At 37.4% G+C, this 144179-nt stretch overlaps 2 protein-coding genes across 17 annotated transcripts; one reads left to right on the top strand and one right to left on the bottom strand.

Annotated features, from left to right (window-relative positions):
- The first annotated feature begins 44605 nt into the window (after positions 1–44605).
- HSF2 (heat shock transcription factor 2) lies at positions 44606–81993 on the top strand. Of its 14 annotated transcripts, none has more exons than XR_014065210.1 (14): positions 44606–44803; positions 61477–61585; positions 61751–61878; positions 62719–62843; positions 65054–65129; positions 68293–68354; positions 69295–69382; positions 71586–71734; positions 72151–72390; positions 73032–73137; positions 77265–77318; positions 80469–80550; positions 81049–81145; positions 81784–81993. XR_014065210.1 is itself a non-coding variant. In XM_081529411.1 (14 exons), the coding sequence occupies exons 1-14, from the start codon at positions 44711–44713 to the stop codon at positions 81864–81866; spliced, it is 1569 nt and encodes a 522-aa protein (XP_081385537.1). In that variant the 5' UTR covers positions 44606–44710; the 3' UTR covers positions 81867–81993. The 14 variants fall into 14 exon arrangements, 13 of the variants coding, with proteins under 13 accessions (XP_081385537.1, XP_081385539.1, XP_081385536.1 ...); XM_081529411.1 differs by having other exon boundaries at positions 80972–81145; XM_081529418.1 differs by lacking the exon at positions 44606–44803 and adding an exon at positions 45028–45350 and having other exon boundaries at positions 80972–81145.
- Positions 81994–87212: 5219 nt separating this feature from the next.
- Positions 87213–124257, bottom strand: SERINC1 (serine incorporator 1). Of its 3 annotated transcripts, none has more exons than XM_081529424.1 (10): positions 124141–124257; positions 105228–105389; positions 102288–102457; positions 94621–94700; positions 94269–94406; positions 92314–92483; positions 92112–92202; positions 90412–90556; positions 90066–90296; positions 87213–88760 (listed from the first exon to the last, which is right to left on the bottom strand). In XM_081529424.1, exons 1-10 carry the CDS (start codon positions 124177–124179, stop codon positions 88625–88627), a joined length of 1362 nt encoding a protein of 453 aa, XP_081385550.1. In that variant the 5' UTR covers positions 124180–124257; the 3' UTR covers positions 87213–88624. The 3 variants fall into 3 exon arrangements, with proteins under 3 accessions (XP_081385550.1, XP_081385552.1, XP_081385551.1); XM_081529426.1 differs by having other exon boundaries at positions 87213–88753; XM_081529425.1 differs by having other exon boundaries at positions 90072–90296.
- Between the last annotated feature and the right edge of the window lie 19922 nt (positions 124258–144179).

Genomic DNA, 144179 nt, shown 5'->3' with positions numbered 1-144179 from the left:
AACAATATATTCTTGCTTTCTTCTCTCTTCTTCCTATTCCTAAGCCAGATATATTTGGGGTTTGTTATTACCTGAACAGGAAGCGTATGAGGGATTGGGGGAGGTAAAGTGTTGGAATGAGTGCTTTAAATCTGTCTTTCTATTCATTTGTCTACCCTTATGGCTCTTGTCAGTTCCCTAAGTCCAGACTGATCAGACTTCAAATCCTCTAGCCTGGGCCATATGTTTCCTCTTGAGTCCAACTAGAGACCTGACGTCCGTGTTTAAGTCCACCCTCACCCTTGTTTTCCATCCTAGGTTCTAATGGCATTTCAAACTAAATCTTTTCTACTCTTGGATGCTTCTGGGCTTCTTACCACCTGAATCATAATGTTAAAGTAGGAAAAATAGCTTAGGGAGCACACACTCAGTTTATAGATGAGGAAACTAAACCCAGATTGTTTAATTAGTCAAAATCATATAGCAGTTTGTGGCAGAATTGAGTCTGAAGTCAAATGTTATGTCTTCTAGTTCAAGAATTTGTTTACCACAAAAGCTTTTTTCCTTAGCTGTGGCCTCAGCACTGAGACCAAATTTAACAAGAATTGTATTTTGATCTTTACCATTTGTATATATATATATATTTCATCCTATCAGTGTCTTCTTAGTAAGCTTCGTTTACAAGATACTGGTAATTCGTTTTCACCTGAGATACTCCTGTGGTAAAATATAATAGCTACTGAAGCAAATCACTAAAAACAAATTAAATTTAAACGACAGAGAAATAATATGTGACCAATTTGAAAGGACATGAGGAGCCTAAATGATGCTCAGTAACTATTAGAATGAAAAATCAGATATGGCTCAAATACACTGTCACCTTAGTAATGTTCTTGGAGAACTGCTACCATCAAGGAAAAGTTTCATGTGGTTTTTACAAGAAGTCAGAACTTTAAGATTTCCCAGGAGCACAGAACTAATTCAATTGTAAAGTACTGATTCAGAACTGTTTTCAAAGAATAATTCCCTATTCTAAGTTGCTTACGCTGATGCTCTAACAAGCTGAAACCCATTCTGTGCACCGACTTCAATTCCATGTAAAGATAAATTAAACAAGCAACAGCACAAATGCTATAACCCAACCATGATCATTGCTACCAAAAAAGAAAACAAAAATCATAGAATTCCAGAGTCTCAAATGTACATCTTGTTCCAGCAGTAACCCACATGAATTTTCTCCTTTCCCACTGAAAACCAAAACACTAATTTAAGTGCTTCAAAGCTAGTATGGTTTTTGTGCAAAAGACATATTGGATGCCTGACAGGGAAATAAATCAAGAGATGGTGAAAAAAAAATGTTTTGCACAAAAGAGTAAGGATTTAGAATCCAGATCAAAGTATTCTTTTCCTTGCCTTTTTCTACTTTCCATAGCAAGTCCCAGAGAAGACTAGGCATAAATAATGAGACAGGAAGAATGAAAATTTGAACATCTAACCTCTCAAAGCCTCAGTAGAAATATATCAATAGAAAAGAAAGATAAAAGCTGAGGTTTGCTTGATCTCCCAGTTACTCTCAGAGGTGGGTGCTGTGTTTTGCTAAAAACTCTTTTATGTCTGCATCTTTAAGTAGAGAAAATAGAAATAAAAATAACAAGGCTGCTTATAAAATGCCTTCATAAAATTAACAAAATCATCTTCAATCAGAAGAATTATTAGTTGTTTTTTTTTTCATTGAGGAGTATACTATATAGACTTCTGAGCTAATGAAAGGTAAGAAGATATTTCACATTTATGTCCAATGTCAGGAATTACTATATCTCTGTTGGATGTTTTCTCCATCAGTAAATTAGAGTGGCATGGATGATCTTTTTTCTGACCGTTTTAATCCTGCAAATATTCATGGTAATGGCAAAAAGCCCAGGTATAGATGAATCCCCCTTGCTACACTTCTGAAAAAATCTCAGGATGAAAAGTAACCCAATTCATTGAACAACTATTGTGTTCCTGGTTTTGATGCTGAGGGCATTAAATGCAATATTTATAGCCCTCAGGACGTAGATATTATTGACCTTCTGTTAGAGACTATCATGACTCAACTGAGCCAATGAGGAGTATGAGAATTCAAACCTAAGTGTTCCTGACTCCAAAATCCATTCTCTCACCACGGCACTGGGCTGCTGCTAGTAACTGCAGGTAATCGAACAAATATGTGAATTAGACAATGATTTATTCCATTTACTGAAAAGACCATATAAACTCATTTAATTGCATTGGCTGATAACTACAGAAAAACTACTTGCGTAATAACTTTAATAGGTAGGTATTCTGAGACAACACCATAATTATTTCTTCCTTAAAACATCACTGATGACATACAAGTAATAAATTCTTCTAAGTAACTTAGCAAAATCCCCGTGCTGTTCAGTGCATCATATTTGTGAAATGCATTTAATTGCTCTCTTATCTCCCCCTACATTTCTTTATTAGAATGAATAGTTGGTGATAAGATGATTTCACAGATGAGATTCCAAAGAACTGTTACAAGATGAAACTTGATGTTGATTTCTATTAATAGATGTGTTTGCTCCAACCTTCAGTTTTGCACAAGCACATAAGGAACAGCCAACCAGAAATTTAAATACACCCTGTGACCAAGGAATAGTGTGCGTCTCTTCATGACACTCTCAGCACATAGAGAGAGCTAAGTCACGTTGACCTGATTGAAATCAAGCTGTCATCAAGTGAACTGTCTAGATAGAATGATCTATGAACTCTTGATGGCCTCTCCAAAAACCCAAGAGTTCTCTGTATGCATTAGTTCCAAATATAGTCATATATTCAGTTACCAAAAACCTCAGAGATGCATGAAAATGTTAGAAAAGGGCTTCAAATCTACTTTCAATCCAGAATCACTTTCTGACTTATAGAAAGAGGATGACAGTGTTGGTTACTCATTTATCTTACTGAGAAGGCAATAATCCACATAACATTCAATAATCAGAATCTCTTAAAATAAGATATTCCTCTCCTTTAAGACTCTGAACTTTACTTTCTTCAGAAAGAAGTGCTTGGTGTTAGAGTCCTCTTGCTCAAAGGCACATTACTGCCGAGTAAAATAACAAAACTATATTATTCAAGCATGGCAGCCTGCTAGGCAGCACATTTCTGAGGGGTTATCACAGAATGTACTTCAGGTGGCTCTTGTAAGGCCCAAGGTCAAAAGCAAAATGACTCACAACAACTGCATAAGTCAACTAGAGATTATTTTGTTTGGCTTTCATATTGCTGTTGTAAAATGGAATTAATATAGTCTAATAAAGAAAAAATCTAGTAGGTACTATCTCCTCATGTTCACAATGTTTGGTTAAATGTACCACAAAGTAGAAACCATGAATATAGTTCTCCAGCTTAAACAGAAGTTCTGTAGCTTGTACTTGGTTTCTGGCCACATACTAAGTAAATTAGCCATTGATACCAACAACATTGTCAAAGTCACTAATGTGACAGGTGAATTCGCCACCAATGAGGCAAAAAGACAGTGTGTGTGATGAGGCAGTGGAGAAGGAAATGGCAGCCCACTCCAGTATTCTTGCCTGGAGAATCCCATGGACAGAGGAGCCTGGCGGGCTACAGTCCATGGGGACGCAAAGAGTCAGACACGACTGAGTGACTAAGCACAGCAGTGAGGCAAAGAAAGGAAAAGTGTTTTTCATACATTCAGAAGAAAAATGTTAGCTTCTGAGAACTTTTAGAGAAGATTTATCATCAATTTCCAACAGGTAATTTTGAGTTACCTGCTTGGGTATCTCCAGAAAGCTACTCATGAAAACTACACCTATTGCCTAGGAACCTTCTACTTGTTCTACCTGGAACTTAGTAAATTTCAACACAGAAAGTGAAAAAGCTTAGTTATAGATTTAAAATATATATACTACTACTACTAATAAGTGCCATTTCATGAGTACATGTTATGTTTCAAGAACTTATCATTCATTACCTCATTAAGTCACTTACCTTTGTTTTAGGAAAACTCCACTTTAGAGATGAGAAAACTAGAGTTCTGACATCAAATAATGCCTTCAATCACCTGAATATTATCTCCATCAGGGCCTATATTGTATAATTTACTAATATATCCTCAGGGTTTCTCAGGTGGCTCTAAGTTGTAAAGGATCCATCTGCCAATGCAGGAGACATAAGAGATGTGGGTTCAATCCCTGGGTCAGGTCGGGAAGATCCCATGGAGGAGGCAGTGGCAATCCACTCCAGCATTCCTGCCTGGAAAAGCCCATGGACAGAGGAGCCTGGTAGGCTACAGTCCATAGGATCACAAAGAGTCGAGCATGACTGAAGCAACTTAGCACGCATGCACTTTCAGCTCCAGAAACAGTGCCAGGCACACATATGTGTACAACCAACAATAACCGATGGATGGTCTGAACAATTCTGAAGTTGAAGGTGCTTTCTGTGCCATGGTACTTCTCCAGACACGTAGGAAGATAAGGAAGGAAGGAAGGCAGGAAAAAAAGAAAGAAAGAAGAAAAAGTATTATTTTCTTAGTGGGGAAAAGCTTCTATATTTTTAACTTTAAACCAACGGGAAATTTTTTAATTAAAATGATTTACAGTGTTATGTTAGTTTCAGGTATACTACATAGTACTTGATATTTGCACGCATTATGAAATGATCACCAGAATAAGTCTAGGAACTATCTCTTTCATCCATACAAAGTATTACAATGTTGCTGACCATATTCCTTATGCTGTGTGTTATTGAGATACATCCCATAGTTCTTTATAACTGACAGTTTGCACCTTTTAACCCCCTTCACCCATCTCTCCCCACCACATCACTTCCCCTCTGGCAGCCACTTGTTTGTTCTCTGTATCTGTGAGTCTGATTTTGCTTTGTTTGTTTGTCTTGTTTTTTAGATTCCACTTGTAAGAGAAATCATAGGGTATTAATCTCTCTGTTCTGACTTATTTCATTAGCTTAATACTCTCTAGATCCTTTTCATGAGGTCCCCCCAGATGGCAAGATTCCGAATTTTCATGGCCGAGTAACATTCTCAGGTGGCTCTAGTAGTAAAGAACCTGCCCGGCAATGCAGGAGACATAAAAGCGCAGGTTCAGTCCCTGGGTTGGGAAGATCCCCTGGAGGAGGGCATGGCAACTCACTCCAGTATTGTTGCCTGGATAATCCACTGACAGAGGAGCCTGGTGGACTACAGTCCACAGGGTCACAGAGAGTCAGACACTACTGAAGCGACTTAGAACCAACACAATATTCCAAAATTAACTTTCCCACAAAGAAAACTCTATTTCATTGTGGCTCTCTTTCTTGGCTACATCTAATCAATAACCCATGCATATCGATTTTTCTTTAAAATTTCTTCTTGTGTCAATCTCTGTCTTCTACAACAACCTAGTCAAAGCCTTTTTCAAGTTTTGCCTGAATTAGTGGAGAGGGGTGCTTCCCTGGTGACTCAGACAGTAAAGAATCCACCTGCAATGTGGGATACCTGGGCTCAATCCCTGGATTGAGAAGACCCCCTGAAGGAGGGCATGACAACCCACTCCACTATTCTTGCCTGGAGAATCGCCGTGGGTAGAGGAGTTTGGCAGGCTAGAGTCCATGGGGCCACAAAGAGTTGAACATGACTGAGCAACTAAGCATAGCACAGCACAGCACCTAGGAAAATCCTGAATTAATATGATAGCTTTTAAGTTGTGAGTCTGCTTGCTTTCTTTCACAGTTAAATATGTTGTTTAAGGCATTTCTTTTATTCATTTGCTTAAAACAATTTCAGGATTCATCTTTTTAAATAGATGTGGTCTCAACTCTGTTGAGAGTCCATTTTGCTCAGGTCTACCACAGGTTCATCCCATGAAACAAAGCACTGACTACCTTTCCATATTATCCTTTCAAGGATGCTTCTGTAGAAGATAGAAACAACATTTCTTCCCCTGGAGCAAAGGGTAGGCATGCTACTTTCTAGTGTAAAATATTCAGGTCCCCTAAACTTATGAATCCTCTTCTGTAGTGAAATATACTATGTGTAAAGGTGTCATTTGGCCCTCTTTGCATCACCCTATGGGAATAACAGCTCAAGGAACCAGCACCCAAAATACTGATATTTCTATGAGTAATAGCTGATATTCTACAAGTAATAGCTGACATTTCTTTGAGTAATATACTGATATTTCTATGAATAATAAGTTGTCCTTCATCTCTAACTAAAGAATTTCATGTCTTATGCCAGCCTCTTTGAAACTGTAGCAGACTAAAATTTTAGTTAGCAAATAGAGTAAAATTTCAGGTTCTTCACTGTTCTTGAGAATTAAAGTCATCTAGGCAGACATTTAAAAACACCATGTCTAGTTGCCATCAAATCAATTAACTCAAAATCTCTGGAAATGAGCCCTAGATTTTGTCTTGTTTAAAACTCCTGAAGTAATTCCAATGTGCAGCCACAGTACAGTGATCTATAGGATAGAAATTGCATTCACTGTCTTCTAAAATCTAACTCAAGTTTGCCTTTTCAAACTCATTTTCCAAGTAGAAAATAGGACACAAATAAAAGAGGAGACTAAGCTAGAAAAAGAAAGACATCTTCACAAGAGAAAACTGAAATAAGGAAGAAAGGCAAAACAAATACAATGGATAGATTCTGAGGGCAGGAAGAGAAACACATAAAAAAGAAAGAGATGCACCCAGTATTGTTTGCTGTTAAAGAAGTCATTAGAAAAGGAAGAGATATCTGATGATTACTAGAGCCCAACAACAACTGAAAGAGGAAGACAGAAATAAAATCTCAGAAAAGAACAAAAGGAATGATTCCCCCAAGGAGGCCAGGATCCTGGAAACTATTAAGAAGTGGTTTCTTAAGCTACAAATACTGACTCCATCGTAAATGTAATTGGGGAACAAACTCTTGAGGACAACAATACTAAATTGTTAAAGGACATAAAAATCTGCACAGATTTGAGAGGAGAACGTAGGGATTATCACAGTAAAATACTCCAAGAATTATTAGGTGAATTTCAGAGTGGTACAATGTCCTGAAAGCACATTCCAGAAACATGGGTGAAATTACAATCCCAGGGCATGGCAAAGCCAAGAAGGAGCACATTAAAATGGAGCCAGGCAGGACCAAAGCAGACAAAGTCTGAGTTAGAGGTTGGTCTGATGGAACAGTAGCTCCTGGGAAGGATTAATCAACCCAAAACATATTGGGGAAGAAATATTTGGCAAGCAAGGTTTTGGCACTCCTGGAATCTCACTATACCACTATTAGCATCTACAAATAATCGGGATGAATAGGGTAGAAATAGAGAGAATAAATTAAAAAGAAAAAAGTGAACAGATCAAGCAAACAGTATTAGAAAAAGAAAGAAAACCGTTTAAGAAATTGATTAAAAATTCAGTTGAGATTCTCTGAAGATGCAACCGAACAGTAGAGATAAGTGAAAGTAGAGACAAATATTCTACAACTACAGAAAAAGATTCGTGGGAAAATAATGTCACAAAAGATCTGGAACATTTAAATACTAAGTACAATGTCCTAAAGAATAGGCCCCGAGAGGTACAGGTTTCAGAATTATCAGAAGGGTCTTCAGTTGAGAAATCTATTAAAAGTGATTCTCAGGCAGGTACCATGCAAATCTTCCCTAGCAACAAATCTCTGGAATCAGAGAGTTCATATTAAAAGGGAAAAACAGGTACAGGTCTGAAAATGCCTGCTGACATCAGATGACTGTAGCTCTGGACAGAGTCCACACTCATTAAGCTCTGGAGTACAAGAAGCACGTGCTTCAAAAAGAAAATGAAAATTGAGAGTTTAAATACTCAGAAGGTAAAGAAAAACACCTCAAATGAGAACCATGGGTCAAGGTTGCCACCATAATAGCTTCTAAGCTTGGAGAAAAAATACAGAGTACATGGATACATGTGTATGCGTGTGTGCCATGTCGCTCTGCTATGTCCAACTCTTTGCAACCTTTGGACTATATAGCCTGCCAGGCTCCTCTGTCCATGGGATTCTCCAGGCAAGAATACTCGTGTGGGTCACCATGTCCTCCTCCAGGGGATCTTCCCAACCCAGGGATCAAACTCACTTTTCTTAAGTCTCCTGCATTGGCAGGCGGGTTCTCTACCACCAGCACCACCTGGGAAGCCCACGTGGATACATTCCACTCCCCAATTCTGGCAATGGGATTGTGACAAAATTACAATTTTGTCTCTTGCTAGAAGAGATCTTAGGCTTTCATGTTTCCCATTTGACAATTTGAAAGAACTAATGGTGGACAGGAATTGCAGCAAGTCCACACAGAGTAAAATCTAACTTTCTCCTCTCAAACACCAGTTGGACTTTGGCAACACTAAGTGAAAGGCCCTAGAGACACGCTTTTGCTTGGGATCACGCTCTAGGAGATGAGAGTTGGCCCGTTTTCTAAATTGGGTGAGTGAGGGCTTGGTGCTCAGATGATTTTTTATTCTGTTAACTATTTGAACACTTTTTTAAAGACGAGGATATGCAGACTTAACTCTTACAACTCTTACATGTTTTTTGGTGAAGGAAACCTAGCCACAGATGCTGAAGAAAATTTGACTCAACCCAGGAACAAGAGAGAGAATGAAAAATTGGGGGAGACTTAAAGTCCTTTGATTTTACTTTAACCTCAGCAATATAATTTGACCCAAGACTTTAAATCTTTGGAATCTTCCTGGAAATGTTATACAGAGAAGGCAATTATATTCAAATTTGGGACATCTGTGTTGATAGCACTCATTATAGTTGCCAGAGTATCTTTTATTTTATTTACTTTTTAGCTATGTTGCACAGCATGCAGAATCTTAGCTCTCCAACTAAGGATCCAACCTGCACCCCCAGCAGTGGAAGCGTAGAATCTTAACCACTGGACTGCTAGTGAACTCTTGACCATAGTCTTAATGGTTAAGACATTAAAACTTAATGATTTTAACCCAATGGGTTAAAAACAACAAAAACAGTAACTCATAGAATGTAGAAAACAGAGAATGGGGAGAATTCAGTATACCCGACTGACACATTTGGGAACAAAAACCAGACAAGGAGAGCTGAGATCCTTCCCCTCCTCGCCTCCTTTTTGGGAACAATTTATTTACAGAGAGTACACATTATCCTCTCTCCTTAACACAACTGAACCGTTACATCTCTGCCCCAGGGGAGGAGGCCTGCCAGAGTCCAGACAAGCCTGTGGGTTGGAAAGTCTGGATATTTACGGGATTCAATATTTATGGGGTTCAGTATCTTTGCTACATACCCGAGATGAGTGTCCCAGCAGCTCTGGCAATAATACATTTAGATTCTCACTGGCTAGACTTCTTTGTCTGTCCCAACTGAATCAGAGTTAAGAGGAAAGACTCAGATGGAGGTTACGCACTGCTTCTCTCCAAACCCTAGATCTCTCTGATTCTAAATGTTGAACCAGCACTGTAATGTCTCACACCAGACAGCTCTGGTACTCATCTGACCCAAGTAGATATTTGAATGTGACCCCTGAAACACCATAATCACAGCAGCAATAAGGAAAAGTTATTGTATAAGCATGGATAAGATTTAGTGATAGGTTGGTACCAGTTTATTATAATATGATTGGATAAAATTGTATAAGCTCCCCTGGTGGCGCTAGTAGCAAAGAATCTGGCAGCACATACAGGAGATGCAGGGGCATGGCAACCCACTCCAGTATTCTTGCCTGGGAAATCTCGTGGATAGAGGAGCCTGGAGAGCTCTAGTCCATGGGATAGCAAGAGTCAGACATGACTGAGTGACTACACAACATCTAATGCTCCTGAAATTTTTCAACAGACTTTGACATCCAGAAGGATGTCATCTTAAGTGTCCATGACTTTTCTCCTTAAGAATCAGCCCACCGATTTTATCCTTTCCATATCTGCTCCTGTTCTCATTACTTGGCATCACAAACAACCTAAAATCCTTTCTGGAAATGCCAGGATCCTTTTGGCAAGTGGTTGAGGGAAAGAGGCTAAGTGAGCAAGCCAGAATCCTCTTCAGGAGAAATTAAAGAGGTATAACTAAAAACACACAATTTTGCTGCTGCTACTTAGTCACTTAGTCGAACTCTTTGCAACCCTATGGACTGTAGCCCACCAGACTCCTCTGTCCACGGAAGACAGAGATAAGAATACTGGAGTGGGTTGCTATGTCCTCCTCCAGGGGGTCTTCTCAACTCAGGGATCAAACCCACGTCTCTTGCATCCCCTGCACTGGCAAGCAGATTCTTTACTACGAGCACCACCTGGGAAGTTTATACAATTTTATCCAATCATAATTGCAATAACAAACATAATTAAGATTTATTACATGCAAGGACCACTATTGCATGGACTATTGCTCTTGATGTACCAGTTCTTTGAGACAATTGCTAATACTATTTATGTTGCAGAGAGAAGGGTACTAAGTCTTAAGGGTACTAAGGATACTAAGGTTTGGGCATTAAGCACTGCCCAGGGTCATGAAGCTAGAAAAAAGAGAAGCCAAACTGGAAGCTGGGTCTGCTGACCTGGGGACCTTAACCTTCTCATATCTTGCATAATCCCTGACAGCTTTTCTCTTCTCTTCCCATTACCTTCCCCATGAATTCCAATTTTTCAACATTTTTCAGTGCAAAATAATAGGATTCTGGAAGTGTTTGGAGCAACACACGGCATATGAAAGCACGGACATGGTGCCAGCATGTTGTTTGCCCTGGAGGAATATTTGTTCATTAGACTTATAATGTGTGTGTCAGTTGCTCAGTCATGTCCAACTCTTTGCGACCCGATGGACTATAGCCTGCCAGGCTCCTCTGTCCATGGATTTCCCCAGGCAAGAATCCTGGAGTGGAGTGCCATTCATTCCCTTCTTCAGAGGATCTTCCCAACGCAGGGATGGAACTCTGATCTCCTGCATTGCAGGCAGACTCTAACGTCTGAGCCACCAGGGAAGTCTTTGACTTATAATATCTAAAGCAAAATCATATACCTCCATCCAGTTCTTAGACTCCAAATCAGTTGCCTCCAATTTTCTTTCTATTATAAAGTATATCATTTCCCACATCTTTCTATCCCAACGTCACGACATCAATCTGGAGTCCACTCTCACAGAATCTGTTGTTGATGTCTCCTACTGATTTTTTTTTAAAGAATGCCCCCCTTATCAATCTTTTCAGGACCACCATCATGCCTAGTCTAGACTCCCATCATTTTAGATCAGGAAGCACCATGGGAGCACCTTAAGTGGATTCCTGTTTCTAGTTTCCCAGTTACAATAGATTTGACACATTACATATCAGCTTTACACCCAACACTTCAATGGCTCACCATTGCCTTTAGACTAAATTTCTTATCATTTTGTCACAATCTGGCACCTACATCTCAAATTTAATACCCTGCTGACCCCCAGATCAAAGACTCAGCTACAAGCTGCCTCGCTCATATTTCCCTTAAAGTATGCTTACATTTCTTTCTCCTGAGTGAAATGCAAATTACCATTAATAAACAAAAATGGGTTTATCCTTACTCACAATTAGAGATACATTAGTTAAAACAATGAAATACAGTTTTAACCCAGCAAACAAAGACAAAATTAAAAGGTTGATAACATTCAGTGTGAATAAGGAGGTGGGGGAAAAGGCACTCTAATTCACTGACAACACAAATTACTTCAGTGTTTGGAGGCCATTACTAGCCTCAAAACTTGAGGGAATTCACAAATTGCCCTTAAAGAGCACTCTCTCAAAAACTTAAAAGGCATCTGTTATAACTCTAAGAACTTGTGCTATAAATCTAACACAATTAGATTATATGCCTATATATAAATACACAAACACACGAAAATGAACGTGAAGTCACTCAGTCCTGTCCGTCTCTTTGTGACCCCATGGACTGGAGCCTACCAGGCTCCTCTGTCCATGGAATTTTCCAGGCAAGAGTACTGGAGTGGGCTGCCATTTCCTTCTCCAAGAGGATTTTCCCGACCCAGGGATTGAACCCAGGTCTCCTGCATTGTAGGCAGACACTTTACCATCTGAGCCACCTGGGAAGCCTGCACAGACACAAACATATATACAAATTTACTTACTATTAAAAATATTACCTAGGGAACAATCCAAAGGTCAAATAACAAATACGTGACCAGTTGAATGGGGTTTCTCTGGTAGCTCAGCTGGTAAAGAATCTGTCTGCAATGCAGGAGACCCTGGTTCAATTCATGGATTGGAAAAATCCCCTGGAGAAGGGATAGGCTACCCAATCCAGTATTCTTGCCTAGAAAATTCCATAGACAGAGGAGCCTGGCAGACTACAGCCCATGGGGTCACAAAGAGTCAGACACAACTAAGCAACTTTCACTTTACTCACCAACTAAATAAATTGTGATGCATCTACACAATGGCACACTGCACTTTTGGAAACTAACAAATACATATAATTGACCTATATGTGCTAATATGGGAAAATATTTATGATGCGATATTAAGTAAAAAGAAAAAGTTGCTGCAATAACATCAATGAATCCCAAGGGAATTATGCTGCATTAAAAAAAAAATCTCAAAAGTTTACAAACTATACAATTATATTTATAGAACACTCATGAAATAATTAAATTATAGAGATGAGCAGGTTAGTGATTGCCAGGGATGAGAGACTGAGGTTACAAGTGTAACAGGACAAGGGAGCCTTGTGGTGACAGAAGAGTTTTGTACTATATTTCTGGTGGTAACTGCAGGAAGCTGCATTTGTGATTGAATTGCATTGAAGTACACAGGCAAACACACTCACACGTAAATGGTTGCATATATAGCTAGTAAAGTCTGAATAAACTCTACAGACTGTACCAATATCAATTTCCTGGTTTTGACACCATACTATAGATGGTAACATAGGGGAAGAGTAGGTGAAGGGTGCATGGGATCTTCACGTACATATCTTTGCCATTTCTTGTGACTATATAATTATGCAAAATATAAAAATTTTTTATAAATATACAGGCACTCTTTCTGTGTTCACATAAAATATTATATAATCGTGAGTGTAACAGCTGCGCCAGTCTTACTAGAATGGAAGGCTGAATATTGTTAGTACATTAAGAGAGAGATCATTTTTTGTGTAAAGACCATTAGAATTGTAGAGCATACTAATATAATCTTCTAATCTCTTAATATTTTTATAAACAAAAATAAAAAGAACAAGTTGCAAATAGATGAGTGGTTATATCTCATTGGTGTAAAATATATGAATATTTATGTATAAAAATATCAGGGAATACCGTCAGCTAGGTCTTAATACTGGATACCTCTAGGCAATGTGTGAGGAAGAGCTGGGAATAAGAAGGGGGAATGTTTTTTATGTTATCCACTACTTTATTGTTTAACTTTCTTTTGTATTATCATGTATTTCTTCTATGATTTGAATATCATGTATTTCTTCTACTGATCAGGAGGATAATGGTTAGGAAGAAACTTAAAGGGAAAAGTAAGGGAAAGAAGGAATTTCTTCCTTCCTTCATCCCATTTCTTCACGGCTCAACAGAGGGCCTGAGGTCTCAACAGAACTTGGAACTGCAGAAGTATTTTAGTTATTTTCTACACTGTGGATTTAGGATTTAGAAAAGTCTTGCTGAAAATACTAGACCCTGGAATAGGTGGGTTCTCAAGAAATGTTTATTATGGTAATAGTAATACTTCATATTTCCTAAAAATGGATTGCTAACAAATTATCTGCAGCACATTATCTATCATAGAGAGAAAAAGAAGATGCTAATCTGAAAAACATGGATCTTACTTAAGTAACAAGTTTTAAATTAAGTTTTAGTCTTAAACTTCTGAGTCCATTAGTCATTCAAAAGAAAACAAAATACAATCTTAAAGAATTATTCAGGTGTAATAAAGAAACATTTTAGGGTTATTTGAACACTGCTACTTCTTTCAGAAAAACAACGCTGTTTTAAAAATCAAAACCAAGATTAAAACCTAAAAAGGGACCCTTGTACAGCCATACCAGTCTGGTGCTCACCAGTCCACTACCTTACCATTTCTTGCAAAAGCCTGCCCTGCACTCTTGTGGTAGCTTCTGTCCTATGCAACAAACAGAGGAAAATTAATCCAAACTGTATAAGCCATGCATTTAGACGTCCTGTATCTTTCACTGATGTTAGAGAAGAGCTGGGACTGGCTTAATGTCAGTAGTAGAACACACCTCTGAGATCTAGTCTGAAGTGCTTGAATGGAGGCCTAGTCCGCATTCTATGTCGACAGATGTATGCGTGATGATGTCACGTGATAATATTCGGAAACTTACCATTCACTTGAAAAAGCTGAAAGAAATGGATAAGACATAGTAAATTTTTCTTCACTGAGGACTAGAAATTAATTTTATAATAATACCAAGAAAAAAATGTATATATACCTGCATTTTAGTATACTCCAAACAGTTATTATATACATGCCACTATCTCAAAGATATGACAAAATGTCATCTCAGTTATTAAATTAGAGTATATAGATAGAGAAGATTTGGTTTTATTCAGATGCAAGATAAAATCAAGAAAAGCTTTAGGGATTTTCTGTTGATTTTCCAACAACAAAAGAAGCTGTGTTCTGTGCACCATCTAGAGGAAATATGTAAAATTTATCATGAACATAGTGTTGGTAATAGAAACTGAGTGAACAATATCATCATTGAAATTATACATAGATAATATTTTCATCTACCTGAGATGGTTTTCAGGTATTCCTACTGAAATATGACTTCCAATCTTATCGAGATGAAGTAGATGCCAGTTGAAGTCTAGCACACTTATTTTTGCAGTTACTAAAAATGTTTTCTTGAACATAATTTAAATTAACTTCCCTTACATGTGTGTGTGCTCTGTCGCTCAGTCACGTTCACTTCTCCGTGACCCCCTGGACTGTAGCTCGCCGGGCTCCTCCGTCCATGGGATTATTCAGGCAAGAATACTGGAGTAGGTTGCCATTTCCTCCTCCAAGGGATCTTCCCACCCCAGGAATCAAACCCGTGTCTCCTGCATCTTGTGCATTGGCAGATTCTTTACCCCTGAACCACCTAGGCAAATTCCTAGTTTCCCTTAGTAAATTGGAAAGCTGACAGCTAGATTTTCTTCTAACATTAAACCAAAGTCTATTTATTTAAAATTAAATGTAACATTTATGTTACCAACAAAACGCTTAAAATACAAGGAAAAACCTTCCTCTCTTTTATTCTCCATACCAAAAGAAAAAAAAAATCTGTATTATTGATGGGGAAACAGAAATGTAGATTATAAAAACTTCCAAACCTAAATATTTTATTACCAAAAAAGAGAAGGAAAAAGAATTTAATTTTCTCACCAAACATTTTTATCAAATATATTTCTGGGCTTAATAGCCTCTATATAGCAGAGTATGTTAAATTAATAAATTAAAAATTAAATAATGAACAAATTGTTTAATTATAATATTTATATAAATTAATTATATTAATATATTTAACATATATTTAGATATAATTAATTAAGTAAATATATATTAAATATATAAAATAAATTATAAATTATTTAATTCCAAATTATAGATTTATCATAAATTAAATAATAAATTAAAATTAAAATAATTAAAAGTTAATGTTACATTACCTTCTATGAGTAAACATTTTAAATATTCAACTGTGTCTTTCTGGCATATATTCAACTTATTTTCTAGGAAAAATTAATATTTCTTATAAACACAATTTTTAATGAGAAGAGGCTCCTTACTCTTACTATGCTATACTGAAAATACTTTATCAAGACTAAAACTCTATGTCTTCGTCTCTTCTCACTATATACTCTCTCCCTAATTAGTCTCATTCAAAACTAAAGTCTCAGTTAATAGTTATATGCCACTCACTTCAGATTAATATCTGTAATATAGATCTTGGGCTTCCCTCGTGGTTTAGACAATAAATAATCTACCTGTAATGTGGGAGACCCAAGTTCAATCTCTGGGTCAGGAAAATCCCCTGGGGAAGGAAATGGCAACCCACTCCAGTATTCTTGCCTGGAGATTTCCACGGACAGAGGAGTCTGGCAGGCTACAGTTCACAGAGTGGCAAAGAGTCGGACACGACTGAGCGAGTAACACTTTCACCTTTTCTTTCAATACAGGTCTTATATAATACATCTACATACTCAAAAACCAACTCAGCAATATTCCATTGTATAGATGTACCGCATCTTTATCCATTCCACTGTTGATGGTTGCTTCCACGTCCTAGCTATTGAAAATAGTGCTGCAGTGAACACAGGTGCATTTGTCTATTTGTACTATCATGTTCTCTGGATATATGCCTAGGAGTGGATTGTTGGATCACATTAGCTCTATTTTCAGTTTTGTAGGGAACTTCCATCCTGTTCTCCATAGTGACTGTGCAAGAGAGTTCCCTTTTCTCCACACCCTCCCCAGCATTTATTGTTTGCACATAGCTAGTAGGGACCTGTCACATACTGCAGGGAACTCAGCTCAGTGCTCTGTAGTGGGGGAGGGGAGGGCCACGAGGGAGGAGATATATGTATACATATAGATGATTCACCTTCTTGTACAGCGGAAAGTAACACAACATTGTAAAGCAACTATACCACAATTAAAAAAAAAAAAAAGCCAACTCAGCATCTCTTTGTATGTCTCAAGGACACCTCAACTCAACATGTTCAGAACCATCGTGTTCTTTCCCGCAAGTCTGCTTCTCACGCAGCTCCTGTTTATTTAGGCTATGACAACATGAAGCTTGAAAGTCATCCTTAAAAACTGCCTTTTCCCTGCTCTTCAAGTCTACTCCATTGTCCAGACCACTAAATAATTCTCAACTCCTGTCCATTTCCACTTCTGCAGTCCTAGTTCAAACAACCAACACTTCTGAACTGAGCAACTCTCCTAACATCCAAATTTATCTCCCTTTGTAAATACTTTTGCTTTTTCTAGAACATACTTCCTCCTACCCCATTTTAATCTAATCACCTCATTCTCAGCTATTCCTCAGAATTTAACTCAAATTCACTTTCTCAGGGAACCCACCCTTTAAGATTAGGCCACATCCTGGCTCTTATCTGCCCATTTTGGCATCCTCACAAGCATAGAAAAACTCTCTGGTTCTGCTTATCATTATATTTTCAGTGCATGGAATAGTTAGTAAGCACTCAATAATATTTCTTCAATGAACAAATAGACACATGACAAAGGCCATTTTTGTCTTCATTCCAAAAAAAAAAATCAAGATGAAAGATAAGAGTACCTACATTTATCTCCTCTCTTTCCCAAGACTCAGTAAAAATAACACAGAGGTATACTTAAAAATTATATACATGAACAGTGAAAAAGAGAGTAGAAAGCAGTGCACTCACCAAATGATTGCAAAAAATTCTGCGGGGGAAGCAAATGGTGATGAACTAGTGAGTAATAAAGTAAAGCAAATGAAGATGCTATAAGTATGCACACACAGTGGGCTGCAGCAGAAAGCTAATCTGCCCAGCGGAATCTAGATGACTGAGTACACTGAAGTATTAACTACAGTGGAAAGTAGAAGTGAGGCCTGGCCGATAAACGAAGAGATTCACTGAAAGTCTTTAGAGAAAACATGTTATGTCCCTGCATACCCTCCGCTCTCACCGAGCGTCTTTCTCAAAAGGTCCAATGACCTAGCATTCACACTCATCCCAAAAGTGGGTAAAAGAGAGAGAGAGAAAGAAAGGAAGAAGAGAATGAAAGAAAGAAGGAGGGAAGAAAGGAAAGGAGAGGGAGGGAGGAAGGGAGGAAAAGAGAAACAATGAAAAGGAAGAAGGGAAGTAAAGAGGGGGAGGGAGTGTGAGTGGGTGCAAGAAAGAAAGGAATAAAGTAACCACTCCTCTCCATAAAAATGGAATACAATGCTGGAGAAGAAGTAGGGCAGCTTGCGTCGGAGTTGCAACTCTGACATTTGAGTCCCAAATTATAACCTGCGGCTCCCCACCCACACACCTTAAAACAAAACTTGTCAGGGCAGTAACCGCCTTTGACAAAAACTCACTCAGCTGGTATAAATGAACAAGCAAGAACCACCAAATATCTGAAGGAAAAAACCCTGTACTATGAATAAGAAAGATCAAAATAAGCAAAAATGACTCTAGGAAAAACAGAGGCAATTCATCAACAAGGGGATTAAAAAAAACAAAACAACTTCTTATTGAATCCTAAGAAACATTCGATAAGATACCATATCTATTGCATTTTTAACAAATAAAAAACAAGAACAGGATGCTACTAAAACTGAAATATCAGAAAGCAAATGTGTTACAATATATGTCAAATTAAAATACAAATACTAAAATTCTCCCAGCATAGTAAAACTAAAAGACAAAAAATCAAAAAATGTAAAACAAAACAGATAATTATTCCAAAATGCCCAACATTAGAAAGAAAGAACAGAGATCATAGAAGAGATGTGATAATAAGAATAAATACTAATAATCATCCTAGAAGAAATCTTCTACAGCTAAAGTATTTCAGTGAAAGTCTGCAGAATGAAATACCCCATAATAGGGCTTCCCTGGTGCCTCAAACGGTAAAGAATCTTCCTCCAGTGCAGGAGACCTGGATTCAATCACTGGGTTGGGAGGATCCCCTGGAGGAGGGCATGGCAATTCACTTCAGTATTCTTGCCTGAATCCCCATGGACAGAGGAGCCTGGTGGGCTACAGTCCGTGGGGTCGCAAAGAGTCGCACACAACTGAGCGACAAAGCACATAATATGTCTGGCTAAATGACTAAAAGAAAGACATTCAGAGTCATTTCATTTTAAAACCTCAAAACAATAAATGAAGAGAATATATTTAAAACTCCCAGCGTGGAAATAAAAATAAGTTCTTTAAAAAAGGAACAAAATACAGACTGTCATCAATATTATCAGCCATACTAGATGATAGAAAACAGTGGATGAATGTTTAAAATTCTGAGGGAAAATGATTTTCCACCTAGAAGCCTATATACAGCAAAATCACCCATGATATGTGAGAGCGAGAACAAGAAACACTTCAGATGTGTATGCAATCAGAAAGGTTAGCCACCATGGTGCTTTCTGATGAAATTCCTTTTAAGATAAACATCAAGAAAAAGAAGAGATAAGCCAAGAAAAAGTAAAATGCCAGCAAAGAGCAGCTCCTACTCAGAAGGGCAAGGACAGTAAACTGCAAGCTAACAGTGGGGTACCAGAACAGCAAGTCATACTGGCTAGGCCAGGAGGCTGATAGGAATCTCCAAGCAGGAGAATTTGGTGGGGGAAAAAAGCCCACAGTATCATAGAAAACGTGATGGGCAGTTTGAACAGAATGTAAAATGTAATAAAGGCAAATGATCCAAGGAAAAAAAACATAATCAACAAGAAACTCTACAAGAAAGAAGCAACTGTAAAAGGCAATCTAAATATAGGGCACTTCTTGACTCTTCAGTCAACAATATTTATATATTACACAATCATTAATAACATTTGTCTACTGACTTTTCTACTTTAGAATCAACTTATGGACAAAGTAGGAAAATACTGTGGTTATTCTATAGTAGAATAACCAGCCTGCCAATGCAGAAGATGTAAGAGATGCAGGTTCGGTCCCTGGGTTGGGAAGATCCCCTGGAGGGAGGGCATGGAAACCCACTCCAATATTCTTGCCTGGAGAATCCCAAGGACAGAGGAGCCTGGTGGGCTACAGTCCATAGGGTTGCAACGAGTCAGACACAACTCAAGTGATTTAGCATGCATGCACGCAAACTAAACTAAATACAACACAGTAAATTAGACCTTTTTGAGAAAAATATATTGAGAAGCAGGGGAATACTGGAAAGCCTGCTAAAAACAAGCTAGAGTAGAATGAAAGGGTGTGAACCTTGAAAAAATATAAGTTCAGTATCAAAAAGTGAAGGTGGAAGAGAAAGTAGAAAAACTGAAAGACATAGGGGCTACTGTCCATGTTTACTGAGAGGAGTCAAAAGATACTTGGTATATACCTTGTAGATATTCTATATAGTTAGACAAACAAGAAATCAAGGTAGTAAAAAATCATACTACCTAAGAAAACTAAGACCTTCGCAGGCGGCACTAGGGCAAAACCCACCTGCCAATGCAAAAGATGTAAGAGATGCAGGTTCAATCCCTGGGTTGGAAAGATCCCCTTGAGGGAGGACATGGAAACCCACTCCAGTATTCTTGCCTGGAGAATCCCAAGGACAGAGGAGCCTGGTGGGCTACAGTCAATAGGGTCGCAAAGAGTCAGACACAACTCAAGTGACTTAGCACGCATGCACGCAAACTAAACTAAATACAACACAGTAAATTAGACTTTTTTGAGAAAAATGTATTGAGAAGCAGGGTAATACTGGAAAGCCTTCTAAAAATGAGCTAAATCCTAATGTATCAAAGCAAGAAGTCAATAAAGAATAAGATGGATAAATCTAGCAATAGATATATAAGCAAATTTTAAACATATCTTAGAGAAGATGTATTAACTATATGAGCGCTAAAACAACCACTTTTTAGAACTAACACCCCCCAAAAAAATGTCCTTTTCATTTTAGCAGACTGAAATGCAAAAGAAGGAAATCAAGAAACACCTGGAGTAACAGGCAACTTTGGCCTTGGAGTACAGAATGAAACAGGGCAAAGGCTAATAGAATTTTGCCAAGAGAATGCAATGGTCATAGCAAACACCCTTTTCCAACAACACAAGAGAAGACTCTACACAAGGACATCACCCGATGGTCAATACCGAAATCAGAGTGATTATATTCTTTGCAGCCAAAGATGGAGAAGCTCTGTACAGTCAGCAAAAACAAGACTGGGAGCTGACTGTGACTCAGATCATGAACGCCTTATTGCCAAATTCAGACTTAAACTGAAGAAAGTGGGGGAAACCACTAGACCATTCAGGTATAACCTAAATCAAATCCCTTATGATTATACAGTGGAAGTGACAAATAGATTCAAGGGATTAGATCTGATAGACAGAGTGCCTGAAGAACTATGGACGGAGGTTTGTGACATTGTACAGGAGACAGGAATCAAGACCATCCCCAAGAAAAAGAAATGCAAAAGGGCAAAATGGCTGTCTGAGGAGGCCTTACAAATAACTGAAAAGAAGAGAAGTAAAAAGCAAAGGAGAAAAGGAAAGACATACCCATTTGAATGCAGAGTCCCAAAGAATAGCAAGGAGACATAAGAAAGCCTTCCTCAGTGATCATGCAACGAAACAGAGGAAAACAACAGATTGGGAAAGACTAGAGATCTCTTCAAGAAAATTAGAGATACCAAGGGAATATTTCGTGCAAAGATGGGCTCAATAAAGGACAGAAATGGTATGGACCTAACAGAAGCGGAAGATATTAAGAAGAGGTGGCAAGAATACACAGAAGAACTGTACAAAAAAGATCTTCATGACCCAGATAATCACGATGGTGTGATCACTCACCTACAGCCAGACATCCTGGAATGCGAAGTCAAATGGGCCTTAGGAAGCATCACTACGAACAAAGCTAGTGGAGGTGATGGGATTCCAGTTGAGCTATTTCAAATCCTCAAAGATGATGCTGTGAAAGTGCTGCACTCAATATGTCAGCAAATTTGGAAAACTCAGCTACAGGACTGGAAAAGGTCAGTTTTCATTCCAATCCCAAAGAAAGGCAATGCCAAAGAATGCTCAAACTACCGCACAATTGCACTCATCTCACACGTTAGTAAAGTAATGCTCAAAATTCTCCAAGTCAGGCTTCAGCAAAACATGAACTGTGAGCTTCCAGATGTTCAAGCCAGTTTTAGAAAAGCCATAAATTTAGATTTATATGATCTTTGTTGGCAAAGATCAAATTGCCAACATCCGCTGGATCATTGAAAAAGCAAGAGAGTTCCAGAAAAACATCTATTTCTGCTTTCTTGACTATGCCAAAGCCTTTGACTGTGTGGATCACAACAAACTGTGGAAAATTCTGAAAGAGATGGGAATACCAGACCACCTGACCTTCCTCTTGAGAAACCTGTATGCAGGTCAGGAAGCAACAGTTAGAACTGGACATGGAACAACAGACTGGTTCCAAATAGGAGAAGGAGTACATCAAGGCTGTATATTGTCACCCTCCTTATTTAACTTATATGCAGAGTACATCATGAGAAATGCTGGGCTGGAGAAAGCACAAGCTGGAATCAAGATTGCCAGGAGAAATATCAATAACCTCAGATATGCAGATGACACCACCCTTATGGCAGAAAGTGAAGAAGAACTAAAGAGCCTCTTGATGAAAGTGAAAGAGGAGAGTGAAATCGTTGGCTTAAAGCTCAACATTCAGAAAACTAAGATCATGGCATCCGGTACCATCACTTCATGGGAATAGATGGGGAAACAGTGGAAACAGTGTCAGACTTTATTTTTCTGGGCTCCAAGATCACTGCAGATGGTGATTGCAGCCATGAAATTAAAAGACAGTTACTCCTTGGAAGGAAAGTTATGACCAAAATAGACAGCATATTGAAAAGCAGAGACATTACTTTGCCAACAAAGGTCCATCTAGTCAAAGCTATGGTTTTTCCAGTGGTCATGTATGGATGTGAGAGTTGGACTATAAAGAAAGCTGAGTGCCAAAGAATTAATGCTTTTGAACTGTGGTGTTGGAGAAGACTCTTGAGAGTCCCTTGGACTGTAAGGAGATCCAACCAGTCTATCCTAAAGGAGATCAGTCCTGGGTGTTCATTGGAAGGACTGATGTTGAAGCTGAAACTCCAATACTTTGGCCACCTGATGCAAAGAGCTGACTCATTGGAAAAGACCCTGATGTTGGGAAAGATTGAGCGCAGGAGGAGAAGGGGAAGACAGAGAATGAGATGGTTGGATGGCATCACCGACTCAATGGACATGGGTTTGGGTAAACTCTGGGAGTTGGTGATGGACAGGGAGGCCTGGTGTGCTGCAGTTCATGGGGTGGCAAAGAGTTGGACATGAGTGAGCAACTGAACTTTAACAACCATTATACCTATTTCCTCATCTGTAAAATAAGAATAATAGTACATACTATTGTGAGATTTTTATTGTGAAGATTAAATAAGTTAATACACATAAATCTCTTATCATCCTTTGTTGTCTTCAAGGTATTAGTTCTATAGCCTCCTCAGATACCAAAATCTGTGGATACCCAAGTCCCTTATGTAAAATAATGTGATTTTTACATATAACCTACCTCATCCTCATGTACACTTTAACTCAACTCTAGATTACTTAAAATATCTCATACAATGTGAAGGCCATGTGAATAGTTAAATGTGCATAACAAATTCAAATTTTGTGTTTTTGAGTTTTTTGAAATTTTTTCTGAATATTTTGTATCTAGGATTGACTAAATCCATGGATCTTAACAAGTGAGTATAGAAAGACAACTGTATTGCCTCGTATATTGTAAGCACCACATACAAATATGTGTATGTATATTTGAGGCCTCTTGATGAGTAATACGGGCAAATATGTGGAAGAGAGTCACAGGGCTCTTAATTTGCATTACTTACCCTTCATATTATTTTAATTCTTTAAAAAAGAATAAGTATTGCTCTGATAACAGAAAAAGTACTTGTTTACAATAACTTTCAAAATCATGATTTACCATTGATTAAGGTTAATTCCAAAGCTTAGAGGTGCCAAATTTAGATTTATATGATGAATTTTTAAGCTGTGCTGTAACAGTAGTAAGTTCAGTCGCTCAGTCATGTCCGACTCTTTGCGACCCCATGAACCGCAGCACACCAGGCCTCCCTATCCATCACCAACTCCCGGAGTCCACCCAAACCCATGTCCACTGAATCAATGATGCCATCCAAACATCTCATCCTCTGTCGTCCACCTCTCCTTCTGCCCTCAATCTTTCCCAGCATCGGGGTCTTTTCCAATGAGTCAGCTCTTCGCATCAGGTGGCCAAAGTATTGGAATTTCAGCTTCAACATCAGTCCTTCCAATGAATACCCAGCTAGTAAAGATCTCTATAAAGTCAAATTGAATTGAAGGATCAACATGAGTGCAACTAATCCAAATTCTCATCCTTCTGTGTATGATCTCCATGTAAAAATGTTTGGGTGCTCTATTCCTCCTTACTATGTACATCGATTGTTCCTTTCTTTTTTCCCTTCATTTAATTTAATTCCTCCCCACCCCAATCCCCCTGCAACCTACCCACCCCTTTTTCTCCTACATTGTCTTTGTTCCCTCTCTACTGGTGGCCCTGCCTCAGTTTTAGGATGTTAACGGCATGTCTTATGGTGCTTACTTATTCTTCTTGGAATTATTTAATACTCAGTGAATTGGTGACCGTGGAAATAGTTATTTCAGAAATTAAAATGTATCAATCTCTATAACATAGTTATTGTAATACCTATCATAAATGAGATTTATTCTATGTTATAACTCTGGAATGGTTTCTTGGGATCTCAGAAATGACCACATTTTTAAAATCTAAGAAAACAGCCTTTTAAAAGTGCTTAAATAAATATAAACCACACCTTAAGAGTATTACAAAACTCTATGAGTCATTGAAATATTGAGAAAGCACGCGCCTTTAACATCATATAGACACTTTAAAAAAATACCTACAAATAGAATCACTTGCTATGAATTCATGTTTTACCACTAGTTAATATAAAATTGATACTAACCAAGGGGAGAAAAATCTGATCCTAGGGAACACAACTCTCTGAAGCACTATAGTCAGAGAAGTAGTTTTTTTAAGAATGGGCAATTCTAGTGCTGGGATTGTGGAATTTAGGAAATCAATCATATTAAACACCATCTGGGGCTTTTGAAACTGAGATTCAGCATCTTTAATAGATAATTTTTGCTTACAAGTAGTTTTTTTATGCTACATATATTTTTAACTGAGAAAATCTAACGGGTGCAATTCCTGGTCTCAGCAGTAACGCGTTGTGAACAGCAGAGGGAGCCGAGGGCACAGGCGAGCCGGTGAGTGTCGGTAAGGGCAATATCTCACCACCACAGCTGAATGAAGCACGCGGGTACTCTTAGCAGGCATGCGTAGGCGAAACTCCGCACTGTGAGGGCGGATAAAGCACACTGATGGAAATAATCGAGAGATTTCTTTACTCTCAAAAATAGTATGAGAAATTCTAACTACTTTTAATGAAGCGCATTTTTGCCAAATACTATTTCTTGGTAAACTATAATTAGGAAAATATTTTGCCAATTTATTGTTTTAAATATTTTGGAAACATGGCTTGCAAAATTCTCACCACCTCAATGACGGTCATCGCGTCATCAATCAATGCAGAGTCTGGAATCTTCATATGAAGTCTTGCCACCCTTGCTGGTTAGATCAGTTCAGTTCAGTCGCTCAGTCGTGTTCAACTCTTTGAGACCACATAGACTGCGGGACGCCAGGCCTCCCTGTCCATCACGAGCTCCCGGAGTTTACCCAACTCATGTCCACTGAGTCGGTGATGCCATCCAACCATCTCAGTCTCTGCCTTCCCCTTTTCCTCCCACCTACAATTTTTCCCAGCATCAGAGTCTTTTCAAATGAGTCAGTTATTTTCATCAGGAGGCCAAAGTATTGGAGTTTCAGGTTCAGCATCAGTCCTTCGAACGAATGTTGAGGACTGATTTCCTTTAGGATGGATTGCTTTGATCTCCTTGCTGTCCAAGGGACTCTCAAGAGTCTTCTCCAACACCACAGTTCAAAAGAATCAATTCTTAGGTGCTCAGCTTTCTTTATAGCCTAACTCTCACATCCATACATGACTACTTGAAAAACCATAGCTTTGACTAGATGGACCTTTGTTGGCAAAGTAATGTCTCTGCTTTTCAATATGCTGTTTAGGTTGGTCATAATTTTTCTTTCAAGGAGCAAGCATCTTTTAATTTCATGGCTGCAGTCACCGTCTACAGTGATTTTGGAGCTCAGAAAAATAAAGTCTGCCACTATTTACACTGGTTCCCATCTATTTCCCATGAAGTGATGGGACCAGATGACATGATCTTAGTTTTCTGAATGTTGAGTTTTAAGCCAACAATTTCACTCTCCTCTTTCACTTTCATCAAGAGGCTCTTTAGTTCTTCTTCACTTTCTGCCATAAGGGTGGTGTCATCTGCATATCTGAGGTTATTGATATTTCTCCTGGCAATCTTTATTCCAGCTTGTGATTTCTCTAGCCCAGCGTTTCTCGTGATGTACTCTGCATATAAGTTAAATTAGCGGGGTGACAAGATACAGCCTTGATGTACTCCTTTCCAAATTTGGAACCAGTCTGTTGTTCCATGTCCAGTTCTAACTGTTGCTTACTGACCTGCATACAAATTTCTCAAGAAGAAGGTCAAGTGGTTTGGTATTCCCATCTCTTTCAGAATTTTCCACAGTTTGTTGTGATCCACACAGGCTTTGGCATAGTCAATAAAGCAGAAGTAGATGTTTTTCTGGAACTCTCTTGCTTTTTCGATGATCCAACAGATGTTGGCAATGTGATCTCCAGTTCCTCTGGCTTTTCTAAATCCAGCTTGAACATCTGGAAGTTCATGGTTCATGTATTGCTGAAGCCTGGCTTGAGAATTTTGAGCATTACTTTACTAGCGTGTGAGATGAGTGTGATTGTGCACTAGTTTGAGCATTCTTTGGCATTGCCTTTCTTTGGGATTGGAATGAAAATTGACCTTTACCAGTCCTGTAGCCGCTGCTGAGTTTTCCATATAAGCTGACCTATTGAGTGCAGCACTTTCATAGCATCATCTTTTAGGATTTGAAATAGCTCAACTGGAATTCTATCACCTCCACTAACTTTGTTCGTAGTGATGCTTCCTAAGACCCACTTGACTTCTCATTCCAGGATGTCTGGCTCTAGGTGAGTGATCACACCATTGTGGTTGTCTGGGTTGTGAAGGTCTTTTTTGTACAGTTCTTCTGTGTATTCTTGCCACCTCTTCTTAATATATTCTGCTTCTGTTAGGTCCATACCATTTCTGACCTTTATTGAGCCCATCTTTGCATGAAATGGTCCCCTGGTATCTCTAATTTTCTTGAAGAGATCTCTGTTTTCCTCTATTTTTTTGCATTGATCTCTGAGGAAGGCTTTCTTATCTCTCCTTGCTATTCTTTGGAACTCTGCATTCAAATGGGTATATCTTTCCTTTTCTCCTTTGCCTTTCGCTTCTCTTGTTTTCACAGCTATTTGTAAGGCCTCCTCAGACAACCATTTTGCCTTTTTGCATTTCTTTTTCTCAGAGATGGTCTTGATCACTGCCTCCTGTATAATGTCACAAACCTCCATCTACAGTTCATCAGGCACTCTGTCTATCAGATCTAATCCCTTGAATCTATTTGTCACTCCCACTGTATAATCATTCAGGTATGACCTAAATCAAATTGATTGGGTCATACCTGAATGGTCTAGTGGTTTTCCCCACTTTCTTCAATTTAAGTCTGAATTTGGCAATAAGGCGTTCATGATCTGAGCCACAGTCATCTCCCGGTCTTGTTTTTGCTGACTGTATAGAGCTTCTCCATCTTTGGCTGCAAAGAACATAATCAATCTGATTTCGGTGTTGACCATCTGGTGATGTCCATGTGAAGAGTCTTCTCTTGTGTTGTTGAAAGAGGGTGTTTGCTATGACCAGTGCATTCTCTTGGCAAAACTCTACTAGACTTTGCCCTGATTCATTCTGTACTCCAAGGCAAAATTTGCCTGTTACGCCAGGTATTTCTTGACTTCCTACTTTTGCATTCCAGTCCCCTAAAATGAAAAGGACATCTTTTTTGGGACATCTCTTTGGGGTGTTAGTTCTAGAAGGTCTTTTAGGTCTTCACAGAACCATTCAACTTCAGCTTCTTCAGCGTTACTGGTTGGGGCATAGACTTGGATTTCTGTGATTCTGAATGGTTTGCCTTGGAAACGAACAGAGATCATTCTGTCATTTTTGAGATTGCATCCAAGTACCGCATTTTGGACTCTTTTGTTGACCATGATGGCTACTCCATTTCTTCTAAGGGACTCTTGCCCGCAGTAGTAGATGTAATGGTCATCTGAGTTAAATTCACCCATTTCAGTCCATTTTAGTTCACTGATTCCTAAAAGGTCGATGTTTACTCTTGCCATCTCCTGTTTGACCACTTCCAATTTGCCTTGATTCATGGACCTAACATTCCAGGTTCCTATACAATATTGCTCTTTACAGCATCAGACTTTACTTCCATCCCCAGTCACATCCACAACTGGGTGGTGTTGTTGCTTTGGCTACTTCTTTTCATTCTAGAGTTTTTCTCCACTGATCTCCAGTAGCATGTTGGGCACCTACCGACCTGGAGAGTTCATCTTTCAGTGTCCTATCTTTTTGCCTTTTCATACTGTTCATGAGGTTCTCAAGGCAAGAATACTGAAGTGGTTTGCTATTCCCTTCTCCAGTGGACCACATTTTGTCAGAATTCTCCGCCATGACCTGTCTGTCTTGGGTGGCCCTACACAGCATGGCTCATAGTTTCACTGAGTTAGACAAGGCTATGGTCCATGTGATCAGATTGGTTAGCTTTCTGTGATTGTGGTTTTCAGTCTGTCTACCCTCTGATGGAGAAGGATAAGAGGCTTATGGAAGCTTCCTGATGAGAGAGACTGACTGAGAGGGAAACTGGGTCTTGCTCTGATGGGCCGGGCCATGCTCAGTAAATCATTAATCCAATATTCTGTTGAAGGGCAGGGCTGTGTTCCCTCTCTGTTATTTGATCTGAGGCCAAACTATGGTGGAGGTAATGAAGATAATGGGGACCCCCTTCAAAAGGTCCCATGCACGCCCTGCTACACTCACTGCCCCTAACCCTGCAGCAGGCCACCACCGACCCAGGCCTCTGCTGGAGACTCCTGGACACTCAAGGGCAAGTCTGGCTCAGTCTCTTGGCGGGTCACTGCTCCTTTCTCCCGGGTTCTGGTGCACACAAGGTTCTGTTTGTGCCCTCCAAGGGTCTGTTTCCCCAGTCCTGTGTAAGTTCTGGCGGCTCCATGGTGGGTTAATGGAGACCTCCTCCAAGAGGGCTTATGCCATACCCAGGTCTGCTGCACCCAAAGCCCCTGCCCCTGCGGCAGGCCACTCCTGACCTGTACCTCCACAGGAGATGCTCAAACACAGTTCTGTCTCAGTCTCTGTGGGGTCCATGGGTCCTGGGGTGCACAAGCTTTGTTTGAGCCCTCTGAGTGTCTCTGGTATTGGATTTGATTCTAAATGTGATTTGTCCTCCCTACCATCTTACTGGTGGGAAGTTAAGCCAAATCGAATTATCTAACTCAGGTCTTCTATTAGGAAAGACTTATAATGGTGGCCCAGTTACAAACGTATTCCCACAATTGAGACATTTTAAAATTCCTGTTCACTTCATTTTTCTCTACTGTCTTATGTTTTTTTCACATTCTTTTTATATATTTCTTTTCCTTTGTATTTTACTTTTAATTTTTCTTTCATTTTCACAATTTTTTCTCCAAATGATGCTTAAGTGCTCTTTTCTATTTTTATCTTTTCTTCCAGTCACATTTTATTTCAACCTCTGTTTTTTATTGCTCTTTAATTTCTTTTTCATAATTTATTCCTTTTTTCATTCATCATATTCTTCCATCTATAAGTTTTTTCTTTTATAATTAGCAATTTTTTTAATAATTAGCAACTGTTTAAATTTTTTTCCCTCTTTTCTCTTTTCACATTTATTTAAAATGCTACCTCTTTTCTACTTTAGTGAAGTGGAAAGAACAAAATCAGCTGCTATAATCACTAATTTACTTATTTTATAAATGCTTAAGGCATGTCTACAATACGAAAAATAGGTACCAGGCAACAGGGTTGGGGATAGCAACAAGGGATGAATGAAGAAAAGAAAAAATAAAAAGACATTTTTCATTTCCTCTGTTGTTTATAATATAGTAAGAGATAGACACAAATAAGGCTTCCCTGTCATGGTTAAATACTCTCTGTTTCCACTACTGAGGGCATGGGTTTGATGCTTGGTTGGGGAAGTTCCACATGCCATGATGTGATAAAAAAAATTAGACACAAATAATTATCAAGGCAAAGAAACAGATGCAAATGAATATCAAGGTGGTTTAATATCTGAACTACAAAAAAATGTAACATCTTTCTGTGGGATATTGAGGATTAACATGAAAACTCTTTCTAAAGACATGACCTTTGTGAAAAATCTTGAGAGATGGAGGAATATGGATGAGTGTAAATAGAAAGCAAAGTGAACAATATCATGAAGTAAAAGAGGAGGAAATGTAATCGTGTTAAAGTATGGGGTTCAGGTGGAAGAATACCAGGGGAGGTTGTATGTTTTGTCAAACAGTGAAGATGGTCCATCTGCAATACTTACAATAGACTCTGCCTTTCAGTTAACCTCTTCCACTTCTGCAGATTTGGTAGGAAAGACTGAGTATCACAACCACTAATTCTCATCCTTCCTTTGCCTCTTTACCTCTTTGTAAAATTGAATAAAATAGTACTTAATTCATAAGGGTTTTTTGAGAATTAAGTGAGTTAATAAAAGTACTGTTCCCAGAGGGTTTCCCTTGTGGCTTAGTTGTAAAGAATACTCCTGCCATTGCAGAAGACTCAGGTACGATCCCTGGGTCGGGAAGATCCCATGGAGAAGGAAATGGCAACCCACTCCAGTATTCTTGCCTGGAAAATTCCACTGACTAGAAGAGCCTGGTGAGCTACAGTCCATGGGGTCACAAAGGAGTCAGACACAGCTTAACAACTAAGCAACAACTGTCCACAGAACATATTAATACGAGTATCTCTTATTGCTGGTGTTTTTGTTATATTAAGGGTTAATTGAGGCCAATTCAAATAGTGCTCTGCACTCTTCCCATGAAGTTTTTTCTAATCCAACCCATGACTGACTTTTAATTTCACTATACTGCTAGACAGTGATACCTAGTTTATATTTATTCTCTTAATTATGTATTTTCATTTTGTATCTTCATTGGATCACATATTCCTTTTGGCACATCCCACAAAGTATTGTACACTTGCCCGATTTGTCCATGAAACTAATATAATTGAGGACACTTGAGAAACACTGGAAGAAACATCAGCTAAACTAATCAATGTATTCCATGTCTTAGAAGTGAGTAAGTGACTAGTATGATATGTAAGTCTGCACATTGGTTAGTGGAAACTGAAAATTATAAATAAGCTCTGAAGAAATCTGAGAACTGCTCAAATAAATAAATAGCTGTCTCAGGGTTACTTGACATTATTCAGGAACATTTGTCAGACATTTACTGATACATATCTATCCACAATGAATTCATTATTTAATTGAAATTTTCACAACAACCTTATGAGGTTTTGTGAGTGAGTCTCAGACAGTCACACTGTCATTAATAATGACAAAGCTGGGGTTCAAATCCATGTCTACCAGACTTCAAATATGTGCTCTTCTATAGCATCTTCCATTAATAGAAGTAAGATGAATTGAAGAAATAATTTTTTGGACTGAACATTTATATTACACAGGCAAAATGATTATGGAAATACAAATAAAGGGAGAATAAAAATCAAAATGTGTATTTCTAGAGTTATTCAACAAAATATAGCAAGAATGATCAAATGTCAAAAATTAACTATTATAAAATATTAGAACTCTGTAGATTTATTATAAAGTCTCAGGTCATTACACTAAAATTTTTCAAAGGTGAAACAAATGATTTTTTTTTACAGGTGGTGTGGAAACTCTTAGACACATGTTTATTGAGGGAACAAATAATAACAATAAAGTTCTTTGATTTTTAAAGGTCAACCTAAACTTTTTATTGTTCCTGTTAGTGGATCATTTCTTTGATAACTTGGAGTAGGGTTAATAGAGTTTTTCTCTTTTTACATATCAAGTACTGCTTATTCATTAAACCTTTTTGAGCTAATGACAAATATCACAGAGTAAATTTTAATTTTAATATCAAGAAATAATTTTCTATTCACCTAGGCTTAGAACAATGCCTTAATATGTCACCATAAGCCTTTGGTTTTTAAAATGAGAATATTAATAGCCATTGACCAGAACACCTGACCTGGCTCCTGAGAAATCTGTATGCAGGTCAAGAAGCAACAGTTAGAACTGGACATGGAACAACAGACTGGTTCCAAATCAGGAAAGGAGTACATCAAGGCTGTATCTTGTCACCCTGCTTACTTAACTTATATGCAGAGTACATCATGAGAAACACTGGGCTGGATGAGGCACAAGCTGGAATCAAGATAGCTGGGAGAAATATCAATAACCTCAGATATGCAGATGACACCACCCTTATGGCAGAAAGTGAAGAAGAACTAAAGAGCCTCTTGATGAAAGTGAAAGAGGAGAGTGAAAAAGTTGCCTTAACACTCAACATTCAGAAAGCTAAAATCATGTCATCTGGTCTCACCACTTCATGGCAAATAGATGGGGAAACAGTGGAAAGAGTGACAGACTCTTTTGGGGGGGCTCCAAAATCACTGCAGATGGTGACTGCAGCCACGAAATTTAAAAACACTTGCTCCTTGGAAGAAAAGCTATGACCAACCTAGACATCATATTAAAAAACAGAGACATTACTTTGCCAACAAAGGTCCGTCTAGTCAAAGCTATGGTTTTTCCAATAGTCATGTATGGATGTGAGAATTGGACTATAAAGAAAGCTGAGCACTGAAGAATTGATGCTTTCGAACTGTGGTGTTGGAGAAGACTCTCGAGAGTCCCTTGGACTGCAAGGAGATCAAACCAGTCCATCCTAAAGGAAATCAGTCCCAAATATGCATTGGAAAGACTGATGCTGAAGCTGAATCTCCAATACTTTGGCCACCTGATGCAAAGAGCTGACTCATTGGAAAAGACCCTGATGCTAGGAAACATTGAAGGTGAGAGGCGAAGGGGATGACAGAGGATGAGATGGTTGGATGGGATCACTGACTCAATGGACATGAGTTTGAATAAACTCCGGGAGTTGGTGATAGACAGGGAAGCCTGGCATGCTGTAGTCCATAGGGTCTCAAAGAGTTGGACACGACTGAGCAACTGAACTGAACTGAAAATGTGTTTATCAGTTTTTCCAATCATTATAAATCAACTAGATTAGTAAATATTTTGATTAAGTTGCGTTGATATGATAAGTGGTTGGACTTTAGCGGAAAGCTCAGGTTTTGGTGTAGTTGAAGGTCACAGACCTCCTGCAGAAAATAGATTAGCACTCTCAGAAGCAGGGCTTCCAGCAATAGAGGTATGCAGGAGAGGAAGAGTGAATAGATAGAACCAAAGGAGGAGGGAGCTGGCTGCAGACCTGATGGGAATGGATGGCCAGCAGATCCATCGCAGTGTTCAGTGGGTGGAGTGAGCTTCTTCCTTACCAGGGCCAGTACTGTTGCCCAAGAAGGGGAACCCAGGGAGTAGTTGGGCTGCTGCAATACTCACCTAAGGTATAGCCTGCTAAAACTGCCATAACGAAATATTTATTAATAACAAGATTAACAAATAAAGGTTTAATAATAACCCAACTATCACAAAATAGTTATCTTCAACAACAGAAATTTATTTTCTCATCCTTCTGAAAGCTAGAAGTCCAAGATCAATGTGTTGCCTGTTTTAGTTTCTTCCAAGGCCTCTCTCCTTGCATTGCAAATGGTCACCTTCTCATCATGTCCTCGCATGCTTGTGCCTTGGTCAGTGTGTTGTCTGTGTCCTAATCTCCTCTTCTTATAAGGATATCAGTTATACTGGATCAGGGTCCATCCATCTGACCTCATTAATTACCTCTTTAAGGGCCCTGCTTCCCAACAGTCACTTTCTAATGTCCTGATAATTAGAATTTCTACAGAGAAACCTGGGGAGGCGGGGGAACACAATCCAGCCCCTAACACCTAGTAGCAAGATCTGAATCATCTATCTGGTTGAAGCAAAACCCAAAATGCAGCATCCAGTTACCTAACTGAGCACTAGGCAAAACAGGAGAATCAAAACATGATTTCGTTTGTGTTTGGGGTTTGTTTGTTTTTGCAGATTTTGATATTTTCAGAAAGCATCAAAGCAGTCATCATGGAAAAAGCAGAAATTTCTTTTACTTATTATACTAGTCCCATTAATTAGAGAAGGCAATGGCACCCCACTCCAGTACTCTTGCCTGGATAATCCCATGGACGGAGGAGCCTGGTAGGCTACAGTCCATGGGGTCGCTGAGAGTCGGACATGACTGAGCGACTTCACTTTCACTTTTCCCTTTCATGCACTGGAGAAGGAAATGGCAACCCACTCCAGTATTCTTGCCTGGAGAATCCCAGGGATGGTGGAGCCCGGTGGGCTGCCGTCTATGGGGTTGCACAGAGTTGGACACGAGTGAAGCGACTTAGCAGCAGCATTAATTAGGGTCTAAGCCGAGGGTCTGAGCCAGTCTGAGGCCATCCTGGCTAAGGACTAAGGGCGCAGCCCAGGTAAGTGGATGGGTAGCCAAGGCAAGGCTCTGGCCTAACATGGGAATTAGAATACAAGTCATAAGACTATCAGTGAATTTCAGTTATAGGATCCAGAGGAGTAAAGAGAGTTGAAAGAGACGACTGCCACTGTGGACAGGGAAAGCCACACACTCACTCCCAGCACAACAGATACGAGACCTGCGATACCAGGCTTGGTTTGGATTCCTGTAGAGTTCTTGAAGGGTAGATCCTAAGCAAAGTGGTGGAAAGACATCAGCTTTAAAGTGAAAAAGTTCTGAACCAAAACACTAAATAGGTGTCATACTGGTTGTGAATCTGCCAGAATATGCTCACACCTATTTGGGTCTCAAATTCAATAAGTGAAAAAAAGTGAAAGCGTTAGTTGTTCAGTGGTGTTCGACTATTTGTGACCCCATGGACTGTAGCCTGCCAGGCTCCTTTGTCCATGGGGTTTTCCAGGCAAGAATACAGGAGTGGGTTGTCATGCCCTCTTCCAGGGGCTCTTCCCCATCCAGGGATCAAACCCGGATTTCCTGCCTTGCAGGCCGATTCTTTACCATCTGAGCCACCAGGAAAGCCTTCAAATTCAGTAAACATCTCTGTAAACATTAATTCTTTTTCTTTACTCTTTTTGCATAGCTGAGTTGGACTGGAGGAGATAATTACCAATTGTAAATTTAATCTAGTGAAAAATAAACCAGAACTGAATGGGGCCAGTAGCAACATGGAATGTATCTTCAGCCACCCGTGCTCACAAATTCACATATAATAAATCTACACATTTTCCTGGCTTTGCATTAATATATTATGCAAATATCTAAGAACAAAGGTATCTCCTTTAATTTCTATCTAATAGTCAAAACTTCCCCGAACACCACATATTAGAGTATTCTCTGTCAAGCTTAAACATTTGCTTATTGCTATAGAAACGTGGTGTTGATATTTCTGGTTGCTAGGAGCGTCATAGCATTGCGTATGTATACAATAGCATTCTGTCAGCTTAGATGTGGGGCTTTTTAATAAGCAGGACTTTCTTTTTCTATGCCAGTACAATAATAGGGCATATAGATTTGCCATGCAAATTTTACATGGATATCTGAACTCAATAATCCAGAGAAATAAAAGCACAAGCATTTAATAACTGATGTTTAAGGTGTTTTTTTTTTTTTTTTTTTTTTTGCAGCAGCAGCTTCCAGAGTGAATAAATAGATAAAAGCCTTGAAACAAAGCAGATACCCACCAGTAACAGAATGGCTGAATATATTGTGCTGCACACATATCACAGATACCACGGAGTCATTAAAAGAAGTAAATTACAACTATGTCAAATGATGAAAGAATTTCCACCCTGTGTTGTCAAGCGAGAAAAGCAAAATGCATAAAACTATGTTTCTATAGCAATGTTCATAGCAACATTATTCACAACAGCCAAAAGGTAGAAGCGTTTAAAATTCAATTACATAACTCGTAATATTTTCTAACTTAAAAACATTAACATAACCTTAATTTTAAATCTTTTGCATTTACTTAAGAATACATTTTATAAAGTATGTTCAAATTTGGATTTTAAATGCAATCATGCTTGGAATACAATTGCATTTTTTAATTTTTTCATCATTATCATTAGAACACAGATTATGTAAAAACAACCTAATGATTTTTCTGAAATAAAGGCAAGAAAGAAAGTTCATAGAATAAACACATAATGATTTATGAATTATATATACTTTTATTTTATTAGTTATCTAAAACACTTCCTATTCAACAGTCACCAGACAATAATAATTAAATTTGATCTTTTGGATATTTTGCCAACTTAGTGACTTTATAAAACTATAGTTCTACAGTTATCTTTCAAATGTCATTATGAAGCTATATTTGTCAAGGTAGGAAGAATTCTACCTTGGTTTTACAGTTTGTTAATTTGATTTGTGATCTTCAAAGGCTTTAAAATATGTATGTGGGCCTCTCCTTTTAGTTTTGATCTAGGCCCCGAAATATTCTGAACAAGTCTGAAAAGTACTCCGAATACAGGATTTAGGAGAGTCCTAAGGTTAGAGCCCCTACACAAGGGCAGAGGCTACTGGCTCACTAGACTGTTGCCCAGTATAGTTTAAAGCAGAGAGCCTACTGGCTTTCTGTTTCTAGTCGATACACATATCCTGAAGTTCAGTCATTTCACCAAGGAAAAATCATTTCCACATCCATTTTTCTAATTAACAAAACTTTTGGTGTTGGTTAATTTTTTTTTTTTTTAATAAAATTAGGATAAAGCCTTTGGAGAGTGGGCTTTGCTTAATCTTTCAAGTGCTAACTAACCACCTCTGAAGTCTGCATACCTAATTAGGGTAATTCAAATGTTAACTAACTCCCCTTAGGTTGTAAATTACACCAAACTATCATACTATATATCCTTGTTCAAACAGCAGTATTTTAAAGTAAATTATAGCAAGTGTAACAATCACCATATATAAGGGCTTTCTGGTCATGAATTCTGCCACTAATTAGCAGCTCTTTAATGTGATCCTGCATTCAAACAATACAAAACTTTTCTCTGAAAGATCAGAAGTCTTTCAACTCTATCCTCAGTTCGGTTCAGTTCAGTCGCTCAGTCGTGTCCAACTCTTTGAGACCCCATAGACTGCAGCACGCCAGGCCTCCCTGTCCATCACCAACTCTCAGAGTTTACTCAAACTCATGTCCATGGAGTCAGTGATGCCATCCAACCATCTCATCCTCTGTCGTCCCCTTCTCCTCCCACCTTCAATCTTTCCCAGCATCAGGGTCTTCTCAAATGAGTCAGTTCTTCTCATCAGGTGGCCAAAGTATTGGAGTTTCAGCGTCAGCATCAGTCCTTCCAATGAATATTCAGGACTGATTTCCTTTAGGATGGACTGGTTTGATCTCCTTGAAGTCCAAGGGACTCTCAAGAGTCTTCTCCAACGCCACAGTTCAAAAGCATCAATTTTTCGGTACTCAGCTTTCTTTATAGTCCAACTCTCACATCCATACATGACTATTGGAAAAACCATAGCTTTGACTAGACGGACCTTTCTTGATAAAGGAATGTCTCTGCTTTTTAATAAGCTGTTTAGGTTAGTCATAACTTTTCTTCCAAGGAGCAAGTGTCTTTTAATTCCATTGCTGCGGTTACCATCTGCAGTGATTTTTGGAGCCCCCCAAAATAAAATCTCTCACTGTTTCTACTGTTTCCCCATCTATTTGCTGTGAAGTGATGAGACCAGGTGCCATGACCTTAGCTTTCTGAATGTTGAGTTTTAAGGCAACTTTTTCACTCTCCTCTTTCACTTTCATCAAGAGGCTCTTTAGTTCTTTGCTTTCTGCCATAAGGGTGGTGTCATCTGCATATCTGAGATTCTTGATATTTCTCCCGGCAATCTTGATTCCAGCTTGATTCAACTCTATCCTAATAAGCCTTAATTTGATCTCTGCTGTTTGGAACCTGCAGTGGGAGCCCAGAGACTAGAAAGGACATTTCCCTTTCCAGTTAGTCCCTCGATGCTGCTCATAGTACTCAGCTTCAAATTAAACAGACAACAAACGTTTGCCACCTCTTCCTACACACCTTTCAGGTCACCACACACATCTCTGACAGTGGCTACCTCCTCACTGAAACCAATTTCTCCCATTCAATCTTATGTTCAAGGTATGGGTACATCTCTGTACACAAGCCATATGTGTGTGCTTAGTCGCTCAGTCGTGTCCGACTCTGCGACCCCATGGACTGTAGCTTGCCAGGCTCCTCTGTCCGTGGGGATCCTCAGCCAAGAATACTGGAGTGGGTTGCCATGCCTTCCTCCAGGGGATCTTCCCAACCCAGGGATTGAAGCTAGATCTCCCACATGGCAGGTGGATTCTTTACTATCTGAGCCTCCAGGGAAGCCCAAGTATACTGAAATGGGTAGCTTATCCCTTCTCCAGGGGATTTTTCCAACCCAGGAATTGAACCAGGGTCTCCTGCATTGCAGGCAGATTCTTTACCAGATGAGCTACTAGGGAAGCTCCCACAAGCCATAAAACCCAACTCATTTAATCATTGAGGGGGCTCAGATCCCAACCATCAAATGATTTGAATAAAATGAATAAAATCCCACTATTTATTTGAATAAAACCACACTATATATCTGCCTGCAATGCAAGAGACCTGGGTTCAATCCCTGGGTCGGGAAGATCCCTTGGAGAAGGAAATGGCAACCCACTCCAGGATTCTCATCTGGAGAATTCCATGGACAGAGGAGCCTGGTGGGCCACAGTCCGTGGGGTCACAAGGAGTAGGACATGACTGAGTGACTAACACACACAGTATCTAGAAAGATGAAGTCCAAACACTTTCTATCCTGGCTACCGCTTTCACTGGGAGCAAAACCAGTGCCGGGTGAATGGAAACTAGAACCTTAGCGGAAGACCTGAGTCACAGACCATGTCCCGGTCTACTATATTTTTTCTAATGCTTGCACTCCTTTCATATTCCCTTTCTTATCATCATCTTTCAGCATGGTTTTGGGCCTGCACCAGGATACTGGCTTGTGGGGTTCATATATTTCTTCTATTTATCAGCTACCTATTGGGGTTCTGGTGAAAGAGTCCCTTGCATCCAGAAAGGCTAAGAAATGCATTAAAGTTGCAGATCTTTCATTTGTGCTAGCTGCTATATGGGCTTCCCAGGTGGCGCTAGTGGTAAAGAACCTGCCTGGCAATTCAGGAGATGTCAGAGATGCAGGTTCAATCCTTGGATGGGGAAGATCCCTGGAGGGCATGGCAACCCATTCCTGTGCTCTTGCCTGGAGAATCCCATGGACAGAGGAGCCTAGCAGGCTATGGTCCATAGGATTGCACAGAGTCAGACCCGACTGAAGTGCCCTAGCACACAGCACATACCAGCTGCTATACAAGTCACCTGGTTTAGTTTGACGAGTCCCTGCTTCCTGTACAACATCAGTACCTTGAAGAGGCTGGAGTTAGGGTGACCCACCATCCAGGTTTGCCTCGGGGTGAAGTAGTACCTGGGGCATAGGATTTGCAGTACTTAAATGGTAAAGTCCTAGGCAAATCTGGACCAGTTTGTCACTGTTGTTGGGTGACTGGTTAGATTCTACCATAGGCATACAATGGAAGTTTCATGTGGAGCGGCACCAGCACAAGGCTGGTACTAACACATCTCCGACTTAAAAAACTCCTCCAGCCAGTCCCTTTTACATTCAAGTTGCAGTCCTAGGAAAAAAAAAAAAAAAGAAGCCTCTTCTTTGACCTTCTTGAAAATTTTAAGAAATTAACTTTCATAGTGTGCTGGCCCTGTACTTATTCGAAAACCTATTAAAAGGTCTTTAAGCATTTTGCCACTATCACCAAAGGTTTGCTTGTTTCAAAGAAAGATGACCTGAAGCCTGGGACTCTATGACATTCCATTTAGTTCTGGCATTTCCAAGATTCTGATATTTACTCCACTAATTGCTCCTCAATCACATGCCTTTCAGCTAAGCTATCTTTAAGTTCCTCTTCTCTTCATTCTCTTCTCCTAAAAACTTAAAATTTGTACAGACTGAGCCCTACTAAGTTGTAGGATGTTTCCTTATTATTGGGTAGAGTATATTTTATACAAAATGTATCAGAAACTAAAATTATTCATTAACAAATATTTATTGAGCTGTTCCTGTATTATAGCACTGTGTTTACTACTAAAGATACAAGACTGAACAATGTAAGCACAATCTGTCAAGCTAGCAAGGGTTGCTGAAAAATATATACCATAAAGGTCAAGCTCCTCATGCTATGTAGGCACAGCAGAGGAACAAGTCATCCAAATTTGGAGGTCATGGAAGATTAAAAGGAGAGTTAGCACTCATCTGTTGATGTATTCATTGATTAATCCAACAAATACTTGCTGAGAGTCTTATGTGTACCAGCACTGTGATAGCCATTGTAGATGAGAATGAATGTAATCTTTTAGTCTTTATGTTGGAAATGTTTCCTAGTTTAGTATGACAAAAGTACGTGTAAATAAATAACTACAATATGATGTAATCAGGGAGAGTTTGACTGAGAAAGGCAACTTCTCTGTGGAATTGTACTTGACCTTGAAGGTTAGGAATAATAGGAAAGAAGGACTCTCCACACAGAGGCAACAGCTCATGGAAATATTGGGTTGGCTAAGAAGTTCATTTGGGTTTTTCCATAAGATGTTACAGAAAAATTCAGATGAACTTCTTGACCAACCCAATATGTGGAGGTGTGAAAGCACATGATCAGTAAGGTAACCACAAGAACTGGTGTGGTTAAGGGTAAGATGTTGTGAAGACTGGTAGATAATGACTGGGATGGCAGGTGGCACCAGATCACAGAAGGTCATTTGATGCCTTCTCAAGGGATTTGGATTTATTCTGAAAATTATAAGAAGCCACGGAACAGTTTTAAGTAGGGAAGTGACTTTTTAGATTTGTGTCTTAGAAAGATGAGAGTGGACTTTAGGAAGAAGCAATTTATCTGATTCCCAAAACCACCCTGTGAGGTGAGTATAACAGGTATTTTTGCTCACATTTTATATATAAGAATCTAAGACTTCGAGGTGTCGAGTAATTTGCTTAAGGCCCATAGGCCATTTCAAAATTGATAAAAAATAAACAATTTCAGACAGGAACGTAGATGGAAACCGCTATGCAGTTTACCCTTGGCTTCTATCTTGCTTTCCTTGAAAATAATAATTACAAGCTAGTTCTGGTTGCACTGCTGACTCCAACTAGTTTTCTATAATGAATTAGATAGAATTTTTACAATTTGAACCAGATACTTTGAAGCATCAGAGCATACCACAATATGTTTTTCTATTTCCTAGGCAAAGGCCTGGGTCACTCATGTTTTCTAATGTTATTCTATATCTTCTAAATCTTACACTCAAGGTTGCAAATGAACCATGGGAATTTTCCAACTTCTCTAATTTTTAGTCAACAGGAGGCAATTCACTTTTAAAAAATGCCATTTTTATCCTCTAATATTGTAAACATCTCAAAACTGTTGACACTGGTTCGAATATGTTTCTTCTGCTATCTGTGGAGTATTGTAGGTGTCAAATAATTGTGGTTTGGTTCTCTTCTCAGTTTCTTATTTAAGTGAAAATAAGCTACTAATGATTTTCTTTTTCCCCAAATATCTCTAATCAGTACTTAAAGTTTTCAGAGTTTATTAATTACAATAAATATTAAGGATTATGTTCATAGAAAAAGAAAACATATTAGCTAAAACTATTCCTGGAAAGTCTGGATTTTGTTGAGGTGAAGGGTGAATAGCAATAAGTCTGTAATATTAGCAAGGGAAAGTCAGCTTACTTATTCTTCCTCTATAACACTGGTTCTCAAACCGTGGTCCCATGGCCAACGCCATGTGCCTTACCTAGGAACTTGTTAGAGATACAGATTCTTATCCTGAACTCCAGATCTACTGAGCCGAGCAAGGCATGGAGTAGAGCAGGGGAAGGAGAGAAGAGGCAGTCTTTTTTTTTTCAGTTGCCCTCAGTGATTTTGATGTAGGCTAAAGTATGAGGCACATTGGTATAAAGGAAAAAAGCATGTATGTTTCAGACTATAAAATACATGGTTTCCATTCAAACTCCATTGATTTTAGACACATTATCTATTTCCTGGTGCTCTCATCACATTATCTGGTTAATGACTTAATCCCATAGTCGGCCTCATGAACATTATAAGTGATACTTGATAATTTGCTATATTGGCAATCTCCCACCTCCACGTGATTTTGGATGCATGCTTAAGTTTGAGAACCACTGGTCTATAAGTGTGATATATTGGAGGCAGACCAGTTAACATAATTTGAGAGGCCCAATGCAACATGAAAATGCAGGGTCCTTTGTTCAAAATATAAGAATTTCAAGATGGTGACAGGAGGAGCATTAAGTTAAGTATGGGGTCCTACTAAGCATAGGCCTACAACTACACAGGTGGAACACCCAAAGAGGAGTCTTTGCTTGTGTCTAACCACACCATTTTGCTTTGTTTTTCAATGGAAATGTAAAGTTGCTATGAAAGAGGGCCACATTTCCTGCTCAGACACTACCTCCTGTGCGGTCAGTCTCCACAGACAGACCATGCTCTTTGGCTTCCCATCTTCTCTCAGGGTTGTCTTCTTTTTAGCAGGCCCAGTGCATTTGTACTTCAAGACCCAATTTAAGGTCCCCATCTTCTGAGCAGTCTTCCCTTATGACCTTAACTCACTCAACTCTCTTTCTAAATTTGTCATTACTGGTTTTATTACAAATGTAGCTCTTTTTAAAATGTTAATGATGACCATTGTGCTCCTCTTGTTTCTTACATCAGAATATAAACATCTTGAGTAGTGAGATGGTGTCATCATCACACAATGGAAAGAACAAGGAATTTCGAACTCTATAAAGCCTGGGTGTAAATACCCACTCTTGTTCACTAGCTGTGATACAGGTAAATTTGCTTTTGAGTCTCAGAATGTTCATTGGAAAAATGGGATAATAAGGCCTACTGCACTGGATTGTTGTGAGGACTGAATGATATATGTAAATCCCTGGGCATATATGTGCTGTGCTAAGTTGCTTCAGTCATGTGTGACTCTTTGCAACCTATGGACATGAGCCTGCCAGGCTCTTCTGTCCATGGGATTCTCCTGGCAAGGATACTGGAGTGGGTTGCCATTCCCTCCTCCAGGGATCCTCCCAACCCAGGAATCGAATCCGCACCAGCTATGTCTCCTGCATTGGCAGGCAGGTTCTTTACCGCTGGTGCCACCTAGAAAGTTCCCTTATATAAATGCTCATAAAATATTTCATTTATTGGATATCTCCCTCCACACATCTGATTTTGTTTTAGCAAACAGATAATTGCTAAACATAATAACAAATTTCAATAAATATATGTTTGTTGGAAATTATATGTATTTTATTTTTTCTTGTATTAAATTACATGTATCCAGGAAGAAAAACAATTCTACATTGAATTACTTATAAAATGTTCATTATCTCCAACTTGTTTGTACATTCTTTTATTCACATTTTGACTTTGATAAAAAAAATTTAAAAATTCTGTACAATCCTTTATATTTTCAAAGTATTTTCACACCTATTATGTTATCGATGTTACCTTACAGGGGTGAAAAGAGAGTTTTATTCCCAATGAGGATAAGAGAAAGATTGGAACAGACAGAGTAACAGATTGCCTAAATTACACACACTACTAGTGTAATTAAATATCCACTAATGTGTCCTTGAAACTGGGTCTAAACTCATATGCTGACTCCTTGCCTAATATTTTTTCCACCATACCAAATCTGTAAAGGACATACAGGAACAATTGTTTTAAGAATGTATCTGTAAAGTACCTACAGGAACAATTATTTTAAACGATTAAAAGAGAATAAATGATACTATTTCTTTTTACCTTGGGCACATATGGGCATTCTGTGTCTGTTGAATTAAACATGTAAGCTGCCTATTACAGTTCTTGGATCACTGCAATACATGCTCAGTAAAGAGTGTGTTATTTAAATTCCTATTTTTGATAAACGTATTTTAAAGGAACTTTTTTTTCCTGATGAAAATTTAAGGAAAAGGGTCGTTATTTTTAAGACAATTTGGGGCCTAGCAAGTCATGCCTGAAAGCTGTTTTTTTCCCTATGTGAATTATTACACTTCCTCCTGCCTGACTAGCGCAGCCTACAACTTTGCGTACCAAACTTATGACTCAAAGGCTCCTGAGGACTTTGTGTAGCCTTCCAGTCACAGCCCAAACACCCAAAGATGCTCCCACATAAAACAACCAAACACAATCCCCCAAGCCCAAGGTCCGCTAAGGCGAGAGCTCCCATATAAAGGGCGAATGAGAGGGCAGCGCCCCCGTTTTGCTCCCACCCCTCCCCGTCTGCAGCATCCAATCGCTCTTCTCTGTTGTGCGGTCGGCTCCTGGCATTGGCCGGGAACGGGACCCGCGCGGGACCAGTGCGCACGGGCCGAGCTGGAGACTTGTCCGTCACGTGCGGCTGCCGGGCCACCCCGCCTCACAGCGCGCCTGGCGGGGCCGGGGAGGGGGCGGGGCCCGGGAGCTGCTGCGCCTGCGTTGTGGGCGTTCTCGGGCAGCAGCTGCCGCCGCCGCCGCTGCCGCCGCCGCCTCCGCCGCTATCGCCGCGTTTCGGTGTAGAATTTGGAATTCCTGCGCCTCGTTAACAATGAAGCAGAGTTCGAACGTGCCGGCTTTCCTTAGCAAGCTGTGGACGCTTGTGGAGGAAACGCACACCAACGAGTTTATCACCTGGAGTCAGGTAAGGGTGAGGGCACCGCGGCCTCCGAACCCCCTGACTAACGTCCTCCTCTCTCGCTCTCTCACGCGGGGCTGTCCCTCGCGGCCTGCGGCTCGACGCCCTCTGTGAGGGCCCGCGGCGCGGGGGGCGGCGGGGTGGCGCGGGCCTCGGCGTGCGGCCTCGCGGGGGACCCCGGTATTGTTCGCGCGGGGAGCCGCGGGGGTCCCGGCCGGCGCCGCGGGCTCAGGCCGCGGTGGGGGAGGGGCAGCCCGCGCGGGGCCCCGCGGCCCGGGAGACCCCGTAACGGTCCGACCCGGGCGGCGTTCGGAACCGGCCCGGCGGAGCCAGGGCGGCCGGAGAGCCCAGGGCGCGGGAGCCACGTTACTGCACACTCATCCTCCGTCCTCGCGGGCTGCGGCTCGCTGGGGGCCGGGCAGCCCGGCCGGGATCTTCGACGCGGGGTTTCTGCGAGGCAGTCTTCACCTCCGCGACCTGATTCTCGTCCCTGAAAACAGACACACAGCCTGCCTCGCATCTGAGATCATTGTGAGGACGGCATTGCTTATCAGTAGGTTTAAAAAATACCGTGTTATAGAAGATGACACATTATTCTTTGAAGATTCTGAGCCATTTGTGTAAATGGATTTTTTAAATAATTATTTTAATAAAAGTGCCAATAGACAGGTGCTGAGTAACATAGTGAACAAAAACGAATCACTAAATTTCACTAAACAGTTGCCTGCAGTGTAGTATATAGATGCCTTGATAATTGGTTTGATCCCAGTTCTGCCACTAAACAGGCTGCTTATCTCATCTGGCCCAAGTGTCTGATGAATGGTTTACCTAGTTGCTCCAAGACCCCCCTCTAGTTCCACATACTGATTCTAATTAGAATGTTTATTACATAAACAGAGCGTTTGCGTTAGAATATTAGGCTATGGAATCGTTTTGTGAAGGGGAGTGGAGTTCCCTTACCATAGATACTCATCTGTTTTGGATATTACCTTGTTTTAGAGGTCTGGAAAAGAGTAAGTGAAAACTACCTGCACAGTGCCTGACACCTGTTAGGTGCTGAGTAAATGTTATCTTAACCTCTTGCTCCCTTCTTTATTTCTTTCCTCTATTTTCAGTTTTATTATTTACTTTCATCTTGACAGAGGGCAGTATGTTGAGTTTTGGCTACCCAATATACCATATTCTGCCTTATATTGCTGTCATTTGTTCCTTTTCTTTATCTCTCTCTAGGACTTAATTTTCCTCAAGGTCAGTATCATGAACTGGATATTGTATATAAAACATTTGATGAATTCTGTGCAATTGTAAAAAGAAGGGGTGAAAATAAGGAAGCCAGCCACCAGTATACACTTAAAAATAAACATACGTCTCATGCTTTTCATCAGTCATAAGGATTAAAAGTTGACAAGGATGGATCAGCACCGACTGCTGCTACTCAGCCTTGTGCATGTAAGAGATTGAACTGAGAGTCTCCCCACTCCCGGCTGACTTTATCACACCTATTTGTCTTGGACGTGTCTTGTTTCTATTGCCAAGAAATGGTACCTAAATATATTGGTAATTGGTCTTAATTAAGGCGTATTATGTCAGTGGCAGGTCTAATAGATTTGCATTAGCCAGAATATTTTAATAATGTTTTTTGGGGGGCAGTGTCAAATGTGTAGAGTTTAATGCTGCTGGTACTCAGTCGCTCAGTCATGTCTGACTGTTTGTGACCCCTGGACTGCAGCCGTTCAGGCTCCTCTGTCCATTGGAATTTTCCAGGCAAGAATACTGAATCGGGTTGCCATTTCCTACTCCGGGGGATCTTCCTGATTCGACCCAGAGATCAAATCCACGTCTCCTGCATTGGCAGGCAGATTCTTTACCACTACTCCACCTGGGGAGCCCCCGTAGAATTTCATACTAATCCATAAAAGCATCATTTTATGAATTCTAAGCCAAATAAACCACTTAAAAATCATTCTTAGTTTTCCCATTAAGTCGAAGCTTCTTTTTTAGCTACTCATTTTCTAATACATGGTGGGACAATTAAAACATAAATTCAGTGAGGGAAGGGAACAGTATCTGTGCCAAGGGACACAGTAGGTGCTTAATGTTTGATGAAGCAGTGAAATCCATGGACTATGTAGAGGAAGTGGTAGGAAAGATAAAGGTAGAAAGATGCTTGAAAAGAATCTTAAAAGATCATCTGGTTTAGTCTCATTATTATATAGATGAGGATTGAGACTTAGGTAGGTTAGATTATTTTATCTGTAAATACAAAGTCAACCATTATTGGAGGTAGGGTTCTAATATAGATTTCTGATCTCCCAGATCATTTTCCATCAGTAGCACTGCACGTAATACAAGTTGTTAGAATATTTAGTTTTATATCAAAATGTTACTTTCACAAGTCAGTGGACAATTCTGGATTAATGTTGTCTAGGGCTAAGCTTAGGAAAGCTGTCTTACACTCCCACAGATCTTTCCAAAAACAGTGTTAACAATGAAAGGTAAAACTTTAATTGAACAATGATGCTAGATGGAAAAACCAAAATAATTTACTCTCATCTTTTAAAAGTTGCTATTTATGGTTGTTTCTGGTTTCCTTCAAACTTGTTTTGCTGGACTTCTGTTGAGGTAATTTAGCATTTATACTATCTGAGTGAAAATCATATTAAGACTTTTTAGAAATAGCAGATGTTTTGGAAACCAGGCAGTCTTTCATGCAATTGTTTTCACTTGTGGAAAATAATTTACTTCTCTAGCTTGAGTATAAGGCAAGGAGAGAAAACTCTTACCAACTGCAGTTTGAAAAGTTTGTCTTAATATTCCTGAAGACTTACATAGCTTTAATTTTCCTTGGAATTTGTAATATAACAAAAATGAAATATCCCCATTCATGTCATTAATTAAAAAAATATAATACTCTCACCAATCAAAATTATATTGTTATAGACTCAGTAGAAATTGTACATCCCCCAAAGTTCCTCATTGATATTTCTTTTTCCTTTCTTTTTTGTTTGTTCTTACATTTCCTTTAACTTCAAAGTTTTCTGTAGCTATTTTGGCTCTGATAGGAAGTCTGTTATCAGAATCAAGGACAGAGATAGTATTGTTGGACAAATTAAAACTTTTAAATGTGACAGAGCCGTAAACAGAAAGCACAGGTTTAGCTTGGTAGCAACTGGGGAAACTTGATATTCAGGGACAAGAGGTTGTGGAAGTTGAATGGAAGTTCTTGCCATTGATAGTGAGGAACAGCCTTTACTGTTACTGATACATGATACTCAGTGTATGTTGAAGTGAAGCAGTATTAGAAAAGGAAAGAACTGGAGGTCATTGTTTTACCAGGGTTGTTGGCTTTGTCTCAGATCTTCAGGTGCTTGAGAATACCAAGAAGTGATTTCCACCAAAGACTTCTTACTCATCTGTTCCACCTTTTTGTTCCCTATGGCAGTTTCTATTTCCCTATCCATCTCAAGTCAGCAGAAACAAATCAACGAAAATAGGAGGGAAATGAAGCAAAACTAAAATTTGTCCAGTGTCTCCTACTTGTTTTGGATGAATTTGAACAATAGATCCTTAGATTTACTATGGTATTGTTTTGAACTTCCCAGCAAACATTGTATTATTACAGTATTCTCCAGTGAAAACAAGAAAGGCCACAAATATGACAGAATAGAGGTTAAATACACTTTAGATGAGCCTACAGAAAAGTTGACGGATTCACTGGCAAGTACTTTTTTATTGTATATGTAAGAGAGAATGGGACTTCCCAGGCAGTGCTAGTGGTGAAGAACCCCGCCTGCCAATGTAGGAGACAAAAGAGACACAGGTTCAATCCCTGGGGTCGGGAAGATCCCCTGGAGAAAGGCATGGCAACCCACTCCAGTATTCTTGCCTGGAGCATCCCATTGTCAGGGAGCCTGGCAGGCTGCAGCCCATAGGATCGCAAAGAGTTGGACACAACTGAAGCGACTTAGCATGCACGCATGCAAGGGAGAATGAGCTAGAGACTCACAAGGAATGATTGGTAAACATTAAGAAATTATAGACTGGTTGTTTAAAAAATAATACCAATTTCTGTTTTGAAAACTTAAAATAATGGGGCTGAAGTATTGTATTATTATTAAAAGTATTTTGGACATTTTTAACCAAGAGTACCAATCTTAGCAGAAACAGTTGTTACTACTCTTTGGAAACTTTAGGTAAGGTCTAAAGAGAGGCTACCATCCTTCCCACCCTTCTAAGTAGTAGTGGCTTTTTGTACCTTGTAAAACGTATCAGGAGAGTTCTGTGTTACATTGCTTAAACTTCACAAGTTTAAACAGCCGTAAGGTGGAATTTTTGCATTCAAAGAGCTTATTTACTAATTTTGAAGTAGATGCTGAAGGAGTACCATAAACAGAGACACAGAACAATATGAGTGAGTTAGAGTTGTGTGTGTTTGAGAGAGAGAGCAGATATAAACGAGGCATTCATCTTTTCATTTGTTATATATAATCCAAGAGTTGAAATTATAAAAATAAAATTTGGTCCACGGTGACCAAAGACTCATCATTCAGTCACTCCCAAGTAGTAGTTGTGAATCTGTTAGGATAAGACAGTGTGCCTAGGTAGTAGGAATTCACTCAGTAGTGGAAAAACTAGCAGCCTTTATGGAGCTTGCATTTTAATGAAGGACACTGATAATTAAAAAGTAAGCAAACACAAATACTATAGTAATATAATTTCAGTTAGTGATAAGTAACAAAATAAAGCAGCATAAGGAGAATGTCTCAGAGTTTAATTAGGAGACAGAAGTCACAAGTATTTTGAACAGAGGAAAGTTTAATAGGATTAACTAACTATATCAGGAGAATGAGACCAAAGAAAACTCTAAAGAATATAAGAATAGTAGTTTTAAGAAGCAACCATCACTGGTAGGCTTAAGATCCAGTGCCCAAGTAAGAGGCCTTTCCCCCAAGTTCTGAGACCTTGTTGGAGACAGACTATCTCCATCCGCTATCTCACTGAATGGCAGAGAAGTCACTGATACCACACTCTTGGAACTTACCAGAAATCCATCCTTCAGAACTTGTGGGAAAGATGCCTTTTAGGGCAAGGGTTGGCAGATTATGGTCTGTGAGCCAACCATCTGTTTTATAAGTAAAGTTTATTTGGAATACAGCCAAGCTCCCTGGATTTACTTATTGACTGTAGTTGCTTTCTTGTTACAGGGGCAGAGTTCTGACTTTATGACCTGCAAGCCTAAAATATTTATTATCTAAACCTTTAAGAATATGCTTATCTGTCTATGCTCCTGAGTACCCAAGAAAGCTGTTCATGGGGAGATGTCTGGCCAGAGCTACTCCCAATTTGAAGCCTCCCAAAGGAAAGAAAGTGTTGGGGGAAGCTGCTGGCCTTAGGGTGCTGCCGCTGTCCATGCCCTGCGAGAGCTATGTGCTGGGGAACCTACACAGCAGGAACATGCTAAGTTCACACTGGAACTAGGAGGGGAAGCCCCTTCCTCTTCAAGTATCTGTCTAGTATCTTCTATGACAAAGCTTAACATCTTGACAAAAAATAAAGATACTTAAGACTCAGCTCCATATTTGCAGAGTAGACACCGAAGAATGAATTTGGAGCAGTAAATTTGTGACTAACCTGTAAAATGCCTGGAATTTATTGTATTTTAAGTAGAGTGACGAGGAAAGCCTCTCTGGGGAGGTCACATTTGAGCAGAGATCTGAATGATTAGAAAAGATAGGCCAGATAGACGAAGTGAAGTGAAGTGAAGTGAAGTCGCTCAGTCGTGTCCGACTCTTTGCGACCCCATGGACTGTAGCCCACCAGGCTCCTCCGTCAATGTGAAGACCTTGGGCATGGCATATTCGTACAATTACAGAAGGTACATGTGGTTGGATTATCTTTGGATACCGAGAGAGAGAGGTCAGAGAGGTAAGCAGAAGCAGATGGTATAGGGCCTTAGGGCATGGTAAGGAGATTGGAAATGAGGGAACTAGATAGAAGAATAGTTTTCCACTATGGTATCAAAAATAGTGTGGCTGAGACTAGGATAATAGCAGTGGAGGTGGTGAGAAACTTGGATATAATACTACATTGAAAGCAAAGTCACAGAACTTAATGATAAATTTGTCTGGAGTTGAGGGATAGAAAAGAATTAGAATGACTCGTATATATGGTCTGAGCAAAGGATAGATGATGGTACCATTTGCTGAGATGTGGAAAGATTCGGAGAAGTACAGGTGGTATTCTCTTTGGCCATGTTAACTTTGAGATTACAGATAGATGACTAGTATTACTTTAAGAGAGTTCTGTTTTGCTTGCATTTTATTGACCATACTTGGTCATATGGTCACACCTTATTTCAGAGTAGATAGGGAACTGCAGTGCTGGAAAGGAGAACAACATGAATGACTTCTACACTCCAAGACCTTTGAGTGGCAATGTTGAATAGGTTATTTAGATAATATAAAACTCTGGCAATTCTGGGTAGAGTTTGGAGCCTGTGGATGATAAAGCCATGGGACTGGATGAGATCGTCCAGCAAGACAAATGAAGATTGAAGGACCTGAAAGATAGGGTATTCAAATATTTAGAGAGTATAAAGACAAAAAAAGAGATTGAGAAGGAATGGTAAGAAAGGAGTAAACACAAGGGAGTGAGATCATATCAGTTAATGGAAGACAATAGTTTCAAGAAAGAGCTGATCAGCAATTTCAAATGCTCTCTGGTGTATATCTCTTCTGGTGTATATAAGCAAACATTTCTCAAAAGTAGTTTGAAGAGTGGAATTTATGGAAAATAAGATATGTAATGTTCAAGATCAAATTATTTTCCAAAGTCAAATCATTTTGTACTCCTATGAGCCGTGCATGAGATTTTCCATTAATTTGTCTCTTCAAAACTTGATATTCTCATTTTTCTGAATTTTTACCTATCTAGTGAGTATACAGTTATTTCAGTGAGGTTATATTTCCCTGAAAATGTGTTCAAACATCTTTTCATATTTATTGGCCATCTGTGTTTTCTATTGTATGAAATGTTTGGCCATTTTTCTATTGGGTGGTTTATCTTTTATTATTTGTAGAAATTTCTTGTAATTCTGTGTATTTTTTGAATGTATGTGTTGCCTGTACCTTCTCCTGGTTGTGGCTTGTCTTTTTTTTTTTATTCTTTATTTTGACGAGTATAAGTTCTTAATTTTAGTATGATATATCCGCCTTTTTGTGGTTCACAGTTTTCATTTTTTCAGGATGTTTTGGCTTACTTACCCCAAAGAGAGAGACTTTTCCATCAGTCTTTTTTTTTTCTTCTGAACGTTTTAAAGGTTTGCATTTTGTACCTAAATCTTTAATTCACCTGGAATTGATTTTTGTTTGATCCATTTCACTGTTTTCCACATAAATATTTAGTAGTTTTAACCCCCTTGTTGAATAGTTTCTTCTTCCTCTAGTGATTTGTGTTGCTACCTGTCTTATAAGCAAAATTATATGTAGATAAACTGTGTTTTGGGGGTCTAGGTTCTCTGTTTTGTTCCATTGGATAATTTATCCTTTTTCCCATGTCATATGTCTTATTTACTGTGGCTCTGTAAAAAGTCTTGCTTTGGGGAGGGCAACCTAGTCTTAGGAGTGTCTTGACTACTCTTGCTCTTCCATATATGTTTTAAAATCATGTTCTATTAAAAAAATCTATTAGGATTTTAATTGAAATTATACTGGGAAGTGTAGATAAGATTAGGGAAAATAGATATATTTATGATATAGAGTATTCCCATGAACAGGGCATATTTCTAAATTCATTTATTGCTTAATAAAGTTTTATGTTTTTTGCAGTTAGGTCTTGTACATCTTTGTTAGATCTTATAGAAATTTTATACTCTATATAGGTATGTTATACTCAATACAATAAAATATAGATATTTTATAATTTAATGTATAATTATATATTAGGTATAGATAATACATAACATAATAGATAATAGATATTTTATAATATAATTATAATATATCTAAATAAAGCTAAAAATAAAATGTAGGTATTTTCTATTCAATTTATTTAAAATAAATTGAACTATTGCTGGTAATTAGAAATACAAGTAGCATTTGTGTACTGATAATGAACCAGTGAGCTAATTGTTTTACTGATTTGGATTCTGTAAGTGTACGTCCATAGGCATCTGGATATGATAGTTTTGTTCTTTAAATTACTAGATGTTAGAATTGAGGATTTTTAATTTACCATATTGGTATTTATAACAAAGTTAATTGGGTAACTTAGAGGGCACAGGGCATGCCAGGATAGAAAATAACAGGAAAAAGTTGATGTTGGGGGAGTAGGATGATAGGTTTGAAATAGACAATAGGTTGAGAACATTGTCTCAATATTAAAGAACATTGAGTTCTGTAACTCAGTAAGTTAAAGAACATGGTGTATAAATGTTGAACATGGTGTATAAGTGTTAACGATTGATAATTCAAGGGGGAAATTTGATATGGTTCAGGGGCAGAGGCATAGATATGATAATTATTATATGTAATAAGGTTAGTAATTAGATCCACTGGTGTGGCTGAGATTGCCTAAGGAAAGAGTATAAAGGTATCATGATAAAGGATAGAAACCTAAAAAACAAACTTCCTCTTGATAGGTGGAAGACAAATGAAATAGGAGAGATAGGAGACCCACTGTATAGTTTCAAAGCCATAAGAGCAGAGCATTTAAGAAGGGGAGTGTCTGTAGTGCCAAATGAAATGCTACAGAGAGGTGTAGGAAGTTGAGAACTGAAAAGAGGGTATTGAACTTGATGTTTGACATTTTAGAAAAAACAGTTTCAGTAAACTGAGAAAAACTGAAAGCAGTTTTTAGTGAAAGTAAATAGATGGTCCTGAATTGGAGAAGGAAGTTTTATGTAATGAATAAAAAGACAGATGGGGTGGGTAAGAAGAAGACAAAGGTAGAGAGAAAGTCCTTTTAAGATAAAGATGTATGCATTTTAAAATTTTAATAGCTACTTCCTAATAACAGTGGTTTTTGCTAAACTTAAAATTTTGCCAGTCTAATACGTGAAAATCATTTGTTTTGTTGTACATTCTATTATGTGTGAGACTCTACCTTCTTCCCTTGCTTATATTGTATTTGCCAGATATGTTATTTGGTCACCTCTGTATGTAAGATGGACTGAGAAATGTAGTTGTAGCATCAAACAAAACTGTGCTGTTAGTATGAAATTGGAGAATCATCCATGTTGTTGCAAGTGGCAGGATCACTTTCATTTTTTAAGGCTGAGCAGTTTCATTGTGGATAAAATACGTATATATGTAATATATATATATATATCTCACAGTTTCTTTATCCATTCTTCCTTTGATGGACACTTAAGTTGTTTTTGTGAAGTTATTGTGAATAGTGCTGCAGTGAACACAGGAGCACACGTATCTCTTAAACGTACTGATTTCATTTCCTTTGGGTGTATACTAAGAGGGCCCCTGGATCATATAATAGTTTGGGTACTATAAAATATATAGTACCATTTTCCATAATGACATTACCAATTTACATTCCCACCAACAGTGCACAAGGGCTTTGTTTTCTCTACATTTCTCACCAACACTTGTTCTTTTCTTAAAAAAATCTTTTTTTTAGTAGTAGCCATCCTGACAAGTGTAGATTACGACAAACTGTGGAAAATTCTTAGAGATGTGAATACCAGACCACCTGACCTGCCTCCTGAGAAACCTGTATGCAGGTCAGGAGGCAACAGTTAGAACTGGACACGAAACAACAGACGGGTTCCAAATTGAGAAAGAAGTACGTCAAGGCTGTATATTGTCACACTGCTTATTTAACGTATATGCAGAGTACATCATGTGAAATGCTGGGCTGGATGCAGCACAAGCTAGAATCAAGGTTGTGGAGAGAAATATCAATAACCTCAGATATGCAGATGATACCACCTTTATGGCAGAAAGCAAAGAGGAATTAAAGAGCCTGTTGATGAAGGTGAAAGAGGAGAGTGAAAAAGCTGGCTTAAAACTCAACATTCAAAAAATGAAGATCATGACATCTGGTCCCATCACTTCATGGCAAATAGATGGGGAAACAATGGAAACAATGACAGACTTTATTTTCTTGGAGTCCAAAATCACTGTGGATGGTGACTGCAGCCTTGAAATTAAAATTTTCTTTCAAAGGTCTGTATAGCGAAAGCTATGGTTTTTCCAGTAGTCATGTATGGATGTGAGTGCTGGACAATGAAAAAGGCTGAGTGCTGAAGATTTGATGCCTTCAGACTATGGTGCTGGAGAAGACTCTTGAGAGTCCCTTGGACAGCAAGGAGATCAAACCAGTTAGTCCTAAAGGAAATCAACCCTGAATATTCATTGGAAGGACTGATACTGAAGCTCAGCTAGTTTGACCATCTGACGCAAAGAGCCGACTCATTGGAAAAGACCCTGCTGCTGAGAAAGATTGAGGGCGGGAGGATAAGGGGGTGACAGAAGATGAGAGGGTTGGCGTCACCGACTCAATGGACATGAGTTTGAGCAGGCTTCGGGAGATGGTGATGTACAGGGAGGCCTGGCATGCTGCAGTCCATGGGGTTGCAAAGAGTTGGACACAACTGAGCGACTGAACAATAGCAACAATCCTGAGAAGTACAGGGTAGTACCTCATTGTGGTTGATTTGCATTTCCCTGATAATCAGTGCATGCTAAGTTGCTTCAGTCATGTCCAACCCTTTGTGACTCTGTGGCTATAACCCATCAGGCTTCTCTGTCCATGGGATTCTCTAGGCAGGAATACTGGAGTGGGTTGTCATATCCTCCAGGGGATTTTTCTGACCCGGGGATCAAACCCGTGTTACTTACATCTCCTGCATTGGCAGGTGGGTTCTTTACCACTAGTGCCACCTGGAAAGCCTGCTCATCAGTGATTTTGAGTATCTTCCACATACTTGGTGCCCTTTTGTATGTCTTCTTTGGGAAAATGTATGATCAAAATCTTTGCCTGTTTTTTAATTGGGTGTGTCTTTTTAGTGTTGTGAGAGTTCTTTTTTATGTTTTATATATTAACCTTTTATCAGATATGTATTTGTAAATATTTCCACTCATTCCATTAAGTTGTCATCTTATTCGATTGATTATTCTTTGCTGTGCAGAAGCTTTTTAGGTTGGTGAATTAGCTTGACTGTAATAGTTATTTATCCATGTGTGAGAATATATGTCAAACAATCATATACACCTTGTTGTTTAGTTGCTAAATCATGCCTAACTCTTTCGCGATCCCATGGACTGTAGCCCGCCAGCCTCCTCTGTCCATGGGATTCTCCAGGCAAGAGTACTGGAGTTGGTTGCCATTTCCTACTTCAGGGGATCTTCCTAACCCAGGGATTGAACCCGTGTCTCCTGCATTGGAAGATGGATTCTTTACCATTGAGCCACCAAGGAAGCCCACTCATGTACACCTTAAATATATACAATTTTAGTTTTAAAAACAAGAAAGTAGAGAAATCTGAAGATAGGGTAGGCAGCTAGCAGTCTCCGTGAATAAATTTTTTAATTTTTACCTTTATGACTTCTGTTTTTTTGGGTTTTTTTTTAATATATAGAAGCTTGGTTGTAAAAAGTGAGGTGGCTTTCAGTTATCAGTGAGCTTCTGTTTTTTTCCTTCCAAATGGAAAGTTTATTAACTAATCCTTTTCCTCCTAATTTTTCCTCCTGGTTTGAATGCTACCCTTAATTGTTACTTATCAAATTCTCAGATTTGTTGCTGCTTCTGTTCTCTCTAGTCTGTCCATTCAGCTACTCCAATTTTAGTGTCCATCTTTAGTATTAAATTTTATAAGCACTATAACTCTATTATCTGTGTAGGATAGGATTAACATCTCTCCATTGTTTTCAGTATTTTCTTGCCTATTTGTTACATAATTATCTTTATGAAATGAACTTTAGTGCCTAGTATTTGGTCATGTTAGCACCTCTTCATTGTGTCTCCAAAACTTTTTTTTAAATTGAGACAGGATTTAATGTATTGATTAACTTAAGGAGACTTGACATCTTTATAACACTATTTGAACCTCTGTAATTTTTTCTTAAAGATCCTTTTTTTTTTTTTTTAAGTATTTATTTGGCTGTGTTGGGTCTTGGTTGCAGCCTGTGGGATCTCTCTTTGTGGTACACAGATTCTGTAGTTGTGGCGTGAGGGCCCAGTAGTTGACATATGCAGGCTTAGTTGCTCTTCGGCGTGTGGGATCTTAGTTCCCTGTCTTGGGATCCATCCCCTGAATCACAAGGTGAATTCCTAACCACTGGACCACCACGGAAGTCCCAATCTTGTGTATTTTTAAAATTTATTTTTAAATACTTGAATTTTTATACTGTTGGGATCTTTTATTCCATTTTAGTTTAAAATGAACCGTTTTTACCATTTGTAACCATTTTAACCATTTTTAAATGCACGGTTCAGTGACATTAAGTACATTCACTGGTTATGTGATCGTCACTACCATCCATCTCCAGAATGTTTTTCGTTTTCCTAGACTGAAACTTTGTACTCATTAGATAATAATTTCCAATACAATACCCTCCTTCTGAGCCCCTGGTACCACTGTTCTTTCTGTCTCTATGAAATTGAGTACTCCAGAGCCCCTGGTACCACTGTTCTTTCTGTCTCTATGAAATTGAGTACTCCAGATACCTCAGGTAAGTGGAGTGATCCAGTATTTGTCCTCTTGTGACCAGTTTAACTCAGCATAATGTCTTCAAGTTTCATTCACATTATGGCATGTGTCCTTCCTTTTTAAAGGTGAATAATAGCCCATTGTATGTATGTGTGTAGCACATTTTGTTAATCTGTATGTCTCTCAGTGGACGTTTGGGTTTCTTCCCCCTTTTGACCATTGTGAATAATGCTACTATGAACGTATGTGTACAAGTACCTTTTTTGAGTCCCTGCTTTTAATTCTTTTGGATATATTGGTCATTACCAATATGCCATTACCAATACCAACAAAAAATGTTTAATTTTTTGAGGAACCACCATACTCTTTTCCACAGTAGCTACACTATTTTATATTCCCACTAGAAGTACACAAGGGTTCCAGTTACTCCACATCCTCACCAACAATTATTTTCTAGGTTTTTGTATTTTTTTTTTATAGAGCCATTCTAATGAGTGAAATGGTATCTCATTGTGGCTTTGGTTTTTATTTCCCTGATGATTAGTGATACTAGGCATCTTCTCATGTGTTTATTGGTCATTTGTATATATTTTTTGGAAGTGTCTATTCAAGTCGTTTGTTGTTTAGGGCTAAGTCATGTCCAACTCGTCATGTCCATGGACTATAGCCCACCAGGCTCTTCTGATTCATGGGATTCCCCAGGCAGAAATACTGGAGTGGATTGCCATTTCCTTCTCCAGGGGGTCTTCCTGACTCAAGGATCGAACCCAAGTCTCTTACATTGGCAGGTGGATTGTTTACCACTGAGCCACCAGGGAAGCCCATTCAAGTCCTTGCCCGTTCCTAATCAGGTAGTTTTATTTTTTGTTGTTGAGTTATAGGAGTTTTTTTTAAAATAATTGTTAAGAATATTAAACCCTTGTCAGATATATGATTTTCAAATTGTTTTTCTGATTTTGTGGGTTGTCCTTTCACTCTCTTAATAGTGTTCTTTACACAGAAATTTGTAAGTTTGAAATGACCCCATTTGTCTGTTTTTGCTTTTGTTGCCTGTGCTTTTGGTGTTACCTAAGAAATTATTGCCAGATACATTGTCATGAAGCTTTTCCCTCTTGTGTTCTCTTGTGTTTCTTCTTAAGATTTTTGTAGTTTTAGCTGTCATGTTTAAGCCTTTGATCTGTTTTATTTTTATATGTGGTATAAGGTGAGGAGTCAACTTCATTGTTTTGCATGTGAGGATCTAGTTTTACCAACGTTGTTTGTTGAAAAGGCTGCTCTTTCTCTGTTGAATTATCTTGGCACCCTTGTCAGAAATTCTTGGGCTGTATATATGAGGGTTTATTTCTAGGCTCTTTATTCTGTTTCATTGGTCAGTCTGTCTTTATGCCAGTACCATACTGTTTTTGGTTATTGAGGAGGAAGTTTCAAATTGTTTATTTTTATATAGAAAAACACTAGTGATTTTTATTTTTTAATTATTATTTTAAATTAGGACATAGTTGATTAACAATGTCCTGTTAGTTTCAAGTGTACAGAAAGTGATTCAGTCATACTTGTGTTTATATTCTTCAGATTTTTTTTTTCCCATTTAAGTTGTTACATTGACTCAGATGTTAAATATCTGCCTGCAGTGCCTAAAGACCCACATTTGATCCCCGGGTCAGGGAAGATCCTCTGGAGAGGGGAATGGCAACCCACTCCAGTATTCTTGCCTGGAGAATCTCATGGACAGAGGGCCCTGATGGGCTGTGGTCTATGGGGTTGCAAAGAGTTGGACACGGCTAAGCCACTAACAAACACACACATACAGTGCAGTGGTGGTGCAAGAACTTTTGTAAAGGAGACGAGAGCTTTGAAGGTGAGGAGCATAGTAGCTGGCCATTGGAAGTTGACAGTGACCAATTGAGAGCCAGCATCAAAGTTGATCCTCTTACAACTACATGAGAAATTGTCAAAGAACTCCACATCGATCATTGTGTGGTGGTTCAGCATTTGAAGCAAATTGGAATGGTGAGAAAGCTCAATAAGTGGGTGCCTCATGAGCTGACCACAAATCAAAAAAATCATCATTTTAAAGTGTTGTCGTCTTTCATCCTAAGCAACGACAATGAACCATTTCTCGATCAGATTATGAGGTGCAACGAAAGGTGGATTTTATACAACCAGTGATGACCAGCTCAGTGGTTGGACTGAGAAGAAGCTCCAGAGTCCTTCCCCAAAGCCAAACTTGCCCCTAAAAAAGGTCATGGTTACTGTTTGGTGGTCTGCTGCCCATCTAATCCACCATAGCTTTTTGGATCCTGGCGAAACCAATTACATCTGAGAAGTGTGCTCAGCAAACTGATGCAATTCATGGAACACTGCCATGCCTGCAGCTGGCATTGGTCAACAGAATGGGCCCAGTTCTTCTTCAGGACAGCACCTGACCACATGTCACACAACCAGTTCAAAAGTTGAACAAATTGGGCTACAAAGTTTTTCCTCATCCTCCATATTTACCTGACCTCTTGCCAACTGACTACTACTACTTCAAGCATCTCAACAACTTTTTGCTGGGAAAACACTCCCACAGCCAGCAGGAGGCAGAAAATGCTTTCCAAGAGTTTGTCCAATTGTGAAGCATGGTTTTTTATGCTACAGGAATAAAATTATTTCTTGTTGGCAAAAATGTGTTGATTGTAATGTTGTAATGGTTAATATTTTGATTGAAGATGTGTTTTGAGTCTAGTTATAATGATTTAAAATTCACAGTCTGAAACTGCAGTTAGCTTTTTTATCAACTTAATATTTCCATTACTCTAGGAGAGGGCTCAAAAAATATATTGTTGTGATTTATGTCAGAGTTTTATAGTATCCAGCCTTACATTTATGTCTCTAATCCATTTTGAGCTTATTTTTGTGTATGATATTAAAGAATGTTTGTTTCATTTTTTTTACATGTAGCTGTCCAGTTTTCCAGCACCATTGAAGAAACTGTCTTTTCTCCATTGTATAATCTTGCTTTCCTGTGTTGTAGATTAATTGACTATAGGTTCATGGGTTTATTTCTGGTGTTTTTACTTTGTCCATTGATCTATATTTCTGTTTTTGTGCCAGTACCGTGCTGTTTTGATGACTGTAGCTTTGTAACATGGCCTGAAATCAGGGAGCCTGATTTCCTCCAGCTCCGTTTTTCTTTCTCAATATTGCTTTGGCTGTTCGGGCTCTTCAGTGTCTCCATGTAAATTTTAAGATTTGTTTTGTTTTGTTTTGTTTTGATTCTGTGAATAACACCATTGGTGATTAGATAGGGATTGCATTGAATCTGTAGATTGCCTCGGGTACTGTGGTACCCAAGTATTGATTCTTCCAATCCAAGAACATGGTATATCTTTTCATCTCTTTGTGTCATCTTCTATTTCTTTCATCATTGTCTTACAGCTTTTGTAGTACAGGTGTTTTGTTTCCTTAGATAGATTCATTCCTTGATGTTTCATTCTTTTTGATACAAAGGTGAATGAGATTGTTTCTGTAATTTCTTTCTGACCCTTTTGTTGTTACTGTATTAATTAGTAGCCAGATATCCTGTTGAACTCTCCTGTGGTTTTTCTGTTGATTGTACAAAGATATAATTATGTTTAATTGATAAAATATGGCTTCTTTTCAAATTTTATCTTATTTTTGTCTTAATCCCTTTGACTTTAAAACAGTGTTAAGTAATTATACTGGCTACATAATGTATTTCTTTTTGTTTTTGTCTAGATGAAGGAACTCTTTTTAATATTTAGCCATAGAGTCTGATGTATTTTTTGTTTTGAGATATATTTCTAAACTTTTGAGATTGACATCAAAATGCTTGATTGCAGTTTGGAGCTTAATTGAAATTTGGAACTTAATTTCATTTTGTTTCTATTGCTATTAACAGGAACAAAATGATGGTCTGAAGTGTTACGAAAGGACTGCCAAGTTTTGAGGTTCATATGTGTCACCTACTTTTGGAGGATTTAATACTGATATTTTCAATTTTTTTCAGAATGGCCAGAGTTTTCTGGTTCTGGATGAACAAAGATTTGCAAAAGAAATTCTTCCTAAATACTTCAAGCACAATAACATGGCAAGCTTTGTGAGGCAACTGAATATGTGTAAGTAAGAACAACAGTTTAATTGGAGTACTGTCATCAGTCACTGATTAAACCATTTTCCTCCCATTAGGATGATAAAGGAAAATATATTCATAGAAGCACCATTAATTTTTAAGTTTTTTACTTTTGTCTGTTTAACTTAGCTGAATTTTGAATGTATTTCAGATGGTTTTCGTAAAGTAGTACATATTGATTCTGGAATTGTGAAGCAGGAACGAGATGGTCCTGTTGAATTTCAACATCCTTACTTCAAACAAGGCCAGGATGACTTACTGGAGAACATTAAAAGGAAAGTGAGTTATTGTTAACATGATTTAATTAGGGCATTAACATGTAGTATAACTTGGTCAAGACATATTTCATTTGTTGAAAGTAAAAATGTCCTGAAATTTACAGGTTTTGTTGGGGACAATTTAGACTAACAGTGCTTTAATTATGCCCTCTATGTGTTTGGTTATTTGTCCTCTGTGTTCAGCTGTACAGGGCTCAGTCTTGAAACATTTTTAGACGGAGGGAAATGTTTACATTCTGACTTAGGATAAGGAGTCATCTGTATTGTGATGGCTCACTCCTTATAATTTAGCTTAAAAAACATACACTCCTATTAGAAAGTCAGCTGCTTAGAGGGCCTGTTTCTGTAGTTCACTGCTGAATATCCTGTCCCCAAAGTTAAGTCCCTTATATATAGTAGGTATTTAATAATAACATTTTTGAATGTATGATATCTTTTGCTGAAATGAGATATTTTGATTAAATCCACAAAGGGAGGTGGGGATAAAAGGGTAGTGAACCATGAAAGAACATGGCCTTAGTGTGCAGCTATTCTGCATAAATTTAATTAAAAGTGGAATGTGATAATAAAGAGGCTTGGGGGAATTACAGGAAATTTGGCAGAAGGAAATTAAAAAAGCCCTTAAGTTGCTTCTGTTCATGGAAACTTTTCCACGTTAAAAATAAATAAATAGATTATTCCTCATCCCCTCTTTGTGCCATGGATTCTGTTCTTTTCCTGGGCTTTTGGAACTGGATCTTACCTTCTTGACAGGCTACAAAACCTTTTATAACAAGAAAACTTTGAGTTATAACCACAGTGTTTAGTATTTGTTTAATTTCCTACATTTACTTTTTGAAAGGTTTCATCTTCAAAACCAGAAGAAAATAAAATTCGTCAGGAAGATTTAACAAAAATTATAAGTAGTGCTCAAAAGGTTCAAATAAAACAAGAAACAATTGAGTCCAGGCTTTCTGAATTAAAAAGGTAAAGTATTTCTAAATATAATCATCATAACGGGGTTGGTGTTTGTGAGGGTGTGTGTGTGTGTGTTGAGCTTTGAAGGTTGGTGCTTTAGGTAACTAGATTATGTTGTTGGAGCCAAGATCAAAAACCATTTTCCTTAAGTATTAATTCCCTCTATTTTTATTGGTAGCCATAGACTTTACCCCAACATTATGTTTTCATGATGGTGGTGAAAAGAATATATATAAATTTGGGCAATCAAAACAATTTGATGCACAGTCTTACTGATAAAATAATAGATCATTAAGTTGGTGTAGGAAATTATGATTCTGTTTAGGTTGACTTTCATTTGTTCACACACATGATGAACACAAGCCATAAAAACTACACATGTCACCCGTCCTTCTATAGAAATTTCTTAAGACATTTTCTATGTGGCCTATCTTTTAGGAAAAAGTAGGACACAAAAAATAGGGGAAAAAGGTCACAAGAGACTTGCCCTACTTGATAATTTACATAGACTTGAGAAGGTCATAGTCATACTTTTTATCTACAGAAAATGTGTTTGTTTTTTTTTTACTGGAATTTTTGGCACCATTATCCTAACGCCACAGTAACAACTTGTATATAAAGTACACCTATATTTCTGTTGTTAGTAAGTAGCCAGAATTCTCAGTGTAAACAGGCACCAAGGTCTTAAAGAGCAGTTATTTTATGTATTGTCTCTCCCATTTGTAACATAGGTCATTAGTTTAGCTATTCTTAACTCAAGTATTTTCATTGAGAGTAACCTTGAACTTTGAGTCCCTTTGTGTATAAGCATTAATTTTAAGCTTACTCATTCTGCATGTTTTATTTAAACTCTTATGTTGATTTACTGTGTGTATTTTGTGTCCACTGAAGTGTCCTTTGACCCAGTTCCTTGAATCTCAGGTTTAGCTTTTAAGACGTGGGATCCCAAAATTATCCTGTAAATCTTCGTGGTAACCATTCTCCTACTTATCTTTAGTAGACAAATGACAGTATATTTATATTTCTGAGTCAGAGAAAGTACAGTTATTATTCAGTAAGTATTAAAATCTTATTTTCTATACTTCTATATTTAAATTCAGTATCTTTTGTAATAGTTTGGATTGAGGAAGATCACTTTTGTGGAAGTTAACAAAAGAGCAAAAATTAAAGCATTTAATAGATGAATTCTTTCATGTCTTACTCAAAATTATCATTGCTACTAACATTTAATAACTGCAGTTTCCATAGAAGATGATGAGTGAGGGAAAAAATAAAGCTGTTGCTGCTGGACATGTAATTGGTTTGTCGTGTATTTGTGTGTGTGTGTGCTTGCTTGTATCTGACACTTTGTGACCCCATGGGATGTAGCCCACCAGGCTCCTTTGTCCATGGGATTTTCCAAGCAAGAATACTGGAGTGGGTTGCCATTTCCTTCTCCTGGGGATCTTCCCGACCCAGGGATTGAACCTCTGTCTCTTGCGTCTCCTGGATTGCAGGCAGATGCTTTACCACAGTGCCACCTGGAAAGTCCCTGTCATGTATTTGGGTATGCCTTAAAAACAAAATACATTTTTTAATATGCTTTAAAAAACCCAAACATTTATATGATTGTATTTGAGACAGATCTTTAGACTGTTTTATAGTCTTGATAGTCTTTAGTTCTACATCAACACTTGCCAAATTGTATGATATTGAGTAAGTCTTCTCAATTAGCTGAGTCTCAGTCTTCTCATCTATAAAAAAGAAATAATTCTTTTCTTGACAGATTTTAGAAAAGTTTAAGTAATACACATGAAATGTTTAGAATAGTGCCTGGCATAATAAGTGTTGAGTAAATGCCGCTTCCTTTTAAGAATTATTTCCTAAGCACAAGTCCTGAATTCACATGGTTACCATATTTGAAAAGTTAATTTTTTAAACAAGAAATAATGAACCAGATTGCCAGAGGAGTAAATGGCCTACTATTGTATGGATGTAGGTGGGTGTCTTAGTTTTTGAATATATGTATTGCCATGAGTGCAAGGTACTACAGTTACGAAGTAAAGATGCTGCAGTTGTGTCAAGTTGCCACTCTGTGTAATTGAACCAAAATGTTCCTACTCTCACGAAGATATATAGTAAAAACTACTTCATTTCTCTGGTGTTCTTAATTAAAGATATTGAGATCTGGCTTTCCTGACTGAATTTTTTAAATTTTTATTTTTGATAAATGGTAACAGTGAGAATGAGTCCCTTTGGAAGGAGGTGTCTGAATTACGAGCAAAACATGCACAACAGCAACAAGTTATTCGAAAGGTGAGTTTTTTTCTCTATGACTATAATCTGCATTTAGTGAGTACCATTTGTGACCCTCAAAAAACCTCTTGTGAATAGTTAGTGATTGATCTTAGTTTCTTATGTATATTGGGTACACAGAAGTAAAACTGTGAAATCAAGCCAAGTGTTACATATTCTTTTTAATTAAGAAAAAGTCTCACTAGCTAAATATAATCATACTATACTTCCAGCTAATGTTTCTTTAGCTTTAGTAAGATCTTTTGCCTGATATAACAGCTTTAATATACTTCATTCTTAGGAGCATAATTAATACACTACTAATTTTTTAACATATGTAAAAGACAGTTATACTGAGTCAAATTTTTTGGTTTTGTTTTACTGTTTTTTACTCTAAAAGGCAAAGATATGGTCATGAAAGATAAATAATGTTTTCAAAGCAGCCAAACAAAAAAATTAGTTATCAGAGTATGTCATTTTTAGCCTGTGCAGAAAAGCAGTTAAGGTAGTGGTGTACTATAAGTCCTAAATTCTAGTATCTGAGCTGAAAATTACCGGGGGAACTGAAAATCTCCATGCTGCATTGTGTCCTTGTGATTTAATCTTCTCATATCAGCTTTCATATGTTAATAAGAGGTGAAACATAAAAGTAATTAAGGCAGCTATTTTTTGCTCATGAGTAAAGTGTACTCTTAAGTTTAAGCAACAGGTTTTATGAGGGGAGGGAGGGTGGGAGAGCTTCAGTTTGTTCCTACTCAGAGGCCATTAGCTAAAAATAGGAGTATGACTGAAAGGATCTGGATGTAGTGGAGAGGTTTAGAATACAGAGATGAATGGTAGCTGCACCCTTTGGCCTATAGTCAAAATAGATACACTGATTTTTAAAAATAAGTTTGCAAGGGAAGGTTGAATGTAAGATTCAGTTTTTATTGTATAGTCCAAGTACATGTATTTTTAAAATTTCCATAGTTGATTCCAACTTGAAGCCCTGTTTAGGAGTACCTAATTTTAAATGATAGGTGTATTTTATCTTAACCTGTGCTTTATTTTAAAAAAATCTGTGTATCTTTTTCAGATACACAATACAAAATAATGTTTTGGTTAAATGTTAACTCATAATACTTCATAATTGTTGTTGTTGTTGTTTTTTCCTTGAAAGCAAGGATAGTTGGTAAAATACTTAATATTTCAGTTTTTTCATGAAAGCAAACGTTCTGTCTGCTCAAATTTGAGTTTGAACCTATGTGTTTTGGTGAGGTTAGGAAGTTTCCATAATGCATGATAGATTGCTGATAATTTTTTCCCTATTCCTGGAGTTTGTTTCTGACTCTGCCATTTACTCTTTGGCCTTGGATTAACTGGAATAATATATTGGAGGTATCTGTTAGAGAACTTGTCAGGTACAGAAGTCCAGTGATATAAATGTTAAATGCCTCATCTTCTTCAGGAAACAGACTCTGTACAACATAGTGCCAAAGTGTCAAAAGAGAGCTGAAGCTTACAACAAATTTCAGGAGAAATTTAGCCAGCGTTTCATGTTCTTATAAATTTTTAGAATTTTCCCTAACAGTTTTTTATAAATTAACAAAAATAATTAAACTGTTTCATACGTATCTTTAAGGTTAAATGTTGTCTTTTCATCAGCTGTCAGCATTTCCTTTTAAACAAGTAAATTTAGTGGCTCACCACCTTTGCATAGACTCTTCTATTGTTTAGTCACTAAGTCGTGTCCCATTCTTGGTGACCCCCATGCCAGGGGGACATCATGCCAGGCCCCCCTGTGCCTCACCGTCTCCCGGAATTTGCCCAGGTTCGTGTCCATTGAATCGGTGATGCCATCCAACCATCTCATCCTCTATCGCCCCCTTCTCCTCCTGCCTTCAATCTTTCCCAGCGTCAGAGCCTTTCCACTGACTGCTCTTCACATCAGGTGGCCAGAGTATTAGAGCTTTAGCTTCAGCATCAGTCCTTCCAATAAATATTCATTTTGACCTACCTGTAGACATCACAGTTTGAAAGCATCATAGACTAAATGCCGTCTAACTCTTCAATTAAAATATTAGTATTTTCTCTGTGGAAAAGTTAATATTGATTGTAAGGCAAGCCATTTAGTAGCCTCATTTGAGGGAGAGTGTTCAATATTAAAGCTATACTTTATGTATTTTCAGTTGTCAGTTCTCTTTAATCATGTAATTATATTTTATAAGCTTGTGCAAGGAACTCTTCTGCAAAGATTCTAGATAGTTGTCAGTCACTTGGCCTTTATTCATAGCATCTCAGTGATATACTGATTTTCATAGTTTACTTCTTTAACTCCTTTAGGCAGTACAATTTCAAGGCATACCCTGAACCAGTGATTCTCACATACACAACAGTATCACCTGGAGCTCTTGCTAGTGAACAACACACATCGCTGGACCCTATCCTTAGAATTTTAGAGCATTTCTGGAGTGGGGTAGAGAATTTGCGTGTCTAAAAAGCTCCTAGGGCAATGCTGCTGGTCCCTGGACCATATTTTAAGAAACACTGTCATAAAATATAAAGAATTGATTGCATGTCTGGATCTGTTTAATAGTTTTTTCTAAATTTAATGAGACTGAAAATCAGCTTTCTGTGATTGTCATCTGGAAGCTTTGACAGATGTCCAGTGTCTCAGTAATTTTCTAGAATTAGCCAATAACTTTTATAATTTGAAAACATTATGATTTGAGAGAGTTAGCAATCTCTTTTGTTTCTAATTGTGTTACCCAGTATAAGAAAAATATCTATCAAACATCAATTTTCTTTTTTGCATCATAATCTTGTTGAAAGAATTTTGAAAGTAAGGATCTATATCCAGGCATGTTTGGAACTCATCACCAAGACGAATAATTGAACTGAATATTGGATAGATAAATAGGTGGATGGCAGGGGAGGAAGGTAAATGTAGATATATGGGAAGATGGATGTCCTAGGTACCTCTGTATCTTAAGTAGCAGCAACTTTATCACAGGTTATTCTGCCTGGAAGCTGGTATGTTTTTTAAGTATCATTATAAGATGCACCCAAATTTAAAGTGTTATTAAATGTGAAGTCTTAAGTGACTAAAAATAGAGGACATATAGTACCTGAATTAATTTTATAAGACTTGTTGATGGAAGAATTAGGAGTCTATGATGGGATATTTCCTGTATTTTCCTTTTAGATTGTCCAGTTTATTGTTACATTGGTTCAGAATAACCAACTTGTGAGTTTAAAACGTAAAAGGTAAGTTTTTATGATAATTCATTTTGACTTATCTGTAGACAACCAAACATGTTAGAGTTTAATCATGAATGGGCTTCATTTGCTTAATATGCCTATTGTCCCAGATGAACGGTCCTCCCTTGTTTATTATCTTTCAACATTTCAAGAGTGGTATTGTTTCTGCCATTGTCATCTTGCTGTTTTTGAGAGATCAGAATAGCCTGAATGGTCATTTTACATACATATGGTTGATAAATACATACATATGGTTGATAAAAAATTCATTTTTCATTCACATTAGCAAATTATTGTGGCATTAGAAGACCTCAGAGAAACTGTTAAAAGAGGATACATGCTGAAGAAAACAAAAAATTTTTACTTGTTTAAATTTTTATCTCATGTTTAATCCATTCATAAGGGTCTTTAAAAACCTGTGTATAGACTATAGGTTGTAATACCCATAAATGTGAATAACTACCTTTGTCACAATTAAAACAAAAACAGTGGGCAAAGGAATAGGAGAAGGAGAAAAAGATTAAAAAGATTATCTTGTAAGGCTAAGGATTTTAGCAGACCTTGTTTATCCTTACAGCTTATGCCATGAAAATAACTCTGCTTCTACTAATTCTTTGTGATACTACTTTTTTTTTTTTAACTATGTAAGTACCGTAAAGAGTTATATAGTTCAGTCACAATGAGAAGTGTATTTGGGGAGAGTAATTTATTATGTTTATTACAACAGATAATACAGAAGAATGGAGAAATAAAAGTCCTAGACACACTCATCCCCTAGTTTCTATTCCTAAGATGTAATCTTTTTTAAGAGTTTCTTTGACCCTTACTGAAATTTTTTATTCATTGTTAAAGTGAGTGTGTTTATATGTGGGTAAATTATTAGAAGCAACTTAAACTCCTTGTATGTTTGCTTCCCCAAACTTCATATATATCCTCTGATTTTCAGGCCTCTACTTCTAAACACTAATGGAGCCCAAAAGAAGAATTTGTTTCAGCACATAGTAAAAGAACCAGCTGATAATCACCATCATAAAGTAATTTTTCAAATTGTTTTCTATTTATTAATTCAAACTAAATGTTATACAGCTGTATTTCATGCATTTAAAATAGTTTACTGAATATCCCATTATACAGAGTGAAGTAAGCCAGAAAGAAAAACACCAATACAGTATACTAATGCATATATATGGAATTTGAAAGATGGTAACGATAACCCTATATGTGAGACAGAATAAGAGACACAGATGCATAGAACAATTTTATGGACTCTGAGGGAGAAGGTGAGGGTGGGACGTTCTGGGAGAATAGCATTGAAACATGTATATTATCATATGTGAAACAGAACACCATTCCATGTTCGATGCATGTGACAAGGGCTTAGGGCCGGGGCAATGGGATGACCCAGAGGGATGGGATGGGGAGGGAGGTGGGTGGGGGGTCCAGGAAGAGGAACACATGTAAACCCATGGCTGATTCATGTCAATGTATGGTAAAAACTATTACAATATTGTAAAGTAATTAGCCCCCAACTAAAATAAATAAATTTATTAAAAAAATAAAATAAAATAGTTTACTGAATAATCTTAACTGCTTACCCTCCAGCTTTTAAAAATCATGACTTTTTTATTTAATTTAGATTCTTTTAAGAAATAAACTATTACACATACAGTTGTCTCAGTTGCCTATTTCCAAGTTCGTTTTTCTTTCCTTCTCACTCTCGCCTCTCATCCAGAGATAAATCACTATCTTGAATTAGTATTTATTATTCCCATGACTATTTGATGTGTGAATCCATGAACAGTATCTGGTATTACTTTGTATACCTCTGTTGTGAAAGTCTGCTCAGTTGTGTCCGACCCTTGTGACCCAATGGACTCTAGCTCTCCAGGCTCCTCTGTCCATGGGATTTCCCACACAGAAATACTGGAGTACGTTGCCATTTCCTTCTCTAGGGGATCTTCCCGACCCAGGGACCAAACCCGAGTCTCCTGCATTGTAGTTGCAGGCATATTCTTTACTATCTGAGCCACCAAGGAAAGCCTGTATATGTCTAAACTTTATACAAATATTATTTTGTACATATCCATTTGCAGTGTGGCTTTTTTCACTTGGTCTTACTTTTGAGATTTATTAAACATAGAGATTTAGTTCATCTCAACTACTCTGTGGGATTAATTGAATATTATGATAATGCAATTATGTACTTGTCCATTGGTTATTTTAAATTTTTTCCAGCTTTTACTATAAATGTACACAGACTAGACTCCTTTAGTATAGAACTGCAAAAAATATTTTCGTTTACTTTCATTTTTATTACAAGCTCTCTGGATAAATTGTCAAACTTATACCCAGTGGAAGATTAGTTCAATCCAGACTTATTAATATCTGATTATCATTGTAACTTTAAAATCTTAGAATTCTGAATACCGTTTTAGATTTATTATTAGGGTGTTGAGACTTTTGTTCTTAGGCAAATTAGAGTCACCCAAACATCTGGTGCCTCTTCCCAGTGTTTCTAAATAATCAATGATACCTGTTTTTAGGATTGAAGAGTCATGTAAATGGATGAATATTTCATAATTTGATTTATATCATATGCTTCTGTATTATCTAGTGTTGAAATTGATAGAATTTTGCATTATAATAATTACTTGAGTTTGTTCTGAAGAGTTGAATGCTTTTTTATTAAGGTACTCATGGTCTGAATATATCTATAGCTGAATTTTTTAAAAAAAATCCTTGCTAAAAAGCCAAACTGACATCTAGCTGTAGGATAGTTGAAGTGGTTTTTTTTTTTCCCTATTAAAGAAACCATCTAATAAGTCAGAATAAAATGTGTCTAACAAGAGTAGCTGAAGATGAAATAATCCAGTCCCCACCAGCCCAGTGGCCATCTGGTTATGCTTGAGATTTCTGAAGTCCTAAGCTTTTTAACTCTTTGGGTATAAGAAATACTTTAAAATTTGAAGGTCTTGTCTTAGAAACATTCTGAGGTATGTCATCTTTATGGTCCCTTACAGTGAAAGAAATAGTTAAGTAGCATGCAGATAATACACCTTATACCTTTGTGAATTGGTACTTCTAATACCAATTTAGTATATAAGTCCCATAAGGGCAGAGAAAATATGTTTTGCTTACCATTGTATCTCAAAGCCCAGTTACCATTTTTTAAATGATATGTTGTTTGGTAGTCAAAATAATTTTTTTTCTGATATATTTTCTACCTGATTTTTTTAGGTTCCACACAGTAGGACTGAAGGTTTAAAATCAAGGGAGCGGATTTCAGATGATATCATTATTTATGACGTTACTGATGATAATGCAGATGAAGAAAATATCCCAGTTATTCCAGAAACTAGTGAGGATGTTATATCTGATCCCTCCAAGTAAGGAGACTGTGAAATAAAATTTATGAAAATAATACTTTTCTTAACAGATCTAAATTTAAAACTACTTTATTCTTTGATGAACTAATATCTCACCCATATTTTAATTGAACTGAAAAATTAAGCCAAATTATTCAACCAGGTACCTTCCAGTGAAAAGACTCTCAGCAAAAAGTAATGAGAATTAATTCTTATTTTTAAAGTTTGGAGTGTAAGACCTTTAATTGATTCTTTGTACTCTTATATTGTATGAAGTATCAATATTTGTCATTAAACTACACACTCAAGAAAATTAAACCTTTTGTCAGGTGCTTCACGGGGTACGGGGAGAGTTTTCCTGGAGAATGACTGGATAGGGTGAATTTATTGAATTAGTCTGAAAATGTAATTGGTTATTTCTCACATTGCTAATCTAGCTGTAGCCAGTACCCTGATATTGTCATTGTTGAAGATGACAATGAAGATGAATATGCACCTGTCATCCAAAGTGGAGATCAGAGTGAACCAGCCAGAGAATCCCTCAGTTCAGGCAGTGATGGCCCCAGCCCGCTCATGTCTAGTGCAGTCCAGCTAAATGGCTCATCTAGTCTGACCACAGAAGATCCCGTGACCATGATGGATTCCATTTTAAATGATAACATCAATCTTTTAGGAAAGTGAGTACTCATCTGGATGCTGTTTAAATTTATTTGCATTCTTTTTTACTTCACATGTTCTTTTTCTCTTTGAATGATTTTACTTTCAGGTTATGAACCCAGGTAGTCAACCTTTCTATTTTGGTCAGGACTGAACTCTGCAAATGTTATTTTGAGAAAGCTTTGATTATTCCAAGGGCAGTCTTGGGATTTTCTTGTCATTTCCTTAGATTTATTTAATGATACTTGTTTTTGAATGTCTTCAAAATGTGTGTGTTTTTGTGTTTTTGTCAGGACTATGGAATAACACAGTCTCTATTAGGAAGCTTATTTATAGTACAAGAAAACAAGAAGTTAGTAGCAAAGACCTGTAATAAGAGATGAAACACTTTATAATTTATAATACAGAGGAAAAAGATAAATCAGACTATGTTATTGCAGATTTTTTTTCTTTAAAAACTAAAGTTTTATATAAAGGCTGTAGGTTCTCAATTAACTGAATTTTTGAATCCTAAGTTCTGAGCAGGATCTCTTAAGGTTAAGAATTGGTAAGGATTCAGCAATTGCTAGGAATATTTTGCCTAGCAAGTTTGCATTGTGATTATAAACATAAAAGCAGGAAACCTATATTTGATTTTTTTTTAAATATCTTTTTTCCTTAGGGTTGAGCTGTTGGATTATCTTGACAGTATTGATTGCAGTTTAGAGGACTTCCAAGCCATGCTGTCAGGAAGACAGTTTAGCATAGACCCAGATCTCCTGGTTGATGTAGGTACTTTGACTATTCTTTGTTGTACTATCAGTTTGTGTATATGTGAATATTATTTATAAATTAGTGCATCATTTTCTTGAATTCTACACTGTTTTTGCATTTCATCTATTTTAAATGAAATGGTTTTGTTAGAATGGACAGATGGTTTCAGAACAGTGAAGGAGGGTGGTCACTATTTGTCTCTGAGTAGAAGTTCAGTTAATCCCTCTGTAACGACATATCAACTCTTTTCAACAGTACTGTTAAGTCTAGGTCTTGTCTGGACTTGTTGCTGTGTTACATTTTGCTCTAGAATAATTTGTCATTGAATAGAAATTAGTAGAAGTTTGTAGAAAAGATCATGGAGACACTTCTCAATATTTGGGAATTAATTTTTCAGTCAAATGTATTACATGTTATCATATTTGCTGTATTTAAACATTTTTTATATTTTGAGTCCCAAGATTCCCCTATTCCAGTCCTCACCAGCACCTGTATGAACTTGATTCCAGTGTTGTCTGGACTTTGAATCCTTGTCTATTGTTTTTGGCACTAACCACCTTCCTTGCTTTCTTTTCTCTTGTTCCTACCATTCCTGTCTCCCTTAGCGAAAGCTTCCTGTGTGGCCTGGTCTTATCAAGAAGAATCTTGTTCTTTCCTCTGTTTCCATTTTCTGTTGTGTTTTTTCTTGAAAACTTTTGTTCTTTTTTTTTTTATTTTGTATGTTTTTCCCTTAAAATGCAGCTTCTCTCACATCAGAAGATTCTGCACCTCTGAGCCACCTGGAAAGCCTTGTCAGTGTCAGATGACTGGTATTCTTCCTAAATCATTAGTGCCTCACAGGATGGATTTCACCGTCTTAGAAGATTCCATTTCCATGTTACTCTCTAGTAAATTTAACATCCATACTAATGACCTACTTCGACTTGTTAACAGTACCTTGACAGCTCTTCTTGATTCTACAGTCTTTGTTCCCAGTCTGAATTTAGAGACCTTTTAGAGCATCTGTCCCTTACATCACATACGAGGAAATAAAATCCTGTAATTCTTACTCTCTACAAATCCTCAGTCTTCAACTAGGTCATTTAACTTTGGAGTAGTTGACACATTCTTTTGTCCTCACGACCTTATCTAGTCAATTCCTTCCCTATTCACAGAGCATAATTTACCATAATTCACCATGCCCTAGTCCTCTCATCAGTTGTACAATCTCATATACTTTCTTCTTAGAGAATAAGTACCTGTTTTCTCTTTAAAGCCAGTTTGTACACCTGCCCTGTGCCTCTCTGTTTTTCTATCTCTAGCCTTGATCTCTCCCAACTGCCTTTAGTAGGTACAGGTAATCTCCATCTTATAAAACATTTTGATGTGTTGCTCTGCTCGTTTACCATTCTGCTTCTCTAACCCTTACACTCCAAAACTGTAGAAATGAGTGGCTGTGTTTGCTATTTTTTTTATTCCATATTTTCTTTTGAAGTTCTGGATTATCTTGACATATATATCTGTCAAGTAAATCTGACAGTAAATATCTTTATTTACTCAAATCCTGTGCTGCCTGGGTTTACCTATTGTAAATAGGCTGCAACTTTTTTTCACCCTAAGTTAGGCCACTGGGCTAGTGGAGTAAGGTTTGTTTTGAATCAGACAGATTTGGGTTCCATTTTTGGCTCATGTTAATTACTAGCTATGTTATTAATCTTGGAAAAATTAACCTCCTTTGCTCAGGTTCCGTATCTATTAAATATGGCTAATGCCTGACATGAAGGGCTTTTGTAAATATTATAAGTAAGTGACACTATTATTATTTAACACTAATGATTTTCTTCCATAGAACTTTTTATGTTGATTTTAAAGGCACTGGACCTCTTTGTTCTCTTCCTGTGTCCCTAACCATTCTGTTTCTTCTAAGGGCTTTTCTTTGTCTTGCTGTCTTACACTTGTGGATATTCCCCAAAGTACCCAGTCTTTTATCCTATTTTTTCTGCCTCTTCTTTTTTCTGTCTTGCCTCTCTAGGGATTTTGGCTTGTAGGATTGCTCTCAAAAGTATATCTCTAGCTCTTAATATTTTTTAAAGTAAGCTTCGCTTGAATTCTAATTCCATGCCTTTGGGATCATCAGTTAGGTCTTGCCTTAAATTATTTGTGTTTAACACCAAACTTTTGTTTATTCTCTAAAGTAGCTACCTTTTAGCTTTATTTTCTGTAGTGGTATCAGACTTCTCTTAACTGACACAGGATAGTAATGATAGTCATCTCGGCTTCTTTATCTCCCCATTTACCAAGTCCTGTATATTTTCCAAAGTAGCATTCACAAACCCTGCCTACTTTCTGTTTCCACTGTTGCCTTTCTCATCTAAGACCTTCATTGTTTCATTCTTGAATTATGCGGTGTTGTTATAAATAAAAAATTACTCATAAGTTGCATTGTTCTCTGAAATGGAAAAGATAAATGTATGTGTGAATAAGTATGCTGAGAAGTTCATGGGTTCTTGCTGCAGAGTTCAGTACTAAGTGACGCAATGTGGAATCAATAGGAGAGACTTGACCTTGGAATTGAGCCGTGTTAGTTCCTCACACACGATCTGCTTTTTCCTACTCGAGACCATGCATCTGCTAGGAATACATGAAGGTGTCCTGAGTCAGTGTATAGGGGGGTTGGGGCAAAGGAGGAGAGAGCAGTTTATACTGCTGGTCCTCCTCAGATGCTACTCTCAGTAGGGACAAAATCTGGTCAGGCCTCCAAGGCATGTGCAAGCTGAACTGGTAGAGATTGGCAGTGATGTATACAGTTACCTACCTATAGTTAGGAAGCCGAGTTTCTTCTTCCGGTATCAGTAGGTGGTATGAAAGTAGGAAAAGTGAACGAAAGGAAAAGAAGAGCTGAGGATATTTTTAGGGCTACAGTGAATGTGGAACTTTAAAGGAGAGGAATGAGTGTCTATAGAGGGTGAAGGAGCCTCTGCATTTCATTCTATCCTGCCAACCATTTGGTGTGCTCATTCTCTTAAAATGCTTTAGTTAGTATATTTCATTACTCAGGCCATTCCCAAGACTCTTATTGTGGACAGAATGTCGTGTCCATTCATTGGCCTTGCCTTATTTTTTAAAACCTTACGTATACAACTTAACTATTCAAGTCAGAACTTCTGTGTCATTTGGACTAGTCATTTCATTTGTAGAACTTAACCTCACAACCATTTCTTCTCTATTGTTGCTAATGCTATGACATCCTCTCCTTTCTAGGTCCTAACCATTTTCCAGGAACTGATACATGTCACATGATTTTATCAATACTTTTTGTTTCATCCTGTGTGTCTCTGTTTTCTTTTCTCTTTCTCTTAGCTCTTTAGTACCTTTGAGCCCCACCATCCATTAATTATTATAATACTGGATTGTATCTGATCATATGTTGCTATTTGATGTTGTTCTTGTCTTTTAGATTGTAAGCTCCTGGAGAGCAGGTATAGTGTCATCTTGTATTCTTCATGATGTCAGTTATTTCTTAGATGCTCAGTAAATCCTGTGGAATGGATGACTTTGAAGCTTATGACATAAACAAAAATTATGTTTGTAACGTGGCTGGTCTCAGCAGTGCAGTAAGCAGTGGTCTTAGCATCTATGGCTTCCCTTGCTATGTGGCTTCCCTTGCTATGTGAGAGAATCCACATGGAGTTATGCCATTTGATCAGAGGATTCCACCTGAGGTGTAATTTAGGAACCATTCTCATAGAGCAGATTCTGTACGATTATCACATAATTAGCAGGTAGTCACTCAGTGAAGGATCATCGTAAGGGCAAGGAGATCAGCCCTGGTTGCCATTTAAGGGTGAAGGCATTTAGGGAGGAAAAAATAAATGAAGGAGAGGGGAGGTGAGAAAACCACCATTTGTCTCAAGTGATTACCCTACTATTATAGGGTAGAAAGTCTTAAAACATCTAATGCATGGGCTAGCTTGCTCTGCTTTTATTTGTTTTTCTTTCTGCTTTCTTGCTTTTCTCTTCCAAACTTGTTTTACTATATGGAAACTTCCTAGTGCAGGAACTACATCTCTTCACCCTACATAGCTGTATAAAATTTTGAACACACAGTTAAATTTTTTAAAATATTTTTTAAACTTATCATCTTTCTTGTTTGGTCTTTCAGCTTTTCACTAGTTCTGTGCAGATGAATCCCACAGATTACATCAATAATACAAAAGTAAGTTTTAATTCATGTTGCTCAGGACCCATAGCTGTAAGAATTTGAAAAAAAAAAAAAAGTCCTAGTAAGTAGAGAGCAGTATCACTCCCAGTTACAAAAAGCATTTTATATTCTTACCTAATACATGTAATCAAGATAATAAAATTCTAGATGAAAAATTAGCTTTTGGTTATGGGGTGAATCATTGCCCAATTCTTCTGTGCCTTGTGCTGTTAAATGTGAATGTGAAATTAGCATTCAATGTGCTGGAAGATAAACTGACTAAATTTGGCATACTTAGATATATCACTGAAAGAAATTATTAAAATATGATTTCTTCATGTTTTAATGTCTTCATTTTACATTCTTATTCCATCTATAAATAACATCTCAGCATTTTTGTTGAAAATTTAAGGGTATTCATATTGAAAATGAGTTCCTTCATTTTATTAGCATATAGTAAAAGCACAGGAATTTGTATTATTTGTAGGGAAGGCGAGTTGAATCAGTGAAGTATGGATTTGGGACTTTTTTTTAAGGGGAGTTTTTATTTTCTTAAACATAGTAACTATAGTTGGGATTGGCACATGTTAATAGATTCTTTAGAACTGGTTTTCAGTGAGTAATAAGGATAATATCAAGTTATTAGAGCAGACATTTAGAAATCAGTCTGTTACTTTGTATGGCTTATTGAGTAGGTGTATACTTCATTTATCTTGTATTTATACCAAATCATTTCACAATTCCTGTTTTTCATTGAATAAAAAGGTAAACCAGTTCCCCTGAAATTTGTACAAATTCTTTAGACTAGTAGAATCAAAATTTAATTTTTATTTTTGTTTTAATAAAAAATGAACATATATCAAGTAAGTACGAGGTATTAGAGTGAGGAGGTGGAATTTTTCTAACTATTGTCACGTGTGAGGATAGCCTCACCACATTTTCAAAGTTGTAGCTTGGGTAACTTAAAAGTTGAAGGTACTTGTGAATTTTTGAACTAGGAAGTTGATTATGTATTCGGTATTTGGATGGTTTATATCAGGGGTTGGCATACTTTTTCTCTGAAGACTAAATATTTTTGGCTTTGCAGGAAGCCAGGTATTCTCTTTCACAACTACTCTGCTCTGCAAAATCAACCATAGACAATACATAAAAGAATAAGTGTGGCTGTGCTTCTGTAAAACTTTTTAAGAAACAGGTAGAATGCTGAATTTGGCATGTGGACTATAGTTTGCCTAGGTTTATATTATACAAATCTATGGACCACGATACGATTTTGTTTTAGTAAATACAATATTACTGAATGTTAGACCTTGAGTGAACACGGATCATGCATATATTTAGTGAATGTGCTGTACTGTTTGTTTATTGTTAGACATTAAGTCATTCTCTGTTCTTGGATCATCTTCTTGTTCCCAAAAGCTTTTCAGAAATAACAGTTAAATGGCAAGTTTGCATATTCTCTGCAGTACTGTTTGTTCAGTTGCTAAGTCATGTACGACTCTTTTTACCACCCTATGGACTGTAGCCCACCAGACTATTCTGTCCATGCGATTTTCTGGGCAAGAATACTGGAGAGGGTTGCCATTTCCTTCTGCAGGGGATCTTCCTGACCCAGGGATCGAACCATGTCTCCTGCATTGGCAGGTGGATTCTTTACCACTGACCCACCTGGGAGGCCCAAATTCTATAGTATTCTACAATACTATAGAAAAACTAAAATTGAGAGTGACTTTTTATCATGTTTTAGAATCTCGATTAATTTTAAATAATTGGCACATCAGCTCTCATTCCCTTGCCTGTGACAAGTATTGTACGATACGTATTAAAGCACTCATTCCTAATGAATCAGTATGCAGTATAGCAATCTCAGTATAGCAATCTAAGTGGCCACTCGGAATAAGCAAAAATTTGCTTGGGAGATGAAACCCATTTGTTTTCCTGGTTCTCATATTAGAATAGCAACAGTGGCATCCTTGAAAAATACCTATTTAGGGCTTCCCAGGTGGTGCTAGTGGTAAGGAACCCACCTGCCAGTGCAGGTGACGTAAGAGACCTGGGTTCGATCCCTGGGTCAGGAAGATCCCCTGGAGGAGGAAATGGCAACCCACTCCAGTATTCTTGCCTGGAGAATCCCATTGACAGAGGAGCCTGGCGGGCTACAGTCCATAGGGTTGCAAAGAGTCAGACACAACTGAAGTGACTTAGTACAGGAAGTAGAAACATAAAGAAAATATTACTGCATTAATGCTTTTTTTATTGTGAATGCTAAATAAGAAATAATTTGGGGGGAAGTTTAAGTAGTTTTTATTATGTCATGATGTCATTATTATCTGTGAATTCTAGAAATCTGTACTGCTTAATTTTATGTTGATATCAGGGAAATTATAGGAATTAGTATGTTTGTTACACCATATATAATTTACAAGCATGCAGATATCTGGGACTTAACAGCTATTCAGGAAAAATTGTGAACCTCAGCATCTCAGTTTGAACATCGTTGAAAAGAGCACTGAAGAACTTAACGTTAAAGATTTAATTCCCTTACAATCAGGTGTAAGGAGAGAAGACAGTGTCAAAAGAAGTAATTTAAATGACAGAAAAGAACTCAAAGAGCCACAAAAAGGAAATGAAGAAATACCACCTCACATTTGAGGCTTCCAAATATAGGGATAAATAGTTTTAAGGATGTCATCGTGTCATCCTGGGCTACTGTAAATATGTTTACTTATGCTAAATATTCTGTTTGTGAGCGAAAAGAAATGTGTAATACATTTTAAATCAAAACTATTTAAAATTATTTAAAGAATTAGCTCTTCATTAGCAATTTGAAACTAGCCATCTTTGATTCATTACCATCTTCTACTCTTGACAGATTCTGTCTATTCTACTGTTGAAATGCCCCTCCTTTTTTGTACTTACTGGCATCCTAGTTCACGTTCTTTGTTTCATCCACTTGATGACGGCAATAGTTTTCTTAGCCAATTTGATTACATCTTCTCAAATCTCTCTCTCTCTCTAGTTCATCTCTCCTGATGCTCCCCTTTCCCATGTATTTCAGAGAACATACCAGTATTCATATACTGTACCAATTTTAAATGTTTTGCTATTTTTCAGGAATATAAAAAATATGAGACAAGGATTTTTATACTATTTTTTCTCTTTTAGTCTGAGAATAAAGGATTAGAAACCAAGAACAATGTAGTTCAGCCAGTTTCAGAAGAGGGAAGAAAATCTAAACCTAAAACAGGTAGGTATAAATGTAGTATTAGTTTTTTAAAATTAAGATTTCTATGTAGAAACTAATGTGAGCAAAGGAAGGTTTTGCCATGTCTAATTATTGAACATGGATATGTATTAGTCTTGGTTGTATTCATAACACATCAAGGTTCCAGCATATAAAGGAAATTGGTGTGGTGATAGTTCTTAAAGTTTGTTATTTTCCCCCCTATTTAACTTCAGAAGAACTGAAAGAATCATTTCTTAATTATTGAATACAAGACATTTTCTGACTTACATATTTTTAAATTTACTGACACAAAGTATCATGTTTGACTGTATATAAGGGTAATGATTGCACATATGCACATCTACTTCTGTTTTTTTCCACCTTCAGCTTGAACTCTGTATAAGCTGGTGGTAAAAGAGCATTTTTCTTATCTTCACTATAGATAAGCAGCTTATCCAGTACACTGCTTTTCCACTTCTTGCATTCCTCGATGGGAACCCTGCTTCTTCTGTTGAACAGGGGAGTACCGCATCGTCAGAAGTTATGTCCTCTGTAGATAAACCCATAGAAGTTGATGAGCTTCTGGACAGCAGCTTGGACCCAGAACCAACCCAAAGTAAGCTTGTTCGCCTGGAGCCATTGACTGAAGCTGAAGCTAGTGAAGCCACCCTGTTTTATTTATGTGAACTTGCTCCCGCACCTCTGGATAGTGACATGCCACTTTTAGATAGCTAAATCCCCAAGAAGCGGACTCTACGTGTATATATTCATCAAAATGATGAACTATTTATTTTAAAGTATCATTTGGTACTTTTTTTTGTAAATTTCTTTGTTTCATTTTATCAGGTAACTGTGGAATCAAAAGCACCTTTTGCTTTTCTCACTAACCACACACTCTTGCAAAGCTTTCAGGTGTTACTCAATTACGTAGGTACATAAAGATTTGATGTGGTAAATCACATTATTGGCATATCTATAAGTTGGATTCAAATGACCATTTTTCTCCAGTTATACTAAATTGGATTTCTTTTTTACATATATGTTCATTAACCCCAGTTAAACTTTTTGTTTGTTTACTTGTTTGATGCTGTCCTGTTTGCATTGAGTGTAAGTCACTATAACTAATGGTAGAACTCCTAAAGCTTTCTCTGTTCCAGTTGCTTTTATTGAGTATTTTTCACATGGCTTCTTTATAAAACTGGGAACATAAAGTGCCTGTATCTTGTAAAACTTCATTTGTCTCTCTTGGTTCAGAGAAGTTCATTCATGTTCAAAAGGAAGGCAACATATACTTGAGTGCTTGCTGTCTGATACAGTTTCAGCTGCATATATCATAGAAAGAAGGGGATGGGATGGTGTCAACCCATCCAGCTCACTGGACTAGTTTTAAGTAAGTTTTCTGGTTTGTTTTGTGTTTTTTTGAAGCATATTATTTAGTAAAATAAATATAATGAATGTTGCGTACTAGTGTCTGTTACGTGTCTTCTTTGGAGTGACATCCACATGTGACAGTTTTTCCTTTTCATATGAACTAGGTAGATGTAAACTGTGAACTTTGTCTGTTGTCCATTATTCTAAACATGAATCATACCAAGATCTTTGTGCCTCATCTCAGAGGATAGACTGTGTATTGCAACAAGGAGGAAAATATAATGACTCCAAATTTAATGTGTTTTAAGTTCTTTTTTTAAAAATTATACTGGCTTACTTTCTATGTTTCTAATAAAGAACTGAGAAAAGTATGCTTCCAGTTGTCCAAATTAGGTACGAACATTATCACTGGATGCAAAGTGTCTTTAATTTTCACCTTGAGAGAAGATAAGAGAAACAGTTAAATCACTTTTTCCCCTTTGAAACATTTGCTCAGAAGGATTACAGACTGAATGCAAGGGCAGAAAACCATCACCTGAAGAATTCTACCTTCAAGCAGAGAACTGGAAGCAGTGAGCTAGTATCTGAATGTTTTTTAAATAGGGCTGTTTGATGAGAAATTACAGAGATGGCTTTCCTTATTGGCTATAGACTCTTAGTATCTTGGAATTTCTCTTACTATGATATAAAAATTCAAATAAAGCCTAGCACAGAGGGGTAAGAAACCCTTCCTTAGCAGATCCTAAAATACTTGGCTCTGACAGTGGGATCTTGGTGAACAAATTCAAGAACTCAAAACAGTGTTCTGCATAAAAGTGCAGAGAGAGAGGAGAGAGAACGTCAGAGACTTTTTCTTTTTCCCTTCCTTTCATCACTGGGGGATATGATTAAGTTTCTTCTCCTTTAAGGATAACTCTAGAAGTATTTTAAAAATAGTTTTGAAAACCTTACATCTCCTAGTACTTTTTAAGGTGACATTAAAACTTTTTCATCATAAGTAGCCAGGAGGAATTTAGGATACTCTTAATACTACCATTTTTTAAAAGTTACGTGCTTTTAAATGTATATCTAAAGATATCTAAATACCATAGTGACTTGGTGTTCATCATTATCCATTCCACTTCCTCCAAAGAATTTTATACTAGCTTTATGCATGATAGTCATACATTGACGGTAACTGTTGCACTTCTCTGCAACTAAATTTGAAATTACTTCCTGTAACCTTAAAATTCCAAACATTAAAGTTTGTCTCCAGTTATAAATACACAGTTGATCAAAACAGTATGAAGGTATGTGGCAGACTGTTAACTGATTGCTGAACCATATCCTATCATGCAGTTACATTATCTCCATCTTTGTAAACAGGGTAGCTATGTAACTGAATTCTAATAAATCAGGAAAAGCAATGTTCAGAACTTACAGGTCTGGTCTGTGAAAATTTCCCCCATGCAACCCTCCTCACCTTTTACTCATCTGCTAGCTGGATGCAGAGGAGTGTGTGGCTTCTGAGGATACACACAAGAAGGAGGAAACTTGGCTTCCTGCATCACCGCTTAGAGGAGCCACCCATCAATCCTGGATATTCCTTTAGACTTCAGGTGAGGGGGGAGCAAACCTTTATTATGTTCTGCCTCTGAATTTTGGGGGATTGATCTGTTAAGAAATTTCACTGTTCACTAATATAGTTTAAATTTTGAACTGTTAACATAAAAAGTAAAATTTTATCAGAAATACATCTTTTTGTGAGGTGAACAGATCTCAGGGATTTTTTTCCCAAATTTTTTTATTATCTGGGGTAAGTTTATAGTATCAATATATTAAGAGCATCAATCTGTTTTTAACAAGTCCTAAGAAACTTAATACAAAAAGAGATGAAAATGGAATTTTGTTACAGCAATGTCACCAAGTATGAAGTCCTTCAGATTTCACTCAAGTATTTTAAAAATTTTATTAGCTGGTAATTTAATTAGATCATCCTGATTATTTCAGTGAAAGAAAAGAAATATGAATCACCTGAATTGCAAAGGATTTTTTAAACGAGTGTCATTCTCTTACCAGTGTTTAAAATTGTCTCTACTTGGGTGTTCAGCAAGTTTATCTGAAGTGCCTTGGTGTTAAGATTCAGGATGAATTAAGAGGAGTAATTACTTGATTTGTTTCAAGTGTGAAAAGAGTAAGTGTTAAAAGGGATGATGCCTTGTCCTGAGACATCTTTTCAAGCTCATCACTTTAGGAAAATGTACACATGGAAATTGAAGACCTGGAAACTGCTTCCTTTAAAAATAACCTAAACTTGCACTTACTGCAAAGTCTCTTGTGTATTACGTGGAAAACAGCACAGTCTGATTTAGCGGTACATACCCCTCATCTTCATACCACCTCCAAGTTTCTTTTGCCTCAGTTGGGATATAGGTAAGCCCATAGGAGAGCTAGTGACTTAAGAGATAAATGTTCTTTTAGAGTGTGTGACTGTGTGCTTCCAGCTCCCCTGATAGCTCAGTTGGTAAAGAATTCCGCTGCAATGCTGGGGTTTGATCCCTGGGTTGGGAAGATCCCCTGGAGAAGGGAACGGCTACCCACTCCAGTATTCTGGCCTGGAGAATTCCATGGACTGTATAGTCCATGGGGGTCACAAAGAGTCAAACACGACTGATTTTCACTGTGTGCTTCATAGGGTTGGTATACTCAGTTTAGAAGCTGAAGTGTGAGAACAGAAGGCCCACAGGCTGGGAAGATGACCATATGACACTCAACGATAAACATACATAAAATGCTACATTTGAGAATTAGCACCTACATGAAATAACAAGCATAGGTAAAAATACTTTGAGACTCAATTGCAGATTAGGTCATAAAGTAAATTTCAAGAAACTGGTTTCGACAAACTACAATACACATAAGCTAGACCTTGACAGTTTCGAGGAGTACTGGCTTGATACTTTTGTAGTATCCCTCAATTTGCGGTCACTTTTTATTCCCATAATTAGATAGGATTATGAGGTTTGGGGAAGATCATGTTAATGCCATTTTCAGTATATGAAAGGTGCATGCTATCAACCTGACTTTTCATTGTTGATACTAACTACAACTTAGTAGACTGAGCCCCAAACTTCTGGAGTATCTACCACACAGTCTCAAAACCAACCCAAGCAGCCCAATTTTGGATTTGTCGGCCTCTGTAATTGGTGAGCCAATTCCACATAAATGTGTATTACACACATATTTCCATATGTACAAGCTAGATTTAGAAAAGTCAGGAACCGGAGATGAACATCAAGGCTGTATATTGCCACCCTGCTTATATGCAGAGTACATCATGAGAAACGCTGGGCTGGATGAAACACAAACTGGAATCAAAGATTGCTAGGAGAAATATCAATAACATCAGATATGCAGATACCACCCCCCTTATGGCAGAAAAAGAGAAGGCACTAAAGAGCCTCTTGATAAAGGTAAAAGAGAATTCAGCTGGCTTAAAACTCAACATTCAAAAAACTAAGATCATGGCATCTGGCCCCATCACTCACTTCATGGCAAACAGATGGGGAAACAATGGAAACAGTGCCAGTTTATTTTCTTGGGCTCCAAAATAACTGCTGATAGCGACTTGCAGCCATGAAATTAAGATGCTCCTTGGAAGAAAAGCAATGACAAACCTAGACAGTGTATTAAAAAGCAGAGACATCACTTTGCTGATACGTGTCCACGTGTCAAAAAACTACGGTTTTTGCAGTAGTCATGTATGGATGTGAAAGTTGGACCATAAAGAAGGCTGAGAGCTGAAGAATTAATGCTTTTGAACTGTGGTGCTGGAGAAGACTCTCTAAGAGTCCCTTGGACTGCAAGATCGAACCAGTCAATCCTAAAGGAAATCAACCCTGAATATTCATTGGAAAAGACCCTGATGCTGGGGAAGACTGCGGGTAGGAGAAGGGGATGACAGAGGACAAGATGGTTGGATGGCATCACTGGTTCACCAGACATGAGTTTGAACAAGTTCCGGGAGATGGGGAAGGACAGAGAAGCCTGGCATGCTATATATAGTCCATGGTATTGCAGAGTTAGACATGACTGAGCAACTGAACAATTACTACTGTCACAGGACAGAACTAAAAAGGGTGTTAACACTAGCCAAACAGTGACAAGATGTCTATTTAAGTCTTTTTTTTAATATTAAGCTGTATGAGCAGTATTACTTGGAAATTAATCTCTCATCGGTAGCATCATTTGCAAGCATCTTCTCCCATTTTGTAGTTTGTCTTTTGCTTATGGTCTCCTTTGCTGTGCAAAACCTTTAATTAGGTCACAACTGTTTACTTTTGTTATTTCCATTATTCTAGGAGACCGGTCTTTTCCCCAGAACCACTTATTGAAGAGACTGTCTTTTCTCCATTGTGTATTCTTGCCTCCTTTGTAGTAGATTGTCCACCAGAAGCATTTGGGTTTATTTTTGGTTATATCTAACCTGTTCCATTGATGTGTTTTTGTGTCAGTAACTGTACTGCTTTGATTACTGTAGCTTTGTAGTAGTCTGAAATCAGGGAGCATGATTCCTCCAGCTTGATTTTTCTTTCTCAAGACTGGGCTATTTGGGGTCTGTTGTGTTTCCATACAAATTAAAAATATTTTTGTTCCAGTTCTGTAAAAAATGCCATTGATAATTTCACAGGGGTTGCGCTGAATCTGTAGACTGCCATGGGTAGTATAATAATTTTAACAATGTTGATTTCATCTGTCTTTAAGAACATGGTATATCTTTCCATCTATTTGTGTCTTAATTTCCTTTATCAGTGTCTTAAGGTTTCAGACTACAGGTCTTTTGCCTCCTTAGGTGGTAGGTTTATTCCTAGGTGTCTTATTCTTTCTGATATGAAGGCAAGTGGGACTATTTGATTTCTCTTTCTGATATTTTGCTGCTATGGGATAGAGTATTTTAGTATTTTTTTTAATAAAGTATCAGAAAAAAGCAGCATCAATTGGCATCTCAGGAAAAAAGGCCTGGAGGACACAGAAGTCTAGAATATCTATCAAATGAATTAAAATTATTCTCCAAACTTAACTGGTCTAGTTATTTAGGAGAATAACACTTAAATTACCTTTGAGATCCACTTCAGGGGTTATTTACAGAGAACCAAAAGGGTAAATACCACCTTAAAAACAATTCAGTTTTTTCAAGACACAAAATGGTCACTAAACCCTCCAATGTCCGTTTTTTTTTTTTAATATACACAGGAAGAAAGTAGTTCCGAGTATTACACCACCTAAATTTGCTAAAATTATATTCTTTAGACTTTAAAAGAGTATACCACACATTTTCTCTGAATTCATTTATTTAAAGATAAAACAGCCATTTGAGATCATGGAATACAATACCAACACAATAAAAGGTGAGAATGTTATATTTCACTTACATTAATAAATATCTTAAAAGAAGCAAATGTAGATTTTAAGACACTAATGACACAACTAAGAGTCTCTATCTAAGTTAACTGTGATACTGCTTGATTTTCAAGGTGAAAGATTTTTAATAACCTATATATTTCAATTAGATGGCGGCAAACAGAAAAGCATCTTTTGAGCTGAATAGTATACTGTTAAGCGGGAGTTTATTTTACAGCAGTCCATCATTCTCCTGGCCTCAGTTTTGTGTGTAGAAGGCATACTAGATACCAGCAATTCACATCACATAAATGATCTACCACTCACAATGGTGCAAAATCTATTATGCATGTATTTGAATAGAAATTATTTTTGAATGCCAGAAAGAATGCCATTTGTGTTTGACAGATGTGGGATTTCCCAGTTTTGCCACTGATTAGCTATCTGAGCTTGTTTCTTCACTGTTAAAACTTTTGACAGAACAGGAAGAAACTGCAATAGGCTTTAGTAGCCTTCAGTTTATCAGCTCTGATTTTCAAAACAAACTTTCAAAGTGATTTTCAACCTCCTTCTAACCTATGATTATCCTTTTCAAAATCTTTGTCCAAATCCTTCAGAGTTCTAACTTCTCCACTGAACACATTTTAACACATCTGCATGTGTTTATAATGACCAAAACAAAGTTCACTATGTTAGTATGGAAGACTACCCCTACTCTGGGAACATTACAACCTACCTGGGTATTCAATTTAGTACCCACCACCAGCAAATCTCTGAAAATTCTGTGTCTGTCTCCACCATAACCTACACTGTCGTCAATCAAATACTCCATACCTGTATATTGTCCTTACCTTCATATCAAGGGAAAACTCTGAAAAGTTTTTAGAAAACTGGAATTCGTGACTTGTTTATACAATTTTAGGACAGCCATGTTCTTGGCAGTATCCTGTAGGACAAGGCATCAAATATTTCAAAAGGCAGCCATACATTTTTCGTATTTTTCTAAAACAGCTTATGTTCTAACACAATTTAAAAATCAAACTGTCAAGCAGTTTTATTTTTACTCTTTTTCACAGGTACAGAGCAGAGAATAAACCTAACAATGTCCACTTCTCCTAACTTACCACCACCAACATACTCATACAACTCTTGATTCATTGTAAAACGCATATTGATGCGCTTGCAAGACTATAATGAATAAAATGGCAAGCGGTAAATCTAATTCATGCCAGAAGACTGGAGAAGTTACATGGGAAGCACACACATACACAACTTCACAAAAGTTGGGAATACTGCTGATTTCAAATAAATGATGAAAGTGAGACTTTCATGCCTCAAGTCCCATTCAGTCAAAATCACGATTTGTAAGAACAAGTGGTGCCACCAGTGTCCAAACATACAGCACAATGCCAATCCAACTAGAAGAGATTTTCACCCAGACAGCTGTCCACTGACTTTTCATCTCACGAGAAGGCTCATACCTAATATTTAAGGAAAACAACAAGCAGAGAGAAGCTGGATTATTGGGCATCAAGCCACCAGGATTCCTTATTTAGAAGTATTCTTTGTATATAATCTGTGATAACAGATACATAGTTACTGGACTATCTCTGTTGCCTTGTTTTCCATACCACTTTGACAGCTAATGTGAAGGTTAAAAAAAAAATCCCCTTTAAAGGAGTAGAAGACATAGGACTCTGAAGTAGTTCATTTACATAATACTCAGATAATCTTTATGTATCTCTGGCTCACTAATTCATGAGATAGCAGAGAAATGGAGTGTGACCTCTGGATAAATGAAACATTATTTAACAAAGACTTGATCAATTCTAAACTGTACAAAGGATATAATTTGTTCAAAGTATATACAGGAGCTCCCTCAACCTTCTCAGATATAAGAAACTGGGAAGGAAATACACCCCAAATTTAGCTGATTTTTATGTTGATGAAACATACCAAATATTTACCATTATTACCTGATAGCCAAAGCTGTGAATTATTGAGAATTATTTGGAATAGTTCTTGTACCTTAATATGCTACAGTGTAGGTATTTTTAAGTATATATATATATATATATTTTTTTTTTTCCAATAATAAATGCCAGTAGAGGCTGCTCTCCAACAAATGAATAATCTTTTTTTTTTAACATCTTTTGCTGGTATTCAAAGTTTTCTTATAAATTGTTAAGGATATTATGCATTAAAGAGTATTAAAAATAGAACTACCCTAACTATAAAGTTCAACTTGAATCTTAAATCTTTCAGCAATTCTTTGAACTGAATCAGAATTTTTAAAGACAAAATATAAACCACTACCTTCCTCTTAACAAAAAAAGATTTATCAGTTTTGAAGTGATATAAAAGCAAAAATTAGTTTTAAAGAATTCTAAGAGGATATCTATGTTAATGTATTCCCACTTCAATTTTGAAATCCTCAAAGCTTTTAATGACAAACTTTGAACAAAAACAGTTAAAAATAAGGTATCTTTTTCTACACTATGTTGGGAACTAGTTAGTCAGTGTTACAAATCACTGTGTTTGATCGGCTGTCAACATGTACTTCCCTAAGCAATGTGGTAGTTTCATGAAACTTTATTTCAATCTCTTTTAAGATCTGAACTATTTCAATGATTGTTATTACTAAGCAAGGAAATAAAGTCTGCATTTCTCATACTGATCTCACTATTCATTTAGTTGTAAATTTTGAAATCTATTGGAGGATAAAAAGTACTCACAAAAAAGCCACCCAAATTTCCACATGCAAAGTTTTCATAAAATATAAGTACCTGTACCAGTTGGTAAGGGTCATCATGATATAAAGTGAAGCCAGGAAAAGCATGAAGTGAAAGAAGGAGTAACTGTAAGTGACACCATCCTTTTCATTATCTATGGCTCGGTGAACATCATCACCATCCTCAAGTGAACCATCATTTCTGGCTCCACCATCTTCTATTAGTGTTGATTCATCACTTGTTAAAGTCAGTTTATTAACCTGACTATTGTTTGAAGTACGGATGCTACATGAAAGACAGTTTAGAAAGAGAAAGAAAAAAAGGAATTTAAACACAACATTCATATATGAATAATAGCTGGACTTCTCTTCAAAAAAATAAAATCCATAATTTTTCCTACCTTGAATAAAATACACACAGTAAAAAGAGGATCAGTCCAATAATTCCTTGAGTGTGCCACCACTGTACAGACTGCCCTTCCTTTGGGATAGTGCTTGTTGTATTATATCCAATTATGTTCAGTAGACTTGGGTTACATTCTGTTTCTATAATTAAATTAAGGTCCAATTAAAATGTTAGAAAAGTACAAAACTTTTTTCAGAGCACAATTGTACTTCTTTTTCACTCTTTAAACACTTGCAAAAACAAAAAATTATTAGAAAAAGGCACAAACAAAATAAGACAACTTGTATTTATTAATAATGAGACCTTTTACATTATATAATGCTAATTTTATTGAATTGGTTGGAAAGCAATTTCATTTTCAACCTCATGCAGGAGTTGAGACATTTAAGCTTTTTACTGATCAGGAAATTGGTGAAATTTAGTAAAATAAATTTTTTACTTTAAAGTAAAGCTCAAGCAAAGTTAAGAATAAAATTCAGATATCCTAAACTAAGATGCACTGCCTTTTCTGTTAATATAGTATGAAATGACAATAGTGATTTTATGAAGTTTATCAACTTGTCAAACTACATTGTTATATAAGCAAGATAGTTTACACATAAAATCAGTTACTAGAATTTTAGCAAACAGTTTGTGGACATGAGTACATAAATCATAGTGACCTAATGCTTATTCAGCCTCTTGACTCTTGTAAGAAAGAATTAAAATGGGGTTGGTATTCACTTAAGTGTCCCAAATAGGTTTTTTACCTCCCACAATGCCAGATACGTCAATTGCCACCTTATCACTGAAAAATGATTTTTACCTTGAAGCCACTTGTATAAGGATAATCCCTAAACCAAATTACTATTAATTTTTTTCTAGACACTTACCTGGACAAAAATAAGGAATCTTTCTCTAGTATACTAAAAAAACTCTTTTTCTCCAACTAGTGATAAAGCATCTATGAAATTTATAAATGGAATGAAATATAAGAGTCAGAAAACTTTTTTCTGTCAAAAATTCTGTAATTTTTTTTATTCTGAGGAAAAGAGACCATTTTCTCCCTTTTCAAAAATAGTACAGTTGACCCTTGAACAGGCAGATCAGCAGTACCAACCCACAACACAATTGAAAATCTGCATGTAACTTTGTGGCTGGCCTCTATATTTCAACTTTTCATATTAGCAATTTTGCATGCATGGATTCAACCAAATGCAGACTGTACTGCAGTACATCTATTTTCCAATTTGTTTCACCCCAAATTACATTTATGGGCTTATGCTTCCACAAAATGCAATAAAACTGGCCTATAAAAAGATTACAAAGACCAATTATATTCACCTGTCAGGTAATCACAGACAAAAAGAACTTAAAAAAAATCTATACTAATTAAAATAGAATCAACAAACATTTTAATAGTTTTTAATTTTACATATACTATCACAGGCACCATACAAATCAGGTATATTTCTTATCATTTTCCTATAATTTCTTATAGTTTTGTTAGTGAAGGAAGAAACTAAGTGAAAAAATATAGCAGTACATCAAAGATGAAAATGGTATTATATGAGAATGGAATAATATATGAGAATGGAAATATTTCCATTCTCTTCATTTCCTCTATGAGCTTAATTTTACAAAACGACCATCTTGAAAAAGAGAAAAGCTTGCGGGATTCATTAAAAGAAACAAATCCAAGCAAACAAAACCTACCCGGTTCATTGGTCATAGCAGACCATGTCAAATACATTGTGTAGACGGTAATTACTGAAGACTGTAACAAACCAGATCTTGGTTGTGATTCCTACATAAAAAATAATTAAGCAAAACGGAAAAATATTGTGATCATTCAAGATTTAGGAAACCGTAGAAAAACAGAAGCTTCATAAAAACGAATGAACTAATCCAAGCTTACTTGGATTTTTGGCAGTATAGACATTATAGAAGCACCAAGGCAGAGGAGCATGTTGACACTGATGAATGCTTTATTTTCTGCACAACTGGCTGGATGAGTATAGTAAACAAAAAACAGGACGATAGCAACTAAAGACAGCAGATAATTCAGGGCTGTAGCTGATAACAAAGCTGTGAAGAAAAATATATTTTGACAATTAGATTTAATCACTAATATTAGGAATGCAGCATACGGCTTGCTTTAAAAACAATCTTATTTTATTCAAAAATATTATTTTAAGCAACATTTTATCAGCATTACACAAGCTATAAAAGCAGGTAAAGATTTAATTCTGGCCTGTACCACATTAAGACTTTTGTAGCCTTTACACATGCGTGCGTGCTCAGTCATGTCTGACTCTCTGTAACCCCATGGACTACAGCCCATCAGGCTCCTCTGTCCACGGAATTTTCCAGGCAAGAACACTGGAATGGGTTGCCATTTCCTACTCCAGCCTTTACACATAGCTCATTATTATAATGCATTTTAAGGGTAATAAAATAATATGATCTTCATTTAAAGTAGTATTTACATACAGAGTGTCCAAAACACATTCAGATACATTAGCCATTATTTTCAAAATACAGAAAATTAACTAGGAGGAGAATATTACTTAAGGTTTTTAAGTTACATCATTCAGTTGTAAACAAGGGCATTAAGAAAATTATTTCGTTAGACTAAGCCCACAAAACAATGCTTTGCCTTATCAACTAAAATCTTAAAAAAAAAAACAAAAACTATTCAAGTTGTCATTATTTAATAAGACAACCTAAGTTTCTTCTATCACACACACACTTTTAGTTTTCATGTTAATGTATGCTTAATATGTATGTATTTACGTAGATGTGACTCACTAACAAATGCTCTATCAGACAAATATTTACTGAATACCTACAAAGGCCCTGGGGATACAGCAGGCAACAAAGCAGAAACTCTTGCATTAGATTTAACGTTAAAAAATGAAACATTCTGTATAAGTAAATTTTCTAAATGATTAAAGCTTATTTTTTTGAATATCAAATTCCTTATTTTAACCACTGAGATCAAATATCACAAACTAGTTGTAAGAAAGAAAATATGAATATAGCAGATATACTGATTTAGTTTTCACTGATTTAAAATAAATATATGTTTTTTAGCTGAAGCTCAGACTATTTCACATAAAAATCCAGATTTACGGTTTCTTTTGAAAAACTTCAGAAAAATGAAGCAACGCTGGGTTCACATTTCCACAAGGCAATTACTGGATGGAACTAAGCAGTATAATGGCCTTCACTCTCTCTAATTCACCACAGTCCCTTTTATTTCCAGAAGGACTGAAAATGCACTTAAACTGTTTCTCCTCCCTCATTTGCGTCACCTATTGTAAGCACCCGAATTTTGATTCCTGTTTTAGAGTACAACCATAGGACTCAAGCTCATCATTATACACACACATTAAATACACTACTCTAATAACTCCCTAAGGTGTCACACATAAAGGCATTCTTTGCACTTATATAAAATGCTTCAGAGTGGTTTCTTTTTCCTGCTTGCTGATGTTTCAGAATTGTACCACTGTTTGTTTTGTTTATCTATTTCTAGTAGTCCTCATCCCTTTAATATTTTAGTTTTTACCCTTTTACTTAGAAGCTTCCCAGGGAATTAGGCTACAAAATATACATGTATTCAGCAATATGCTTTGGAAATTCTATTTTAGCCATTCCCAGTCTTTTGGATGATTGCCTCATTCTTGGGTATGTTCCTAGTTGACATGCAACATATAATGTGACAGGATGCCACTCACAAACTTAAACTAAAAAACCTCCTCACAGTAAATTGTACCATAAAAATCATGATTTCTCCACAGTCTACTACCTGCTTTCACTTTCAAAGTTCAACTATCTTGAAAATGTTCTGTAAGACAAAAAACTTACCTGCATACCAACATCTCGAGTTCCCCTCTTCCATTTTTTCAACCCATGATTCATTCCACGAATGGGCAAAATCAATGAGTAAGACTAGCTGTATGAGAATGAAGCAAAAGGCACCTGCCATGCCTACATAAAACCACACTGAAAGGAAAAAAAAAAAAAATCACAAATGAGTGACTGTTTCCCTTTTTATTGTTTCCACAATCAATACACCGAAAGAAAAATAAAATTTTACATAGATGTCTTGACTGAGGAAGGAAAACACAAAACAAATAGTTAACAGTTCCAGGCAACAATTATTTTCAATTTCCTTATAAGATATCAATATCACACAAAGAAAAAAAAGATTTCTTACCAGTTGTAAAAGTTCCTTCTGGAATGAAGAAGGCCCCAATAATAATTGCAATTGCTGCAGCAAATTTAAAGAACCAGAATCTAAAACAAATTATTTTTTATTAGTAAATATTCATTCAACAAGTGGTTTCATATATGAAATCTTTTGAGAGCTGCTCTTAAATAATAGCTACACTTTATTGTGACTACTCTATTCCTTCTGAGGATACCCTAAAAATGAGAAGACCATCACATGTCAATCATTTTGTTGTGTTGTTGTTTGGTCACTCAGTGTCCAGCTCTTTTTACAACCCCATGGATTGCAGCCTACCAGACGCCTCTGTTCATGGGATTTTCCAGGCAAGAATATGCAATGGGTTGCCATTTCCTTCCCCAGGGGATCTTCCTGATCCAGGGATCAAACCCACATCTCCTACACTGGCAGGCAGATTCTTCACCACTGAGCCACCAGGGAGACATGGCTGTTTTAATTCATTCTAATAAATGAGAATATTAGACTCATTTCACAGGTTTACTTAAATGAGTGAGATAATATATGGAGGTGTAAATAAGGTACACTGTACAAAGGAATAGTTTTTGAAAACACAAAAGTCTGGAAAACAGATTTCTAGTAGCAAGCCAGATGAATTGAGAGAACCAGAGAAGACATAGTACCTCAAGAATTCTAACACAGAAGGAGCAGGAAGTTCAAAGCAGGTGTCCAGAATCCAAAATAACCCCAGAAGTAACAGATTAATAACTCCATATGAAGACAACTACCAAAGATTTAAGGTGTCTGCTACTTCATATGTGAAAGCAGCAATGCAAAACTATTAAGGAATATGAAGAATCAAGAAAACAGTTCACCACCTGAAGATAACGATAATCCTGCAATCACTGATCATAAAGGCATAAAAATCTTGCAGTCTAGCAGATAAAGAATTCAAGATAGCTGTTCTGAGGAAACTCAATGAGCCACAAGAAAATACAAAAATAATTAAATGAAAACAAGCAAAAAAACACTAAATTTAACCAAGAGATAGAAATCATAGAAAAGAACCAAATATATTCCGAAGCTTAAGAATTCAAGAAAAGAAATGAAAAAAAATGCAATAGAGATCTTTAGAAGTGAAAGTCGCTCAGTTGTGTCTGACCCTCTGCGACCTCATGGACTGTACAGTCCATGGAATTCTCTGGGCCAGAATACTAGAGTGGGTAGCCTTTCCCTGCTCCAGGGGATCTTCCCAACCCAGGGATCGAACCCAGGTCTCCCACATTGCAGGCAGATTCTTTACCAGCTGAGCCACAAGGGAAGCCCAGAGATCTCCAGAAGGGTAGATCAAATGGAAGACAGAAAAAGTGGACAGGCATTTTGATATAACCCAATCAGGGGTGAACTGAGAAAAAAATGAAAAAGAGGGAAAAAAGCCTCAATAATATATGGAATTTAAATATTAGAATGATCAGGGTTTCAGAAGAAGAGAAGGGAACAGAAAGTTAAAGAAATAATATCTGAGAACTTCCTAAACCTGGACATGAACATCAAAGTTCACAAAGCTAATAAGATCTCAGTATCATCTCAATGCAAAAAGACTTTTGGGATAAAACTGTCAAAAGTCAAAGAATACAAGAGAATCCTAAAAGCAGCCAGAGGGGTCCAAAAAAAGAGATTCTGATCTACAAAGTAACTTCCATTGGGCTCTCAGTGGATTTCTTAGAAAATCTATAACTTTGAGTGACATACTCAAAGTGTTGAAAGGAAAAAACCCTCAGCCAAGATTACTCTGTCCAGCAAAGTTATCCTTCAGATATGAAGGAGAAATGAGGCTTTTCCCTAAATCCAAAGAAATCACCACCACTAAACCCGTCTTGTAAAAAAATGGTAAAAGGAATTCTTCAGACTGAAATGAAAAGACACTAATTAAGGACATGAAAGCCTACGAAAGCATACAACACACTGGTAAAAGTAAATACACAGATTCATAAAAGCCTAATTCTTTAACAGGATGGTGTGTTAAGTCAACTATAGTAAAAAGATTTTAAAAAGTATTAAAAAAAACAATGAGTACTATAAAAGAGGTAAATTGTGATATCAAAAAAATAAAAGAGGTGGAATAAATATGTGGGGCTATTTTATGCATTTAAAGTTGCTATCAGCTTAAAATTAACTTTTATCTATAACACGTTTTACGTAAGCCTCATGGTAACCACAAAGCAAAAAGCTAGAGTAGATAAGACAGAGAAGCAGAATATACCACTAGTTAACAAAGAAAATCACCAATTTACATAGGTGTTAACAGAGAAAAAAGAAACATGAAAATACAACCAACCAGACAACAATGACTAACATGGGACTAACAAGTCCTTACAAATCAGTAATTATGCTAATGGAGTGAATTTGCTAACCAAAGGGCAGTGGCTGGATGAATTTAAAAAACTGAAAAAGACAAATGGAATCATATTTGTGGATGTGAAGAATAGTTAAAATGTCCATACTACTCAAAGCCACCTTTCAATTCAAAGTACTCCCTATAAAAATTTCCATGTCATTTACAAAAACTCAGGAAAAAACAATCCTAAAGTCTGTATGTAACTACAAAAGACTGTGGCTCAGATCATGAACTGCTTATTGCCAAATTCAGACTTAAATTGAAGAAAGTAGGGAAAACCACTAGACCATTCAGGTATGACCTAGATCAAATCCCTTATGAGTATACCGTGGAAGTGACAAATAGATTTAATGGTCTAAACCTGATAGACAGAGTGCCTGATGAACTATGGACAGAGGTTGGTGACATTGTACAGGAGACAGGGATCAAGAAAATCCCCATAGAAAAGAAATGCAAAAAAGAAAAATGGCTGTCTGAGGAGGCCTTACAGATAGCTTGGAAGAGAAGCGAAAAGCAAAGGAGAAAAGGAAAGATATTTCCATCTGAATGCAGAGTTCCAAAGAATAGCAAGGAGAGATAAGAAAGCCTTCCTCGGCGATCAGTGCAAAGAAATAGAGGAAAACAACAGATTGGGAAAGACTAGAGATCTCTTCAAGAAAATTAGAGATACCAAAGGAACATTTCATGCAAAGATGGGCTCGATAAAGGACAGAAATGGTATGGACCTAACAGAAGCAGAAGATATTAAGAAGAGGTGGCAAGAATACACAGAAGAACTGTACAAACAAGATCTTCACGACCCAGATAATCACGACAGTGCGATCACTCACCTAGAGCCAGACATCCTGGAATGTGAAGTCGAGTGGGCCTTAGAAAGCATCACTACGAACAAAGCTAGTGGAGGTGATGGAATTCCAGTTGAGCTATTTCAAATCCTCAAAGGTGATGCTGTGAAAGTGCTACACTCGATATGCCAGCAAATCTGGAAAACTCAGCAGTGGCCACAGGACTGGAAGAGGTCAGTCTTCGTTCCAATCCCAAAGAAAGGCAATGCCAAAGAATGCTCAAACTACCGCACAATTGCACTCATCTCACATGCTAGTAAAGTAATGCTCAAAATTCTCCAAGCCAGGCTTCAGCAATACATGAACCGTGAACTTCCAGATGTTCAAGCTGGTTTTAGAAAAGGGAGAGGAACCAGAGATCAAATTGCCAATATCCGCTGGATCATCGAAAAAGCAAGAGAGTTCCAGAAAAACATCTATTTCTGCTTTATTGACTATGCCAAAGCCTTTGACTGTGTGGATCACAATAAACTGTGGAAAATTCTGAAAGAGATGGGAATACCAGACCATCTGACCTGTCTCTTGAGAAACCTGTATGCAGGTCAGGAAGCAACAGTTAGAACTGGACATGGAACAACAGACTGGTTCCAAATAGGAAAAGGAGTATGTCAAGGCTGTATATTGTCACCCTGCTTATTTAACTTATATGCAGAGTACATCATGAGAAACGCTGGGCTGGAAGAAACACAAGCTGGAATCAAGATTGCCAGGAGAAATATCAATAACCTCAGATATGTGGATGACACCACCCTTATGGCAGAAAGTGAAGAAGAACTAAAGAGCCTCTTGATGAAGGTGAAAGAGGAGAGTGAAAAAGTTGGCTTAAAGCTCAACGTTCAGAAAACTAAGATCATGGCATCTGGTCCCATCACTTCATGGGAAATAGATGGGGAAACAGTGTCAGACTTTATTTTTTGGGGCTCCAAAATCACTGCTGATAGTGATTGCAGCCACGAAATTAAAAGACGCTTACTCCTTGGAAGGAAGGTTATGGCCAACCTAGATAGCATATTTAAAAGCAGAGACATTACTTTGCCAACAAAAGTCCGTCTAGTCAAGGCTATGGTTTTTCCAGTGGTCATGTATGGATGTGAGAGTTGGACGGTGAAGAAAGCTGAGCGCCGCAGAATTGATGCTTTTGAACTGTGGTGTTGGAGAAGACTCTTGAGAGTCCCTTGGACTGCAAGGAGATCCAATCAATCCATCCTAAAAGAGATCAATCCTGGGTGTTCACTGGAAGGTCTGATGGTGAAGCTGAAACTCCAATACTTTGGGCACCTGATGCGAAGGGTTGACTCATTGGAAAAGACCCTAATGCTGGGTAGGATTGGGGGCAGGAGGAGAAGGGGATGACAGAGGATGAGATGGTTGGATGGCATCACTGACTCGATGGACATGGGTTTGGGTAGACACCGGGAGTTGGTGATGGACAGAGAGGCCTGGCGTGCTGCGATTCATGGGGTCGCAAAGAGTCGGACACGACTGAGCGACTGAACTGAACTGAACAAAAGACCCCAAATAGCCAAATCAGTCATGAGACAGAAGAACAAAACTGGAATATCACACTTACTCATTTCAAACTATACTACAAAGCTATACTAATTAAAACAGTAATACCATAAAAATGACACACAGATCAATGGAACAGAGGAGTAATAAACCCTTGCATTTTGGATCAACTAATATTTGACAAGGGAGTCAAGAATATTCAGTAGGAAAGGATGAAAAATGAAAGGAGACTCCTTTCTTACACCATTCACAGAATCGACTCAAACTGAATGAAGACTTAAACACACTTAACACATTATTGACTGGAGATGTATTAACATGTCTTTTGTTACCTGAATGCTATTGACTGGAGACAAATCATATGCTTTTAGAGAGCCATACAATTAACATCACAGTGTTTAGTTGTTAGAGCTTAGAACAGGTAAGGGCTCATTACAGAACTTATGATTGTTGTTTTCATTCACGTTTCCCTGTTAGGCTTCTGCTCCAATTTTGTGTATGTTATAAATACAGGCTTATGATCATAAAATTTTCAAAAATGATGCATCACTAAATTTTGAGCAAAGAATTTTTTGGTGACTTTTATGCAGATACTTTCTCTGACCAAGCAACATAAATACTAGTATCTCAGAAGATGACATTTCTTCAGAATATAGTTCTGATTCAGACGATATGAATATTAGACCAACAAAAAGACAAAATAAACCTTAGTGATTGATTCTGACATGGAAAGTGAAAATGAAATGCATGGTGCTTTTTTACAGGTGTGTCAGGTATAACTATTGAATGTAATAATCTGCAAAGTGTTAATTAAATAACAAAATTAATTTCAGGTCAACAAAATAAAAATTGCCAGGCACAGGCCTATGTTTCCAACAAAAATCCTGTAGTCAGTGAGTTAAGACCTGATATCATAAAAGTTACTAGGAAGATATTGATACTGGGAAGAAGAAAATAAGGAAGAAACTCCCTGACATTAGTCTGGACAATAAATTTTTGGGGGAAACAACAAAAGTGCAAACAACAAAGGTAAAATCAAACAGGTGGGAATACTTCAGACAAAAAACCTTCTGCAGAAAACAGGAGCAATCAACAAAATGAAGAGACAACCTATAGGAGAAAATATCTGCAAACCATGTATCAAAATGTGGTTAATATCAAATACATATAAAGAACCCATACAACTCAATAATTTAGAAAAAACAATCAAATGGACAAAACTAAATAGTTTTCCAAAGAAGGCATACAAATGGCAAACACGCATATGAAAAGGTGCTAAACATCACTAATCACCAGAGAAATGTAATATCAAAACCAGAGAATGGCCACCAAAATGGTAAGAAATAACATGTTGGTGACAGTGTGGTGAAATAGGAATTCTTAAGCACTGCTAATGAGAATGTACACTAATTCAGCCACTATGGAAAACAGTATGAAGGTTCCTCAAAACATACAAAAATGGAACTACCATACAATCTGGCAATCCTACTTCTAGGTATATATCCAAAGAAAGTGAAAATAGGGTACTGAAAAGGTATCTGCCCATCCATGTTTATGGCAGAATTATTCACAACTGGCAAGATACAGAAATAACCTAAGAGTGTATCAACAGATGAATAAAGAAACTGTAGTATATATATTAAAAAAAAAATTATATCACCAAAATGTGGAATCTGAAAAAGAAAAATGTACTTTAAAGCTGCTAAGAGAATAGATCTTAACTGTTCTTATCACAACTAAGAAATAATAATTATGTGATGTGACAGAAGTGTTAGCTAATATATGATGGTAATCATATTGTAATATATAATACATATGAAATTAACATTTTGTACACTTTAAACCTAACACAATATCATCTATCAATTATATTGCAAAAAAAAACCATTAGCAATGATTTAAGAGTGCTTAGTACATACTTTGAGAAGAATGTTATCACAGGAAATGATTATGATAGCCATCCTGTAATGTATTTTGAGAATTGTTTAAAAATACATTTAATAAAGATGTTTTAACAGTGCAAAAAATCAAAATTAAAAATCAAAACAACCTACGACTAAGAGAATTGAAAAAAAAAAAATCAACCTGGCACAAAACATCATTTTTCATTAATATTTTATTTCATTCTTCCTGTCTTTGATAGTGTATGTTAACAGATAAGCAATATCAGATACTTAAAACTATTTTTATTTATGGGGTAGAACAGTGATAAAATTCAAAACATTCAAAATTGAGTGTGAGATGCATTGCTCTGAATTAAAGCAGACTGACAAAAAGGTACCTTGAAGTGTCTAGGTTGTCCATTATAACCATTTAGAAAATCAACCACCTTGTTTTAAAGCAATAAAGTTTTTCATTTTGGCTGCACTATACATGTAAAGAACTAAGTTCCATTTTATGTAGTGAGATTGGCCTGCAGAAGGCTAAGAGGAGGAAGAATAAACTCATTATTAGTCACAGATGTGATAAATCTTCTTTTTAGGACAAAAACATAGTTGAACCTTGAACAATGCTAGGGTTAGGGACTCCAACTCTCTGCATGGTTGAAAATCCACCTCTAACTTAGTCAGCCCTCTGTATCAGAGGTTCCTCATTTGTGAATTCAGTCAATCAGAGATCATGGAGTGTGTAATACTGTAGTTATTAACTGTTGGAAAAAAATCTCTAAGTGGACCTGCACAGTTTAAACCTGTATTGTTCACAAAGGTAAACTTTACCAAGTATTATGCACAGCAGTAAGTGACCCAAGTCTACTATTTAATATTTACATTTCCAAATTCTGACACATTCTCTGGTAGAGATAAGAGGATTTTCTTACTTTGTCATTCATGAACAAAATAATTCTGCAGATTGTTCAAGTTTATTTTAAACTTTCTTTGGACAGACTCAAAATTACTGAGAAGAGACTACCCAGACTTTAAACTGAAGTTTATTAAAATACTTACCCATTGTGTACTGCAGCTCGAGGGTCACTGCTGCTCTTCACTTTGATCATTAATAGAGAGAGAAGAAGATAGAACATAGCCAAGCCAAAGCACAAACGGTATACAGCTTTATAGCCAACCAGAATATTACAAGGGACCATTCCTTTCTCATTCTCACAAAATCCAGGAATCTGAAAAAATAAGAATTTCTAATCTAGAATTTTTTTAAAGTAAAAATGAAAATTCTGTGTAATTAAATAGCTTAAGATTCAGAAAACTGAAGTTGCTTTACAGTTTATGCTGAAATGTAATCAAGGTAAGTCTACACACTTTCATAAACAGAAGTTTAACTCTGTTTTCACTTTATATGCACACAGGATAAACTACAAATGCCAATCTTCAAGTGAATGCTTATTTTAACTTGCAGACTTATTCACACTTATTCTAAGTTTTTTAAAACTTACATTCCACTGTGACATGCTGCATCACATGTATAAAATAAAAACACAATCAATAAAAGTTTAAAGAATTATAGAGTAATTGAATCAGTTTCTAAATACTAAAGAGAACAAGGATGGCTTTTCAAAGCCAATGCTATTTAAAATCATTTTGAGATCTGGTCCCTGATTCTACAAATATTATTTTTGACAATGGACAGATCTGAAAGTAAAGTGAAAGTGAAAGTTGCTTAGTCGTGTCTGACTCTTTGCAATTTGCATGGACTGTCCATGGAATCCTCTAGGCCAGAATACTGGAGTGAGTAGCCTTTCCCTTCTCCAGGCGATCTTCCCAACCCAGGAATAGAACCCAGGTCTCTCACACTGCAGACGGGATTCTTTACCAGCTGAGACACAGGGAAGCCCAAGAATACTGGAGTCGGGTAGCCTATCCCTTCTCCAGTGGATCTTCCCGACCCAGGAATCAAACCAGGGTCTCCTGCATTGCAGGTGGATTCTTTACCAACTGAGCTATCAGCGATAGAACTGGATTAAGAGCAAAATGGCTGGCTGTATTTTTATTTTTCTAACTTAAAATCTTGAAAAAGACTGAAGACCATTTCAGAAAATCACACTGAAAAAAGAGTACAAGGAAGTATTTTTAAAATATTTTTAAGTGAAATAAATGAGTGAAACAAACTAACAGTATCAACTAAAACCATTCATAAGAAGTCAACTGGTTCCATGACAAAACCATATGAATGTCTTTTGCTTATACCCAGGACTTAAGTAAAATTAACTGAGCATCTACTTATGGCTACGTTCACAACTGTGATAAGCTCATTTCCCAAACTTACATGATTTTTCCTTACCCCAAAGTCAAGCACAAGCAGATAATCATGGTTTTTAAAATGCGAGTTACCTAACACAAATACTTTCTCAATCTCAAATTTCCTATTGTCATTCATCTCTCCTTTGAGGAAAACCAACTTTTATATGCCATCTCTTGATCACATTCTCTCTCATCTCTTATGAGTTAGATCCCTTATGACTTCTCAAAATGCAAGTGATTAAATCGCTCCATTCTAAAAACGTTTTAAACTCAGCCTCCCTCCAAGACTTGCCATCTTCATCATAAAGATCCTCACATCAGCAGTTTATACTCACTGGATATGTTTCCTCACAGCCATCTAACTTTCCCTCCCAAACCTCCTAGGTCCAGCACTCTTAAAACTACAGCTTTTTAAGACACTAGACAGATACTGGTTGTCAAATCCAATGGCTACTACATAATCCTCACACTCCTTTACACCTTTTTTACACAGACATTATCCTGTCATCTTAAAACTCTGTTCCTAAGATCTACAAAACATGTTTTTGGTTCTCTTCCTTCACTGTTCCTTCAGAGGTTCCCTTTCTCCACCAACCCCCTTCTGTCAAAGTTCTAGCTCTGCTCACTCCAAATGGTCCTCCTCTTCAGCATATGCGGCCACAGTTTGAATTTCATCTCTATCCCTGATGCGAGTGACACACTCATATTTTCTGCTTCCTGTTGGACACATACAGAGATACAAATGTAGTGAAGTACCCCCAAGCCAACATACTATGAACTAGATTATATTCTCCCCATCTCCTTTCACAACCTAACTCCCTGGTTGGGGGTGGGGGGACCCGAGGGCGGGGCAGGTGGTAAGTTTAATAAAATACCTTTTCTTTCTTTTTCTTAGTTAACAGCAACAGTTTCCTCTCAGTTATCTAGGATCAGAACCTCGTTACTATTATCCTACCACTGCCTGTATTTAAATCCAGATTCAGTCAATTCTATATTCAGGGAATCTATTTCAGGCTCTCTATGCCCTTCTTGATTACATCATTTTAACAGCCTCTACACTTAACTGCTTGCCTTCTTTCCTAATTATCAGATAAATCTTTCTAAGCATACATACTTGGCTCAAAAAGCTTTTATCATCATTCTGCTTCCTGTTTTTCAATTTCTGTATACAAAAATTTATTGATTCTTAGAATGCCCCTTTTTCCATGAGACCCACAGTGATTCTGACATCTCCCCGGCTATAAATTACTTATTTCCTCTTATTATCACAGCACATTTTCTGCACCACCATCACAATTTCATAAACTGTTTTTACTGTTAGTCTTTCCTAAATAATTATGAGCTAATAAAACTGGGATTAAGTATTGTCTTCCTTTTTACAGTATTCTGTTTCCAACACACTGGAAGCAATTTTATGCATAAACATACTAAAGGTTTAGGCTTCCCAGGTGGCGCTAGTGGTAAAGAATCTGTCTGCCAATGCAAGAGACCTAAAGGGGCAGGTCGGCAAGATCCCCTGGAGGAGGGCATGGCTACCCACTCCAGTATTCTTGCCTAGAGAATCCCATGGGCAGAAGGTCCTAACAGATTACAGTCCATAGGGTCACAAAGAGTCAAACACAACTGAAATGACTTAGTAGGCACACACACTAAAGGTTCAGTTAATCATTAAAAAAAAAAAAAAAGACTTACCTTATTCAGCTGTTCTTCCATTCCAGGTATCAACATTACACAAGCTACACACACTCCAACAAGCAAAAAAAGCGCATAGATCAATCTAGTTACAGTGGAGTTGTTTCCACTCGGACAGCATCGGCACAGCAAACACGGGGCACTGCCGCACAAACATGGTATCTGGAAAAAGAACGTTAAAAATCAGGATAGTTTAAACTGATACAGTGAAAATTTACATTCTATCTACTCAAAAAAGGATGAAGTTAAATTAACAAGTGATTTGGTTAACATGTTATGTATAAACTATAAAACTTGGTAACTTCTGGGTAAAAATGAAGCAAAACAAAGCAAAACAAAGTCTGCCCTTTATATCAAGCAAAATGAGTACATTCAGTTAAAAAGGAAAAAAAAATATAGCAAGAAGACCCAAAATTTAGCTGAGAAAAGAAATGGAATATTCACAATTACAAGCAGATCTCCAACTCCTACCTTTTAACCCCCAGAAATCAGGCTGAATTCACAAAAGTCTGAGGTTTCTCAGACACTTCAGAGAAGGAAAAGAAGTAAATTGGTATTCTCATCTTTTCCCTCTTCTGACTTGGTGGTGGTGATAACCACCAAGTAAAAGTTCCTATTAGAATTAGGCAAAATAGGATGAACTGAACAAGTGGGGTGAGCTAGTGTTCTCTAACAGAATTCCACACTAAACTAGTGGTAGACCCCAGAGGAATCTCCCTGAGGACATGAGGCAAACACCTGTAATGCAATTTAACAATATCTCAGAAAGGCAAAGTGAAAGTATTCTTGTAACAATTGACCTTAATCTAGGCTGAGCTCCACAGTACCACCAGATACCACACGAAGGGAGTATTGTAGAAGTCAGACACACTACTGTAACTGATACAAGGTAGGATCAGAAGTACTGATACTAAACTTCAATAAGGTAAAAATAAATGGCATGGCAACAACACAAACACACTTTAGCAAAAAAAATAAACAAACATGCCCCGACCAAAAAAAAAACAAAAAAACAGGCATTTCCGAGCCGGGGGAGTAGTCAGGACAGGGCCCTGATTGAGATCTGGCTTTGTGTGGCCCCTTAACCGCATCCTGCTCACCTGGGAGAGGCCCTGAGCAAGAACCCAGGTTATATCAAGCTGCGCAAGATCCGGGCAGCCCAGAACATCTCCAAGACGATCGCCACCTCACAGAATCGTATCTATCTCACTGCTGACAACCTCGTGCTCAACCTACAGGATGAAAGTTTCACCCGGGGAAGTGACAGTCTCATCAAGGGTAAGAAATGAGCCTGGTGACCAAGAACTCTGCCTCCAGGGAGGAAGTGGATTTGTTTCTGCCCTGGTGTTTGAGGAGTCACCTTGGGGCCCACCCTACCTCCACCCCGCTATCATGAGATGGTCCCTCTGCATCGCTCCTCCCAACCCTTCTGATGAACAAAGACTGACCACTTCTGGGGCAATGACTTTCCTCCCTGTGTTGGCCAGGGGTGATGGGACAGTGTTGATTTCTCAGTGATTTGCTACGGTGTTGATTCCTCCCTCGTGGTCCGGAGGCGATAACCACCACCCCAGGAATTCTCAATAAATTTTTATTACTGAAGCTGAAAAAAAAAAAAGAAAAAGAAAAAAGAAAAATCCAATCTGAAATAAAACATAACTCAGTAAGAAAAGGAAATTCCCTAAAATTGGTTCACCTGAAGCAAAAAGGAGAGTTCAAAAAGAAAAGAACAAGCTGAAAAGGAGGGCTGAGGAGAAATGAGAAGGGGAAAAGCCTGCTTAAAAAACTAATTATCATGGAACAAAACAAAAATGCTGAAAATAAAAATACTGATAGATAAATTTTGGATAAGTACCATAAACTCAAGCCAAGACACAGTAACAGTGACCAGACTTGCCCTACTGCCTCAATTCATGGGGAAAAATAAAATGAAACAATGGTTTTTCAGACAGTTAACAACAGGCAATTTAGGATACTTAATTTCTAAGAGAGATGAAACAATGTGAAGTCTATGACTGGCCCAATTTTTCTGCCTGGGAAGAGTTTCCAGTGTAGGCCAGCAGAGGCCAGCAGTCTACTGAACTGGAGACACAGTTGGGACCGAGTTGAGAGTTAAGGGAAGTGAAGGCTGATAGAGTTCACAGGACATAAAAAAATAAAGGAGAAAGCTATACTGAGCTTGAGCTCTGGGGATCCGCAGAGGCTTCAATTTCTGTCTTCAGCAGAGCACTGATCAGCACATGTATTTGATTAAATTCCTCTAGGGGGCAGGGTGGGGTGGTATCACCAGCCACAGTGGAAAAAAACGTTATAATCCATGAGGCCTTTAGTAAAATTATAAGATTTTTACTACACAGTATTGGGGGGGGAGCGGAAACTGGCCATAAGGCTAAAAAAGCCACTCCAATCTCAACAAAGCCTATAAAAGCAAACTTTGAAAAGATTCTCTTCAAATAACTCACCTATGTCTAAGAATAGCAAGAATGTTTTTTTAAAAAAATACAATATATCCGGCTCCCATCAAGGTAAAATTTACAATATCTAACAGCTAATAAGAAATTGGCAGGCATGCCAGTATGGAAAATACAGCTTGTAATGAGGAGCAAAGTCAACAAATAAAAACCAGCCTGAAAATTACATAGATAACTGAATTTAATTATAAAAATGGCATCTCAAAATCACTGAGGACAGTGACTGCAGCCACAAAATTAAGATGCTCGCTCCTTGGAAGAAAAGCTATGACAAACGTAGACAGCGTATTAAAAAGCTGAAACATCACTTTGATAACAAAGGTCCATATGGTCAAAGCTATGGTTTTTCCAGTAGTCATGTACGGATGTGAGAGTTGGACCATAAAAAGACTGAGTGTCAAAGAACTGATGCTTTCGAATTGTGGTGCTGGTGAAGACTCTCGAGAGTCCCTTGGATTGTAAGGAGATCAAACCAGTCAATCTTAAAGGAAATCAACCCTGAACATTCACTGAAAGGAATGCTGATGAAGGTGAAGCTCCAATACTTTGGCCATGTGATATGAAGAGCTGACTCAATGGAAAAGACTGACGTGAGGAAAGATGGAGGGCAGGAGGAGAAGGGGGCAGCAGAGGATGAGATGGTTAGATGGCATCACTGATTCAGTGGACATGAATCTGAGCAAACTCTGAGGGACAGTGAAGGACAGGGAGGCCTGATGTGCTGTAGTCCATGGGGTTGCAAAGAGCTAAACACTACTTAGTGACTATGTTATTGTAACTATACTTCATTTGCTCAAGTAGAGAACACAGAATGTCAAGGAGAGACATGGAAGGTTATGTCCATATCAAACTTCTGAAAATAAAAAGTAAAGTATGTGAACCAAAAAGTACACTGCAGAAAAGGCAAATGAACTTGAAGACATAGCAAAAGAAACAATCCAAAATGAAAAAGAGATAAAAAGACTAGAACAAAAACAACAGAGAATCAGTGTTGTGAGAAAACTTCAAACAGCCTGCTGCTGCTGCTAAGTCGCTTCAGTTGTGTCCGACTCTGTGCGACCCCATAGACGGCAGCCCACCAGGCTCCCCCATCCCTGGGATTCTCCAGGCAAGAGTACTGGAGTGGGTTGCCATTTCCTTCGCCAAGGCATGAAAGTGAAAAGTGAAAATGAAGTCGCTCACTCCGACTCCTAGCGACCCCATGTAATGCAACCTACCAGGCTCCTCCATCCATGAGATTTTCCAGGCAAGAGGACTGGAGTGGGTTGCCATTGCCTTCTCCATCAAACAGCCTAATACACATCAAACTGGGGATTCGGAAGTAATTGCCAAAATGTTCCTAATGAAAACTATAAGCTCACAGATCCAAGAAACTCAACAAAAACGTAATGAAAACTACATATCAAGTTACATCATAAACTGCTTAGGGCTTCCTTCCTGGCTCAGCGGTAAAGAATTCACCTACCAATTCAGGAGACACAGGTTTGATCCCTGGGCAGGGAAGATCCCAGGTGCCGTGGAGCAACTAAGCCCGTGCACGACCACAGCTTATACTAAGCCCGCGCTTTCAAGCCTGAAAACTGCCACTACTGAGCCTGTGTGCTGCAGCTACTGAAGCCCGAGCGTCCCAGAGCCCTGTTCTCTACAACAAGAGAAGCCACCACAATGAGAAACTTGTGCACTGCAATGAAGAGTAGCCCCCACTCACCCCAACTAGAAAAAAGCCTGTGCAGCAACAAAGACCCAGCACAGCCAAATATAAATAAATGAAACTAAAAGAAAAAAAATGGTTTAAAAAAATAAATTGCTTAAAAACAATGATAAACAGAAAAAATCTTAAAAGCAGGCATAAAATGAAGGCACCTTATATAAAGAAGAAAAAAGATATCAGACTTCTAGTACGAAATATTGCAATACAAATATCAGTACTGAATGAAAGAACTGTAAGTACAGAATTTCATATTCAGCAAAAATATCTTTGTAAAGACATTTTTAGGCATAGGAAAAAACCCCAAAGCTAACAAATCTAAACTATCAGAAATGTGAAAACAAAGTTACACCAGAAATGTGGATCTACATAAAAGAAATGAACAAAAAGAAATGGTTAACTGTGTATTTTTTTAATATAAAAAAGGTTACTTAAAAAAGATTATTATCTTTTTAAAGCAAAATAGCAATGTATTCTGGTTGGTTGTAACAAATTTGGCAGTAAAATATGTGACAGTTACAAACAGGTTATAAAAGACACTCAACTATACTACTGTATACTTAAATTAGAAACAGAATGGATATGACACAAAGGCAGTGTAATAAGTTAAAGATAAATGATATAAACCTTACAGTGTCTTCTTAAAATGCAAAACAAAGGAATATAGCTAGTAAGCTGAAAGATAAAACATGAAGATATCGCTAATTAATCCAAAATAAGGCAAAAACTAGGGAAAAGGGACCATGAACATGTAGGATACACAAAAAAACAAATAGAAAGATGGCTGATTTAAGCCCAAACATAATCAATACTCACATTAAGTATAAAGAGACTAAACACTGCCTAATAAAAAGCATATTGTCAGATTAAAGAGTTAAGATCCGACTCTATCTTTTCTACAAGAAACCCACTTAAACACAAAGACAGAACTCATTGAAAATTATATATATACACATATGTGTGTGTGTGTGTGTGTGTGTACACACATATACACATAAACAAAAATACCAGTATCAGACAAAGTAGATTTCAGAGCAAAGAATTTCATCAGGAATAAGGAGGGCCATTTGATAATAAAAGAGATACACGGAGATATAGGATATTCATTAAGGAAACATACAACATACAATCCTAAGTATTTCTGCACGTAAAAAAGAACTCCAAAATGCATCAAAGAAAAATTATTAAAACTGAAAAGAGTAATAAGTCCATATCTATGTTCTTTCATTAACTGAAATAGAAAAAAAACCCCAATATACATATAGAAAAGCTTAAACAATATCATCAATTGTCTCTGACATTCAGGGAATATTCCATCTAACCAAAGCAGAATAAAAATTATTTTCAAAACCACAGAGAACACTTAACCAAAACAGAGCATGTTCTGGGCCATAAAACGAATCTCAAATCTCAATAAATAAAATCATACATGTTTTCTTGGCCCACAATGGAATTAAATATTGATCAGTAACAGAAGGATTTATTTCTCCAGAAACTAAATAACACAGTCTAACTCACAAGCAGAAGAGGTCAAAAAAAGAAACAGAATGAAAATAAGGTTTCACATTTTTGGAATGTACCAAAAGCAATGTTTAAAAGAAACCTACAGTTTTAAGTGGCTATGTTAGATAAAAATAAATAAAGGGATGATCAGAGCTTTCATAAGTTATTAAATGAGCAAATTATAACCAAAACAAGCAGAATAAAAGAGATGATTAAGATAAATCCATGAGGTAAAAAAGAGAAAAGAAGAAAGTCAGTCAAGTTAGTTTTAGAAGACCATTATAATTTAGAAACCTTTAGTCAGACTGATCAGGATAAAAAAATAGCAAGAAAGTGAACACACAAATCATCAGAACTGGAAATGAGAGATGACATTATTATCGATTCTGTGAGCATCAAAGGATTATAAGAGAAAACTATGAGCGATTTTATTCAATAATTCAACAGTTTAGATAAAACAGATAAACTCCATGAAAAATCCAAACTACCAAAAATCATTTGATGAGAAATCTATAAGATGAATGGCCCTGTATCTATTCAAGAAATTGAATTTGTAGTTAAAAACCTTCACAGGCATTGGTAGCTTCACTAGTGAATTCCATTAAACATTTAAAGAATAAATCAAACCAACTCTACCCAAATTCTTCTGGAAAACTGAAGAGGCAAAAAACTGATATAAAATCCAAAGACATCACAAGGAAAACAACATACCGATATCCTTTATGAACATTACAAAAAAAAAAAAAATCCCCAATATCCTGTCAAATCAGTAATACAAAACATACACAAAGATCTCCTGTTCCATTTTCACAAATAAGGAGACTGGAAACCACGACTCCATCCTAAAGAAAAGTAAAAAGCAAAGCGACTCAAAAAATCAACAATTCTTCTGGAATCCATAAGTTAGGTGAGGACACAGGGTAAGTCACTGCCCCCAATATTGAAAGACAAGTAAATATAGGGAATCATTGCTTATTAGTGTCCGCAAGTGGAAACTGATTTGGGAACCAGTGTGCAGGAAGGAAATCCTGAAAGATAATCGAAGAACTGCTGGAACCTCATCGTGGACAAGTCTGAGAGTTAAAAAAAGCAGGAAAACCCAGTTAAAGGGCCCTACAAATTTGTGAATTTTTCTACTAGTTCAATCAAGTTCTCATAGTAAACATGAGAGAAAAATTCCTTCCAGTTTCTTGTAGGAAAGGAGAGATCCATTTTAAAATATATTAGAACAATCTTTTCTGAACACCTGACCTCAAGAGAAACTAGTTAAATAGAGCCTAACTTATTTAACTAGAGGATAAATAACCTAGGGGAAGAGAAATCCTCAACTCTAGCTTAGTCAAGCCATCCTCTCCCATTTAAAGGGGGAGGGAGGGGAGACTGAGAAATATTTAGGAAGTTCACAATATCCAGAGGCATAAGCTTACTAAAAGACTAAGATCTAATCAGAGAATAATGGAATGTTTCTCCTTCACCCACACCTCACCAGGACAGAATCAAGTTCCTTTTACCTGGTACATAGTGTCTGGCTATCAGGAAAATTACTGGCATTACAAAAGGCAAAAAACACAATTTGAAGAGACAGAGCAAGCATCAAAACCAGACATAGCAGAGATGTTAGATTTATCAAACCAAAAATATAAAACAACTATAATATGTTAAGGGTTCTACTGAATAGACAGCATACAAGAAGCAGAAATGAAAATCCTTCAAAAAAAAAAATGCTAGAAACAAAAAACAGTAGCAGAAATGAAAAATGCAGACATGGTTGAGGAAATAATTTCTGAGCTTAAGGCTATATCAATAGAAATTCTCCAAACTGAAGAGCCAAGAGAGTAGACTGACATTCTAACAGAATATCCAAGAATTGTGAGATAACTGCAAATGGTAAAACATAATGTGACTATCACAAGGAAAAGAAATATTTTTTAAATGACAGACTTTCCCCAAATTAACATCAGACATACACATCCCACCCTCCACAAAACAACCCAACAACAACAAAACCCCCTACACTTAGATAAATTGCTTTGAAGCAACAGAATATACAAAATCCTGGGAGAAGCCAGAGGAAAAACACCTTACCTACGGAGAAACAAAGGACGAATTATTGATATATCTAAGTTTTCCTCAGACACCAGGCAAACAAGAGTGAAGTGAAATATTTTAGTGTTGAGAGAAAACAACCCACCAACCTATAGTTCTGTACTCTGCAAATTATCCTTCAACACAAGAATAAATACTTCCTCAAATAAAATGGAATTTGTTGCCAAACTCTAGACTTGCTTGCAAGAAATGTTCAAAATTCTCAAGAGGAGGAAAATAATATAATCCAGAAACTCTACATATAAAATAAAAACTTACTTTTCTTATTCTTAGTTGAACTAACTTGTTTGCTCAAAATAAGAGCAACAATGTATTGTTACATATTGTTACATAACACAGATGTTATGCCTATATATATATACTTCTGTATACATGTGTGTATACACTTATGTGTGTGTGCGTGTGTGTGTATTTAATGAATGACAGTAATGTAGAAGGGACAGGAGACAGGAATTAGGATTGTTTTCCTATTATAAGGTACTAACACTAGCCATAAAGCAGTATAACATACTGAAGTGTGTAGCGTCGTACTATGCTGTTACTTCAAAGTGGATTAGCTGTAAATGTATATTTCAAATTCTAGAGTACTACAGACTGAAAATCATATGACGAAAATCTAATGCACAAGGTGATGATGTTATGAGATAAGGTCTTTGGGAAGAATTAGGTCAAAAAAGCAGAGCCCTCATGAATGAGATTAGTGCTCTCAGAAAGGAGATGGAGAGAGACCCTCACCTATTCGACCATATGAGGACACATCAAGAACATCACTGTTGCTGGCAGTCTGCAACCCTGAAGAGGGCCTTCACCAGATACAGAAGATAGCCATGCAGGCACCCTAATCTTGGACTGCCAGCCTCCAGTACTGTGAGAGACGAATTTCTGTTGTTTACATGCCACCCAGTCTGTGGTATTCTGTCACAGGAGCCCAAATGGACTAATAAATTGGGCAACAACTGAAAAACAAGTAAATAACACTTGATAAAATTAAAAGATGTTTAACTGATATGCTAAGAAGGGAGAGAAAATGGAATCATATACAATGCTTAATTTAAACACCCCCCCCCCACACACACAACAGGAAAAACAAGGGTAACAAATAGAAAACAGTAACAAATATGGTAAATACTAGTCCAAATCTATCAATAATCACTTTGGAGATCAGAGGCCTAAATTTATTCAATTAAAAGACAGGCTGTCAGAGTGTTCAAAAAACAAGACCCAATTATACTGTCTACAAGAAACTCACTTTAAAGACACACAGAATAAAAGTAAATGGAAAGGGAAAAAAATACAACACGTGAACACTAAATGAAAGTAAGGGTAGCATTAGTTTCAGGTAGAGCAGACTTCAAAACAAGGAAAGTTATCTGGCATAAAGACAGACATTATATAATGATAAAGGGATCCAATTCTCCAAGAAGATGTTAACAATTCTTAGTATGTGTGCACCTCATGACAGAGCACCAAACTGTGAATGCGAAAACGGGTAAAACTGCAGCCAGAAATAGATGACTCCACCGTCCCAGTTACAGAGACTTCAGTGTCTCTCTCAGAAATGGACAGACTGAGCTAGCAGAAGATCAGTAGGACAGCTGCACTCAACACCACCGATCGAATGGGTGCCTGACATCTACAGACTACTCTACCCAATAACCAGAGCACACACATTCTTCTCCAAGATGACACAGAATATTAACCAAAACCACACTATGGACAATAAAACACACTATCAAACTTGAAAGAGCACTGACTGCTCTCAGACTACAATGAAATCAACTAGAAATCAACAGCAAAATGATAACTGGAAAACCCCCAAATTCTTAAAACAATGCACTTATCTAAATAAACACAGAAGTCAAAGAAGTCCCAAGAGAAATTTTTAAAAATCTGAATTAAAATAATAACACCATTTATAGAAACTTATGGGATGTAGTGAAAGCAGTGCTTTTAGGCAAATTTACAGCACTGAATGCATTTACCAGAAAAGAAAATCTAAAATCAATCATCTAAGCTTCCATCTTAGGAAACCAGAAAAAGAAGTGCAAACTAAACTGAAAGTAAACAGAAAAAAAGAACTAGACTAGACACCAATGCAATCAAAGACAAAAAATAGAGAAAAACCAATGAATACAAAATGTGGTTCTTTGATCAGTAAAATTAATAAACCCCCAACCAGGCTAACTAATGAAAACAGATAACACAAATTACTAACATTAGAAATGAAAGAGAGGATGTCACTGTAGGTCCTGTGGACATGAAAAGGATAATGAAAGAAAACTATGAACAAGTCTATGCCCACAAATTTGAGAACCTAGATAAATGGACAAAATCCCTGAAAGATACAAGCTGCTAAAACTCACACACAAGAAACAGACAATTTGAACAGACTTCTATTAAAGAAATTTAATCAATAATTAACAGCCTTCCAAAACAGCACTAGGCACAGGCAGGTTCACTGGTGAATTTTACTAAATATTTAAGGAACAATTACATCAATTCTCTACAATCTCAGAGAACACAAGTAGAGGGAATACTTTCTAACTTATTCTATAAAATAAGCATCATTCTAATAACAAAATCTGACAGATACATTATAATAAAAGATTAACCTTTCTCATGAATCAAGGCATAAATTCTCAACAAAATATTAGCAAATTAAATCCAACAATGTAGGAAAAAGAACTACACAGCACAACCAAGTAAGATTTGTCCCAAAAGACAAGATGGCTCACACTCAAAAATAAATTAATGTGATCCATCACATCAAGAAAATAAAAATTATATGATCACATTTTGGATACATACAATGCATCTGACAAAACCCAATACTCATTCACAGGCTTCCCTGATAGCTCAGTTAGTAAAGAATCCGCCTGCAATGCAGGAGACCCCAGTTTGATTCCTGGGTCAGGAAGATCCATAGGAGAAGGGATAGGAAGCCCACTCCAGTATTCTTGGGCTTCCCTTGTGGCTCAGCTGGTAAAGAAGAATCTGCCTGCAATGCAGGAGACCTGGGTTCGATCCCTGGGTTGAGAAGAGTCCCTAGAGAGGGCAAAGGCTACCCACTCCAGTATTCGGGCCTGGAGAATTCCATGGACTGTAAAGTCCATGGGGTTGCAAAGAGTCAGACATGACTGAGCGAATTTCACTTTCACTCCTCATTCACAATAAAAATTCTCAATAAACTAAGAACAGAGGAGAACTTTCTCAACTTGGTAAAGAATATCAAAACACCTACAGCCAAAGTCACAGTGACTTGTAAGAAACTGGGAGTAAAAACCTGGAAGCAAATGAGATGTCCTTCAGTAGGTAAATGGATAAATAAACGATGATACATTAAGACAGTGGAATACCAAGTCAGTGGAAAAAAGAAATGAGTCATTAAGCTCTGAAAAGACATGGAGAAACCTTAAATAGATACTACTAACTGAAAGAAACCAATCTGAACAGGTTACCTACATACATGTATCTATAGTCACAGCTGTATGACATTCTAAAAAAGACGAAACTATGGAGACAGCAAAAAGATCAGCAGTGGGGAGTAGGTGGAGGGATGAACCGGCAAAGTACAGAGAGAATTTTCACGGCAGTGAAACTACTTTGTGTGCTACTATAATGGTGGACACGCCATTATGTATTTGTCCAAATCCATAGAAGGCCCAATAAACTCACATAAATTACAGACTTTGGGAGACGATGATGTGTTAGTGTAGGTTCAATAACTGTAACAAAGGCACCTCTCTGGTGGGGAATGTTCGCAACAAGGAGGGCTATGCATGTCTGGACACAGGGCATACATGGGAAATCTCTACCTTCCTCTCAATTTTTCTGTAAAGCTAAAACTGATTTTTAAAAATAGTTTTAAAAAAGCATATAAAAGGTTAATACACTGTAATCAGGTGGGGTTGAGCTGGGAGAAAGCAAATTTGGTTAAGCTTTTGAAATTCAATCAAATTAGTTTACCACATTAACAGACTGAAGAAAATTACCACCAGGGCCATTTCAAAGAATGCAAAAAAGTAATTTGAAAAATTCAATACTCATTCATTATAAAACAAATTAAAAAACTCACTTAGAGCAAGACATCCTGGAGTGTGAGGTCAAGTGGGCCAAGTGGGTCAAGTAGGAAGCATTACTAAGGACAAAGTAGAGGTGATGGAATTCCAGCTAAGCTATTTCAAATCCTAAAAGATGATGCTGTGAAAGTGCTGCACTCAATATGCCAGCAAATTTGGAAAACTCAGCAGTGGCCACAGGACTGGAAAAGGTCACTTTTCATTCCAATCCCAAAAAAGAGCAATGCCAAAGAATGTTCAAACTACCACACAATTGCACTCATTTCACATGCTAGCAAGGGCATGCCCCAAATCCTCCAAACTGAGAACCTCCAGATGTACAAGCTAGGTTTAGAAAAGGCAGAGGGACCAGAGATCAATGGCCAACATCTGCTGGATCACACAACAAGCAAGAGAATTCCAGAAAAACATTTCCTGCTCCGCTGACTACACTAAAGCCTTTGACTGTGTGGATCACTACAAACTGTGGACAATTCTCAAAGAGACAGGAATACCAAACCACCTGACCTGCCTCCTGAGAAATCTGTACTCAGGTCAAGAAGCAACAGTTACAACCAGACAGGGAACAATGGACTGTTTCCAAATTAGGAAGAAGTATGTCAAGGCTATATACTGTCACCCTGCTTATTTAACTTATATGCAGAGTACATCATGCGAAATGCTAGGCTGGATGAAACACAAGCTGGAATCAAGACTGCAGGGAGAAATATCAACAACCTCAGATATGCAGATGACTCCACCCTTGGGGAAGAAAGCGAAGAGCAACTAAAGAGCCTCTTGATGAAGATGAAAGAAGAGAGTGAAAAAGCAGGCTTAAAACTTAACATTCAAAAAACGAAGATCATGGCATCCAGTCCCATCACTTCATGGCAAATAGCTGGGGAAACAATGGAAACAAGAGACTTTATTTTCTTGGGCTCCAAAATCACTGTGGACAGTGACCACAGCCATGAAATTAAAAGACACTTGCTCTCTGGAAGGAAAGCAATGACAAACCTAGACAGCATATTATAAAGCAGAGACATCACTTCGCCGACAAAGGTCCATATAGTCAAAGCTATGGTTTTTCCAGTAGTCATGTACAGATGTGAGTTGGACCATAAAGAAGGCTGAGTGCCCAAGATTTGATGTTTTCAAACTGTGTTGTTGGAGAAGACTCCTGAGAGTTCCTGGGACTGCAAGGTGACCAAACCAGTCAATCCTAAAGGAAATCAGTCCTGATTATTCATTGGAGGAACTGAAGCTGAAGCTCCAATACTTTGGCCACTCGATTTGAAGAGCTGCCTCATTGGAATAGACCCTAAAGCTGGGAAACGCTGAAGGCAGGAGAAGGGGATAACACAGGATGAGAGGGCATTACTGACTCAATGGACATGAGTTTGAGCAAGGTCTAGGAGATGGTGAAGGACAGGAAAGCCTGGTGTGCTGCAGTCCATGGGGTCACAAAGAGTCAGACATGACTGAGCAACTGAAGAACAGAAAAAACTTTCAGCAAACAAACAGAACATCCTCGACTTGAGGATACCCTTAACTATCTTGTAGATGCTTTGATAAAAGGCATTTACAAAATAAAAAATAAAGTAAGGCAAGAAAAATAAAGAAAAGTACACACTTTGGAAAGGAAGAGATAAAGCTGCTTTCCCTCACACATAATTGTCAACATGAAAAATCCCAAAGAACTTACAAAATGCTACTAGAACTACAAGAAAGTTTAATAAGGTCACAGGACACAAGGTCAGTATATACATATCAATTATACTTCTGCACACTAACAACAACTGGAAAGTGAAACAAAAATACTTATAAACCTAGTAAAATATACACCAGCTTTCAAATGATGAAAATTAAAAAAACACTGATGAAAGAAATCAAAGATTTAAATAAATGTCATGATAAACTGAGCTCACGGATTGGAAGACTCCTCATTAAAGTAACAATTCTTTCCAAACTGATCTATAAATTTAACCCAAGCCCAATCATAATTCCAGCAGGTGTTTGGCAGCAACAAACTAGCTGCTTCTAAAACTTTTAGGGAAAGGCAAAAGAACTAGAATAGCTCAAATAATGTTGAAAGAGTTGGAAGAATCACACTACCTGATTTCAAGACTAACTTGAAAGGAACAGTAATCAAACTAGGATAATTTACGCAAAAGGACACAAATAAAAGAACACCAGAGTTAAGAAAAACAAATATAAGAAAAACAAATACGGTAAATGGCTTTTGATAAAAGTGCCAAAGCAGATCAATATAGAAAGAACAATCATTTCTCCTCTTTGAAAGACATCATTATGAGAATGAAAAGACAAGCCACAGACTGGAAGAAAATATCTGCTGGTGGGAATAAAAACTGGTATGACCATCTTGGAGATAAATTTGGCAATTTCTTTAGGTAAACAAAATAAAAAGTTATAGACACACAAGAAAAACTTCATAGACAAGCTAACAGCTACTTCATTTCCAAAATCTGGAAATGCCCCTCAGCTGTTGAATGGATAGACAAGCTGTAATACATCCAAGCAATGGAATAGTATGTAACAATAAAAAGGAAGAAATTACTAACAGACACCATAATATGAATGAATCTTAAATGAATTATACTAATTTACTGAGTAAAAGAAGCCATACTCTGAAGGCTATATGCTGTATGATCCCATTTACAGGACATTCTGGAAAGGCAAAACTCTGAAAAAAAAAACACAGGGATTCTCCAGAATGCGGATGGCATAACTTTTTTAGGTGACAAATGTTCTTTAGTGGCTACACAACTACATGATTTGTCAACGCTCACTGAACCACACACCTCAAAGTATGGATTTTATGTAAATTAAATCAACTAAAGAAAAAGGACAAAAATAAAAATAGAAAAATATCAAAGAAAAAAGAAAACAACATAACATGAAATTAACTCATGTCTTTAAAATGGAGAATCCTCTAAATAAATGTAACAAAAAGGACATTCAAAGATACAATAAGAACTTCCTTATTTATGTATCTTCAGAAAAACCCACTATTTTCTAGAAGAATAAAAAGACTTAAAGTCAGACGTATTTGGTTAATTTTAAAGATAAATAAAACTCTTCAGACACCCAGGCAGGAGAAACAGACCAACTGCGTATATGAGACATGTTAGATGGAAATGGCTACCAGGGCAGGGCAAGACAGAACATAATTCATAGAAATAACTCAAGTCCTAAAAGAAATGGGTATACTACCATACCAGTCCACAATGTCTCTCAAAAAAGCAAGAGGCATTTTTAAATATGAAAAAATTCAAGGATTTCAGCATCCATGAATTCTTTTTGAAAAAATCTATTAGATGACCAAATTTGGTCAATTATGAGAGGACACTAACATACAAAAAGAAACAAAACTGAGAAAAGCTATGGTGAAAAAAAAAAAAGAAAGCTCTGAACTATGAATCCACTTAAGACTAGAACAGTGGTTTTCCATCAGAATCACCAGAGAGAATATTAAACCACAATGCTGGGACCCAGTCAGCATTTCCAGGAAGTTTAGTCCAGGATATACTTTAAGAATGACTGCTTTAGTTCTAAGATTAAACAACTGAGGGAATTATGGTTATAAAACAAAAGTCATATAAAAAATAATACAAAGAAATTCGAGTTAAAGTTGGCAAACTGAATACATAAATTACTTTAGAAACACCAATAAAATGAAAAATAAAAGATTTTTAATCAAAGGAATAAAATTAAAAGGTAAACAAACAAAAAAAACAGAAGGATACTGAGCTAACAGATCAGAAAGTTGAATTATAAATCATCAAAGGAAAAAGTTAAGCAATAAAATCTGTACAGGGTCATCAAACAGACCAGGAATAGGTGGTACCACATACCTCCATAAGAGAGGTTGAAGGTAGAGGTGAAAATAAAATGATTAGCTGAATGCCTTTTTTAAAGAGCAGTTAAGACCCTTAGATTTCATTTCATTTCTTCTGCTGGCCAACTGAAGAGGATAAGGCAGGATTTTTCAACTATGGCACTATTGACATCTGTGGCCAAATAATTTGTCTTTGCTGTTAAGGGCTACCCTGTGTATTGTAAAACATTCAGCAGTATTCCTGGCTTTTACCCACATGACACTATTAGCACCTTATCCCAAGCTGTGACAATGAAAAATATCTGCAGGCGTTGTCCAATGTTCCCTGGGGGACAGCTGAGAACCACTGCTCCAGAAATATCTCCTGAGAGAACTCTTTCAGAACCTCTCCTGATGAAGAAATGTTTAACATGCAGCAATTCCTTTACTTTTACATTCTTCTGTTAAATTCAGAAAAAATTAATTGTTTAAAAATATATGTTCAGCGCACAACCACTCCTTAAAAAAGTATTTCTGTTTGTTCATCCATGTGTATGCATGCATTGAGAGAGAAGAAATGTTATTGGTGGTGGGATTCTGTTGGTGACATTTACATTTTGTACTCTGCACTGCTTGGCTATTTACACCAACTATGAATCATTTCTACAAAATCAAGTCATTGTACTAAAAAATAAAAATCTAGCAAGAGACTGCACAAAGTAAGCAGTCAGGAATCACAAGCTTCTTCTCAAGTACTTAACATCTTGGGCAAAAAATGATAGTTATTGTATACAAAATACAGTGATTCAAAAACTCAACGCTACTCACTAGCAGCATTTTAAGACTGGGGTGGGGAAAGCACTTAAGTAAGCATCAATTGCTGGTGATACTGTAGTTACAGGATTGGGTGGCAGGTCCACCTATGTTTATAAAAATGCTTAATCACCAATCAGATAGATAGCAATGCTTGAACCAAGGATTATAATCAATCTAATTCTAGACCACTCAACAACAAACACACAACACAAAAAACCCCACAAAATGAAATTAACAAGAATTAACACTCCAATCTCTGTGATACACAGTAGTATCACAAGTAATTTTTTACACTTTTTTTCCATAGTTTAGACATTTTCTACCATTTTCCGAAACAAACAAAAAAATCTTTATAAAAATTGATTAAGTCTAAAGAAACTTGAGCAAAGAAAGAATGAGGTTCATTTTCATACTGGCTTAACTGATCTAAGTTAACGACCTGAATACTTTTGAATATTTGACTAAATTTCAATATGTCAAAACCTCTAAGTAAATGAGCATATTGACTGTTAAGACCGTGGAAGAGAGGGATTTGTAAAATTCAAGGCATATTCCCTTTTAATTGCTATTGAACTGCACTAAAATTGAACAATTCAGATACAGAGACAGAGATACCAGGCAAGAAAGGGGAAAAAATAACCAGAATTGCCTAGAACCATGATGAGCAGCCTTAGCCACCTAGCCTCTCTAACCACTAGAGACCTAATTACTGGAATGAAAGAAAGTGTCTCCTTGTCACCATCTTTCCAATGCACCTTCATATTAACAGGAACTGAAAGGCTGTGTCTGTAGAAGTAGGACCAAGTGGAGAACTAAGTTGTAAAAATTTTAATACGAATGTAATTTTTCCCACATTGTTCACTAAAACGATTTAAAACACATGTTTTTTTTAATCCCCCAAATCTTTTTTTAACCATAATCATCCTCTAGGCAAAAAAGACTGATCATCACAGGTCTAGAAATTGAAAACAAAATGGAAAAAGTGCATCCCTCCTTTTAAATCTTTAGTATGTAAAGAACATGCCCATTTGCTAACTGGACAAAATCTGACTTTACAAATAGCATTACACAACATCTCACGCCCCCCCCCCATTAAAACAATTCTATACTAATCATTTTGCAATACATTAAGTTTATTACCCTAAATATGCCTCTTATAAGATACTCAGTGGTTTTAGATTCTCTACTTTCTCACTGAGATAAAAACAGACCAGCTTTGAAAGAATGAAAAATATATCAGTTTTCCACGCCCAGCTACAAAAAAAAACAAAAGTGTGTGTGTGTGTGTGTGTGTGTGTGTAAAATCAGAAAATAACCTGGGTTGGAGTAACCTCTATGTAGTATTTTACTAAAATTTAACATTTATAGTTCAAGCCACATTGAAAACTTTTAAAAAAGACATGCAAAAACAACAGAAATGCTACCTAATGTATATAATGGAGTCATCTGGGAAGTCAGACAAGCAATTGCTAGAAACAGAATTTAGAAATCATGGGTTAAAGAACTTAGATTTGAACCCAAATATCTTGCCCCATATTACAAATATCTGTATTAACTGTAAAGTCAATTTTTGTCTATTGGGGGACGGGGGAGTGTTTATATCAAACTCAAATTTGTTTGTACCACCTGAATCAAAAAACCCTTCCACTATATTGAAGAATGGTTTCACTCTAACAACGCTATCTAATCAAAATGTAACGTACACGAAATTAAAAGTGAGATGTTGAATTACACACGCATCTTTCTGTCAAAAAACAGGTATCTGATACCACAGTACTGACCAGCTTTTTCAAACACATATTTGAGAAATACATAATTTTCTCCTATCATTAAGCTCAAGGACTCACTCGCAGAGTTGGGACTATTTAAAAAGGATGTTACTGTATCAGTATTACTGCCGAGCTGCCCCACATATCCGTCATTCAACTGCAGCCTGCCCGACAGAACAAAGAGGCCTCCGGGGATGACAGTGCTGCAGTCTGAGGTCGCTGGGAAGAGATGGCGAGGAGAGATGGGGTACTCCACAAAACGAAGCGGCCTAAGACCTTTGTAGAAAGGGCCCAGGCAGACACAAGACATAAAGGACAAAAAGGGGCCTGGAAGAATAGGAATAGCCTTCATGAAAAACGGGTAGGGGAGGAAAAACTACTAGTTCTCCGCTTGGAATCTCCCATCCGGGTCATTCACTCATGTCCACTGCTCCTCGTGGCTACCCGGGTCAGCTCTTCCAAAGACTCAGGGCCGCGAAGCTGTGTCGGAGTGGCCAAAGGAGATAGGGAGAAAAGTGGGAAAGAAAGGCCTCCCGGTTGGGTGGGGTAACAGGGTCTCGCCGGGCCTCACCCAGGCCTGCTCGGGGGCTTTTCTCTTTCATCTCTCACGCTAGCACCCCTCAGGCCGCTAACAACCAACTTACCCAGCTCGCCATGGAGCACAGCCCCAAGACGCTCCCCATCTCCACAACGTCGCGGGAGTAGCGGATGCCAACAAGATGGAGACAGCACCTTCCCTCTCCTTTCCCAGCTTATTTACTAACTCCAACCCACTTCCGGCGCAGAGCTCACCCCGCCCCTCAGCCTGCGTCACTTCCTTCGCGGCCTGGGCTGAGTGGGAGGAGGAGGGTATCGTGCTGGGTTGCGCAAGCGCGGCGTTGGAGGCCAAGCCTCTGTAGTTCCGTGATAACTCTTCTAATTCAGATGGCAGAAAGTGTCTTGTTTTTCCGTTTTCGCATCTTTTTTCCCCGCTTATGTTCTCAATTTATTCCTGAAGCCCACTTATTTCTACTCATTTGAGTGCTTCCAATTCTATCACTGTTTGCTGTTGTAACATTTTAATTTCTTGTCCTGTTAAGATGTTACAAGAAGTTTGCACATTTAAAATTTGTAAATTAGTTAGATAAGATTTACTAATAACAACCAAAACATGTTATTGATTTTATTGAATGTCACGAGCTGTTGAGGAGACATCACCCAATAAGCTATAAACATCTTTAAAATTATTTTGACCTACAAAAAAGCTAAAGTGAAAAACGTTATAATCGTGAACTTTCCTGTCTTCAAGAAGAAACATTTCAAACCATTGCTCCCTATTGCATCGCTCCTCACTCTCCACCAAAGATGGTCATAATGAATGAATGTCACAGACTAACCAGCAATCTGTGCTACAATGTCTTCAATTTAGTGACTTGCAAATTGCTCTTCAAAGTGGTTTTAACCAATGTAAACTTTCTCCAGCAGTGAGAATTGTGTGTCACATTTTTATCAGCACTAGGGTTTCTCTAAATTAACTAATAAAAGAAAAGTGAAATGTCTCATTATACTATCAATCTGCATTTCCCTGATAACTAGTAAGGTTGAGAACTTGTTATTGACCATTGGGCCATCCTCTTCTCAATAAAATGCCTTTTCAAGTATTTTGCCCATTCATCAGTTGGGTTATCTATCTATTCTTTATTGATTTGTAGATGGTTTTAGTATATTTTTGGATACAAATTCTTTGTTATGTGTGAAGCAATTACATCCCCCAATCTGGACTTCCTTTTTCCTTTTGTGGTATCCTTTGAAGACTTGGCAACCCATTCCAGTATTCCTGCCTGGTAAATGCAATGGACAGAGGAGCCTGGCAGGGTACAGTCCATGGGGTTTCAAAGAGTCGAACACGACTGAGCGACTAACACTTTTTGACGACACCTTAGCATGTTTTAAAATTTGTTATAACATAGTCAAATTTAACAAACTTGATCCTAAAGTTACATGATTTTTTTGTTTAGAACTCCTTACTAGTATCAAGATTTTAAAGACATTTTCCTCTGTATATTTTCTTCTAGTTTTAAAGGTTTGCTCTTAAATGCTTAGGTTTTTAATCCACTTAAAGAACTGATTTTTGTGTATGGTAGGAGGTGAAATCCAATCAATGATATGATGGTAAACTGGCTCTCTGGGGGGAAAATAGCCCTGATACATAGCATTTGCAGATTTCTGGTATAAATACTTCCACTACGGCAATTCCCATCTATCAGTGTTTTAAGAAGACACTTGTGAAATTCTTGACCGTTTAGGAATGGTTTGATCTAGTGCCAACATACCACCAGGTCTGACTAGATTCTAGTTTTTCTTATAGATAACCAATTGTTCTAGTATAAATTGGAGAATAATAATCCTTTCTCTCTCATCTGTAATACCAGTGCTCTCATACATCAATTCCCATATACATGTTTCTGAACTTTATGGATTGGGTTGTCTATACATAGTTTACTAACACATAGATTTAATTATAGTTGTGTCTCTAATAAATAGTTTTAATTATGGTTGCTTTAAAATAAATCTTGGTATCTGGAAGGTTTCTGTACTTTATTCTTCATACTTGTTTTGGCTGTTCTTTATCCTTTTCTTTTCTCTACATATTTTAGTCACATTGTCAAGTTTGGATGATAAATTATACAGTCTCAGTAGTCATAAGAGTGGTTGCTGTTGTTCAGTTGCTCAGTTGTGTCCGGCTCTTTGCGATCCTGTGGACCTCATAAAAGTAGGGTGTGTAATAAATTTGACTATAAGTTTCTTAGTGGTTAGAGAGTTTCTCAATGAGACATTATTTGCATTCTAGATTGGACAGTACTTTATTATGTAAGATTAAACTTTGTGAGACTGATTTGTTAGTATTATTAACTCCCACTTACTGTGAGAATTATCTCCTACTCCTAATTATTCTGATACCCTCTAAGGAACAATATACCCATTGGTTGTAAATCAATAGTAAGGTAAATAATTATTAGCTATAATTAACAAACTGTCTACTTGCTGACTGTGAGAGAGTTAAAAAGAGGGCTTTTTAAGATTTGTATTCAAACACAATCCAATACATGTTTTCAATACAAACCAGCAATTCAGGAGGAACAGTTTCCCCAGGCTACTTTTTATAGCACGTCAAAGTCATAATGCCAAAGCGCAAATTACTAAAAGTAAGTAAATTAGGAGTTTTAAAAGGTGCTAATTGCCTAGTTCTCTTATAGTGTGACCTGATTCAGGAGTTGAATTTAAAATATTTCAAGTGGAGAATTTTCAAAAATATTAGAATAATAATTTTTTTGAGATGGTAATAGATAGCCACCCTCAAAAAGATTTCAAGTAAGTTTTGGTGGTACTGCACACTATATTCTTGTGATTAATGTTGCACATTAACATTGGAAACTTATTTGACTTTTAAAAACCTTTTTTTCCCCCATGAAACATGTATTAATATCTATCATGAAGGATGGACTGCCTAGCCTCCTGGCCATCCTAAAATATAATTTTCCATAATTGAGCTTTTTGATCATTAGATCAAAAGACTAGATCTTGAAGAAAAAGTAGAGCACTGTAGAGTTAAAGGTTATATTCTTTGCCAAGAATGTGAGCAGGCTTAATGTTGCCAATTAAGGACAAGATATAAATTTTGGCATTAAAACAAATGGAATTGAAAATTAATAGTCTCCTGGGGAAATTCAGGAGTAAGACCAAGACACAGGTCAGAACAGACATGAACAAGAAATGGGCTGAGAGAATTCTGAAATACTACAGTCAGGGTTAAGGTTTTCCTCAGGAAACATTCTGGGTTCATTGTCATATATGGATGAACAAAAAATCAAAGCTCCGAAGTAGAGGATGATTGTGATCATTGTGATCTGAGAAAAATGGAAAGCAGGGTTACCAAGGTTATCCTGGTAATAGTAAAAGTTTCAATAAAACATTAATAAAAATCAACTTGGGCCAATGTAATACCCAGGATGAACTGGGCACAAAATTTACCCTAATGTAACGAAATAAGTAAGTTACTCTGAAATGTAGACCTATTGACTATCAGTCATCAAGTATTATAAGAATATCTACCCAAGTAATAATTTTGCTTTCAGAACGCACCTTCATGGGAATAAAACCATATCTTCAGTGTAAAGGAAAATACTTAGTTTTATGTTTTCTATGGCAATCTATGCCTAGTTTCAAGTCAGAAAAAGGATCAAAATATATCTTTGCTCTTTAATATTCTGGAAATTACTATCTGGTATGTAAGGAGACCATTTTAATTATCCCTAATTCTCAGATTATATTAAAATACAAGTTTAAGAAAAACAAGAGTAGGCCGTGCTTCAGATTAAATTCATACAGCATAGTCCATGACTGATTTTTCCTCCAGAATAAGTGTAAATAATGATGTGCATGCGTGCGAAGTTGCTTCAGTCATGTCCGACTGTTTACGACTCTGTGGATTGTAGCCTGCCAGACTCCTCTGTCCATGGATTTCCCAGGCAAGAATACTGGAGTGGGTTACCATGCCCTCCTCCAGGGGATCTTCCCAACTCAGGGATCAAACCCATATCTCTTAAGTCTCCTGCACTGGCAGGTGGGTTCTTTACCACTAGTGCCACCTGGTGAATAATGACAGATCTTTTTAAAAATTAGTTACGGATGCCTTATAGTCACACACTACTCTTTCTTGAGGGTTCATTATCACAGTGATATGGAACTGACATTCTGGGTTTCCTGGCATTGTACCTTTTGGAACTACCCTACACCGACTCCTGGGCTGCTGCAGTTCTTGATCCCTGAAATTAGCACTGTTGAAACTCTTAAGAGGTTGAGATATCCCCTTTCTTACTATCTCTGCAAAACATAGACTGTGAAGAAATTGGTTCAGTATCTCATTCAGGGACTGGCAATTTTAGGAAGCATATGGAATGTACAGAGTTCCAGTTGCAGATTATCAGTAATGACCTAAAGGACAATTTCCACTGTTATCTTGGCTGATTGCTGCTGCCACGATCCACTCTGTATTTTTTAGTGGTCATCCACAGACAATTCTTCCCCCACTACTTGTTGCTGGAGATGCCCATGCCCAGAAACCAGCAGTCTATAGCCTTCTACCCGCTCCTGTATTTCCTCATCTATGCCCACAAGGAAATAGTATGGTACCTTGCACATCACTTTAAAAGTTTCCTGTTTAACCTGGAATTAGTGTCCCTCTGCCAAGGTTAACTGAAGTCAGACTTACCTTTGGTCCCAGGGTTTTCCTGCCTTTATACAAATTTCTGCATAAACTTTAATTTCTTAATGGGCTATAGCTATGGAACACTGTGAAATAGAACAGATTTTTAAAGGAAAATAATCGGGTTATATTTCACTGTAAATTATGGATTATGCTGTTTAGTTCCCCTGTCCTCAGTAGACCAACACTGAAACTATTGATGGCTAAAACATCTTGGACACTTGAAATAAATTGTCTTAAAGGATGAATAAAATTTTACATCTAGAAGGAGAGAAAAGGCTTATAAAGTATTTTATGGTTGTAATTCTAAATGTAAACAGGTTTAAATATTTTACCATATGTTCTATAAGAATAAGCCAGAAATAGATTAGGACATAATAACCTATAGGGGTCAGCATAAACTTAGAATTGTAAGAGACTATATCCTGATTAAAGATGTGGCTTTATTAGTGATTTTGATATTTAAAATGATAATAATAATATTAAAGGCACACTCCCCTCAACTATTAACTTAATACTAAAAATATAAATGATTAATTTTCTTTCCACACAGATTTTCTTTTTTTTTTTCTTCCCCAAATCTAAGACAGTAATTTTCACAGACAGTCAGATATATTTAAACCAGTGAAGCAGATGACTACAAAAATATAATATTTATTTCAAGTAGAACATATGTACATTTAAAGACAAAGAGCAAATATTCCCCATCAAAATAATGAAGTAGGTAGAGAATTAAATGTTTCTAATGTTTAAAATGTTGTTTTATAAACATTGGAAATGACTCCTTGATGAAATGCTAATGGCACTTCTGTAACATTCAGCATCTCAAGAACCCTTAGCCGAAATATGTTTAAGATTTACTGATCTCACACAGAAGTTGATCAAATATGTTACATATAATGAAGATATAGTAAAATATTAAAATCAAGCATTCATGTACCAAAAATGTAACTTACTATGCTATACAAAAAAGCTAGCTATTTCTGTTTAAGCATTCATCAGATTTTTGAATTTTTATTAAATATATTATTAAGGTAATGTCTAAATCAGTGCTTTGCAATAGGCATATAAGGCACATCTGTAATTTAAAATTTTCTAATAGCCACATTAAACTGAAAAAACACAGATAAAATTAATTTAGTTCAACCCAATATACTGGGCTTCCCTGGTGGCTCAGAGGGTAAAAGAATCCACCTGCAATGCAGGAGACCCAAGTTCAATTCTTGGGTTGGGAAGATCACCTGGAGAAGGAACTGGCAACCCACTCAAGTATCCTTGCCTGGAGAATTCCATGGACAGAAGAGCCTGGTGGGCTATAGTCCATGGGGTCACAAAGAATTGGACATGACTGAGCAACTAACACTTTCACTTTCAGTATATCCAAAATATTATCATTTTGACATGACATTAAAATAAAAACTATTAATAACATGTTTTACATTATTTTTCATAAGTCTTCTAAGTCTGATATATAACATACACTTACAGCACATCTCAATTCAGATCAGCCACATAACGAGTTCACTAGCTCTTCTACTGGACACTGCATATCTAAAGCTGAGAGAGAAAACTGAGACAGTTATTCAGGTGATCTAGTCCAAGCTAAACAAACAAGCCAACATACTTTTCTTTGCATAAATTATTTAGATATTTCAAGATAAAGTGGTTTTAAGCCTGTGTATTTACTTCAGGCTTGAATCTGTTTCATCTAACTGATATTTTGTATAAAAATCAAATCTGTTAGAAAGAAGGGTAAATGTTAAATTCTTTCAAGTATTTTGGCTATCATACTGCTATTGTTTTAAAAAAATTGTTTTGCACTGAGTGTTTCCTTTTGCTGTATGTGCTAAGTCACTTCAGTCGTGTCTGACTCTTTGCCACCCAGTGGTCTATAGCCAGTCAAGCTCCTCTGTCCATAGAATTTTCCAGGCAAGAATACCAGAGTGGGTTGCCATTTCCTCCTCCAGGGAGAGTATTTCCTTAGCAATTCTCTTTTTCTATAATTTCATTTATTTATTTGTTTTTGATGGTACTGGGTCTTCGTTGCTACGAGAGCTTTTCTCTAGTTGTGGAGAGCAGGGGCAACCCTCTAGTAGCCTGTGGTGCACAGGCTTCTTCTCACTGTGGTGGTTTCTCTGTGTGTGCGAAGGCTCTAAGTCACTCAGGCTTTAGTATTTGTGGCTCCAGGCTCCAGGGTGCACGCTCAATAGTTGTGACACATCGGCTTAGTTGCTACAAGGCGTATGGGATCTTCCTGGATCAGGGATCAAAACCAAGTCTCCTGCATTGACAGGGGGATTCTTTACCACTGAGCCACTGGAAAGACCTAATATTGCTATTTTCAGTTCAGTCGTGTCCGACTCTTTGTGACCCCATGGACTACAGCGCGCCAGGCTTCCCTGTCCATCACCAACTCCTGGAGCTTACTCAAACTCATGTCCATCGAGTCAGTGGTGCCATTCAACCATCTCATCCTCTGTCGTCCCCTTCTCCTCCTGCCCTCAATCTTTCCCAGCATCAGGGTCTTTTCCAATGAGTCAGCTCTTCACATCAGGTGGCCAAAGTATTGGAACTTCACCTTCAGCATCAGTCCTTCTAATGAACATTCAGGACTGATTTCCCTTAGGATGGACTGGTTGGATCTCCTTGCAGTCCAAGGGACTCTCAAGAGTCTTCTCCAACACAGCAGTTCAAAAGCATGAATTCTTTGGCACTCAGCTTTCCTTATAGTCCAACTCTCACAACCATAGATGACTACTGGAAAAGCTATAGCTTTGACTAGACGGACCTTTGTTGGCAAAGTAATGTCTTTGATTTTTAATATGCTGTCTAGGTTGGTCTTTACTTCCAAGGAGCAAGCGTCTTTTAATTTCATGGCTACAGTCACCATCTGCAGTGATTTTGGAGCCCCCAAAAATAAAGTCTGTCACTGTTTTCATTGTTTCCCCATCTATTTGCCACAATGTGATGGGACAGGACGCCATGATCTTAGTTTTCTGAATGTTGAGTTTTAAGCCAACTTTTTCACTCTCCTCTTTCACTTTCATCAAGAGGCTCTCTAGTTCTGCTTTGCTTTCTGCCATAAAGGTGGTGTCATCTGCATATCTGAGTTTATTGATATTTCTCCTGGCAATCTTGATTCCAGCTTGTGCTTCCTCCAGCTTGACATTTCGCATGATGGACTCTGCATATAAGTTAAATAAGCAAGGTGACAATATACAGCCTCGATGTATTCCTTTACCAACCAGTCCGTTGTTCCAAGTCCAGTTCTAACTGTTGCTTCTTGACCTGCATACAGATTTCTCAGGAGGCAGGTCAGTATTAGAGATGGTATTCCCATCTCTTTAAGAATTTTCCACAGTTTGTTTTGATCCACACAGCCATAGGCTTTTAGTCAATAAAGCAGAAGTAGATGTTCCTCTGGAACTCTCTTGCTTTTTTCTATGATCCAACGGATGTTGGCAATTTGATCTCTTGTTCCTCTGCCTTTTCTAAATCCAGCTTGAACATCTGGAAGATTGCTATTTTATTTGTATGAAATACACCATATTTGATTTCAACTATTCCAAATATTCCATAATTCTGTTTTAACCAACTTAGCATCTGAGTTTCTATGGCCTTAGCTTTCTCCCCCTCAGAGTTAGTTGTAACAATAGGGTGCTCCTAGGAGGTCCTTGACATTTTAAGCAGCTTGATTTCAAGTTATCCCAGACAGTGCTTGTTGATTCTCACCCAGCTCTCTGCACCTCATTTCACTACCTGTATTCTCTGTTACCCTATGTAACACTTTTGCAAATTCTTATATAAAGCTGATCTTTTTCTTAACTTTTTATTTTATATTGGAGTATAGTTGATTAAAAAGCTGATCTCTTCTTGTTCTCTTTATGCTGAATGATCAAGAACTTTGGGTACGTTATTTCCTCACAGTCTTTACTCTCTTGAAGATTTACTTTAACTTCAGAAATGATTAGAAGTGTGAACACCCTTCAACAGTTTTCCTGCCAAGTTTTACTCAACCCAGTAACTCCCTGGTAAGGTCTTAATTTCTTCATAAAGCATCCTTGTATTTCCTAGTATCAAGGTCTTCATATATGGAACCCATTCTGCATTACCTACAAAAGTTCAAGGTTTATCTATTGGTAGCATCAAGCTGTGTCATTTGTTCTATTGTTTCCTCCAAACTTTCCCAAACTTGTTTCTGGTATAGCTTCCACTATCTCTGCCATACTGCTCATAGATCTTTCTTTCTCCAGAAACAGTCCTATCTTCTTTAAAGATCTGGTGTCAGAGGAAGCTAAGTGTATGAGTCAACCAGAAGCCATTTTCCATTGACATCTCTCAAAGGGAATTTCCTGCCTCATTGGCCTTTCTTACTTATACTGTGTAGTAGAGTTCAGTCTTTCTTGGGATCATCTAGTTTTTGAAATCCTTTAAGGGGTTATTACGCTGAGAGCAGAGATCTTTCCACCTAATTTCTCTGCCAGTACCCTTAATATAAATGCTGTTCACATTTACCTTTCCCAGCAATACTCATCCAGCTATATATTAAAGGGTACTTACTCCTTTTTCTATGGTATGGTTTCATCCAGGCATGATTAGATAGCAGTTTCAAATGGTAGCCTTTGGTAAGAGAAAGAGAAAAAAACATTAACAGAATCAGTTAACACAGTATAATAAAACATGAAAATTATACTCTAAGAAGTACCTCTTACAAATGGAATCCAAAAGATTGGAACTTCATACAGAAACCTTGGATTGAATGGCGGTTGAGGAAAATGTTTTAAAGACATGCTTAAACCTGAAGTAAGGCTGCTAGAGCTTAAACGCTAGCTCCACTTCCAAATTAGCTGCCAATTTTACCTATGTTGAGTCCAGTAACTCTACTAGAATATATCTTTGTATTGAACACTCTGAGTCAAGTTTCCCTGAAGTATAGGGAACTCTTTCTTGAGTAGATTAAAGGCTTTTTTAAAAAGGAAAATTGTCTTGAATTGTATCTTTAATTATTTTAATTATTTTTTATTGAAACATCAATTATTTACATATTGGCTCTCTTTTGCCTATTTTTCATACATATTATCTTCTTTGTATCCTTTTAAGCTCTTTTCAGTTGACCTTTGAACAATGCGAGGGTTAATTTGTGTAAAACTTACAGTTGGTCTTCCGTATGGGCTGTTCCTCCACATTCATAGATTCTTCTATTCATGGAACATGTAGTACTCTATATTTATATATTTACTGATGAAAAATATCTGCATATAATTCAACCTGCACAGTTCAAACCGGTGTTGTCCAAGGGTCAACTGTATTTCTATTTTATTTTGTTCAGTTTCTTTCACTTAGTGTGTGACCTCTGCTAATTCACAATTCCCCTTTTCCTACTGTTTCCTCATCTCTTCACTAAGTTCTTATGCTTATTTTCACTTACTCTATTGCTTCATAGAAGTTGATTTGCTTCTTTAAGGTCATGATTAACTATTTTTATTTGCTCCACCACATTGTTTTTTTCTGGTCCATGATCATCATCTGACACTTGTTTTTCTTATTTCTTTTCTCATCATTCCTTATAATATCCTTCTATAGATCCTGTTCTCATACTATTTTAATTTCTCATGGTTAGATGATGAGTTTTGCCTTAGACTTGGTAATTAAAGGAAATTCACGTGGAGAAATATCCAGGACCATGTTCTATCTATCTGAAAGTTTTCTTTTGACCTAGGATTTTTTTTTGGTGGGTAGGGGCAGATGTCATTTTTATTTCATTTCTTCTTAGCCGGGGGAAATTGTTCCCATTTCTTACCACTTCACCAAAGTTTCTGTTTTTATTTTCTTCTATTTTTTCTTTCTTCTGCTACCACAGATTCCTTCCTTCCTAAATGAATTTATTTTCATGATACTTCAGTTAATCCTACCTCTGCTTTTCGAACCCAAATTAGGTCCAAAGAAGCATTGTAACCTACTAATTGTAGTTGCCTACTAATAGTTTTAACAATTGCAAATAAAGAATTTAGGGGAAAACATAAATTCTCCAAGTGTGCTCTCTCTCACTGAGAAGTAGGTTTTGCTGGTTCTTTTGGGAATCTACAACCAAGGCAAACCCTCTTGCTTTCCTCATAAATTTACTCTTGTTGTGTTGTTCAGTCACTAAGCTCTGTCTGATCTTTGTGACCCCCATGGGCTGCAGCATGCCAGGCTCTCTGTCCTTCACTGTCTCCCATAGTTTGCTCAAACTCAAACCATTGTGTTGATGACGCCACCCAACCATCTTATCCTCTGTCACTCCCTTCTCTTCCTGCCCTCAATCTTTCTCAGCATCAGGGTCTTTTCCAATGAATCAGCTCTTTGTGTCAGGTGACCAAAGTATTGGAGTTACAACTTCAGCATTGGTCCTTCCAATGAATATTCAAGGTTGATTTTCTTTAGGATTGATTGGTTTGATCCCCTTGCAGTCCAAGGGACTCTTAAGAGTTTTCTCCAGTATCACAATTCAAAAGCATCAATTCTTCAGTGCTCAGCCTTCTTTATGGTTCAACTCTCAACACCCATATATCACTACTGGAAAAATCATAGCTTTGACTATATGGACCTTTGTCAGCAAAGTGATATCTCTGCTTTTTAATGTGCTTTCTAGGCTTGTCATAGCTTTTCTTCCAAGGAGCAAGCGTCTTTTAATTTCATGGCTGCAGTCACTGTCCACAGTGATTCCAGAGACCAAGAAAATGAAATCTGTCACTGTTTCCACTTTTTCTGCATCTATTTGCCATGAAGTGAGGGACCAGATGCCATGATCTTAGTTTTTTGAATGTTGACTTTTAAGCCTGATTTCTACTCTCTTCCTTCATCCTTATCAAGAGGCTCTGCAGTTCCTCTTCACTTCTGCCACTAGGGTGGTATCATCTGCATATCTGTGCTTATTGATATTTCTCCCTGCTGTCTTGATTCCAGGTTGTAACTCATCCAGCCTGGCATTTTGCATGATGTACTCTGTATACAAGTTAAATAAACAGTGTTGCAATATACAGCCTTAAGGAACTGCTTTCTCAATTTTGAACCAGTCCATTGTTCCATGTCCAGTTCTAACTGTTGCTTCTTGTCCTGCATACAGGCTTCTCAGGAAACAGATAAGGTGGTCTGGTATTCCCATCTCTTTAAGAATTGTCGACAGTTTGTTGTGATTCACACAGTCAAAGGCATTATCATAGAAAAAGCAAGGGAAATGCACTCTTATTTCATTTCTAATAATTTATGTCAGCCTTTCCTCTAGTTTCATCTAGTATTTAGCTGTTCCTTAATTTGGCTAAAAATGAGATTGTATAATTTTGTTTTGTTTCTACTCATTCTATTTAGATGATTTCCAAGAATAAAATAGGGAAAATGCGAACTTCCACTTCCATCTTGAGACTGGAAGCCCAACATTGCAACTTGCACTTCATTTTATGCTTCAATAACTCCACGCTGTTTGGAATTGACCCAACATGCCATGAACTTCGTTATCTTTTCGTCTTTGCTCATGTATATGTTCCCAGCATCATTCCCCATAAATGCTTGTACCTAGCTGGTACCAATTCATCCTCTAAAACTCAGTTTAGGTGTATCTCCTTTATGAAATTTCCCTGACAGCCTTCCTGTCTTTCCTTGATGAATTCCTAACATTAAGTATGATGAGTGCCTTTACCTTATTGGATTATTTGTCTGTGGTACTTTATTAACCTCCCAAACCATTCTAAGCTTCTTGAAGACAGTGACTATGTCTCAGCATTTTTGTATCATCAGGCTAGAAACACTTCAGACTTTTGATAGGCAATCAAATAAAGGTAACTGAATAAATAAGTAAATGCATTATTTACAAAGAAAAAACTGAAAATAGTGGTAACTGATATTTGATCAGTAACATTATATTCCTGCACATAAAAGAATTATTCAATAAGAATTTAAAGTTTTTAGAAAGTTTGATAAATAATTGTTCATAACTATAAAAATTAGCAATTTATCTCAGGAAATATAGATTTGTGTGAATAAGATTACAAATGGATCTATTTATTTCTCAAAGCTTTCCATAGCAAGTTTGTTTACTGTCCAATGAAAATCTGATTTTTGTTTCTTCCAGTAACCCATGCTCCAAGGAACTCTCAAGAGTCTTCTCCAGCACCATAATTTGAAAGCATCAATTCCTCAGTGCTCAACCTTCTATATGGACCAGCTCTCACAGGAGTTTACAAATACATATGCACAGAATATTTTTCTATATTTTACTCATAAAGGAAGATTGAGTTTTAAACAAAGAAATAGTTAAGGCTTCTGTGACATAAAATTGATACCTTTATTATACTTCTCCAATAACGTCTAAGTTATTTTTAAACAATATGTGCTCTACTGTCCCTCAAGTAGCCTTGTTTAAGTAAACCACTCTACCTTAAGCTGTTCAACTATCATTTCAGTATGGTGGTAATTGGAGGTCTCAGTCCATTTCTGAGAGAGATAGAGAGACAGTGGCAGATATCTCATCAAATTCCTACAGTGAAATAAATGGAAAATGTTAGAAATGGGATATAGCCATCAAGAATACACAGAAGCCACTATGTTTATCATGAAATTCAAGCAATCACTCAAATCTACAGTAGTGTATACTTCCAGAATTTTCATCAAGGTAAAAGTAAAATCCAAGGAAACTATGAGCATTTGGCAAAACACTTCAATAATAAAATTGCTAATAGGTTGGTATCCTGTTCCATGTATACACATTACTTTGCTTGATCATGAGGAAATATAATTATGATTAAGAGAGTGTAGAGAAAAGGGAACCCTCTTGCACTATTGGTGGGAATGTAAATTGATACAGCCACTATGAAGGAAAGTATAGAGATTCCTTAAACTAGGAACTAAACTGCCTTATGACCTAACAATCCCACTAGTGGGCATATATCCTGAGAAAACCATAATTGAAAAAGGTACATATGCCCCAATGTTCACTGCAGCACTACTTACAACAGCTAGGACATGGAAACAACCTACATATCCATTGACAGATGAATGGATAAAGAAGCTGTGGTACATATATACAATGGAATACTGCTCAGACATAAAAAGGAATCCATTTCAGTCAGTTCTAACAAGGTGGATGAACCTAGAACCTATTATACAGAGTGAAGTAAGTCAGAAAGAGAAAAACAGATATCATATACTAATGCATACATATGGAATTTAGAAAGATGGTACTGATGAATCTATTTGCAGGGCAGCAGTGGAGATGCAGACTCAGAGAACAGACTTGTGGACACAGAGGGGGAAGAAGAGGGTGGGATGAATGTAGAGAGTAGCATGGAAACATATACATTATTATATGTAAAACAGATAGCTGGTGGGAATTTGCTGTATGACTCAGGGAGTTCAACCTGGGGCTTTATGAAAACCTAGAGGGGTGGGATGGACTTCCCTGGTGTCTCAGCTGGTAGAGAATCTGCCGCAGTGCGGGAGGCCTGGGTTCAATCCCTGGGTTGGGAAGATTCCCTGGAGAATGAAATGCTACCCACTCCAGTATTCTGGCCTGGAGAATTCCATGGACTTTATAGTCCATAGGGTTGCAAAGAGTTGGACATGACTGAGAGATTTTCACACACACAGAGGGGCAGGATGGGGTGGGAGGTTGGAGGGAGGTTCAAGAGAGAGGGGAAATATGTATACCTCTGGCTGATTCATGTTGTGGAGAAGGCAATGGCAACCTACCCCAGTACTCTTGCCTGGAAAATCCCATGGACGGAGGAACCTGGTAGGCTGCAGTTCATGGGGTCGCGAAGAGTTGGACACGACTGAGCGACTTCACTTTCACTTTTCACTTTCATCCACTGGAGAAGGAAATGGCAACTCACTCCAGTGTTCTTGCCTGGAGAATCCCAAGGACAGTGGAGCCCGGTGGGCTGCCGTCTGCGGGGCTGCACAGAGTTGGACATGACTAAAGCGACTTAGCAGCAGCAGATTCATGTTGATGTATGGCAGAAACCAACCCAATATTGTAAAGCAATTATCCTTTAATTAAAAATAAATAAATTAAAATGTCAAAAAAAGAATTCAGCCTCTGAGCAAACTGCTTAAACAATTTTGCCTTGGTTCCCTTATTTGTGAGACACAGAAAATTATAATATTAATATTTACTTTACAGGGCTCTTATGAAGATTAAATGATATAATATATACACCACAAATGCTCGAGAAGGTTCTGTATTATTTTCCTATGGCTGCTGTGACAAATTACCACAAACTTATTGGTGTAAAGGCACACAAATTTGTTATCTTATATTTTGAAGGTCAGAAGTCCAAAATAGTTCTCACTGGGCTAAAATCAAGATAGTGGTAGGGCTGTATTCTTTCTGGAATGAATCTATTCCCTTGCCTTTTCTAACCTCTGAAGGTTGTCCACATCCGTTGACGTATGGCCTCTCACCACTTCTAATGCTGCTGTGTTGTCATATTTATCTCTCTGACTCTCTTGCCACTTCCTTTATCTTATTAAAATTCTTGTGACTACATTGTGCCCAGCTGCATAATCTCGGCTAATTTCCTATTTTCAGATTACAAACTTAATCATACCTGGAAAATTCCCTTTGCCTTGTTAGGTAACATACTCACAGCTTCTGGAAATTAGAATGTGACCTTCTCTGGAGGGTCCATTATTCAACCTTTCTAAGTAATGTGTAGTCTTCACTATGTCCCAAACATTATGTGCGTGCGTACTAAGTCGCTTCAGTTGTGTCCAAGTCTTTGCAACCCTATGGGCTGTAGCCCGCCAGGCTCCTCCGTCCACGGGATTCTCCAGGCAAGAATACTGGAGCGGGCTGCCATGCCCTCCTCCAGGGCATTTTCTCCACCCAGGGATGGAATCCGTGTCTCTGGCTTCTCCTGCATTGGCAGGCGGGTTCTTTAACACTAGTGTCACCTGGGAAGCCAGAGGTGCTAGTGATGAAGAAGCCCAAACATTACACCCAGCATTTAATCACACAATACCTATGCAATTTACTGTATTTGCAAAATGAAAACATCCCCTTTACATAGTAGGTATGCTTAAGTAAATGTTTGTTGAACTAATTATTGAATTACAAAGCTAGTGAAATTAACTTGACTATTCCTTTTAGTTCTGTTTCCCTGCTTGAATGTTCTACTATAGTATAAATTACATAAAGTTATACATTATTTTTTATATGCTCTGATAGTACTCGTCATGCCTCTACATATAATATACATTCAATAAATACTTACAAATAAGTGAAGTTAAGAGTGAACTTGAATACAGGGGGAAATAAGTAAAGGTGGATTTGATGACACTAAGTATTTAATTAGGGTCCCCTTTTGCCTTTTCTTAATCCTGAGATGAAAATATTTCTTTAGGAGTCTAAAAATTTCTGATGTTTTTCAAAATTATTTTCTTGGAAATAATCTAAGATATCAATATCTGGAAATCATGTTTATTTTTTCCCTGGATTGATTATTATTTTCTGTGAAAAAAAATCAAGCAAGTATGTTGACAGTGCTAAATAAAGAGCTATTATTAAATCTTATAATGTTAACAAATTTAAAGAAAGGCAATCGTGACATTATCTATTTGAGAAAATGTAGTAAGAGTTTTCTTCCCACTTCCTATCCCATCCCCCCAAATTCCAGTAAAAATAGAAGGGCTTTAATGTTCTTGAGAAGGAAGAAATTTTTCTCTACCTTCCAAGATTCTTGGGGCTAGTCTAATAACTAAATTAACATGAGATAGATTAACTGGAGAAAATCAAAAAGATTTTCAATAACATGTACACATGGGCTTCCCTGGTGGCTCAGAGGGTAAAGCATCTGCCTGCAATGCAGGAGACTTGGGTTCGATCCCTGGGTTGGAAAGATCCCTTGGAGAAGGAAACGGCAACCCACTCCAGTACTCTTGCCTGGAGAATCCCATGGACAGAGGAGCCTGGTAGGCTACAGTCCATGGGGTCGCAAAGAGTCGGACACGAATGAGTGACTTCACTTTCACTTTCACTTTCACACATGGGAGAAACCTAGACAAACTGGGTGACTTGCCAAATAACTGAAACCCCCACCTTAAACACCATCTTCAGTGAAAGACCAAAGAGGATGTTAGGGGAAGCAGTTTGGGACTTCAAAGCGGAGGAAGGCAATTCACTTGGAGATGACAAAGCAAATATTTGGTAAACAAACGTTTGCTGTTCCACCCAGAAACAGTGGGACCTAGAGTCGTCTCTGATCTCTGTTTCCCCCACTCCTAGTCCATATTCATTGCAAACCTCTCTGGTGATAACTCTATTCTCGTAACTGGCCCTCTGCCTAAATTCTTTACACAGTTGGGGGGAAGGTCAAAGTTTCTTCCTGAGTCTTTGGGACCTTGATTATTTTCAGCTAGAAATACTCTGAATGCCCAAGAGATATTTGAGGGTGGCAAGTTTTGCTCCCCTACAGTGCAAAAACCAGTATTAACTTCAACTGCAGCTCACAAATCAAAATTTCATTTTCTATTTTGTTCATCCTCAGTGATAGAAAGAGTAGTAAGTGTTGGCATGTTATAATAAAATATCTCAACAAAACTTTACTTGTCTGATGAATGGGGCCTGAAAACATAGGACATCTTTAGTACATAAATGAGTAGAACAAGTGACTGTCTTGGAAACAAAACTTGAAGCTGTCATTTATTTTACAATTTACTTGAGAAAGCCAGAAATTTGAGTTGCTACAAATTGTAACATTTAGAAAGCCCGGAATCTGAGATCCCATGAATTTTAACTAAGAAAATCCTTGTAGCCATGAAGAATTGAAGAACTTTTCCTCTCAGCTTTTAGAACTATTAAGGCAATTTAAAGGTTCACAGCATTCAAACCCTCCTCTATTTCAGAAGGTATTAGTCTTAGAAAATTGGGACTAAAGAGATGTGGTGGAGGAAGCACATCTTGCAGAAAGTATGGTTGCTTGATCATACTTTCATGAGATGACTGAAATCATGAGATGCTTTCAAGTAGTTGAAGAGAGAGGTCAAAAAAACAACTGACCTGAATAGATAAAGCATAATTGTGAATGTTATGTAAGTAAATAAAAAGTAAAACATGTCACCCATAGTGTGATTGCAAATAACTCCATCATTATAGGCACACCTTGTTTGTCATTTGTTGCTCCGAAAATGCACAATTTTTAAATTGGTTCAGTTCAGTTCAGTCGCTCTGTTGTGTCCGACTCTTTGCGACCCCATGAATTGCAGCACGCCAGGCCTCTCTGTCCATCACCAACTCCCGGAGTCTACCCAAACCCATGTCCATCGAGTCGGTGATGCCATCCAACCATCTCATCCTCTGTCGTCCCCTTCTCCTCCCGCCCCCAATTCTACCCAGCATTAGGGTCTTTTCCAATGAGTCAACCCTTCGCATGAGGTGGCCAAAGTATTGGAGTTTCAGCTTCAACATCAGACCTTCCAATGAACATCCAGGATTGATCTCTTTTAGGATGGATTGATTGGATCTCCTTGCAGTCCAAGGGACTCTCAAGAGTCTTCTCCAACACCACAGTTCAAAAGCATCAATTCTTCGGCGCTCAGCTTTCTTCACCGTCCAACTCTCACATCCATACATGACTCCTGGAAAAACCATAGCCTTGACTAGACGTAATTTTGTTGGCAAAGTAATGTCTCTGCTTTTAAATATGCTATCTAGGTTGGCCATAACCTTCCTTCCAAGGAGTAAGCGTCTTTTAATTTCATGGCTGCAATCACCATCAGCAGTGATTTTGGAGCCCCCAAAAATCAAGTCTGACACTATTTCCACTGTTTCCCCATTTATTTCCCATGAAGTGATGGGACCAGATGCCATGATCTTAGTTTTCTGAATGTTGAGCTTTAAGCCAACTTTTTCACTCTCCTCTTTCACCTTCATCAAGAGGCTCTTTAGTTCTTCTTCACTTTCTGCCATAAGGGTGGTGTCATCTGCATATCTGAGGTTATTGATATTTCTCCTGGCAATCTTGATTCCAGCTTGTGTTTCTTCCAGCCCAGCGTTTCTCATGATGTACTCTGCATATAAGTTAAATAAGCAGGGGGACAATAGACAGCCTTGATGTACTCCTTTTCCTATTTGGAACCAGTCTGTTGTTCCATGTCCAGTTCTAACTGTTGCTTCCTGATCTGCATACAGGTTTCTCAAGAGACAGGTCAGATGGTCTGGTATTCCCATTTCTTTCAGAATTTTCCACAGTTTATTGTGATCCACACAGTCAAAGGCTTTGGCATAGTCAATAAAGCAGAAATAGATGTTTTTCTGGAACTCTCTTGCTTTTTCGATGATCCAGCGGATGTTGGCAATTTGATCTCTGGTTCCTCTGCCTTTTCTAAAACCAGCTTGAACATCTGGAAGTTCACGGTTCACGTATTGCTGAAGCCTGGCTTGGAGAATTTTGAGCATTACTTTACTAGCATGTGAGATGAGTGCAATTGTGCGGTAGTTTGAGCATTCTTTGGCATTGCCTTTCTTTGGGATTGGAACAAAGACTGACCTCTTCCAGTCCTGTGGCCACTGCTGAGTTTTCCAGATTTGCTGGCATATCGAGTGCAGCACTTTCAAAGCATCACCTTTGAGAATTTGAAATAGCTCAACTGGAATTCCATCACCTCCACTAGCTTTGTTCGCAGTGATGCTTCCTAAGGCCCACTTGACTTCACATTCCAGGATGTCTGGCTCTAGGTGAGTTTAAATTGGTATTTATGTACAAATAATAAAAATTTTCTAGTGCATTTACTCCCACTTGCGAAAATGCCTGCAGCCAATGTTAGTTGCACACAGATTGATTTTTGATTCTTTAAGAGCTTTTCATTGCTTCCTCAGTAATACCCTCTTCTGTAGGCACTCATTAGGGAACAATGTCATAAATTCTCTTGACATTCACAGCTTGACCTTTCTTTTGTATTTAAAGTCAGAATGTTGGCTTCATAAAAAGCAGGCATTATAATGCTTGAGAGATTTGTGTGTGCATTATTTTGCCAACCAAAAAATATAGTAGCTTTTATATAAATAAAGCCAATTGTTTTGTCGGAGAAAGTAGAAGAGCTATTTCTTCTAAAAATACATTGTTGAGTCTAGATATATTTATCTTTGACTTAGAGTCTCAGTTTCAGGTAGTAGTTTTATTCTATATAGAGTCAAATTTTATCTTGAAATAAAATGGGGTATGGAAGTTGAACATGCTTCCGAGTTCTCCAAAAATAGTGTGTGAACTTATAAAAGCTTCTTGTAGGTTTCGAATAATTCCCACGAGGAGGATGTAGTCACGTTACGCAGTCATGTTCATAGTTGTCACATGTTGGGTTCCCCAAGAAGACTCGGACCTGAGGGTTCGCATGAGGATGTTATATCTTGGGATCAAGACCTGCAGCAAGAAGGAGAAGGAAACAAGAACGGCCGGAGGCGCAACT

Source organism: Giraffa tippelskirchi, chromosome 9 (assembly GCF_054371585.1).
Source record: "Giraffa tippelskirchi isolate mGirTip1 chromosome 9, T2T-mGirTip1v1.2.pri, whole genome shotgun sequence".
In the NCBI taxonomy this organism is placed as follows: domain Eukaryota; kingdom Metazoa; phylum Chordata; class Mammalia; order Artiodactyla; family Giraffidae; genus Giraffa; species Giraffa tippelskirchi.
This window is presented reverse-complemented; position numbering and strand designations above follow the sequence as displayed.

Bases quoted from the DNA above. Each gene is read 5' to 3' on its own strand.
- HSF2 (XM_081529410.1), top strand. From the start codon at position 44,711: ATGAAGCAGAGTTCGAACGTGCCGGCTTTCCTTAGCAAGCTGTGGACG. The intron at 69,383-71,585 runs GTAATTTTTCAA...TGATTTTTTTAG, and splicing joins CTGATAATCACCATCATAAA to GTTCCACACAGTAGGACTGA. The intron at 72,391-73,031 runs GTGAGTACTCAT...TTTTTTCCTTAG, and splicing joins AACATCAATCTTTTAGGAAA to GGTTGAGCTGTTGGATTATC.
- SERINC1 (XM_081529424.1), bottom strand. From the start codon at position 124,179: ATGGGGAGCGTCTTGGGGCTGTGCTCCATGGCGAGCTGG. The intron at 94,701-102,287 runs GTAAGTATTTTA...AATTTGTTTTAG, and splicing joins CGAGCTGCAGTACACAATGG to ATTCTGGTTCTTTAAATTTG. The intron at 90,557-92,111 runs GTAGGTTTTGTT...ATTTAATTATAG, and splicing joins TGCTATGACCAATGAACCGG to AAACAGAATGTAACCCAAGT.